At 41.4% G+C, this 144179-nt stretch overlaps 6 protein-coding genes and 1 long non-coding RNA gene across 9 annotated transcripts; 5 read left to right on the forward strand and 2 right to left on the reverse strand.

Moving 5' to 3' along the window:
* The first annotated feature begins 46401 nt into the window (after nucleotides 1-46401).
* skor2 (SKI family transcriptional corepressor 2) lies at nucleotides 46402-57795 on the forward strand. The gene is made up of 9 exons (XM_040198543.2): nucleotides 46402-46767; nucleotides 48642-50644; nucleotides 51348-51411; nucleotides 51983-52060; nucleotides 54153-54218; nucleotides 54377-54475; nucleotides 54640-54707; nucleotides 55789-55852; nucleotides 56225-57795. The coding sequence occupies exons 2-8, from the start codon at nucleotides 48671-48673 to the stop codon at nucleotides 55843-55845; spliced, it is 2406 nt and encodes an 801-aa protein (XP_040054477.2). The 5' UTR covers nucleotides 46402-46767; nucleotides 48642-48670; the 3' UTR covers nucleotides 55846-55852; nucleotides 56225-57795.
* Nucleotides 57796-58250: 455 nt separating this feature from the next.
* ier3ip1 (immediate early response 3 interacting protein 1) lies at nucleotides 58251-59631 on the forward strand. The gene is made up of 3 exons (XM_040198312.2): nucleotides 58251-58451; nucleotides 58708-58809; nucleotides 59024-59631. Exons 1-3 carry the CDS (start codon nucleotides 58361-58363, stop codon nucleotides 59077-59079), a joined length of 249 nt encoding a protein of 82 aa, XP_040054246.1. The 5' UTR covers nucleotides 58251-58360; the 3' UTR covers nucleotides 59080-59631.
* A 1803-nt stretch (nucleotides 59632-61434) lies between these two features.
* Nucleotides 61435-66579, forward strand: hdhd2 (haloacid dehalogenase-like hydrolase domain containing 2). The gene is made up of 9 exons (XM_040198100.2): nucleotides 61435-61557; nucleotides 62936-63045; nucleotides 63340-63442; nucleotides 63567-63672; nucleotides 64265-64349; nucleotides 64525-64690; nucleotides 64855-64905; nucleotides 65140-65203; nucleotides 66228-66579. Exons 2-9 carry the CDS (start codon nucleotides 62945-62947, stop codon nucleotides 66329-66331), a joined length of 780 nt encoding a protein of 259 aa, XP_040054034.2. The 5' UTR covers nucleotides 61435-61557; nucleotides 62936-62944; the 3' UTR covers nucleotides 66332-66579.
* Nucleotides 66147-73473, reverse strand: katnal2 (katanin p60 subunit A-like 2). Of its 3 annotated transcripts, XM_040198097.2 has the most exons (16): nucleotides 73209-73473; nucleotides 72439-72509; nucleotides 71937-72103; nucleotides 71768-71804; nucleotides 71437-71539; nucleotides 71262-71360; nucleotides 70785-70826; nucleotides 70531-70608; nucleotides 70074-70172; nucleotides 69224-69287; nucleotides 68979-69097; nucleotides 68772-68863; nucleotides 68031-68141; nucleotides 67556-67718; nucleotides 67292-67394; nucleotides 66147-66760 (listed from the first exon to the last, which is right to left on the reverse strand). In XM_040198097.2, exons 1-16 carry the CDS (start codon nucleotides 73257-73259, stop codon nucleotides 66621-66623), a joined length of 1539 nt encoding a protein of 512 aa, XP_040054031.2. In that variant the 5' UTR covers nucleotides 73260-73473; the 3' UTR covers nucleotides 66147-66620. The 3 variants fall into 3 exon arrangements, with proteins under 3 accessions (XP_040054031.2, XP_040054033.2, XP_040054030.2); XM_040198099.2 differs by lacking the exon at nucleotides 72439-72509 and having other exon boundaries at nucleotides 73209-73373; XM_040198096.2 differs by lacking the exon at nucleotides 73209-73473 and having other exon boundaries at nucleotides 72439-72698.
* LOC120832072 (uncharacterized) lies at nucleotides 68035-71212 on the forward strand. The gene is made up of 2 exons (XR_005714147.2): nucleotides 68035-68178; nucleotides 68810-71212. It is a non-coding gene; the product is annotated as an uncharacterized LOC120832072 (long non-coding RNA).
* Nucleotides 73474-74862: 1389 nt separating the features above from the next.
* sigmar1 (sigma non-opioid intracellular receptor 1) lies at nucleotides 74863-77620 on the reverse strand. The gene is made up of 5 exons (XM_040197988.2): nucleotides 77306-77620; nucleotides 77100-77151; nucleotides 76847-76995; nucleotides 76561-76653; nucleotides 74863-76449 (listed from the first exon to the last, which is right to left on the reverse strand). Exons 1-5 carry the CDS (start codon nucleotides 77448-77450, stop codon nucleotides 76220-76222), a joined length of 669 nt encoding a protein of 222 aa, XP_040053922.1. The 5' UTR covers nucleotides 77451-77620; the 3' UTR covers nucleotides 74863-76219.
* A 263-nt stretch (nucleotides 77621-77883) lies between these two features.
* Nucleotides 77884-97033, forward strand: galt (galactose-1-phosphate uridylyltransferase). The gene is made up of 11 exons (XM_040197985.2): nucleotides 77884-78063; nucleotides 78842-79011; nucleotides 79315-79390; nucleotides 79726-79774; nucleotides 82121-82250; nucleotides 83425-83481; nucleotides 86713-86835; nucleotides 90731-90863; nucleotides 91837-91920; nucleotides 96403-96557; nucleotides 96831-97033. Exons 1-11 carry the CDS (start codon nucleotides 78027-78029, stop codon nucleotides 96885-96887), a joined length of 1071 nt encoding a protein of 356 aa, XP_040053919.2. The 5' UTR covers nucleotides 77884-78026; the 3' UTR covers nucleotides 96888-97033.
* The last annotated feature ends 47146 nt before the right edge of the window (nucleotides 97034-144179 follow it).

Consider the following 144179-nt stretch of genomic DNA (forward strand, 5'->3'; position numbering starts at 1 on the left):
ATCACAAACACACAGTCTTGACTTCATCAAGGTTGTATAGTTGATCGTTCCCTGGTTAAGTGCCCAGTGAAAGTCACAAAACACTCACACACACACACCTCCCAGCGCCCTCTGTCAACTTAACGGCTGCCGATCAATGGCAGGAGGTCAGCCTGGTGATAGAGACGCTTCGAGCAGCATGTGTGCGTCTGTATGTGTGTGTCTGTGTTCATTCGTGTGCTTTTTTGTGTGTGTGTGTGTGTGTGTGTGTGTGTGTGTCCGTCTGATAGAGAGCAGGGCTTAGGACCGCCGAGCAATTGAGGAAGGGTGGAAAAAAGTGTCCAAGATTCATTTTTTCTCATCTGGAAGAGAGGGAGCGGAGGGGAGGCCGGTGCGTTATTTTTCTTGGCTTTAGCCCTCACGGCTCTAAGTGGGTATTGATCAGGTGCCTTAATGCAAACCTGTCAAATTAATTTTGCAGGGAGAGAAGGCTTTGACTGCTGCGAGATTGCTTCAGCATCAAAGAGGGGTGTGGGGGGCTGGATGGATGGAGGAAGGGGGTAAAGGGATGTTAGAGGTGGGGAGCCTATGAATTTTAATCATCATCTAAATGGGAAGTGTTTTTTTTCTTCTTTTTTTTACCAAGTGCTTACTTCTATATCCATTTTTCTGCACCCTTTCCTCTGGTAGTCCAACACGCTTTCTTTTCTTGCGCTAGTGTCAGTCGTGCATTTGCTGCACGGGCCTGTAAGCAGCCCCGAGAGTTGGTGCCAAATAACTTCTCCTACCCTTTTCTCACACACTCCAGTGGAGTTGTTTTCCAACGCCGCTGCGAGGTCTCATCCCTGTGACGGCCGCGTTGTGTCAGGCTAATCTCCGGCCAGCTCCTTTATCCCATTAGTTAGTTAACTGTCGGCCGGGGTCTTTTCACACCGGGAAGAATTAAAAAGGGCCATAAGTAAGTTTTACGGCGAGGGATTTGAGGGATGGAGCGGCGTTAAGGTGAGCGGGCGAGCCGATCTGCATGTGATCTACTGCGGCGGGTTTTTCTCCGTGTCTCTTTAGTTTATCTGAGGGCCGTAAGTTTTACACGGGAAGCTGTCGCCCCTTTTCCGTCGAGCCTCTCGGCCGGTTAGGTGTGCTTTATGATCCATGTAGCGCCCTCCATCTCACACAGTCATACGGGGAAGCATGCATGCACGGTGCTGTTTGTATGCACGTTCAGACACACCAGTCTATGTGCTGGCAAGAGTAACAAGTGCAATACTAACCAGTACCACACACTTTAATGTCCCAGGTGCATACACAATCACTGACACACACACACACACACACACACACACACACATGCATCTCTACGGTCGGACCACATCGATACTGGCAACAGTGGAGGGCCTCACTGCAAACAAATCATCGTAATAACGTTCTCTCTAGAAAGAGCGGTGTGACAGAATAATAGTGTTAAGCAGCATGTTGATTCAGAATGAGCTTTGTCGAGATTTTCAAATGTCTCATAGTAAAGATGACATTTTAACTATGTTTTAAATTCATGTTGAATCTCAGACGCGGTTGTTAGGAGCTCCACACTCCACGCGGCGTCCATCTGGTCTGCAGCCTGCCTCTTAAGGGTCGCCCCAAATCTATACCAGCACCGGGGGCGTTGTGCAAAGTGGATCATTTGGGTTTGTGAGTGCGTGTGAAAATGTGTGTCTTTCTTTGGTGGGGCTGAGTTTTTATTTTAGGTTTATTGAAATGGATGACAAACATCTACTTTCCTAAAAAATAAAATGCAAGATTGTAGCTGACCGGATGTTGCCACAACGGACCAAACTGCATTAACACCTTTTACCAACTTCATTTTGTGAATGAACTCATTGGATTTCTGGCCAAGAGTTAGATGAGATGATCCAAACTCTTCCTCCATATTAAATAGACAAAAGGAAATCTGCAACCCTTTTCACAGTCAAACTATTCATTTTAAGAAGTTTGTAATTTTGTAATTTTGCCAGCTCGGGAAAGGAAAGCAAAATGAGAAGCGGGACGATTTGACTGTTATATGTTAAAACAAATACGGCGTACGGGATGCTCTCTTCTTTTCCACTCATTTGCAAATATACGACCTGTTCTGTGCACACGTTTTGGTCTTTTCCACTGCGTGCTTTGTCTTTCTTCTTCGTAGCACTACTCTCCTCGAGCCCTGCTGGCCTCGTTACACACGTAAACATCAGTGTACAGAAGTGATTCTTGATTTAAGCTCCCTGAATAGAAAGCTCATTTTGAGATAGATTTCCCATGTCGGCCGGGCAGCATTTGCATGTTCCTGAAAAACCTTTCCCTGATTTTTCCTTTTCCTCTCTCTCCAGGGCTCACACAAACACTGCCTTCATTTGAATGGCAACTCGAATCGTGTCACTGGCTAGCTATCTGCCGCGGCTCTCCAGATGCAAATGAATTTGGTAGGTGTGTGTCTGCGTGTGCGAGTGAGAGCTGCAGATTGTCTGGCTCGTCTCAACAGAGGTTCCATTACCTCTCAGCGGCATTCATCTGCTCAACGAGTGAGACGTCCTCGCACCGGGCCGAATGAGGCACGGTGTAACACACAGACGCACACAAATGCAAGATACGGAGCCAGCGAGAGGGAGTGGGGCAGGAACTCAGATAGATTCTATTTTATGATTTCTAGATGTTTGGTATTTGATTTGCTGTGCAGCTGAACATCAGTACGGTGTCAGATCAGAGCCATTATTGTATATTCAGAATTTGACTTGTGCTGTTTTGAATGATGCATCTGAAAACGAGTGGAATTGTGACTCCTTTGTTTGGTTCCTCTAATGGATTTGTTGTCTTGCTCTCAGTCAGACATTTCTATACTGTGACGGTTAACTCTAAAACTAATCTGCCTTTTTAAAAGTACATTTTATACCTGTGGAAAGACAGAAAGCAGATGGTGGAGACATCTTCATTATTGAGATGTTAGTTTAAGGTCAACCATCACAGCCTTTAAATGTTATGGGAAATATGCAACTGGATATGTTTTTTGCTTTTTTTAAGTCTTTATTTCTGGTAGTTTTGTTTATATGTCAAAGAATTGAGTAGAATTTCCCCTCATGCAGGAGAACCAAGAGTTGCACATGTCGTACGTAGGAAAGGAAAGCGTCCTCTCTGATTCACTTAACGTGTGGCTTCAGTGAGCCTGACACAACTAGAGCTTGGGAGGACAACTTAGACTGAAGTTGTGAACTAGTGCAACTTTGGCAACACAACTCAACACACACACAACTTCATGTATCTTCACACAAAACTGTACTGTACTTGTTGGAGGAAATGAAAGCATGTATTGTTTGTGTGTGCATATGTCTGTGTGCAGCAAACAGATGACGTGTACCAGGAAGGCAGATGCAGACTGTCACAAAGCAGGAAATTCACAGACTGGCAGGACTGATTGTGTTTAGTTATGACTGACACACAATCACACACACACACACACGGAGGCAAACAGCCGGGAAGTTTGGCAAATTGTTCTTAAAGCAATTCTGTATGAGTTGTTTTGGGAAAAGGAAATGTGTGCTTGATATTTGAGGACCATCTGCAGATACCTATTAGTACTGTTAGTTCCTGACAGCTGTCTCTTGTGTGTGTGTGTGTGTGTGTGTGTGTGTGTGTGTGTGTGTGTGTGTGTGTGTGTGTGTGTGTGTTATGTCTTTGTGAAACTTAGTTGAAATTTAGTTAAATAAAAAAGTAAAGGCACAGTGCTTGAAACAAGGACAATTGGGGAGAAAACACATAGAGAAGACTATTAAAGATCTGCTCCCAATTCCAGAAAGTGGATAAAATAACTAAAAGCGAGTTATTTTAATAACGAGATACAGGCAAGATGACAAGCTTTAAGTCTTAACTGGTATCACAATTTAACTAACTCATTTTACACATAAGATGCTTGGCCCTTTAAATGAAGTACAAGATTATATATTATTTTGTATTTATTTATAATATGGCCGCAAAGGCCGAATTAAAAATTCAAAGAACATTTTGTTTGTTATTTTGCTCATTTCACTTTCTTTTGTTTAGCTTGTTTTAATATTATATATATCATTCATTTTTGTTATTCCAGTCTGTTTCAAACTATGAACTTGTGAATACTCTTTAAAAAAGATTGCCATGTACAAAATGGACTTTAGACTGTGTGTGTGTGTCTGTGTATGTGTAGGGGGGCTCTCCTGTCTGTCCTCATAACCATCAAAGGCTGCATCCCATTCACAGCAACATGACAGAGACGTAAAGCAATCTGCCTGACCAAAAGCATTTAATTTAGAAATGGCTGCCCAATGAAATCCTCATTCAGATGAATGGGGAGCAACACATGCGCATATGCACACAAATGATTTTGAGCTTAAACCCTCAGAGTGTGCACGTATACATGCATAGATGCACACATATGCCCCTCGACACCCCCACACTCCCATCTATTACCTCAACATACCCCCAACCCCCTCACACAGCCTCAGGGGAAAATAGAAAAGTGTCTTTTTTTTTTAAGAATTGAATACAGCGGGATGAGCTTCGGCACTTTAACCTTACATATGCAAAATCCAGCACTGTGTATTCATGTATAGAGACACAAAACAAGCGCCATTATCAAAAAATGCCATTTCCCTGCCAGTCAGACAAGCCTGACTGTCATCTGCCGAAGATAAAATGTTCTCAGTCCTGTATTGGTCCAAACATTCAGCACCACTATGATTCGGGTAAATAGACACAATGATATTTTAAGGGATTTAAATATATATTCACATTTTTAATAGCGGAGTGTATCTAGGGTTTTATTTCCATGGTGCACAAACCACTAATAGACAGCTACCCCTCCTCTCCATCTGAACCACTCAAACCCTGCAGCCCGTTCAGTTGTTTTGTATTGTCGATCTGCTGCTGAGTTTAAGTGACTTTTGTTTAAGCCCGTCAAACAGTTTTACACCAAAAAGCGAAATCAATAAAAGCAGAAAAATATTTATTTGTTGATCACATTTTATTCCAGGGAGACACATTGTACTATGCTGGTAAACTGTATATAAAGGGATGAAATATCTACTAAAACTGACAAAAATGATTTAAAATACAAGCAGACTTAGCAGCTCTAGAGATTCACATGAGACGAACAGGCCCGAGGTTGAGCAGGTTTGTTTGGGCCGTGGACAGGAAGCAAAGTAAAGTAATTTTGAAAATTTGCAATCGCAATACCGCCGACTAAATGTTTGTTTGTCTGCATTGACTTGAGACAAGCCCACGCTTTTTTACAGTTTTTGATCTAAAAATGGGAATGAACAAAACTATTAACTCACTTTTACATGTATTTACTGAATCGTCTAATTAAGATGATTACTTAATGATGATGAAAAGGAACGATAGCTCCAGAACTCCAATATTAGCTCTCTTTCTGAAATAAAGAGAAAGCTCATTATCAAGTGGAATCTGCATTCACCGAGGCCCCGAAACACAACACACAAGAACAACACATGCACACACAAATGAAAAACTGAGCTACGTAATTGAATCCGCTGCGCGCGCTCGCTTCTCTTGTACCTCTTGAGGATGTCACTGTGGCCTTAAATCTGTTGTTACCTCTAGCCGGACGATGTTAGCTTTTAGCAGCATTGTGTTGAGGCCACAAGTGCTGCTAGCATCAGGTGTGTGTGCCTCATATCCAATACCGACATCAAAAGAAGCATTTTAGTGTGTCTTAATTGAATGGAGAAGCATCTGCAACGGGATTGGAGCTCAAATTTGAGTGTGTGTATGTGTGTGTGTGTCCTGTAATTTGTGGATTAGGTGATTGGTTGGTGGGTGCGTTTGAATGCGTGCAAGGGTCCGCCTGTTGATTGAATTGGGTGTTCATGAAGCTCTGAGAGGTGTGCGAAAGCAGAGTGTGTACACTACACCTGTGGCAGCGAGCAGGCGGCTGATTGTGTGTACAGGTGCTGGAGTGTGTTTGATGTGGAGCATCCGCACCTCACGAGGATCAGCGACACCTGCAACAACACACGCTTCATCACAAACGTGCACGCAAAAGGGAATGAGAGCGAGAGAGACGGACACAAAGCCCTTGATTATCTTCCCTTTAGATGAGTCAAATCAAGATGAAGAAATCCCATCAATAATAAATAACAGGGGTTAGAGGAGTACTAAGGAAAAATGGAAAAATATTTCCCAAAAGAAATATCCAACAAACACCTTAATGAAATGGCAGAGTGGTGATTTTGGCTCTTCTTTCTCCCCCTTCTATCCTCCCCCTTCTCTCCTTTCTTTCATATACTTTAACTGTGCATGGCCAAAAGAAGGGAGGGACAGAGGGCTTTAAAAGATTTTGTTTCAGAGGGATTTCCGGGGTGTTTTAAAAGGAGCTTGACCTCATTAAGTAGGTCTGCTAACCGCAATGCAATGTCCCAAATTCAGGAGAGTTTGAACACTCATGCATATGGGGGGGGGGGGCGGGGGAGTAAAGTGAACCATGAAATGAAAGGCTATTAACAGAGAGACAGAAAGAGATGAGGGAGTTTTAGCAGTTCATCTTGTCCATCTCTGCTCTCCGTCCATCACTCAATCCATCTCTTTCTCTATTAGGAAATGAAAACTCCGATCGTCTTACGAGGGGAGAGATTACTTCCTGACCCCGCTGGGCATCATAGGGTAATTCACAACAAAACACCCCACTTTTTGACTTTTACCGTAATTAAGTAAATTCAATTCACTTATGACTTTTAAACCATCTTACAGACCTTCAGCTTTGTGCAATACTTTTGGAGGGAAATGCTTTGCTGGTTTAACTTCTACAACTTAGGCAAATCGGCATAGAGTGCATTGAGGTTAAAAGCTTGTGCAGTAATGGTATAAGGTTTCGAACTATGCAGGAATCAAACGGATGCTTCTCTTCCCGGTTAGTTGGTCTGCTTCTCTGAGCCATGAAATGCAAGCTCTGGGTTTGTTTTGCAGGCACAGTCTGCACTCCACAGCCGCACGATGCACGTATGTTTGTGCATGTGAGGACCCTTCATTGACGTGCAGCTTTCTCTGCCTGTAGCTCGGCCAAAGGTTGGTCGGTCCACTCCCAACATTTTGTAAAAAGCGTTGAAGCTTAAGGGCTGGAATACCATTTTAATTCGCCCTGCCTGGTTTTATCCCAGGGAGTCGGATTTAGCACAAATCTTTCTGTTTGTTTGTTTGCTGGGTTAGTCAGGTTATTTAGGCCTTAGCTTTGGAGATTGTCTTCCCAAGAAAGATGTAAAAATGAGTTGAACTTTTTGTCAGATTGAGTTGGATCTGTAGGCTTTTGGTTTTAGACACAACATTCATAGCTTCTTCTCGGAGGTGTGCTCACAATCAGCCAACTGGTCGTTACTTTTTAATGGAGGTCGATGCCAAAAAAAACGTCCTGACCACAGCGAAATAAGGAAACACAGCCAGAGAGTCTGCACATTGATTTTTGTTGGATCAGAAAACTCTTCCATATGTCGCAAGCAATGATGCAAACGACATGTTTTGTTGTTGAGTCTGGCCTGAATCTGCTGCTGGTCTTTCTTTCTTGGTCTTTTCAGCGTTGTTGGGTCTCTTTTTGGTAGAATTATGTGAGAGGTTATTTGTTTTTCTATATTCATGGATTGTACCGATGAAGAAATCAAAGGGAAGTATAAAAAAAAAAAAAACTTGAACATGCAGTGTGTGTGCATGAGTGTGTGTGTGTGTGTGTGTGGATGGGAATTGGTCAGAAGTGGTTAGAGGAACAGTGGCCTCTTCACGGCCGCCGGGTGAAAGCGCCACTGATGGCCTTTCTGCTGCTGCTTAGCTGATAACACATCGCACCGCCTAATGTCCTCCCCCTTCTCCCTCCCCCTTTCTCCACGGCCATCAACGCGCGCTCGCTTACCCTCTCTCCCTCCCCGCTACTTATCTGTCTCGCTCTCCTGTTTATTTCCCCCCGGCCCTCCCTCTGTCTCTCCGCCGCTCTTGTCTGCAGGAATGAATCAGACGTAAGAGACCAAACAAGATTTTCAACCCATTGCTTTTGATTAAGTGACTTAACACAGAGGTCTGCGGCCCGGCAATATCACTAATGGTCCGAAGAAAGAGAGCTAGTGTTTGGGGGAGACGGAGGGAGACACAGAGGGAGGGCGGGGAGGAGAGGGGGAGAAAGTCAGACGTGGGCTAAATCTCCCACAAGTAGTACCATTATCCCCGGCTAAAGGAGAAAGTGATTATGAACTTAAAGGGAGCTTTGCGCTCGTAGCTCTCTCTCCGCAGCAAGTTTAGTTGGAGAATTACGATTAAGCCGGATTGAGATTCACGCAAATGCCTTTTTAAACAGAGGAGGCAGAAGAGCAGGAGAGAAGGCCGTTGTACTGCAGGGGGGTTGTGGGGGGGGGGAGACACAGACGACGGTGGCCCGTAGCTCACAGTTGAATATGATATTACAGAGGACTTGTTTCCATGATCCGCAAGAAGCAGATGGTTTCCACTCAGAGATGACGTGTGTGGCAAGTTCCTTATTATTTAGATGATCTGTTTTCCTCTTTTTTTCAGTGAGAAAAGTATAAAAGAAAATACTATTATTTTTTGTATTTTTGATCTTCCTGCTGTTCACAGGAACCCAGCGAGGAAGCGTTTTTTTTTTTTTTAATTCCCTGTTTGTTTTTTTTCAGGCAGATAGTTAATTCTACAAATGTTGCTTTTATGGAAATGCAAAACATATGTCGCTACTTAACTGATTTCCTGCAGCATGTAAAAACAATTTTGGAACGTGATCTCCGGAATGAAGGGATATAAACCCCCCCCCCCACACCCCCTCAAAAAACATGGAAAATAAAGATGTTACAATCATTTGTTCGCCAGAGATTGTTTTTGGGTGATTAATTCCAAGGCCTGGAATGGGAGTTTCCGTCGCCACAAACACATGCAGAACGCGCTGTCGCTCTAGTTTTATTTTCAGTTTAAGGATCGGCTTGGTGTGATAATTCATTCGCCTTTTTATTAATATATCTGTTGTTATGTGTCCCCCTTAAGCTAATATCAATTAATCTGGCACTCCAGTAAGAGAGAACACGTGTTTGTTACTGTCCTCGCAATCAACCTGGAAAAAAAAAATTAAAAGTTATGCACCGGGGGGGAAACTAGTCTCGTAAACAGGCCGCTCTCACACAGGATCAAGGGACGACAATGTCAGACTTGAGGATGTGATGAGGTTTACGAGGATCATTACAGGAGTCTGGCTGCTGTGAACTGCATCGTTTTAAAGGAGGCAACATACAGAAAATGAATTTGGTTGCCCAAATTTCACTGTTATTGCTTGGTGCAATAGTCGTAGTTTCCAAGAAAACAAGTATGCTCCTGGTGAGCTGTGTGCACGAGGGAGGTGTGAGAGACGGTGTGCGTTCAGGTGCTTGTGCACGATGCTTGTGTTTACATGTGTATTTGTTGGTGTGTGTTCCGCTCTGCACATTAGCGGTAATTATAGTCAGTAATAACCCTAACGAGGAGAGAGGGACAGGCTGCATTCAGAGCAGCAATTACAAGTTAATCAGCTACCATGTTGTTGGGAGTAATTAGGCAACGCTGTGAAGAGGATTTGGATCTCAGATATTTATTGCAGCAGAGCGGGTGAGGGTGTGGCCTGCGTGTTTGAGACGGGTCCCTTTTGAAGAGATTTGTTGACGTTTTTACCCCCCCAATGATTTACGAGTCCTTTTCACTTTTTTGAGCTTCGTTAAGCCTGTCATGTGAGTTGATGTTGTTTTGGTTTTGGGGTGTTATTCCCATCCGGGTAGCTCTTTGGATGGCTCTTAAGTCAGCCGGCTGTTGTCCCGTGTTGAGAAATAAAAGAATCCAGCTCTCAAATCCCGGCAGGGCCAACAGTAGTTTGACGTGGCTGTAAATATGCTGACTTTGCTTTAAACATTAAGTGCAACCCAACAAGCCATGAAAAGGGGATCTTTGTCGCTTAATTGCAGATTAACACGCCAAAACGAGAAGGGACAGCGGCTTCGCAGTCAGTCCGCCTCCACACAGAGCAGCACGCTGCTGTTTCAAGCTAATTAGGTGCTAACGCGCTACGCCGTCGATTGCGTGTCTGCGGCCTTTAATTGTTTGACTGGGAGGAGGAAGCTGGGAATCAGCTCCCTGCCAAGTGCCATTTAGGCTGAGGTGCTAATAGCAGGGGTCTGACACTGAGGCACACACTTTAATTGTATGTTGTGTTAATGGGCGGCGGGGAGCGAGGAGGAGGGCAGGTGAGACAGACCCGGGATCAGCCAATGACCTGTGTGATACAGAGAGACTGTTGTGACAGCTCATTGCCCGACGCTGTCAACCCTGCTTGCTGTGTGTGTGTGTGTGTGTGTGTGTGTGTGTGTGTGTGTGTGTGTGTGTGTGTGTGTGTGTGTGTGTGCGCGCGTGCGGTTCTCATTGTGTATTTGTAGTATGGAGATAGATATATTCTAAATTGCATAATAAGCTAATAACACATGTTGAAATTATGCATCAAATTACCATATTGAATGTATTTTTGTTTAAGCTTGTATTGATTTAATTGTATTCCACACTTCTAAAATATGGTGGAATGTAGCATTTAATAACGATACATTGGTACTGTTATAACTGCATTATCAATATGTTTTATTTACAAAATGATTCTATTTAACGTTGTAAAATGTGAAGAACCACTTGTCTCACCCACACACTAACACTTACAACAAATAAAAGAATTATCTGGCAGATGTGTCAGAGATTCTCTATAATCCACAAGGGATTTACAAATCACAAGAAAGGTTTTCAGGGAGCGCTTCGCATAGTGATGCATTTTCTCTAACTTGATACTTTTCAGTACTTTTTTAAATCCAGCTTTTACATTTTGAAGGGGGGGGTGGGGGTTGATTTAAATGTTAAGATAATCTAGCAAGTTTGTTTAAGACGAGACAACTTTGGTTTCAAAATGAAGCAAGAATTTGCTTTTAATATGCGACAAATATGATTTATATCAAACCATCATCCCGATTAGGATTTCTTTTTCTACATTCTTCATTAAATAGTTAAACCTGGACATGTGTTTTGCTTTCACGGTTTTTCTCTAATGTCCAAAGGAAGTACAAACGCTGGTACACAATTAATTGAGACGTTATGAAGCAAAGCAAGCTTTCGTCCGTTCATACAAATCTTTCATACGATCTACGACATGGTTTTATTGACTGAAAGGTTATTTTTCACGTATCTATCGACCAATATAAATGTCCATGTATATATGTTTGTCTGAGTGTGTTTTGGGCGGTGCCGGTAGCTTAATTAAGATGTCACATCGTGTGCTATCAGAGAGAAATGGTGTGTATGCGTGTCAGGTTAAATGATAGAGGAGGGTCGGGATTGACCTCCTAATTACTGCAGCAGTGATGGCAGGAGAGACGCAGGGCCAGAGGTTAACAGCTGGGTTGTCGGACAAGGAGGCTGAGCGAGTACAAAGGGGGCGGACAGAGTGGGCTGGAAGTCGGGGAATCAAGGAGGGCGGGAGGAGAGACATTCAAACCTGAATGTCCACTGACACCATAAAGGGGGATGCAGACCAGCGGCAGTGGTGCGTTCAAATGACCTGCTTGCTGGGGCTGTGATGTTTAATGTTACAGTTAGACAGTGATATACAATCAGCTAAAATACAATTCATAAACAGTTTGCAATAATTACAGGTAGAATTTTACATTATAGGTCTGGGAAGTTATAAGGGTGGCAACTATTTATTTATTGTGGTTGAGATTGGCTGGCTAAACATTAGAAATATTTACTGAATTACTAAAGAATTTGCAAGGAATGTGCACTGGTATTTTTTTCGTACCAACGCAGCTCCTTGACCTGTGAAGTAACGCAGAAGAAACTGGGTCTTATTTCTCTGGTGAATGCTTGATGTTGTTTACAATCACAAGTGAAAAAAATAAATCAATCCTCTTGGAATCTCCCTGATTCGGCCGTCATGACATCAGTTGTGAGTCAGAAAAGTTGACCGTGACCTCAGGCTTCTACAGGCCGTGGAATCAGAGCAAGCGTTGTACTTAACCATTTGTGAATAAAACACAATTTCACCATTAATTTAGACGAGCCCCTTCCTAAATAAAAGCAATTCCTCGCCCATGTGTGGTATATTGTGTCTGTTGCCCGGAGCTGTGAGAGGCGATTAGAGCGCCTGGAAAATGGGGTCTAAAAGACAGAACCTCATCAGGAATGTGGAACGGCTCCTGCAGATGGATCGAGTGACACCCGTAACCCAATTAAAAGAGGGGCAAATCAGAATGCAAGACTAAATGGGCATGCTAGGGACTTTGCAAATAAATGTGCAATGTTCAGAGGTGGATGGCGGAAAACAATAGACCTGATTCAAATGTTATTTTTTGACAGAATGTGTTTATTGCTGTAAAGGAAAATCCGTTGAGTTTGGCCAGATCCTCAATTGGCATGTTCAAATGTTTGACTTTTTACCACAAAGTCTCCCGAATTCACTCCCATATTGGTGTTTTACATTATTCTAATGGTCGACAATCCATTCAATGACCCCTCGGGTCATGAAACCATCTGCATTCGTCATTTTGCTCTACTCATTTATTCAGGTGTGACATGTTGTAGACATCTGTAGGCACTTGATCAAAGGAACAATTGATACAGTGGCGAGTTTGTTTGCCTCCAGTATGTAAAAGGCTCCATGCTCCTGACCTCCAATCAGGTCTAAAGAAAATCAGAAAACACCTGAGAAACATTGAGTGCAACAATACTAACATGTATATAAAAAACAGGTTAACAATTATTTGTTTTACTGTAGATATGTTTTATATTTTATAGCTTTTGTTTCATTAAATAATCAAATTAACAACTTGTTGTTTTTGCTTATCAGTATTGCATTTATTTTTTTATTCATGTGACAAAATAAAAACTTTCAGCTCAAAACTGCCAGATTTAAATTATAATTGAAAACCCAAAAATAAACCGAGAATAAGATTGTTTGGAACTAATTATATCCGCTTCAAAACAACAGAAATAACAATTAAGTTTTGCCCTGGGACAAGCGCGCATGTAAAGATAGCAGCGAACGCGCTGGCGACCCGTACAGGAAACCTCGCTGCTGGTTTCCGCTCGCTGCCCCGCAGTCAGAGAGAGAAGTGGAGTGAGAGCATTAACAGTCTGATTGTAAACATTATGGAAACACTGATGGCGGTGTTGCTGTTTGTAATTAATTACCCTGATTGATTCCGACTGCAGCTCGCTTTTGAGTGGCATTTCATCATGATGTTCTTTAGTTAATCCCCCCACTCGCCGCTAATAAGGCAACAATTAAAACAGTCATTTGCATCTAACATTATACCCTCTATTAGCCAGTGAGGGAACGACGTAGCTGAAGGGGGCACAGGTTGCTGAGTGAAGACGCAAAGTAAAACGTGTGTGTATGTGTGAGGTACTTGAACTCACTCAAACGCAGCGGCATACACAAAGCTACGCTGCAAACACACACACACACACACACACACACAGAAACACAGTCTTGTGCACAGGGTTGCCTCTGTGCCGCCCCAACTGATTTATGGGAAATGTGACTGCCAGTTCCATGACCCTGCGACGGTACTCCATGTCCGACCCCTGGCACCCCGAAATCATGCACACACACACGCGTACACACACACACAACGAGGCACCCGGCCATCACTCGTAGGAATATGAGTTGCGACGCCAAAGACGTGGGGGGGCCTGTCCTTGGGGCTGATTGGCTGAGAGTTGTCAAACGGTCGCGGCGGCGGGCAAGCGGGGGGCCTTTCTCCCCCTCTAAAATCAATTTCAATCAACGCGGAGACGCAATATTATCAAATGTCAAGTCCATCGTGGCCCTCGGCCCCCCGCGCCGCCGCAAAGAATTATTTCTGACAGCCACTTGTCGACTTAATTAAGTACCAAAAAAAAGGAGGAGGGAGGAGAGGGTGGTGAAAGGGAGGGGAGAGGGGGGGCGCTGGGGGTGAGGGGGATTATGAGTCAAACTACCTAAATTGGTCAGTTGGTCTTTTTGTCCGGTTGACTGGTCCCATTGACAAGGCCTCAGAATGATGGCCTCACAGGGGAGCAGTCAGGGAGGGAAGGGAGGGAGAAATGGGAATGGAGTCAAAGGGGGAGTATTACAGACCGAGTGGACACAGGAAGGTGAGATTGGGGGAGTCGTGGATGGATTTTTCGGGAGGTGGGGAGTGTGAGGAGAAAAAAGTTGATGGAGAAAGTGCGGAGATGGAGGGACGTTGAGGGAGGGATGGACGTAGGAATACAGGAAGAAGAAAAGGGGAGTGTGTGGTAGTTTATTGACAGGGATCTTCCTTCCACACACACTCCTTCCAAACCGCTCGCCGGCTCTCTCCATATTGAAATGATTCCTTGGGAAATAAATCACATTTCGATTGGCTTGTAATTGCTGGGGATCGATCAACTTGTCTTGCGGAGACTCTCCCAGCGATTTTCCTCCTCGGCCCAAAACGCACATTCAAGTGTTGTCAGTGGGGACCTTGAACCTCGAGGGGGAACTGATACCTGATTGGGCGAATCAGTAAACATGAGCTGCTGATTGTTCCTATGCAGATTGATGTGATCGGGGGGGGGGGGGGGGTGGGGAGTCTCTGAGAAAGAAGTGAGGGAGAGTAGGAAGAAAAACTGAGTATATGTAATAAAACAAAAACTAGTTATGCATGAAGCTAATGATCAGCTGAAATGAAACTAGAATATTTGTTGTACCATCGCCACCACATCCTCTTTTAAAATGCTGCGACTCTGATTTATGAATGAGTAATTTTGATAAATTCTGCAATCAGTCGGCGGTTAAAGGTTCGTCTCCCCCCGTGTTAAAGTATGATTTATAAATGGCCCGAGGTCGTAATGACGCTACGGGCGCTTTATCAGGCTAAATGAGAATGGCCTTTCTACTCATGTTCTCCGTATGACAGGGACAAGCAGGTTGTCAATACAGAAACGACCCCGCTGGAGGGTTGGAAACACACACACACACACACGCACACAAAATATACAACGCACGGCCGCATGCCTGTTTGCTCACATTCGATAGCACACATGAGGACAGGAACACCTGCAGGGTCAGGTACACACACAGACACACACACACGGAACGCTTTCAAAGAAAAGTTACATGCACACATGCTCAATATCCCCAATCACGCACAACACTTTTTGCATGTAGACACACGCACACACACCGAATATACCATCAGTCCCGGGCGATGGATGAGTCAATATGTGCATCGATCATCTTCTGATTTACAGGAACAGCAAGCATTGTAAACAGTGGCATGGATTTTTCTCTCTCCATAAAATTCATACACAATTTATTCACCTTTTTAGAGGCAAATCAATGTGATTCTATGGATATGAAACACTTGTATCCCACATACAGTATAAAAGCAGACAGGGTTGTTATTCAAGCATACATTAAAGCTGGAGGAAAGCGGCTTTTGAATTGCCAACAATATGAGACTCAGCGTTATTTACACTGCTGGAAACATCGGAAATTTGAGTTCTCATCTGAAGTAAATGAAGTACAGCCTTAAATACGAAGGAAGGAAAGCAGGAACACACTGAGTTTTTGCTTATTGTTTTTTCACATTTCATTCTTACAAAATGTGTTTCAAAACGCGCTACTTTATCACAATGAGCCAGCGAGCAAAATATAAGATAAACGTTAAATAAATTCTGTAGCCGTTATAATATCAACAAAACCCACATTTATTTCAAACCGAGTTGTTGAGTTGTCATCCAAAACGTTTATAGATTTTGCCATGACGTGCTGAAAGAGAAAAGACTTTCGCAGATTGTTGGAAAGTGGGAAGCACACGAGTATATGAAACATTATTGAATGATCAAGCGCATTAAGAGTCACTTAATTCGCGCTTGCGTGAAATGATGATTAACAGAACAAAAGTGCACATCTTTGGGTCATAGTGTGGCACTGTTATTGCTTCAGTTGCTGGTGCATCTCTATGGATGTACATGATTATTCACATCTATCAGCATTCATTTGCGATTAACGAGCACTCGCCTTTGGCTTAAATGTTTCCAAATCCCATCAGACATCCAATCCAGCCTTGGAGAGTTTTACCTGTTTGTTATTATTTTTAAAAATAAACCTCCTCAATTCATCTTGCTCTCTCAGACTAAGTTTGGAGGCTTGTGTCATACACAAACATACACCTACACACCTAAGGGTGCCTTGTGTAAATAAGCGTGCCTGCACCCCTCTAGGGGGGTCAGAACATCCATCCATCTATCCCTGCCTAGGGTCATCACACACACACACGCACACACACACACGCTCTCATTCAAACACCCCCTACAAAAGCTTTCTTTTCTGGTTTTCTGCCCGTCTCTCTTTTCCTAAGAAACACACACACACACAAACACACACACCCCCCGTCCACCCTGCAGCCATCATTTAGTGGTTTGTGTTCAGAAAGTGTTTTGGATGTGTAACACTAGAGATGACACGAAAGACACAGGAAGACAGAACACTGTCCAGAGGTCAGTGTGTGTCTGTCTGTGTGTGTGTGTGTGTGTGTGTGGCATTAATGCATTCGGGCTACAGAGGTGGCAAACACCTGCGGAGTGCTGCACAAACTACTCACCCTCTAATGTATTTTTCCCCTCCATACTAATGCACACATACACATTCATTTTAAATGTGGGATTCAGGTTTTGTAGATAAAATAGCTTTTTTCATTTAATGAGGTTGCGGTAGTTTCGAATCAGAATCAGAACCATTTATTGCCAAGTTTGTTGGACGCACAGGAAATTTGTCATGGTGGAGCCGACCTCCCGTCATCCTCCCTGATGATTTCTAATGTTTAGGGCGGCCGAAGCGCAGAGCAGATGGAGGATTGGATGGGTGCAGAAAAGGCACAATGGGGGGGGGTGAAGGCATTGGAGGGATGCACTGGTAGGAAGAACTGTGTCTTTCTTTTATTAAACCTCCACATACCGGCTGTCGAATATATTCATGCACACATTTTTTTTTTAATCCTAGTGGAAACAATTAACAACATCCATTGGATTGAATATACAACCAGAGACTTTCAAGTCTTAACTAGTTTGGCCTCGCCGTATTGGAGGAATCTGCAAGACTAATATAGATATCCAACAAATCTAAAATATTATACCAACCACTAGCTTCAAAGTCCCACACACACGGGTTCCCCATTAGGTCTGATTAGACCTGCTAGTTGGCAGAGATCACCAAACGTTATAGTCCCAGTAAGTGATAAACCCTGTTGGTGGAATGAGATTGCAATGGTGACTATGAGACGAGTCATCAAACACATTTGAAAGTTTTACTAAAATACAAGAGAGAGGCAAAGGAATACTCTTATTTTTCATAAAGGGCTAATAAAAACAAAAAAACGGACCAAATATTTAAAATTTTCTGTTTTTGAAAGGTAAAAAAATGCTGAATGTCTTTTGCTCTTCGGGTTTCAAATGTTTCTTTCTAACACGTAGACGATTGGCTGTGCTCGCTTGGATACACAGGCACACAGACATCAACAATTACTACAAGGACATTAAAACTTAATGCGAAATAAAACGGTGCACTACATAAAACACAAATCAATGCACACGCATGCAAGTGCACATGCATGAATGCATAATACAGTAAGTCAGTCCCCCCATAACCACAATATAAAGTAGGAATGTAGTGGTTATGGGCCATTAGCAGTTTTATTTACCATGCTGACCATCACTTAACAGGGCTCACTGTGTGCGTGTGTTTGCACATGTTTGCGGGCGTGTTAAAGCTTTTAGTGGAACACAGACCGAGCGATTCCTCTTCTCTAACTGTCAGAGAGACCTCATGTCGTCTCTGATTGTTGTTCTGTGGTTTTGGCAAACAATCACTCACGAACACACACACACAAATGCACACACATCTTGAGAGTGCAGGTCCCTCCTGGTTTGCGCCCCACACACACACACACACAACACTCCACCTCTGCCCTCACACTCCTTTCATGTTCTTAAATATTGATAAGTAGCTTTGCAACATTAATATCTTAGATGGCTTACAAGAACACTTAAATAAAATCTCACTCCCCTCCCCGTCTCCTCCTCCTCCTCCGGGCCTCTCACTTGTTTTTCATTTGTGTAATGCGTTGGTTTGTTTGGGAAGTGGAAGTGGGGGGGCTGAGGGCCAGCAAGAGGATTATGTGAAGTGTGCGCGCGTGTGTGTCTGCGTATGTTTGTGTAATAAAAGTGAGCAGGCCTACTTCTCCCTCGCTCTCTACAGACCTTCTGACATGAAAGGGTGCAACAAGAGAGAGAGAGAATAGGACGTAGTGTGTTCTTCTAAGAAAATGAAACCATGCAAATTCTTGGTTGGTTGACATGTATATTATTGACATTTGAAATATAGACACCTTAATAAGAACATATTCACCCAGAATGTCTTTTACCTTGAAGAACGGGTGAAAAAACACATGCATGTCTCGCTAAAAACTCCCAATTTAAACGGTACAGGCACGGAGGAATATCATGCCTCCTCAAGTGTAAGATCAGGTGTTTAAATAGCAATGTTTAAGCAAAGATGTCGTTGTTTTGTAGTAAGCGAGGATACAATTGGCGGATTGAGATTTGGATCGTAATACACTAGTTGTGAGTTTGTAATTTGTCATTTTTCGCTGTTGTTAAACGTGGCTCCCAGATATACAATATCAGTACAACACAAAACATACAAACTATCATTTTGGAGGGTGAAGGATTCTTTTATGTACCTCCAGAAAGAAAGTTTAACAGACTCACTGCAATCTGAAATATAATGAGAGAAATATTCCATCCTAATTCTTTTTTTCTAGATAAAAAAAAGAGTTATAAAAGTTATATTATGCACAATATTAGGTATTGCTAAAAGCATAATTAGAAAAGGCAACAAAGGCGGTGTCAGGCAAACACCTTTCAGGTGGGACACTATAGTTGATTGTTACTGTTAATTTTCTGTAATATCAATTCAAGTCAACGTGAAAACAACTGATGATACGTTACTTATAGTGCCGAATAAACGGGAGCTTCAATGGTTGAATAGAACACGTGGCCAAAATCTCATTCAATGAGCGATGACAGCGGCGTGTCAACATTTTGTGTGTGCGTGTGTGTGTGTGTGTGTGTGTGTGTGTGTGTTTTTCTAGTGTTTGACTTGACAAGATTTAACCCTGCTGATGTCCCGAGAGGCTGATGGAGCGTTTTAAAGGGATTAGAACAGGATTAGAGACCAACTGGGAGGGATTAGCCCCCCCGACTCTCATAGCTGCTCACATAGCGATAACAGACACACAATGGCTTTGGCACTCGCTTACACACACACGCAAACACACACTGCCGGACACTGTTCCATCTTCCCGTGTCATCTCCCACGGTATGTTTCATAGAAAATGGTGTGTGGGAGAGGCAGAGGGAGAGCGCATGGATATTTAAGGAATCAGAGTGGTGAAGCCGATGGCGATACATTAAATTACATTACTTGTCATTTAGCTGACGCTTTTATCCAAAAGTGTATTTCAACCAAACCCAGAAGAACAAGATACAACATTGACAGTGTGATTTATTCTGGAAAATAGCCATGAACAATTCTCGCCGACTCACTGCGGGACTCACCTTGAGCAGCTCTAAATGCTTTAGAATTTGACATTACCAATTAGTTTATAATCAGATACACACCAATAAACCAAAGCAATTATTATACTCAGAGTACCAGTAATGATTATTTTCATCCACAGTCAAGTTTGCTTTAAAAATGCTTCAAAGTCAAATCGCTCTTACAGAGGTGCTTTAAAATAATCTCAGAAACACCCCACATCTTGAGTTTTATGTGAATACACACACACTCACACACACACACAAACACACACACACACATGCACACACAGACAAAAAGGGCCTCCTGACCGCGTATTTACCCGAGCACAGCCTCTTCCTTCAAAAAGATAAATATTTGGTCCAGAGCGCACTGTGTGTGTGTGTGTGTGTGTGTGTGTGTGTGTGTGTGTGTGTGTGTGTGTGTGTGTGTGTGTGTGTGTGTGTGTGTGTGTGTGTGTGTGTGTGTGTGTGTGTGTGTGTCTGTTTTTCCGGGGGAAGCCAAATGGAGAAGAGTGATAGGCCGACGTGCAGCGAGGTTCATCAAAGTCACGGCGCGCGACGGCAGTCATTTTTCATTGGCTGAGGGGTCCCGCGCACCTGCAACCTGCAGCAGCTCGCCCACCTGAGAGGGAGGGAGGGAGGGAGGGAGGGGGAGAACGAAGAAGTGAGAGAACGAGAGGAAGACACAGAGACGAAGAGCACAAAGGGAGGGAGAGGGAGACACTTGTGGTTGGGACAGTTTGAACGACAGCGTTCTCCCTTTTACATTTCACACCCGGGCGCTCCTCGCACTGCTGGGGGGGAGGGAGAGGGAAGGAGGGGGGAGGGGGGGAGGAGGTGTGTGTTGTTTTGTTTTGCTCAAGGGAGAAAGACGGAGAAATACATTCTGAAAATGTTGTTGTTATACATTTACCTTGTTTTGGGCTGAAAGGAGGACAAAAGAAGAGAGCGTACATCCACGGTCGGCATTCCTCAAGATGAAAAGTCTCATTCATTTTATTGATTCATTTTGTCAACGTATGATGAACACAAGTATGGTGTTATGGCCAATTTGCAGACATGATGAAGTTTTAAACTACGGAATATATAATGTTAAAGAATCTTTCCCATCTCACTAAATCTTTTGAAATATGCTCTTACTGTTGTTGTTTTTTTCCTTAAGTTTTATTAAAGTAGTTGTATTTACTTTTTTTCTGAATATTAATATAGCAGTCAACAGCTATTTGCTGTAAAGATATTATGGAGTAGTTATGAGCAGATTATGGAGTGCCCTCTGGGTACAATTTGGGTCTTAGCCAGCAAGTACATTTAAAAATCTGCATTGCTTCAAGGAGCTTTATCAGTGCTTGTGTACATTTGGGCACACGGAGGCCTACCGACCAACAATCTGTGAAAGAAGACCATGTATATAGCTTTTATGTGAGCTTGTCAGATCAAAATGCCATTCAGACTGATGTCATTGTTGCAGACATTGTTCTTTTATTATAAATTGACAGTACGTGTTTGTGTATTTGGAACCGGCCGATTGTTTAAATCAACACATTGCACTGATGACCCAAAATGTCACCACCATTATCAGAAACTGCTTTAACCCTTAATCTCATCTCCCTTAAAATGTCCACTGCAACTATCAAATCACTTTTTTTCCTGTTTTTCAATCATTTCACATGATTTCAAGACTGGATATGTTGCTGCCATAAAAGGTCTGTCGGAAAATATATCGAGAATATTGTAAGAGTCCATTAGCCAGTCAGAAACAAGCCCTTTTCTCAATTATACTGTTCATTTAGAATTTACGTTTCACCGTATATTATGTTGTATATTTTTAGTTTAGCATTTTCCTGAAGCCCGAAAGTTAGAAGTAGTGTAACGCAAATAGTAATTCTGTTTGCTTGTGTGTGTGTTTGTGGTGTAGGCGTATGAGGTTACGTGTGAGGTGGTGTCACCTGCAGCAGGTTGAGGTCATCATTACCGCGTGATGTCCATCGCGCCTGTCAACACACGTTTGATTGTACACACTCCTCCACGCTGCCCCCGGCAATAGAAACCCGGCGTCCGTCCGCTATACTTCACGCTGTACTGGACCCATCAGTCAGCCGCTGTCACACAGACACACACACTCACAGAGACGCAAAGTGACAGAAACACACACTCTCACGCGCGCGCACATGGTCCAGCAGACACACGTATCACTCACACACTCTCCCTCCCGCCACTTTGGCTCAAGCATACAAACCCTTGCTCACTCACAATAGAAGGCTTACACTGGAAATGAAGCTAATCCATCACATGGAACACACACACACACACGCAGCAGCAGGTCTCGTCACCTTCACAGCTCACCTACTATCATTGTGGAATCCATGCCGGCTGGACACTGTAGCTGCTGTTATGTATTCATAAATGCACAGACACACGTGCGCACACACACACATGTATGAGAATTCATGCGCAAGACCAAAGAAATGCCAAAAGGCCTTTTTGTTCAAGTTTGGTTCGTTGTGTGAAGTTCGTATACAGGATACTTTCATTCTTCCTTTTTTTTCGCTTTTCTGTCACCAGCGGACACGTCCACAAAATCAAATCATGTAAGAGGATGTGTCAAACACGCCATGTGACCATAAGGTTGCCATGCCGATTAAGCCAGGAATCTTATATTGACCCATATCTCTCTCTCTTCAGTTTTGTGTCCGCATCTTTACAATAAACTGTACAACAAAAGACAAAAATGGACAGCAATGGACAAAAAATAGCAGTTGCCAAACAAAGGGCAGGTGAACATAACGAAAAAATGTTATTGGGACGCCCAAAAAAAGAATTGTGAGAACAGGGCCTGTGGCTTTGGGGCCCTCTGACTTCTTGGTCCCCGGGGTCTGCGTTGGTGGGCCCGTTTAGAAATCCATCCATGCCTGTCCCCCTACATTCATTTAAAAGCAAAAAAAGAAAGGGACGGACAAAGGCACAGGCTCAGACGGTCAGGTTAGCACACACAGTGTGCACTTTGAAAGAGTTATTCGCTACTGCAATCTTTCATTCTCTCTATGCTGGCAGTAAAGAAATGGCTTGTGTGACTCAACCTGTCAGAAATATTGGACAAAATCCATAGGGCTTGTACCGTAGAGTGAAACCGGTGTTGCTTTGTTGCCGTGACAAAAGCCGCCATAAACTCATCCTTGAAATCCATTATATGTCCAAATGCACTTTGATACTTTCCATCATTGAAGCACATGTGTGATGAATAGTGAATAACAATGTTTGTGTCTCATTTACGTGTTTCGGGGCCTGCTATTGTGCTCGTTTCTTCCCAGGTGGGATTTCTAAATGGAACAGTGAGATTGTAAATGTTATTAGTTTCCCCGGTACCATCGCCTCTATGACAGGTCTAAATATATTTTTGTTTATAAAAGGCCTATTTCATCCGAATGAAAAAGCCTCAACCAAAACACGACGCCCAAAGCTGGGACTGATGCAAAAAACCCAAAACAATATTATTCCCCAGAACAGCAAGAACCCCAAATTCCTCGGAGAATCACTGGTGTGATTGTTTGACAGATGCTCGCCGGCAGCGCCGCAGTGTCGTCCGGCAGCTCGCCGAAGGCTGCGGCGAATTTCGTTTCAATGCTCTCTTGTTACTGGGCTGTAAATTCAGAGGATGGCTCCTGTCTCTGCGTATTGATCCGCTCCCGTCACCTTGAACCTCGGTATTGACACGCGGGGCGCCGCCGAGCGGGGGGGGGCGGGGGAAGGGGGAGAAAGCGGCAATTTACTGCCCCTCAATTATGACATTCATAGATGATGTCACAACAGGGGCACCAGGGCTTTGAGACGCACGCGGTTCGCCGAGGGATTGAATCCATTTATTTGAGCTCGTGCACCAAGACACACACTCAAACACACACACACACACACACACACTAAGAAAAACGCTTTCCATCCTGAACAGCACTTAATGGCACGCTGTGTGCTTGTGTGGGTTTTTTGTTTTTTTTATGTGCGCACACAGAGCAACTCTATGAGTGCGTGAACCACCTCTGACAGCCGACCTAATGTCTGCCGTCCTCTCGTTCCCCGGACAGATGGTTCACTGGACCATGTCATTAGCGGAATACAGTTGGCCATTATAATGCCATATTAAAATATCACATATTAAAACTCTCTGCTCCCACCTGAAAACTCTGTGTCTATTGTTTGGTGCGACCGCGTAGAGCCGTAAAAAGCCCTGTAATTGCTGTGCAACAGGACACAAACATTGTTAATGTGCTGCTTACACTGTGCAGGTTTGCATACAGTATTTACACAGCGGCTAAACTGCAGCCTGGAGCTCAATCAGTCCGATTTACTATCATGTACAGCAGCTTGACCAATATGATCCACTATTGTTTCAAGGGTGCCAGAGTCTTAATGAAAGAAGAGTTAATGAAATTTAACAAAAGGTAATGATTCTGTTGCTCAACATGCTCTACTTCTTTTTGGGCTCTCCGTGAAGCATTCATGTCCAATACTGAAAGTGAGCCTTACAGATTTTTTTATACCACATTTAACCAAGTAAGTTTCTTTTTAGTTAAAAAAAAGACTAAAGTTAAGACTAAATATTTTTCTAAAACTGCATTTGACACTGTAAATGACAACAAGACACACAGGTTAACAATGTCTGTCCTGTGCTTGAACACTGCTATGACGACTGTTGAAACAAGTCGATATACTGCAGTAAAAAAAACAATGATATGTATATATACGTATCGTTTTTTCATATAATAGACAACAATTAGTCATCTTTAGAAGAAAAAACTAACATTTAATTAATTAGTTTTTGATTATTGTGAATAATCTATTGACAGCCCAAATATATATAATATATGTAAGTGTATATATATATATATATTTATATAAAAAAATAATATAATAAATATGTATATGTATGAATGAATGTATTATTATATATATTTAGTTATCATTCATACAATACACAACAATTCATCAAATGTATTCATTTGTTGGGGCATCGATTAGAAAAATACTATTTTGGCTCGCACACAAAGTTTGTCTTTTAAGTAAATGTTTAGTATTTAAATTTGAACAGTAGCAGTAGCCGTCCATGCTCCTCCGGTGTTATGAAAATGAGTGAATGACTCTTAAGGCCTTCTGTTTTCTTCAAAATGATTATGATGGTTCAATGACCCAACATTGGCTGCTGACCTTCACATGAAGTGAACTGCAATATTGCATTACAAATGGATTTCAAATTGAAGCCATATCAGATGTCACATATCTGATTCAGTAAGTAGTGGCCAGGGGCCGCCCAGCCATCGTTAATACTGTATTCACAATCCATTGATGAGATCATGAAAAACTGGGTGTGTGCACGTTTCTTGTGTGTTTGCCCTGTCAAGACTCACCCCCGCGTATACTGACACTCATAAATACACACACACAGAAAGAGAGACACACTCCCCAGGGCCCGAGTGCTCTCAGCGTTGACCGTTGAGGATGTGGGTCAGAGTAAAGAGGGCAAATAGAGAGAGGCTCTCAAAGGCCCACACAGATGGGCCATAGTCACACACACACACTCGTGAGGTCAGGGTTCACCTGGAGGAGCTCTGGTCACCGTCCATCCATCAGTTTTATTACTGAGCCATGTCAAAACAGAGTGGACGAAGAACGGAAGACAGAGACGGATTGTTGAATTGGGGGACACGAAGATCCAAGTAGGGACTCTTAAGACAAAGAAAAAAGAAAATCTGTATTTAATAACGTAGGAAAACTCTTTCTGCCTCAGACGGCCTGCTTGTATTCGTGCACGTCTGAGTGAGTTCATACATCATGTGTACTTTAGAATGATGTCTCTTTAAGTGTGCGTTTCCGTGTGTGCATATGTCTGTCTCTTCTTATTTCACACAGTTTTCCCATGGGAGAATGACGGCCATTTTGTCCTGTCACTCCCCTGTGGTTTTTTTTCCTTCTTCGCCTGTCCAATAATGACAGTTTAATTTGCCAGCCAATTACACCTGAGCGGTATTTAAATGAGCCAATCAGGACTCCTGACAGGATGACTAGTCGGTCCAGTTAGCACTCGGGCGCAGAGGTCGATTTACTCTCCAACACACTTGATACTGATACTACTGTTTGAAGGCTCAAGTATACCTATATTTTATTCCCATTTTGGTTGCAGCAACGATTGAGAAATAAAAAATGTTATTCAAAAGGTTTTCTTTCGTGTGGTTTAACTAACATCGAGTTTATAGGATTAGTTTATAGGCTTGCGTTGCTTGCGTCGCTTTCAGCGCAAGCCTATAAAAATGACTCGACACACGCAAGGACGCAAGGAGGTGTGAAAAGCGAGGCAAGGGGGTCTTCCGTCTGCGTCGCTCTGAAAACGGCAACGAAGGCAACGAAACAAAGCAAACTGAAAGAAGACTTGAATTGAAACAAAACCAATCAAAAGAAAGAGAGACGGGGTCGATCCCAATCCCCTCTTGTGCTGTATGTAAATAACATCTAAGCGTCTTATCCCCCCTCATTTATGTAATGGGGGGACTTTACTGAAGCACTCTGAACATAAGCTTATAGAGGCCTTACATGTATTTGCACAAGCCTGTGTATGAATGTGAGTGTATGTGTGTGTGTGTGTGTGTGTGTGTGTGTGTGTGTGTGTGTGTGTGTGTGTGTGTGTGTGTGTGTGTGGAAAATGATCGTGCTGTTCTCTTCCTAGATGGGCACCTATCAGTACAACGTGTATACAGATATTACAGTTTTATTGTGCTTTTTGTTTTTTAGTGACTCTTCACATAGACACGTTCAGTGTGTGTGTGTGTGTGTGTGTGTGTGTGTGCACTCCTTGATTAAAGCCCCTTTAATCTCAGCTGCTTCCTGCTTTTCCAAGGTCCCCTCCAATAAGAGTAACTACCTCCTGACCGCACAATAACTGTAACTGTGCTTTTTAATACCGAGCGATGGTAAGTAAAAATAACCTGAGTCTAATATCTTCAGATTAAATACATCTTTTACAGTCCTGCTGTGCTGCTTTAAGCTGTACACACACACACACACACACACACACACTGTTTATGTAAGAATTCACACACAATGGCATAACCTCACTTAAAGATATTAAATATAGCTAGAAGCCTTTGCAAATTGCACTTCTGACCTGACCTGCGAGCCTTTTTGCCACCCTGGGAAAATGACTCTGCTTGATGAGTACATAACAACGTCGCATGCTCTAACTTTGCTGCAGTAATGACTCACTGTACGTTAAACCAGAAGCGATGATAATGTAGCAGGTTCATGTCGGCGTACGGATCCGGCAAACCACATACAAGGAAAAGGAAAAAGAGGAATAGAAGGTAAAAAAAGAAAAAAAAGGCAATCAAATGGGCAAACAGAAGGAAGAGACGGGAAATGTGTTCATTTTTCCGTGGTTAATCTCCTTATGCATTTGCAATATTTTTTTATATTGTTCATCCGAGATTTGTGCCAATAAAAACTAAGATATGGAGGAGCTGTGGTAAATTGAGAGAAAACTAGCTACAATAAGAAGGGGAAAGAAAGATTATTAGAGGTATGTGAGATTGGGAAGAAGGGAATTTAATTGAGGGATGAGAAAAAGAGAGGGAAGATTTTGGCAGTGGTCCAGTCATCACGCTGAGTCTGACTCTTATCAAACTGAGGGTTAAAGACTCAACGTTACAGTGTGCTCTAGCCACAGAGAAAACACACACACACACATACAGCGTTGTTCCTTCATGACATGTGGACACCTCTGAGTCAGCGGCTGTTGCACACACACACACACACACAAACACGGAGCAAAGCATGCTGGTCTTTCCCGAGAGCGAGGGGAACCCCACTGCGCAGCTGAGAGCATCTTCCATTAGCTGCTCACACACACAGAAAGGGAAGGAATGAAATAGACCCGCGGAAAAAAGGAAAGGACACAAGAGGAGAGTAAAGAGCGTGAGATCGGACAAGATGAAGAAAAGAGATGAAGAGAGACAGAAATAAATAAGTGATTAGAGGAAAAGAAAGTGTGGGACGAGAAAGGAAAGAAGCAATGCAAAGAAAAAATAATGTGATAACACAAGAGGAGAAGGAATGACGAGAGAGAATAAATCCACTTTAGAAAGGGACGGAGGAAAGAGGCAAAGGGGAGAAGAAAGAAAAAAGAATAGGTGAGGAGACAAAAGACAGGACACGAAAGATAAAGGAAACAAGATGTGTGGCAAAGAAAGAAGAGTGTTAAAAGAGAGGAGAAAGTCAAGATAAGGTCAAGACGATAAAGGCACAAGTGTACAGGGACATTTAAAAAAAACTCTGGTGAAGGACAGCCAGAGGAAGGAGAGAAAAGTTGACATGATCAGTTCAAGTTGGGGTTTTGTCTTGTCTCCATGTTTTGTCTTGTTATTTCCTGTTTTATTCTGAAAGAATAACCTTCCACTCGTTTCAGGCTCACTTGTCCTTCCTCGTGTGTCACCAGTTGAATTGTCTTTCCTGACTCCTGATTGTGTCCACCTGTTTGCCATTGCCCTCATGTCTCTTACAGTCTGCGTCTCCCTTTCTCTTTTGCCGGAGTGTTTCGATCTTTCGTTCACCCAAACCGGCCACCACATCGCTTGTCCTTCGATCATTTAGCGATTCTTTTTGCCTTCTTACGTGTGATTTTCTGTTAGTAGTCTCTAATAGTCTCGTTTTTCATAGCATTTTTGGTTTTTGATTTTACCAACCGTTTACAAGTACTCCTCTGTGAAGAGTGATTTTCTGTTTATAGATCATTTCTTTCTGATTTTGTTAATTCGTTTTATAGATTATATAGAATTTTCATTTATTTTTGTCTCTCAGCGTGGGAGATCCTAATAAAGACGCTTAACACGTTCATCCTCCTGCTTCTGAGTCCTCTTTAATGTCCTGGTCTGGCAATCAGGAGAGGACAAAAGGTCAAGGGACAGGACAAAGGAAACGAGACGAGAGGCACCATGAAAGGTAATGAGAAAAGTAAAAGAAAGAGGGAGATAGGTGGATAAAATAGAACAAAATGTGAATAAAAGGAAAGAAGTAAAGGAGAGGAGTCCAGATGAGGACAAAGAAAATTAAAGTAAATAACAAAAGCCATGAAGGCAAAAAAGAGAGGAGTAAGGACATTAGACGAGATGGAGGGACGGCGCTAGAGGAGAAGAAGGAAGAGGAAAGAAAACAAGATAAGTGGAAAAAGAAGAAAAGGGAAGTACAAGAGGGGAGAAAAGGCAAAGACTGGCAGAACGTGGAGAAGAAGAGCCGAGGAGTGCGTGGAGAACCTCCTCTTTGTGCTCCATCTGTGGCGGCGTGATTGCAAACAAAACAAGCATCGGCAGCTCAGTTAGTTAGTTAGTTAGCTGGGGAATCAGTGAGTACTTAGGCTCCAATTATCCACTAAATCTGCCTCTCTCTCTAAATGAGATTATTGCCACACACAGAAGCTGTGGCTCCCATTGGGTTCCATTAACTTTGATTACTCCTCATTATTTACTTACAGCTCTGCCACTGTTATTGCTTTCTCACACACACACACACACACACACACACACACACACACACACATACACACAGAGAGGGGAGGCAAGCGGGGGTGAGGGGGTCGGGGAGGGAAATGCACACATATATTTCTTTACAAACGTACATTAAGACCGAGGAAGATTTGCTCCACAAAAGCACAGTGAGTAAGTAATACAAAACCACTAAACCGTAAAAAAACGGCACATCTGTGTAAAATCCGTAACTGCGAGAGAGAAAGTTCTGAGAAACGCAAAAGGGGAACAAAGAGAAGGCAGAGAAAGAAAAAGAAGAGTTATACGAATATGTGAGCGTGTTTCTGACTGGGATTGGAAGTGGGGATGAAAGCACAGCGAAAGTGGCTGTTTAAATAGAGAGACGGAGGGAGCCCTCAAACACCTCCGTCAACATTTCATTTTATTGCACGCGTGCTGGTAATAGTTTTTTTGGGGGGGAAATAGCCTCAACAGAAAAGAAATCGAGTGGGAGCTCAAGGGAAAAAGGGTAAGAGAGCAACAACAGAGCATTTGGGGTCATTATAGAAGGAGACCCATAGATAAGAAGATGGGAAAGAAGCGGCGGAGAGCTGCACGACAAACGTTCCGAGAGAGATGCGGCGTGAATCGTGCCGGATGCATGGAGGGAAAAGAATGAGGAAAATACAAAGAATCAATAAGAGAGGGACCGTCATCCCAAGACATTTGGGGAGAGCTGAAACCAACTAAATCTTTACCCAAATTTTGGAAATAAATTATATCAATTACAGAATACACTGTTATCTTCATCAGCAGATAGAGTTCATTTAGCACGGTAACATATTTTGTTAGTTTAGTAGTCATCTTCCTGTTTCTGTTTCTTCCTGCATTATAAAATGTCTTGCCGACAACAATAAATGATCAGATCAGAGACATTTCTGATACCTGTGGGAAAATTGAATGGCTGGATGATCAAGTGCACAGATTTGTCATAAAAACAACAACGATCTCTTTAATTTTATGCCTTCATGAAAAAATGTTTTGATTGCGCAATCTGTGAAAGGCTCTTGGCATTCGTACGTGAAGTAGAAAACCAAAAGAGGAGCTGAATGTGTGAGGCAGAGAGCATCTCAGTCAACCCCCCTGAATTAAGGATCCTTCTGCTCTCCTTTCTCTGACGAGGAAAGTAACACTTGTGTTCTGAAGGAGCGCCCCCCCCCACCCATCACACCCCCCAACCTTTACTGTAGAGAGCAAACAAGTTTGTTTGGTGACTGGAGAGTCGTTCAGTTGTTGTTTTGGGGCTGTGCCCAGAGCTTACGGCACACACCACTCTAATGCCACACTCTTTGTGCACTGAGCTGCCATTCAGGCCCAATCACTGAGGCACAAGTGTGTACTTGTGTGTGTGTGTGTAAATGTGTTTTGCCGTTGTGGATTTGTGTGTTTTTGAAACCTATTACCGCATCAGCATCAAAACATCGCAGCTGTTTTGCCTCCAAACTTTCTGGTGGCAAAACTATATGGAAAGCCAGGAGAGAAGAAAAAAAAAAGAGAAAGCCGAGGGAGAAAGAACTCAGCTCTGAGGCCTAATTTCACTGACGTTGTCCCCTCGCCTAATTGCTAAAATCCCTTTGTCTCTCCTTCCCTCCCTGCGTGCGGCTCTGTGGCGCTTGAAGGTAAAAAAGAAGCCGGGTTCTAATTTCATTTCGGTTTGTCTTAGGACAACTCTTAGATGTTTAATTCTATCCCAATTTCATGTAATCAGGCAAAAGACCTCCCTAGAGGGAGGCCAATGCAGGCCAGGGCCACGCGTGTGCTATTTGCAAATGTAATTGGTCCACCTTTATTCCGCTCTCCCTGTTCAGGCATGCCTTCTCTCTTTTCTCTCGTTTATCCTCCATTATCATGACATCCTCTCTCCCGTCTTTTCCCAGTCTCCTCACACTCTCCTTTTCCTCCCATCTCCTTCCTCTCCTCCACCCCTGTCCCTCCCCTCCCCTCTAGGCAAAGCCAGCGCAGTTGTTATTGTGATTTCATATTTCCTTCTCATCCCTGCCTTTGCAGCCTCTGGACATTGACTACAAAATCCATTATCATTTGTATATTTTAATTATGCAAATGAGGATAGCTCAGCTGGCCTGTTGGAGGCTGCAGGGGAGAAAGCAGGAACTCCATTGCGGGTGATTACAATTCATCCGCTCGTCTCGCTTTAATTGTAACAAGCTAATTACCTTGTTTCCATTTAGTTTGAACAATGCCAAAAAGAAAAGTGGAACAGTGATAGCTTTGGCTAAGTCACATGGTGATGCCAGCTCACAGGCATGGGGAGGGGGGGGTCGGCGGACCAGGGAGGGGTACGGAATTACGGTCGAAGAAATAAACAATGTTTGCAGCATTTAGAAAGGAGATTAGTATTGCTACAACGAGATTGCAATTATATAAAAGTTAGCACTACAAAACACACTCCCCCACCGATGCGTCACCTCACACCGCTGGAGACTTATGTGGGTTGAGGGACTAAAAAACATGAACGACTGACTGGACTCACGACTGACGGGACAAAGGGTCATCTTCACTTCCAGCTCGGCGAGGCATGAGGACTCTCCGATCATGGCACTTGATTGGATAAAACATTTGTTGCCAGAAAATGTGTGAGCGTGATTTAACTCTTTTTTTGCCAGATCGCGCCGCGTATTCAGGAACATGATTGGTTAGCGCCTCAAACCCCGGCTGTGCCAACTCAGTGGTTGGTATAAACTTGATTACATAACTGAAGACTATGTGACGACCTGAAGTTATTTGTGTGCATGTTAGCGTGCTGTGTTGATAGATTGACCTCTTGACTTATGTTGGTAAAGAATTGCATTCAAGCGTTTGATCAGAGAAGGTGAAAACACAGTGCTGAATTTGCAAAAGATTGAATGCTTCTTTCTGTGAGGGCTTTGAGGCAGACAAAACTATTTTTGCATACCCAAAGTAATTGCTGTTCTTGAACCCTTTTTGATTACAAACATAACCTTTCTGAACGCTTATACTCTTTGTAGTTTAAAATTAAAAAAGGCAAACGTGGTAGGTTTTCTTTTTTTTTATTATTATATCACTGTATTTGAATGCACTCCTGTTTTCAAATGATGCAAATATTGTTGCAGAGGCATCGAAAAGTGGTTTACAAAGAACATTGGGCCCTTTTGAGCTTTCAAATGATGTACAATTTGTTAGTTGAGTTAGGGTCGACTCAATGCCATCTCAAGTAATGCTACCACCCGTCACCAACAGACCTTTCGCCGTCGAACAAGTTGTAGCTGCCCTTCTTTCTTTTGCGCAGGTGAAAAAAAGGGCAAGCTCAGGAAAGAAATGCCCTGCAGACTCCAGAAAGCAGCTACGGCACAAAGGAAGGGAGAAGCTGATTATCTTACCCAGGGGAAAAAAGGAAAAATTGGGGGATACAAAATGCGTAAGAACAAAGGGATATTATCCCGTACTTAAATAGGCTCACAGTGCATAACAGGCTCAAAGTCCGCTCGGATCCGTCTTTGTGAGTCCAGGTTTGAGTTTCTGCCGGAGGTGTTCAGTCACTCTGCTCACTGGTTTCTCACTGAAATGAGTCCAGGGCTTCTGGGGATCAAGACCAGGCCTCAGCTGAGCAAGATCTCATTATCTCTCCCTCACACAGACCCATTGGCACACACATATGTTCATAGAACATACGCACGCAGAGATGTGTTCACACATTCACACAACTTGTTACGCCACAATGAGCGGCATGTCGCAATCACAGTCCCTCTATGTATGTCACCGAGAACAAGTCACTTCTCATGTCTGATTTAATGATGGTGTGTTATGCTGCGGGAACTCAAACGGACACACTTGTTTTCACTGTTCCTCTTATTTTTTTTACACTGTGCTTTCTCATCTTTACCCCAACACTCCAACCTACATGCACACTTCTACATGCACACTTGAAACACTCAACCCGCTCCCCTCTTAGGCATGTCGACACCCACCCACACCAATGCGCACGCTCAAATATTCACCTTTCCTCCTGCCTCTACTAGCCGGCCTGGTATGAGCCTCTCGCCAACTCCCACCTTCTCCGTGCCCACCTACTTTTGCAGTGCCATGAGGGAGAGACTTGAAAGGTATTTGAAACTGTCTTCCTTAATCATTTCCCGGATCCCGCAGGACACACTGTGTGACGTGATGGAGGAAGGAATGGGGGGGCGAGGGGTGGGGGCGGAGGGGGGGAGAGCATGAACGGAGGCGATGTCACACATCAGTCATATCCTCTCCAAGGGTTCAGGAGGAACGCCCAGTGACACAGTTGGAATGAGTGAGAGACGAGAAACTGCAGTTTTTTTTTAAGGTTGCAGTGAAATAAGTGGGATTTGAAGTGTTTTTATTTAATAATTGAGTGGCATGGATTAGTCAAATTCACAAGGCAACGAAATGCATTAGTGAAGTTAAAACGTTTTAAAAATCTTTTAGCAATGAGATCAAAACTGGGTCATTCGCCTCTTTCTACCACCACCTCCATCCCTCCCCATCTGTGACATAACTACCTGTACAGGATAGTGATCTCACACAGCACAAACACAGGATGGATTTACAGTGTTGCGTGACAATTAAAAGTTGAATAATAAAGTCTTCTGCTTCTTAGCTGATCTTATGGCCCCTCACACTTAACATTACAACCAACAATGGAATTTAGCCTCAACCTGCGAGCCAGTGACTGCAGTATTACTTAAGGTTGAGAACGCCCAGTCAGTGGTGTCTGAAGCACTTTCTAAAATACTATTTACCACTAAGATGCTCTTGTAAAATTGTTTTTGTTGGCATGGGTTAACAACCTCCCTCCCAGTACACTGTACTGTGTCTCTGTCCGTGGTGCTGAAATACAAAAACCAGAGCATAGTCACAAAAGTCAAACGTACTTCAACAAAATATAATTACCCATTGTTTTTAGCTTATAAGCGGTAATAGTACTTAGAACACGAAAAGTACCATTTAAATAAATCAGATGGTTTTAATGGAACTATGCATATATGTCTAATCCTAATCTAAAAAAACCTATGACACACAACAATAAAATCAAAATGGAAACATCTGGGGCCAATAATTCCCATCACTTTCTACTCACGTGTGCATTGAGTTAACTTCCATTTCTAAGCTGTGGATATCATTGCGTGTGTTTATGAATGGTAATACTCCAATACCCCAGATGTCTACATTTTCAATACCTATTATGTAATAACTTTTTATGATTTTTTTTTTTTTTTTTCTTTGCGCATTTTTTAGGCTTAATTTTGTAGCTAGTACAGAGACAGAAAAATATATGGGCAAAGAAGAGGGAAGGACATGCAGCAAACATGATACATTTCTGAGAATAAATAAATATTATTATTCAATCAAGAACGATTTTGACTGAAACCTAAAGTGTCAATTATAAGATTAATAAAATAACAGAGAATATCTCTCAACTGATACTGAGAATGTGTTCATCTCAGAAGGTCAAAGAAAACGTAACCACACCCATTTGCACGCCTTCCGCCACTGGACAAACCTCTGATCCTATTACACATCCATATGCAGATGCCATGCTATGTTTTAAAGCTGCTGTAAATACCAGGAAGTCTTAATGTGCACTGAGAGAAAGAGAGTGATTTCACATCTGCGGTAAATATGCCCCAACACAGATCACCGAGCAAAGCACTAAGTGATTGCATGCCTGTTTGATTTGGGCGCTATTATTGTAAAACGCCACGTGACTCCATCTACACCCTCGTTTTGTGGAAAACCTCACAACTCCCACACTTAAAGTGTAAAGACTTGAACTACTCGTTACCTTTTAAATGTTGAGCAGGAACTCACTTGTAGCACAGCCTTATTTGTCACTGATAAACTGCGTTTCTGTTACTGTGGGGTTCAGTGATGACAGCATCCACACGCATGAGTGTTTGTCTCTGAGAGTGTGAGAATCTACTCTGTTGCTTTACTAAATAATTGGTTGCTGTCTATTAAAACCCAATATGATGGCTATTCTTACTGTTAATAGAATTTGATATGGTCATGATATGTTTACTCAGTGTGTGTTCATATGAATATGGGCGCTGTGACTGTGTGTGTTTGTCTGTGCTTAGGCATCTGGGGTTTGTAATTGGGGGCAGAGCATTTAGGATAACACACTCACATGTATTAATGAGGCAATATTTCACTCTCAGATTGATGTATTAATCAACTAAGACATAATCAGGAATGAAAGCTCTGTCATTTAATTAATACGGTTTTGATTAATGCCGCAAACAACAGATTAACTAGTTTCAAGATTTCAAAAGATATATGATAATATTACATGTCAGTCTACATTTCTATCCAACACATAAAGTATACTGTGTGTCAAGCGGTTAGGCAAATATCAAATAAAGCTTTGCTATTTCCGGATTATATGTTGATGATAAACTTTATGTTTCAAATACATCTCAAAGGCCAATCCCACATATCTGTAATGGATTCTCAGACTGGTAGTTTGACAGCACACCTGGAGGTTTGTGTCCATTAGGTATGTTTCATTATAGAATTAATAATTTACTCACTTCTGATTTGGCGACATACTTTACAATACACACAATTAAATCTTCATTTGATGTTTAGAGGTGTGAATTGGGTTTTTTTTGTTTGATTTTTTAAATAATGCTGTTTATTCTGGAAGGGGTTTGGAAGAAAAATGTGCCAACTAGATTGATTCATGTTTAAATCACACCGATAACAGTAAAATACCATATTTGACTTGTTATTAGACCACTTATACTGACGTTCAACCTCAACTGGACCACATATTTTTGTACGTCAGAAATACACTCAAATGAAAGACTCTTACATGGATTGTATGCCATGTGTGTTTAAAATGAAACTCAGAGGTGTATTATGTTTCCCCTGTGGCTCAAATGCAAGGATGAGACCAAGTATAATCTTTGTACATCCAATTTTTATATTCAGAAAACCAAATTCATAGCCTTCTTGGTTCCTCTACCAACAAACCAGAACATGCCGTACTGTTAAAGTACAGGAGTTAAAATGATCTTCCATAAGCATTAACAAAAAGATACGGTGAAATGTATGAAAGTTCTCTTTAATTGTCTGCCACTTCCGTTCTCTGCTTCAAATCTGTCAGCATATGTCAACCAAATGGCTAAGATTACCAAGAGAGAGCACATTTATAGATCTCCATTTGCTTAAATATCTTTTCTGTGGCCTTTGGGTTTCAAATACATCTCAGAGATTTACCAGCAGGTTGGGATCAGAGAGTGAGGCGTAAACGAGGAGAGAGGGGAGGATTTAAACGTCAGCATTCATTTAGAGATCAGACACTCAGAAGATCATCTATGTCTGAAAAATAACCATTTTAAATCGCCTTTTTTCCCCACATGACCTTCCCTCTCTGTTTTTTACTCGTGTTTGAGTGTGTGGCCAAGGGAACACCGCAACATTACGGCCATATGTGGTTGTTAAACATCTCATTTGCTCCCATCTAACCTGAAGAACAGACATGGAGTGGACTCGGTCAAAAGTTCTGTACTTTTGGCATCACTCGTAAGCAATCTGGAGTTGTGATTTTTTGGTGAGTAGGAGTTACAATAGTGTAAATAGGATGAAATATAATTGTGCGTTTTCATCTCCTTTTCAGTTTAAGATGCAGTGGGGCAGAGTTTCATAATGCTCAAAAAACATGAATAAACCAAAACCTTTGCAGTGGCTGGTCAATGGTAACTACATTAACTTTAACTTTTCATCCAATTTTTCTAATGGAGATTATGCAGCTGTGTATAATACGCAATTATCCTACAAGATGTATAATTGAGCACCATCATGAGGCATCTTCAGAGAGATTACATACATCATCAAGGGGGGAAACGTGTTCAAATAAAAGAAAATAGGCCCCAGGACAGAACCTTGAGGAGCACCACTAAAGACCATCAAATGGGAAAGCACAGTTATAAGCAACAACTTAGACGTTACTATCAGAGGATGTTCTTCAAGGGCTTGACTCAGATTGTACTGCTTCCTCTGATCAGTTTCAAAGTAGTATTGCCAATAAAAATATATATATTTTTAAGATTTCCGCTATCAAACACAATTTGCAAACCCTAGATGTATAATATTGGGGGCAGAGAGAGTGAAGTGTATTGAAAGAGAACCGACAAGGTTCCCAAATTAAAAATTAAAAGTGTAGCACCGTTTGGGGTTTTTTTAACATCCGTATTTGCGTGTGTCACCACCTGTTACCCAGAAAACAGAGCACTTTCATTATTTCTAATGCTCTTGTGATTAAACTTAAAGGCCCGGGATTACCACCACAACATCTGGGGACTATGATGTTAATGGACCGCATATGTTTTTAATGTTTCGATTTTGAAGTCAACATGTTGCTCTTAATTTCATCACAGAGAGGAAGAGTGAGTGAGGAGGGCGAGAGGAAGGGCAGGGGGGTTGATAACACTTTTTTAAAATAAGTAAATCACGAGTGATGACAAGAGACCCACCCAAAGTGTTCAATGTCCCTGAGCACTTAAGGAAACCCAAATAGCCCCATCTGTCAATTTTACACTCTGTGATTCTTACTTAGCACACAGAGCTCTTCTAAGTGAAATATGCTGTTGGGATTTGATAAAAAAAACAAATACACACTCCAAAGACACAAACATATTTATGCTCTCGGCTTTGATTTTTAATCCATATTTTGGAGTAAATTGCAGGGCAACAGGCAAATGAACGTAGGGTGCGTAACGTGCGTTTGCCTCTGCGTTGTGAGTTGAATAAGGTACTTCTTCCTAACAATGCACAGGTTTGATTATGACAAAGTTATCCTATTGTATTCGTATCCGTACATCAGGAACTTGGATTGTGTTACGTCCAGGTCAGAATATGATGACATTTCTATTCACCAGATCAAGATAAAAAATGAGTAATTCCAGTTGACAATAGATCTCTGCTCCAAGCTCAATGTGACTGAGCCTCGACCGGCAAAAAACTGTGTTTCACCATTTTTCAGCCAACTTCTGTTGGGTTTGACTTAAGCTCTCATTCAGAATAGCGTTTTGTTAAATGTTATACTAAATTTCTATGAGGCGGCACTTGGACACAACTGTGCTCATCTGCTGATGCTTAGCAGATTATAATTCCCAGTTACCCCATTTTAGTGTTGGCCATTATTTACACAAAGCACTGATAAGTTTACTGCAATTTATGGAAAAGTAAAGCAGATATTGTAATCCACCAAAATGTTAGATAATGGAAGTTCTGACCAGATGGTGGTGCTAGATCAAGGAAGATCACTAAAGAAGAGAGAATTTAGCCTACAGGAACCTTCAGTATCTTTCCTAGGTTTCGTGGCAACCTAATTTTATAGTTGTTTAGACATTGAGACTCTGGATCCATAAGATTGCATTGATTGATAAGAACAATAATTGTCCAATTCCATGCCAATGTAGCTCGAAGATATCAAACGTGTTCATTATATAAGTGGAAACTTTGACATTCTGGTAGCACCATCCAATAGCTGTGGATCTATTTCAGCAATGAGGGCTAGAAGTCAAATTAACTTGACATTAGGTTCCAGTTTTATTCTATTATTGTGACCATGTGTCTCAACTTGTAGATCACTTTGAACTGGAAGTCATGTGGTCAATAGTTGACAAGTTCAACGAAACAAATGTGCAACAAGTTTACAACTAATTCCATTCTGAAGGTATTCAATAAAATAGACTTAACTACCCTGATAATCACTTTACAGTTTAATCAAACTCAAGATAAGTAATGCAATAATATAAGGATAATGGACTATACATGAATGGATCTCAGTAGGTGTCCAGTATTGGTATTAAAAAATGTTATTTTCTCCTTTATGCAAAACATCTGGCGTTTGGTTGTGAAAAATAGATTACATTAATAGAGCTGGAAATGTTAATCCAACGAAAAACACATGAAAAACATATTTTATCCTCCAGTATATGTGTAGGTATTAAACCCCCACAGTGTTTTTTTGGATGTACTTATGTCAGGGAGCATGCGTTGTACGCGTGTTTGTACATTCTGACATGTGATCTAAGCGTGTTTGGATATCCACATCAAAAAACAATAAAGACTGACTCATTAGTGCGGTCAGATCAGTGTCACACATCCTGCAAGTCTATACCAACCCTGGTTTTAATCCTCCACTTCACACACTGTTGTAAAGGGGTCTTTCACTTCAGTGGATCAGCGGTAATTCAGCAAGAGATCAGGCAGAATGATAATAACAATAACAGTGATAAAAGCTGTTTTGACGCTGAGTTATAATAGTGGGATTAGCACATCAAAAACAATGCAAACAAGAGCAAAAGTTGTTGTGTCAGAGAAACACGTTTTGTGTTACACAAATAAAAAAGTCACATAAAATACAGTTTTTCAAACTGTTAAATTTCCCTTGAAATTCTTCAAAATACTTAACTGATTACTGAGTTTTGCAATTCCTATGGTTGTGAAAAATCTATTAACCCGCTGTGTGTGTGTGTGTGTGTGGGCATGTGTATTATGTTTGCCTCTTGTGTGCACCCTTTTGGGGTCCTACATATGTGATTCAACTTAAGCCTCCTCATCCACACACACACACACACACACACACACGCAAAGACAGCTAATATGTGTTGTTATTTAAACACTAGAGCAGATAGGCAGCGGAACAATAATTATTTTCTGGAACAATAATTATTACCGTTTAATTCTGTTGTTTACCATTTTGCCCGGTGGCCCTTCTTTAAAAGCTAGCTTCTATCTACAATGGCAAGCCCTTGAGCAGAACTGCATTTAACACAAATATCAAATAATTAAAAATCAAATAATTGGAAAATAAAAGTGCACCCTTTTTGTGATTGAACATTAATTGCCGGTGAAACGTGTCAGCTGGTTCTTCACAGAAAACTGCTCTTGGACGGGTTTGTTGTCGTATTTTGTATTTTTTTTATAATATTTTAGAATGACATTGAGTAACCATACTCAATTACTTTGTTTTTTTTTCAAAACAGAACATTTCAACAGGGTTTTCATATTAACACTGCTGATTATCCATCAAAAACATAAGACCAAACTAAATGTACAAAATGTGTTTTGAAATCCCAACGCGTTGTGTTACGCATGAAAACCTAGATGTCAAGTTGTTTCTGGATGTTGTTTGCCACCAAATTAGATTTTTCTCTGGTTATATTTTTTTAACAACATTCAAACAATAAATAGATCAACTATATAATCTGCCAGATATCTCTGATATTGTACTGTGTGTTTGAAGGGATTACAAGCCGGATCACAGGATTACACAATTAAAGCTTGTTTTATGTGCAGAGGTTGACACTGATGTGACAATAACATCAGGTTCACACACAAACCCGACACGTGTGGGACTCATGCATATATTCTCTCAGTCCAGGAGTACATGTGACCAAAACATACACATCATTGAATCACAGTTTAACCTCCAGTCAAATGAAACAAATGAACAACCAGACTAAAGGGACGATAACTCAAAAAATCATGGTCAATTACCAAAGGGCTGTTTTAGACTATTTGTTCTAGGTTATAAAGATGTTAATTGTGCGTTTGTGTTTATTTTCATGCAAGAGATTCCAGTGTCTTTTTTCCAACAACGGAGTCGCTGCGTGAATCTGGGCGTTTTTTAACCAAAGGACGGGACGGCAACGGTGCGCTAATGGGATGAGCTCATGTTTTAACTAATCGCCGCAGGGACAATTACAGTTTTTTTTTATGTGCAGACAAAGACGTGCTGATTGAAATCCTATCGTTGATGAGGTCAATGCTACTCTTCTCTCTCTCGCTCTCATTCACTCTCTTTCTCTGTTTGATTTCATGTCGAGATTCAAATCCCCCGTTTTTTATTCGCCCTCGTCACCCTTGTGTCTCTGCATCACTCTCTATGTTTCCTGGTGATTAAGCGGCAGATTAACCTCCACTCCACATTAATAATAGACGAATAGAAAAAGCTCTGGTTGTTTCCGCTTCCTCTGTGCAGCACTAATAGAGCCCTTAACGTTCACATTAACATAGCTATTGTTTACTGGGGTAGATGGATAGACAAGTCAGTAACGTGGAAAAGAGGAAAGACGAGACGCCTAACTGCATGGCGTGGATAATGCATGTCAGCTTACATGCATGAGAACTGCACTCTCCAAAGTATGTGGACACGTGAACGTCACTCCCACATGAGATTTCTCTGCACACACCAGTCGAATTATTCCAAAAGAAGTCTGAAAAATGTTTGCTTCAAGGAAACTGCAAATGAAACTACAAAATTGTTACACTTGAGCTCCGGGAAAATGTACATGAAGAAAAGGATAATAGCTGATGTGATCCTGCATGTCTTTTCTCTTGAAATTAGCTCGCATCACTTTGGGATTAAGCTCATTGTGTGTGTGTGTGTGTGTGTGTGTGTGTGTGTGTGTGTGTGTGTGTGTGTGTGTGTGTGTGTGTGTGTGTGTGTGTGTGTGTGTGTAAGGTTAATAAAAGTTAGGAACGAAAGTTTTGTTAAAAAACAAGCTTTCACACACACACACACACACACACACACACACACACACACAATGTGAGGGAATACTTGGTACGGCCCTTATGGGACAACATTTGTGGTAATTCATTCAAAATCCATTTTAACGCATTGTGCAGGCCTAAGTGCCAATCTTCCTTTTTGGTGAGTTTCCATGATTTTATGTCTCAGATAAAACGATGCAGTTTGCTCCACAATGGCCTATTTAAGTTACATTACCGCCGAATATTCCCCAGTAAAGAAAATTAAGCCGTGATGCTGTGAGATCATCTCGTTTAGTCTTCTCCCCGCCGAGATGTGTCGCTTCGACACCCCGCGGAGAACTCAATGATTCTCTTGGACGAGAGATAATAGTGTGATCTCCGTCTCCGTCCCTCCTCCTCACTTTACCGAGCTTCGTCCAGAAAATAAGCTGCATGTTACGCCTTGTACAATGCTGTTAAAGGTTGACAAAGGATGCCAGAGTTTTCACTCTTCCCAGATTTTGTGTTTTCCCTCATACAGCAGTTGATCTTCAGTGTGAACATTTTTAAGGGGAGGCTTCCCGACACAGATTGAAATCTGAGCTTTCCAACGAGCACTTGAACATGGAGACATAAAAACACTCTTGGCTCTCAAGTCCATTATGAAGAGATGGTAATGAAACTTGGACCATGAAATAAAGCCAGCTATTACTCACTCGAATGCCTTTGCCATGTCATGCCACTTTTAAATCTGGAATTCGTAACACTTCAGTGGCTAATTTGTTTATCTTGGCGGTGGAAATTGTTCAATTTCAAAGAGAGAACCACAACCACGCACACAAACAAACACGCACTACATCTGACCTTGTACAGGCACTCTCTTTGCCTTTAAAGCGCACTGTAGCGCCCAGCAGTCTGTCTGCTACTGAAGCTAATTGGCTTCAGCTCAGTGTTCACTGTTAACGTCTCATTACTCATTCCACTTAGAATAACTTCCACAAGTTTGCTTGTGTTCGGGGGTCATTAAAAGTCAAGCAAGCCTTTAATTACAAAAGCGGCTCGTTCAGTAAGTAAAGTTACATCTCCCAGCAGCTCAGAGTATAAAGTATATCCACAGTAAGTCCTGTATAAAGTCACACATGAAATGCAGCCACAGTGGAACAGAGGATTGATGGATTGATTGTGTTTTATGTAACTATGCAACGCCTACACCATTTTATGTAGTAAGGAAACAGCAATAGACAGACACAAAAGCACTCATGCCACTACAGAAATGGTCCATATAGCAGGGAAACAAATCTATGTCCGTTTTTTACGTCATCCGAGGGATTAAAAGACAAAAAGGTCCTTTAATCTTTGGCCTCTCGTTGGTTCCATTAATTGCATTATTGCCAGATGGATTATGTGACGGGGAGAAATATAATTTTCTCTTAAATAATAGAGACAAAAAAAAGAAGTTAAAAGAAAAAAAATTAACAAAATCCTATGGGGCTTGTGTATTCAATTACGAAGGATTTGTGGTTGATAAAGACACTCGCTTCTCTGGGCATTGCATCGTGTGTGTGTGTGTGTGTGTGTGTGTGTGTGTGTCCGTGCGTGTGCGTGTGTGTGTGTTTGTGTTTGTGTGGGTGTTTTAATACACTTTTTTCAATAATTCACTCTGACTAATGTTCCAGATCTTCTGTGAAATATGGGGATCTTTAGTGGTGGGTCTGCTGCGCTAATTGGTAACAACCGCCCCGAGGCGAGCTGCCGTCGAACAAACCGAGCACCGATCACCGGGCTGCGTGTCGCTTGGTACGCGGACACAGTAGAAATAGAAGGATGACAAATAAAATCGGCTCTACCTTACTGGTGACATGGATATTACACATGTGCCACATTCCAAATGAAGGTATAAATAAAAATGAAATTGACCAAAATGTTCCAATACAGAGATGGAATTTTAGTGAGCGGCCCTTGGTTTAAAAAGTGGTGTTTAATCTCATAATATTATATTATGTGACTAAACGTCTATACTGTTGATCAAGATCAATGCTCTGTATAGACCAACGAACATACTCGTCATATTGATACTGCAATAAAAACTCGCGAGATTGATGGATGCAGGTTGGGAAAGTGGAACACGCACACTCACTTGCGCAAAACCCATAATCCACAATCCTTTTTTCCTCATCAAGGGGAATGGGTGGACCTAATACCAAACGTTATTATTTCCTCCTGTGTATTTAAGATGTGTGTTAATTGTAATGCACGGTAAATCTTCGCTGCACATAAACAGAAGACTGGCATTCATTAAAAGACTCGCGGCATTAAATCAGGATTAAAACACGGGGCATGCAGGGCGACTGTGCACCATATTGTAGCCTACATCTGCCTTTAAATCCACAATAAATTAATAAAAGCAATGGTAGGTTGTTAACGGGTTGGCTGGAAACGCAGTTTGGCACATTGTCAAATAATATTTGATATCTTCTGTGTCTCTTTTTTAAACAAAAGATTAATCTGAACAATTATAATCTGGGCCCGGGAAGTAAATTAGTAAACCAAAACAAAAAATGACGTTTTGTTTCATTTGACCAATGGCATTTGATTAAATAGTTGAGATACATTTATTTATTTTTTGGGCTCCGGTGCGTATTGAGGAAAGAAGGTGATGCATTTCAATATGGTAATCACTCACCCGCGGCATGTTTCCTTTATTGACAGATTTGATGTTAAATGTCTCAAACTCACTTAGTGTTGTAGCTCTTAATTTATTATGTTCTTCGCTCTCTCTCTCTCTCTCTCTCTCTCTCTCTCTCTCTCTCTCTCTCTCTCTCTCTCTCTCTCTCTCTCTCTCTCTCTCTCTTTCTCTCTCTCTCTCTCTCTCCCTCTGTGACCCTTCGAGGTCACGCAAGCAATTCTTTTTTTAAACGCATGATTAATTTCTCAGTAGGGCGACGGGCAAAAGCATTATGAAGAAACGTGAAATGTATTCCAAAGGGGCTGGTCGCGCTATTGTATTCCAATAAGCCCCTTTCCTGCTGCACGCGGGTTAGACACGCTGCGCCTTTGACAACATGTCAGGCATCTTTCACGTGTCATTATTATCTTTACAAAAATAAATGTTTCACTGTCGTTTAAAAGCCCGGGATTTCGCCGGTAATTGTTTTATTCGGTATGTCAGTGTGGCCATGAGCTCGGCTCATTTTTTATTATTATACACACATAGTTGTACAAATCAATTTATAAAACATGTTTTACATTGAGGTTAACTCTACCGAACGTTTCACCAAAAGTTAATTAATACACTTTTACTCACCTTTACTGAAAACAATGGCCGATTAACATGAAAGTCAGTCATTTATAACATACATTACAAAAATACTTATTGATACGGACTGTTATTGTGATTTGGTCAATTTACTTCACTCATCGCTCTATTGTGACGTCATCCGCTTTAGTCCCCCCCCCCTCTTGTCCCTTTGCAGCCAGTGTTCCCGTGGAGTCCGTCCACGACACAAAGGCACGCGCGGGGACAACCTAAATTGGTTTGAAAAGGAGCAGATGGGTCTCATGCTGAATGCTTTGTTGCGTACACGCACGCACACACACATATTTAACTCTGCGGCTGAGAGTCACCCTGGCCTGTTTATCAAGATAGATATTGAGGTTAAGAATACTTTTTACGTTTTAAAAACGATTAATAAACTTGTTGGACCAAATACTCTAATATAATAATTCAAAATCCAGTTTTAGTGTAGTTTAGTTTCTTAAATCATTTGCAAAATAATTTAGAAAAAGCGATTGTTTGCACTTAAATTGAAGTACATTCCAATCCCCCAAATGACAAAAGGCAAATTGCCAAGTTATAGCAGCAATGCATGTGGACTCGGTTAACTGTTACAGAATGTGCAACTACACCAGACTGAAGTACAAGTAAGACCTGGTGCAAGAGCTCTGGAGCAGGGGTGCAGAAAAGTAATCCAGAGCCCCTCTCATGGAATTCTTATCCGGAAATTTTGTTAAGTAAAATACCTTTGAACAAAACTTTTTTTTGAAGGAGCCTCTGCAGGTGAATTGTCTCTGCCTTTTCACAGCATCGGGCTCTAACTGGGAGCCCCTCAGTCCCTCGATTACTTATGCATACTGCCTTTCATCTCCAACCACCTGCACGTAGAGAATAAGCCTTCTCAGCCCCGACCGATCAGCTGTGCGTGCGTGTCTCAGCCTTTTATCTCCGCACGGTTTCTGTCTTTGAAAGCCACATTTCCGATGACAAGCCCCTCAGGGGTTGTGCGTTTTAAAGTCACACTCGTTTGACGTGTCCCTAAACTCTCAAACGTCTACGATCCCCCACGCAGCACCACCCACTAACGCACGCGCGCTCAACCTGCAGACGCCCATCTGACGGCGACGGCTTGTATTGAATGTATTTTGTATTAAGTCACGAATAAAGCTGGAAACCCCCGATTCACCTGCTGTGTTTGTTAGAAGAGAATATATTGCGATTATCGTCACAGAGGAGAAGGGTGTGTGTGTGGGGGGGGTTCTTTCGTCCGCCCTTGCAGACGCGTTTGACTTTTCCAGCGTCTGAGGAGCATTTAGCCGGATGTCACACGTGGCTGCGCACTGCGCGCCAAGGAGGAGGAATAAAGCGCGTGGGTGTGTGAGAGAGAGAGAGAGAGAGAGCATGTAGTGCAAGGTTGCGTGCGTGCTCTGGATGGTGGGCAAGAGAGAGAGAGGGAGAGAGAGGAGGAGAGGGATGGAGGGAGGGGGGAGGATGGGGGGGGGGGGGGGGCGGATTAGCACGGCGCGTGGTGTCTCTGGAAGGCGAATAAAACCGGCGCGAGCGTAGCAGTTTACTCACATCTCACGCGCGAGCTCACTCGAGAGTCGGTACCGGTTCCGTGTGTCTGTTGTTGTTGTTGTTGTTGTTGGGTTTTTCCCCGCGGATACAACCCAGTGAGACCCGGTGTGCTAAAGATGAGTTCTTTCAGCCAATGTGGGATGAATTGATTTCTCTGGTGACGGGGATATTTTTGGACGCGGTGGCCGTTTTTGGGAGTATTCTCGGGAGTCAGAGGTGAGGACAGTTTCACCCAGTTATGCTGTAAAGTTGTTTGAAATGTTGTTAAATAAGTGTGCGCGACACGCGCAACGAATATTGCGAGGGACACGACGCATGTTTACAGACGCATTCACGAGGGAATGCGTGTGTGGATTATTCACATTTCGTTGCTTGAATTATTGCTGTTATTTGTATGTATGATTAATAGACAAACAAACAAACTTTAATGTTGTTGTAAGGACTTGACGCCCGACTCACTGACACGCGGTAATAAAGGCCTGCTACTTTGGTAGAAATTAAACTTGTACGCGCTGAGCTGAAAACGTACTCTTGTACTCTTTTATATTTTCCTTCATTTGGAGACAAATTCTGAACTGTGGTTTTATAATGTTTATTTCTTTATTGGTTTTCCGGCTCATGCGTGCTGCTATTATCCGCCTGAACAGCCGGTCGGCCCACGCGATTCACCCATTACTCCGTATTGCGCTGCAATAAATTCAAGTTCAACTGGGAACTTTCCATTTTAATATGAGCATGTTATCAGCATGTTACTTGCTAATAATAGCGATGGTTTATCGACTACAGTGTGTAAATGATTGTAATTGGTTGTAAATAAGCAATTTATTTGTCAAAGCAGCATTTCGTGAAGTGACTGAACAAAGTAGTAAATACGTATTTTTTCTTTTTTCCCGAAGTTGTTGATCGTTTTTTTAATTTATGTAACTCACCACAAATGTTATGCGATAGTTTAAAATCTTTGTATTCTAACATTTACTTAATATACATTTAAGTTCTCATTTGAAACACTGAGGCTTTAATTTAATTTTAATTTCTTTTAAGAAATTGTGCTTTTTATTTTATATTTCAAACGTTATCATTTGATATTTGATATTTTAAACATTATAATTTGTTAAATAAATACCATGTTGATGCAACTCACATGACGCATGACTTCAACATAAACGTCCTCTTCACAGTAAATTCCCTGCCATTTGTGTGGTACTTTTTAAAATATCTTGATAAATGGAACGACATTAACATGTGAAGGAATGCATTTAGTCAGTCTCGCACATGTATGTGCTATCACATAAAAGTGCCACAACAGATTTATAGGAAAATAAAGGATGACATAGTTATTTAAAAAAACTGTAATATGATTGTTGCCCAAAAATGTCCTTAAAACTGCCCTAGAATTTGATCTGCGCGTGTTTCATTTAAATTTAACACTTGTGGTTAAGGATCAACTATTTCTGTAAGTTATTCTGGTTTTAGGTTATTAGAGGTTTTAGACATTTTAAATATGTCCAATTTAAACATTTATTTGTGCCAATATATTTGGGTGGACATGTGAATGATGTAGGATTTATACTGTAACCATTATCTCAGATGACGGTCTCATCTTTTTCCAAAGTTCGATGGAAAACACACACACACACACACACAAACACAAACACCCATTACTTAAATATTATAAAGTCTAAATTTACGGGAAAATAATTACCTTTTTGGATGTTCCGTATCTGATTATTTTTTTAAATGCAAAGGAATTGCATTAGAAAAAAATGTTATTTCAGTTTTTCAATTTAGTTTAGAATATTTCTCTGGCCACAATTATTTTTGAGAGTGGTTCGGATGGTAAATCTATTAGCTAATGTTTTGTTGTAATGTTTTACATTTGTTTTACATTTGTAATGTTTTACATTTTTTATTTGTTAACAGATACATTTAATTTGAAAGGAATTAATTTATAATAATATTCAGTGTTTCCATGTGTGTCATCTTAAGTTTATTTTCTTTTTTTTTTACAAAATACACAACATCATTCTCATCATCATCTGGTCACGTGAAAAAAATCAACAAATGTGGGTATTTCTTTTCTTTTCATGCAGGTCATTCTACAAACAGTTTTCCTCCAACTATGGACAAGACCCATCTATCGAGCCCTAATGAAATCATAATGACGAGCTCAACAGGCCCATACCAGCAGGAACCCCTGACACCACCCAGACCTGCCCATCACCACTCCTCATCTTCTTCCTTATCCTCCCCCTCTCCGTCCTCCTCACCCCTCAAGCCGAACCAGGTCGGCCAGGTCATCCTGTACGGCGTTCCCATTGTGTCGCTGGTCATCGATCACAATGAGAGACTTTGCCTGGCACAGATTTCCAACACGCTCCTCAAGAACTACAGCTACAACGAGATTCACAACCGGCGCGTGGCGCTGGGCATCACCTGTGTCCAGTGCACTCCGGTTCAGTTGGAGATTCTTCGTCGGGCCGGCGCCATGCCCATCTCGTCGCGCCGCTGTGGCATGATCACCAAGCGCGAGGCGGAGCGCCTCTGCAAGTCCTTCCTGGGAGAGAACGCGCCGCCCAAACTGCCGGACAACTTTGCCTTCGACGTGACACACGAGTGCGCCTGGGGTTGCCGCGGTAACTTCATCCCGGCGCGCTACAACAGCTCCAGGGCCAAATGCATCAAGTGCTCTTTGTGCAACATGTACTTCTCCCCGAATAAATTCATCTTCCACTCTCACCGCACACCGGACGCAAAGTACACCCAGCCCGACGCTGCCAACTTCAACTCCTGGCGACGGCACCTCAAACTCTCTGACAAACACCCAGCCGATGAGTTAGCCTTTGCGTGGGAAGACGTCAAGGCCATGTTCAACGGAGGCAGCCGAAAGAGAGCGCTGCCCTCTTCGTCGCACTGCTCCTCCATGGGTCCCATGAAGACTCTCCCAGGTTCGGTGCTGCCCCACATGATGGGACCCGACATGGTCTCTCAGAAAAGAGCCCGCTTCGAGGAGGACGACGATTTGGATGGAGGCAGTCTGTCTCCGCGCAAGCCGCCACGTAGCTACCCTGTCATCCCTGTCCCGAGCAAAGGCTTCGGCATGCTGCAGAAGTTCCCCCCCACGTCGCTCTTCCCCTCGCCTTACCCCTTCCCGGCGTTCGGCCTCTGCCAGCAGAAGAAAGATGACAGTGATGTTTCAGGTGGCCAGAAAGGAACGGGGCTGTCGGGTCTTTTATGGCCTGGCCGCAAAGACACCTTTTATCCTCCTTTCTGCATGTTTTGGCCCCCACGGGCTGCGGGAGGAATCCCCGTCCCCACCTACCTCCAGCCTCAGCCCAGCGCCCTCTCCTCCCTGGCAGACAACCCCTCTCTCAGGCAGGCCTTTTTGGATCTCTCAGACCCCAGTGAGCCTGGAGCTATAGCTGGCAACGTCAATGGCGTCAGCGCAAGCATGGCCCCCGGCAGCGGGACTACAGCAACCAGACCGGGGCTGTTTGAGCCCGAGTGTACGACGGTGGCCCCTGACCTTCGCCCTGTGACGTCAGAGGGCTGGCTCAAACTCCTGGACACCCCGGCCCTCCAAACCAGGAAGCCGAGCTACGGCTCGGCCTTCCGGCCTGTCATCAAGGATGCCGAGAGCATCGCCAAGCTCCACGGCAGTGGTGGAGCCGTCACTGGGACAGCAGAGGAGGACTTTGGGGTCGTGGTCGCCAGGTCAGACCGCCACCAGCGGCTATCGCCCACCAGCAGCTGTAGTTACGGAAGTGACAGTGGAGGAGAGGGAGAGGCGGAGGGGTTGGAGAGCGAAGAGGAAGGGGAGGTGGATGTGGAGTCGTCGAAGCAGGAGGACGAGGAGGAGGAAGGGACCTTTACAAACAGGCCGCCGCGGACTCAGACCAACCTGTACCTCCCCGCGATGAGCGACGGCCATGGAGAGGAGAGGGGGAAGGAGCGAGGGAGGTACGGCAGCACCTCCCCTCCCTCCTCCGCGGACCCCACCCAGCATGGGTCCTCCAGCCTACCCGCCTCCCCGACTGCCAGCCTTCCTCTCTCCAGTTCCACCCCACCTCACCGAGAGGACCCAGCTTACAAAAACGTAAATATCCCCCTAGGCCACTTTAGCTAATTATTATTTAAATGGTGCTGCAGTCTGCAGGCAGTGATGTGATCTGCATAAGCAGATTGATAGGCTGGTTTCTCCCTGTAGAAATTGAAACAGTCAACCCACTCTGATCCCGGCTAATGGGCCCAGGTGTGGGTTGTTTAATGGCCACGGCGTGTTTGTTCTCCCTGTGTCACCCCAGCCTGTTAGGGCAACTCTAATCTTTAACCTGTCGACTCCCACATTAGCAGAGGCCTCAGAGAGAGAGAGAGAGAGAGAGAGAGAGGAGGGAGGGGGAATTATGAGAAGCATTTTCAAACCAGAACAGAGCGAAATCATCCTTTGAATAAGCAAATACAGCGGACTGATTTCAAAGACGGGGGTGGGGAAAAAAAGGGGTTTAACCATATATTCTAAATTGGATTCATACTAAATGAATGCCACAATGGGTTGATGGAAAAAGCAGAGCGCCAAGCTGGGAAAATTATATTTGCCAAGTATTGAGTCACTCTTTAGACTGCAGATTAAAATGAAAATGGAGCAGATACTTATGGAATAACAAATGAAATCCCATGTTGACAATAAACACATCAAAGAATACAAATTACAAAGGCATTACGGTGTTTATTGGACTTGTTGTTCTGCTCTGTTGTAATTTAACTGCATACCGAATTCTTATCGATATGTTTTTCTTCAGCCTCAGAAGAATAAAGACGAAGGACTACCTGTCTACGCAACCAAAGACAACTCCAGCATTTCTGGTGAGTACATTTTCATGCTCTGTTTTCAAATTCATATTCTAGGATGCTGAAGTTAAAAAGTCCATACGTTTACACTGACAAAATGGCCCTTAGAAAAACATTGTTTTTACATTACAATATAGAATATAGAAATATCAAATCAGCTTTGTAAAATTCACAATTGTTTAATCTCTTAAAATGTTCAATTAATTACTATAATTTGTAAAAACAAAGTACAGTTCTGTTTGTACATATAATACATGAAAAATATGAGTTCCTTCACACTTCATCTTTCACCCGAGAGTCTTTGTTTCATTCGGTGTCTGAGTGAGTGGTTTTATAGTGTCTCTGTGTCCCACATTCCTGTGACGTTTCATTTGCTCCTCTCATCTCCCACTCTGACCCTTTTCGCTGAGGAAAATGTCTTTGTGTGTTTCTCCCTGCTGTTCTCACGTAGATGCTCACAAAGGACACACACCGTGCGCACACTTAGTTATCTCCATGTGTTCGGATAACCAGCTCAACCAATGGGCCTTACTGACAATCTTTTCCCGTCTGTCTCACTGTCTTTTTCTGTTTCATTTTCTCCCAGATGAAAACAAAGAGCAGAATAGTTTCTTTGTACCGGAGAGCGAAACGTCGGCGCCTGACTACTGGAGGGAAAGCTCAGGTACGAATATTCCCTTGACTTTTTTGTGCTTGCCAAACAGCTGCAGATGGCAAAACAACAACGCAATGAATGAAGAAAATACAGTAAGAAATGTAAATGTTAGGGAGGTATACTTTAATTCCAGAATTTGGCTTCACTGTCTCGCATTGCCAAACAAAACATTTTAAAGTAGATTTTATTTTCAAATAAAAAATCAAATATTAGCACATCATTTAATAAAACAAGTGTTATTTAATAGCATATAAAATAAACAACGCTTCTTAAAACCATTAGACTCAATATACTTTAGTGTCAATTTAAAGAATTTAGACTGTGCATACTTAAAGCGAAGGTAGAACTCTCCTTAGTCTCCAGCCTCCTCCTCCCCCTCCTCCTCCTCCTCCTCCTCCTCCTCCTCCTCCGCTCAGACGTGAGTTAGGGGAGTCATATAAATACACAGAGATGAAACAGCAGCGGAAAGCGGATTCTGCTGCCGCTCTGCCGCGGCTGCTCTCTTAAGCGGCGTTGTCGCCGGGGCTGTTACTCTTAGGGGGGCCGTTATAGTTCAACAAGAAAACATCAGCTTCAGAGATAAGCAGCCACGCTGGCAATCTCCATCCTAGACCCGTATCCCCGCCGACATAATTGCCATTTCTTTCCCCCTCCTCAGCGCAAAAAAACCTTTCCCGTTTGAAAAAGATCACAGCTTATTGCCTTTTTATATCTGTCAGGAAGACATTAAAAGTGCTTTATGACATCTGTGCCAACATTTATATCTACCCCCCCCACTCCCACACACACACACACACACACACTCCCTCAACCCCTACACACACACACACCGTAATGATCCCTGCGCATAATGTATTTCGAAAAATTACACGAAACAAATTAAATGAGACCACCTTTCCCCTGATTGCCAAACGTCTCCCTGGGCGGTGGGAAGCTTTACGTGATTAGAAGGCCTGATTCCACCGAGTCCCCCCCCCCCCCTTCCACTGTCTTTAAACTCTCCCTCTGTTTCTAGGGAGAAAAAATAATCTAATTTTCCATTTATGTAATGCAAACCGCCTTGGCTTTGACTATTCACGGTTAATTGACTGTCAAACGAGGTTGTTATCCTCGGGCACTGTCTGCAAATTTGCTTGTCAAATGAGACAGAGAGAGGAGAGGAAAGGAGAGGAGGAGTGAGGAGAGGAGAGCTCTCTCCCCGGTCTCAATGAGAGGGAAAGAAGCATGGGGAGGCTTAAGGAGCCGGGATATGAAATGACTGGAGGAGAATATACACATTGAGTTTCCTGGATCGCTTCATTTAAGGCGCACAATGCCTCATTGTCACAACTCAGACGATAGCGCAAACGCACACGCCCAGAACAAAAGAGAAACTTTTAAATGGCTGGATCCCAAAAGGCAAATACTTGATGGAGATGGTTGTTAAATGGCAAGCGGATGGAAAACTGTGAAGCTTTAAAGCAACAAGTAGATTGCCTCCAGCAGTCAAACAGCTTTAACAAGTACACAGACATAAGATACTCAAAGTGAAAGCTGCATGACTATGAAAATACTGTTTTACATTGATTTACAGTTTTTCTACCCGCATGCAGTTTTCATAGCCACTGGTATTGGTTTTAGAATAGAAACATTTGAAAACACGGTAACCTGCAGGCTTTCAATTTGTTTTAAGCAAATCAGTGAAGTGGCCTTTTCAACTTTTCAAGCTACAACATTGATTGTTCTGAACGCAGGCGGAGTTCGTTTGTTCTCTTAATAGAGAGCAATATGGTCTGACAGCATGAAGAGATTGAACCTGTCAAGGAGTTATTGCATTGAAGGTCTCCCGCGTCAGCGCTGTCAATTACTGCCACAGAGTCACACCGACACCTAGAGGCCAACGAGTGAACTGCAGGGCTCCGGCGACGAGGACTAATGTTAATGCAAACATAAAGATGAGGGTTCAGTCTATGACACGAACACGATTAATAACTGACTCACATATGTGTTGCATAATAAATATACTGTCTGATGTTCTGATAAACTGTAACTATATTCGGACATTAGGGATGGAACATGTGGGATAGGAATCTGAAGTGAAGTCTCGCCGTCATGTTTTCAGGTGATCGAAGCCAAGGTGCCGCCTCTCCTGTGCCGCTAAAGAAGGATGTCGAGAACATGGAGAAAGGTAAATATTATAAAATACAGTTTGTAGGTCGAAAGTTGCCTCTCCCCTCAGATGGATTGGCCAATACTAATATATAAGTAAATAAAGACGCTGCATTGATACCGAACACCCACCATCTCTCTCCCTCGTTTCATTTGTCCTCCTTCCTGATCTTTCAGAAGAGCTCCAGAAGGTTCTGCTGGAGCAGATTGACTTCAGGAGAAGACTGGAGCAAGAGTTTCACGCTCTGAAGGGCACTTCACCATTTCCTGTCTTCCGTAAGTAACTTTTTTTACTCACGTGGCTTTCCTTATTCATTCTCTGAAGGGTTCTATCCAACCTGCCTCTCTTCCCATGCGTTTCCAAGTCTCCTCCATCCTTCATTAGCTATATGATAATAGCTGCACTTTATAAGGTACTCAACTACTTACTCTAATTTCAGATAATTTCCAAGACCAGATGAAACGAGAGCTCGCCTACAGAGAAGAGATGGTTCAACAGTTACAGATGGTGAGATTACTAATGAAACAATCAGTGCTGAACACTGATGGAAAATACATATTATTGTTACGCCTTTAAACGACAAATGAAAAGCCCTTTTATAGATGTATGAATATAAAAAAGCTCCGCTGCTCGCTTTGAAAAACAATAATGCTAATGCTTTTCAGAAGAAATATAATTAATTATGAAGCAAATTCCAGTGGAAAATAGTTACACTATTTGAACGGGGAAACAATAACTTAAAAACAATCGGAGAAGTGTGACAATAACAAACCAATTAACTCTGCAGCCATGATAGACTGTAGACATAAATATGAGATCCTGAGCCATGTCTCACGACTGCAACAGAATTAAAGGCAGAGTAGATACAGCCATGAATGTGGGACTGAACTCTTATTGCTTATTTGTCCATCTGAAGACACACAGCCAATCATCTGGTTTGTCTTTCATGGGTGAGAAGTTCCTCTGCAGTCGTCTCAGTGTTTCTGTCCACATCAATCACGGGAGCAGCAGGCAGACAGGCTGACAGACAGCGTTTGTCTTTGCTCTGTGACAGACGCTCGTGTGCGCGTGGTGTCAAACCCAGCGCGTACACACAAACACACACACACACACACACACACACACAAGAGCGCGCTGCATGTGTGTAACCGCAAAGGCAGACGACCGAAGGGCACGTGCATGAAAAACACTTTCAAAATTGACTAATGTGTCTAGAAGCAGCAGATGGATCTGTCTGATACTAATGATACACTAATGTCACACAGACATTCAGATTAACATCAACATGTTCGATGTATGTTGCTGCAGAATTTCCATCGAAGATATCAAACCTAAACATAAACATTTAATTATTGTATTTGGAATCATCAGTTTAAATGAATCAACTTATTATTAATACTTTATTTAAAATGTAAAAGCTATTTAGTAAGTCATTTAAGTGAAATGCTTTTAGCGTTTGGTTGCATCCTTTCCCAAGGTTACTGTGAAAATGAGGAAGGTCTGCGAGGCCATACGAATACCATATTCTGCATGTAAAATATAAAGAAAAGAAAACTAATATCTGTCTCTGGCCTTTTGTTTCTTTCAGATTCCCTACGCAAACATCATCAGGAAAGAAAAGATCAGCTCCCATTTGAACAAATAACTAAAAGGTGATTGAAATCATTTCATTTGACAGTGTAGCTTATTAATAGAAAAATTCCAACTCAGTTGATGTCAAGTGAGGATATAAGCATTTTGTTGTTTATAACACAAGCAGCCGGAGTAAGTTCAGCAAAGTTTAATTGCCTTTCAAATAGTTGTAATAGTTTTTTGGAAGCTGCCACCACATTTAACGTGACTAGGGGCAAACATATGTATCCGCAAATTAAACTACTTTTCTTATTATGTTATCTTTGCAAACTTTGGCCATCAATGCGGGCCAGAGATTAACACCGTTCTCTGGACCCATTGTGTATTTTAAAAACACTTAAACCGTGACATCGCACTAATATTGTGTTTGCATTCGATTACTGTCTTCACAGCCTGAACCCACAAACTCCTGTGTGAGAAGAAGCAGCTGTCTGGATTCCTGTGAGAAGAAGAAAAATAAAGAGAAGAGAAATACAGGAAGGACTCAAACTGAAAGGAAAATGACACTATATGAAATATAAGTACTTTTTAGAAGTGGGTTTTTTTCTGCCTCTGCAGTAGACCTTCTGTTAATAACCCTGCACTTAAACACTGTCCGATAAAAGCAGCATTTGGACCGGGTTGTACTGCCACGGGGCAGCGCACTGGTTAAAGTCTCCTCCCTGTTTCTGGTCCACTTCAATCCCTGAAACCAAACGGGCCAAAACCTGTGACACAAACAGAGCGACTCCTCCCCTTTTCTCATCGCTGCGCTGGCAGTCAGACCAAAAGCTTTACCAAAGCAGCCACGACCTTTCTGGTCTTTTGTGAATTTTAGGGCCCGTTGGCGAGAACCAGGGAGGCAGTTGAAGACTTTGTACGAGAAAACAAAGAGCAAGAGGAGCGAGTGACTGACAATAAGACTGGGAGTCCTCGTCTATGGCTGCGATCGCTGCAGGCCCACCTGTACATACAACCACCCTGTGGATCAGCACGGACTTACAACTGAGATGGTTGCTGTTGTTGTTATTGTTGTTGCTGTTGTTTCACAGAGCGGGGTCCCCCGACGGACAAGCAAATTTACCAACCTTTAACTACTGGCGACGTTGGATCCCAAAGGGATTCTCCTCGTCATGTCCAGTCGTGTTTATTGACCAAAACAAACTTCCGTGTGAACACAAATCAGTGTCAGTCGTCGTTGGCGAGAAGCAATGTTGGTGGTGCTTTGATAGATGACCCAACTTGAATATTGACGTGTTGATGTTTTGGGTTTTAAAGTGTTGATCCTCGGTGGGAACTCAAAAGTTATTTAGAAATTTCAGTTATTTCTGAATGTACAAAATAAACCTACTCCTTTGCTTAAAGGCACCCATAAGGTACTTTTACCCTGCGCCCATTTTTTTCTATCCTTCGTCGCACATTCTACACCTCCAACCAAAGGTGAAGGTAGTATTGCCACCATAAGCTAAATATGTTGGTGAGTTGACTAGTAAAGACCAATTCTGTGTACTTATCTTCTCTCCAAAATGAGTCTCTGGCTCCTCGAGGAGCAAAAGACTGAAGTTTGTTAGTGTTGTATATCTACTTGTATATGATCACACCTGACTGTGTAAAATGTCGTAGTGAGAATACTGAACCTCACAGGCAGTCTATCTATATGTGTTTGTTTGTTTGTTTATTTATTTGAGTACCACGGCCCAAGGCCCCGATTGTGAAAATATTATTTATTATAATGTTAAAACAAACAGACGTGTTTTTGACGACGATGACGATGATGATGATGATGGCTTAGACAAGTGTATGTCGCTGAGAATTGAAGTGAGAACTCACTCGCCTTGTTTATAGAATGCAATGAATGAATGGATAAAGTTGTCATTGACGGAGAGAAATGTTATCATTATAAACTGTTAATGCAGATGTATTTAAATATGTTTTCTTGTAGTTTCTCTACTATTTATGTGTAAATTAAAAGTCTATACAACAACTAGCGTGTTGTTGTCATTATAATGCCTTTGCTGTTAACGGAAATTAAATAATTTTAGCGTGATGCAAATTATTCCTAAATTGGACGGTAGAAATAAATAGTTACGCATTCCCCTAATAGGATTAGTAAAATAGTAAAAGATTTGGATACATTTTGTACAATTTAAATAAATAAAAGAGGGACTTTCCAGTAAAAGATGAAAAATGTAAAAATAACGATGGTTCAGATATTATGAAAACATATATTTAGACATGACTACAACAAATTCATAAATCAGTATGGCCTAATTAAGATAGATCGATGGATATATATAGTATATATCTATCTTAATAGTCAATGCTGACAAGAGAAATAAACGTGATGTTATTATTCTCATAATATGTAAATATATGTAAAAAAAAAAAAAAAAAAAAAAAAAAGTCCTGTTTAATGCAGGAGGCCACTTTATGAAGTCCACGCACACAGTTAACGTAAAACGTCCTTTACTCGTGTTGCACGACGTCGGCCGCCTGTTTACGGCACCGCCTCTGTGTGAGCGGTGGTGGAGGAGCGAGAAGCTGCCAGCATGGCGTTCACTCTCTACTGTCTCCTCCAGACCGCCATCCTGTGCGTGAACGCGGTCGCCGTGTTACACGAGGAGAGGTTTCTCAGCAAGTGTAAGTAACATGCTTCGTAACCTGCTTCGTTCCATCGCGCCGTTCAAAGAAATAACGACGCTCAGCCCGCTGAAAGCAGCCAGCTTGCTGCAACACCGCTAAAGAATCAGCTGCGCGTTGACTTCACTGAAAAGTATTGACTTATTGACGAGTTACTGTTCTAGTTGATTTATGTTTTTAACCATCTCCTGTTTTCTTTCTCCCTCCTCCGTACTTGCCACCCTCTTCCGCTCCTCCTCCCCCCCCCCGTGTGCAGTCGGCTTCGGGGTGGAGCAGGGCGTCGCGGGGTTCGGGGATGACCCCGGGGTCAAAGCCCAGGTCCTCACCCTCATCCGCTCGGTCCGGACTGTCATGAGAGGTTCGAATGAAATCCTTATCGATTAGCCGACATGCTGAGTGAATATTTAGTAGGGCCTGCAGTCCGTTATCCATCTTCAGGGATGGATTCCAGTGATTGTCTCACGTCCTGTTGTGTATATGTATGTATGTATGTATCATAATGGTATTCAAGCAGCAACGCTGTTGGTAAAATGCTAAAAACTTACTTTTTTTCTTTTCTTTTTTCCTCATAGTGCCGTTGATAATATTCAATTCGGCCTGCATCGTCCTGTTGTTACTGTTTGGTTGAAAGCGTCACACAAAGCGCTAAAAATGAAGCCTGAGAACAAGACCAAGTGCCAAGGAACCATCTCAAGCACACACACACACGCACACACACACGGATACACAGAGACCCTTGCCAGTGTTCGGCAGGGGGCGAGATGTTCATGGGGATACGTGGAAAAAGAAAAAGTGAAACGTTAACCTGCAGATGTTTTCATCCAAAGAGAAGCACAAGGTGCTTGCAGCACAAAAAGGTTATTTGTCCTTGTTAATATTAGTATTTGAGAAAGATGGATTTGATGAGATGTTTTATCGTACTGTTAACGAGAAACATGTTTATGGAGTGTTGTCAGCTGTAGTGCCCGGATAATAGGTCAATATTTATTATGTACGGTTCTAATGCTATACATATTATAGCTGTTTTTATTTTGTAATTTAGAAATTTGGAAATTTTGTTTTTAAGATGACTAAATGGAAAACGGCATTTTAACTAACCGGTGCATTTACAGGAGTGTTTTTTCATTAATGTGCACTCTCCCTGCCAAATAGTGCAATAAAAAATACATTTGTATTTTAAGTCTTTTTGTGTATTATTGGGTGTCGTGAGATGTAAAAGCGTTGAATTGAAGGTTGACAAAAATGCAGTTTCATATGATGGCAGAAAGGCTGACATCTGTCAGTTTTGGTTAAGTTGAACATTTCAACTAAACGACTCATTGGTGTTCCCTCACCAACCCTTCCCTCTGCACCGAAGGGACATAATAGCTGGAGAAGAAGCAGTGGTGACTGATGGGTGCAAAAAATAAAAATTCAGGACCCACTTTTCCGATTGTCATTCTCACTTATCGATTCCTGTTCATGTGTAAAAATACCTTTTGATCATTTGTAATAATTTGGTTAAACAGCTCTAAACAATGCTCCTTGGTTCTGTACACGGTTGTCTTGAAATAAATCATGGGTTTAATGACATTTTTATATCTCATCTTTTAAAATAAACATAGTTAAAAAAATGATAGCGTACTTTACTCCATTAAGCAGAACCTTATGTGTGAGATACTGTATGTGAGATACTGTAACAGTAAATATTGACATATTTCACTCTCAACTCAATGTCTATTCTATCTATTCCTGCCCCATATAAATAATCTCCGTATGTTGTGAATTATCCAAATTTCCACACCCGCTAAGCTTCACAAACATTTTTATAAACATTTCTGTAGTTTTGAATCTAAATACATGGGAGAGGAAGTATCAGGGATCTGCTGGAATTAGAAGCATATGTTTATCAGGGAGATTTGGACCATAAAGCCACTTTGATCTGTGATTAGTCGGAGTTTAGCTGTGGACTCACATTAAAATCTGTCAGCGATCACACAGGAAAATATATCTGCACACTGCAGGGCACCATGTGTTTACTTGGGTGTGTGGCTATGCAATGATACAGCAATAGAACAAGTTTTGGTACTTAAAAATTGACTATTTTGTCTTTTTTGAGTTCATTGACTTTAATTCCAAAAAGACATGTTCAACACAATAATTATTTTATTTTCTTTGTTAATAATTGAGCAGCTATAGGATAAATCATCTGACCAATATTCTAGTTCAAATATTGAATACATATTGAAATCAAAGATAAATCAAAATGTTCAATGCACTTTAATGTTGCACACTAACACACAATTGTAGAAGGGAGATAAATAAGAGGCCCGTTATCAAATCTATGCAACAATAAACTGCCTTCTCGTTGTAAGAAAATCACAGGTTTATTTCTAAAGATGTGTCCAATAAAAGCAACGAAAGGGTTGAAATATGAGATAAAAAACAAAACGTTTCGTAAAAGTATCCCAATGGGGATTTAAAAGATTGCACTGATTTGGATATTTTGTACATACATTAACAGTATGATGTTAGGTCCCCAGTGTTATTTTGATGAACTGCACAATATTTTTGTGTAAACCAAAACTGAACTCAAAAACAATATTTGAAAATAGTGTTATTCACTGGAGGTACGTAAAGAGGATTTTATTATGTCTGGCATCATGCAGAGAAAAGGTTTTTTTTTTATCGTTTTGATAATACCACCCCCACACACACACACACATATTAAATCTCTCTGAATGCCCTAAAAGACCCACTAATACGATACATCTGTTGGCTGTTAGCGAGATGGGGCACATATGTTTTTGTATTATTATAATGAGTGATTAAGTGGTTAAGGATTACCTTCTTATCTGATTACAACATACAAATCGGAAAATAAAAAAGTAATATAAAAAAGAGAGTGTTATTGAAAAACAATCTGTAAAAGGAAAAACAAAGCATAAAAACGAGAAAAAAGAAGAAAATGAAAGAGTTTAAGCCGTGGTGCTGTTTGAACTACAGAGCGGCACTGAGCTCACGGTGACCAGTGAGAGCAACACATTTTACACCAGCGAAGAAGAAGAAGAAGAAGAAGAAGAAGACGTCAGCCGGAAGTCGGAAGTGGGAGCGGCGGTTGCTAAAGGTTAGCTAACTCAGCTGTCTACTTTGACGACTTTCTGAACACCGTAAACTGTATTCAGTTATTGTGCTTTTCGTGCAACCAAAACCGAAACATTTTGTATCCGCAATGAACTCGCCTAGTTGGCAGAAATTAAACAATTGACGTTGCCAGCTAACGAGAAGCTTTTACCATAAATGCTGGTTTATGATGGAGGTGATGTCCACAACAAACACTTGTTTGTCCAGCAGCTGTTTCATAATATGTAACGTTAACTACTAGGATTCAAGAAATAGTTTCTATGGCCTTCTTTTCTGTGATTAGTTTGAAAGGTTCCAGGAACCACAAGCACAAAATGCAGGCGATGGAAAATGAGCAACAATGAGAAGTAACCCCTAAAAACCCAACAACCCTTTTCCTTCACAAGAGTAAACAATTAGTGTTTCTAAACACTTCACTGAAGCCACACGAGCTGTTTACTGCTTCTACCAAGACAGCATTCTGATTCTAAGGGACTTGTGATCTTTAATTGAACAAGACGTAATGTATTTGAACTATTAATCACATCCAGGTGTTCATTCGGGCTTAAGTCAAATAGAGTCAATCATACAGGCACACCAGAGGTCAGCGGCACAGAACTGTGGAGCTTTTTCTTTACGTTCCTGCCACACAAAACAACCCTCAGCTTGGCACACTCTTCACAGCGTGGCGTCCTGTTTTTAGTTCAGCTAAACACAACTAATGTTTAGCTGAACTAAACTAACGGTAGATACACACACACGCGTGTGTGTTTAAGCTGGCCTGGTTGGGCAATAAGAGCATTAATTGTACCCTTGCATTGATAACTACATGACAGAAATCCAAGCATGTCTAAATAATAAGGGATCACACAACAAAATACAATCCCCAAAATCTGTAGTCGAGGCAGGAAGCCATCCATTCTGGGGACAAACTGGTCAATAATCCTCTCATTTTGGCCAATACAGGTTTGAACAAGGCAATAATCTGATTATTTCTCCCTCTACCTATGTGAATTATGATTATAAAAGTATAAGCTGGAAAATAATACATTATTAAGATAGAATAAGCTTTTTTAAACTGAGTGAAGCTCCATTTACAGGGACCTTCCTCATATTTAGACGATCCTAATCGGAGGCTGCCCTCCAAACAGCTCTTATCTAACGCTGTACTGTTGGTGCTATTAATCTTGTCAAATGAGTGGATTTCTATAAAGAGTGTAGCAAAGTAGTGGAAAGGTTATGGATCATGGATTTGTTTTTAAGAGTGTCGGAACAAATCCGGGTCCGAAGCCGCCATCACGCCCGCATCCGGCTGCATAGCAATGCATCTACAAAAACATTTTCTGCAACCTCAAATCTGTTCAACGTGTCCTCCCCTGCAGGTCTCAAACATGGCGGGCAGGCGCGCTCTGAAGGCTGTGCTCATCGACCTGAGTGGTACTCTACATGTGGAAGAAACGGCGGTGCCGGGGGCGCAGGACGCCCTGAATAGGTAGGAAACAGCGCCCACACCCGGGAAACGGGGGACCCAGACGAATTAAATAGGAATCAACAATGTTGCTGCTTATTTTGAAGCAAACTAATCTGATCAGAAATGTGTTATCCTAGTGTGCGATGACCCCTCCTCTCCACTAGGGTGCTGTATCCTGATTACATCAGGAGTTTTTTTCCCCTACATGTGTACTTATTACTCTCATCTCCCTTTTTCACTGCAGCCTTTAAGATTGTTTGCAATTATGTGAAATGTGCTTTTAATCCCAAGATGTTTGCCTTGTGTCTTGGTCAGGTTACGAGAGGCGTCCGTAGCTGTGAAGTTTGTAACCAACACAACAAAGGAAAGTAAGAAGGACTTGCTGGAACGATTACATCGCCTCAACTTTGACCTCCAGGTGATGCGTGTTTGATTTGGCGCAGATGCGTTTGCTATGATGTAGAAGGTTGAAAAATCACCAGAGGTTTAAAATTCCACATTTGAAGTGATTAATTTTCTGTTTTTAACTGTTGTTCCTCCAGGAAGAGGAGATCTTCACTTCACTGAGTGCAGCGAGGACTTTGTTAGAGCAGAAACGACACCGACCGCTGCTGCTGGTGGAGGACAGCGCCCTGCAAGACTTTACTGGTGCAAAGCTGTTTGTCTGCATTTGTGTGGAAAAAACGTTTCTGTCTGAGATTTTTCTTCAAATCTTTTTTTTTTTCTTCCAATTTATTTATTTTGAAACTGAGTATTATTTTGAAGGCCAAACTTGTTAAAACACTGAATATCTAATGGGGCAACATACAATACAATACGTTTTTCTTTCATAAACTATAAAGCCTTTCTTGTTTTTAACTTGACTGGCTTTTTAAGGTTTTATTTAATGTCACCTAAACCTGGACGGTGAATATATTCAACCTCTAGCGTAGTCGTCAGCTTGTTTTAAGTCACAAACTGCTGTTGTAGCTGATCTTGTCCTCTTTCCCACTGATATCAATATTAAATAATTATGACAGCTGCATAAATGATTTGCCTCACTGAATAATCTGTGTGTGTCAGCACAGTTAACTGATAACTGTTTTCAAAAATGGAAAAGAATGCCCCAAATTACAACAGCTCATATTATGTCAAACACCTAAAAAACAAAATTTTGGAAATTGCCTGCTAAATAGAAATGTATCACGATTAATACTGTTTTTTTGTGATTGCTACTGTATGCACGTTTTTCCATTTCTAGGTATTGAAACCTCAGAGCCAAACGCTGTCGTCATTGGACTCGCTCCAGAACAATTCAACTATCAAACACTCAACAAGGCTTTCAGGTGTCAAACCTATTCATAAAAAAACTTGAATTATCTTATTGACCAGTGGAAATAGTCACGGATGGAACGCCGCCTCTGGTTGTACCAGAGTTGGGAACTAAAGAAGGCGACCTACACCCTTTTTTTCATCAGCACACTAAATCCTGTTCATGTAATCATGTATATTTCTGCCCAGAATGGTTTTAGATGGCGCTCCTCTCATCGCCATCCATAAGGCGCGGTACTACAAGCGTAGGGATGGTTTGGCCCTCGGTCCCGGGCCCTTTGTGGCGGCCCTTGAGTACGCAACAGACCGTAACGCTATTGTGGTGGGAAAGCCGGAAAAGTCTTTTTTTGCTGAGGTGAGAACATTTTTATTTTTTACTTGCGTTAAAAGATAATAATCTATAATTGTTAATGTGCTAAAATGTTTTTGACCAACTCTGACTCATTTTTGTGTATCTTTTTTTTTTTCCTGGTTTCCTCTGAATTTAATTCATGGTTCTTGATCGTTTCCCTCAAACAGGCTCTGTCTAATTTGGGCTGCAACCCCAATGAAGCCGTCATGATAGGCGATGTAAGTATATTGTCAATTGTGATTCATTAATAGCTGATTAATTAAGTGGTACATTTATTTAATTTTGTGGGAAGACTTGCGTGCTTATTTCTATACACAAGGGAATCAAACCTGAGCCCTGTCACCTAAAATAGAAATGTATTTTGAAATTTGATTTTTTTTTTTGAGTCAGTGAACACAAGTGAAGTAAGAAGCATACATTAATAAGTTTCCCTTCCTGTTTTTTTACCTCAGGATGCCAGGGATGATGTGGGCGGCGCCCAGAACGCAGGAATGTTGGGAATTCTGGTCAGAACTGGTAAGAATAAAACGTCCTTGTTTTTTTTCTCCTCCCTTTTTTGGTTTCACTTATCCTTCCAGTTCCAACCTCCCTCTCCCTAACCAAACAGTCGCACGTTTTCATACAGCACAATTAAAAAGTATTCTACAATTCTAGTACTTAAGAAGGCAACTTTAACCTGAACATATGGAAATGAATAAACAAATGCATACACTTCTCTCTATAAACTATAGGATGTCTTTCTTTTTCATACCTAACTTTCTACGACATACTAAGCAAACGTTTTCATGGTTTTTTTACATTTAGTGGCAATTTTTTAAATCAGATACTCTACTTTGACTTAATTTTTTTAACATGCTATCCCAGAATTATTTTAGTATAACTTCATGCAGAGTTTAACCCTGGCCATAACTCTAACCTCTAATAGAGCATTGCATACGTTTTCATGGATGGCTAAATTGTGCGTCTTGCGAATTGTGGGGCTGAATCTACCTTCCTTTGTTTCCGATGATAAAAGGATGCATTGAAGCACCTTTCCTTAACATTTAGATTTGAAGAGCTCATATCATGGCGGCAGATTCTCTCTCCTCAAAACTTGAGATATTTGAACCCTGTATAAATATGTCACTTCCGCTGCTGTTAGTGGTTTTCCTGTGACTGATGGTCCTAATTGTTATTTTTATTTTGTCAACATAATACAGTGGGGGGGGGTTTCTGACATGACATTTTTCAACATTCACCATTGCAGATTTGTGATTTTTTTTTTGTGACCTTTTTGACATACTATCCTGACTTTTTAATAAAAGATGTCAACCTACTTTTGTGAGTTATTTTTTACTTTCTGGTACGACATTGATCTCACGATTTATTTTGTGTGCTATCTACACTTCTATGTACTTTTTTTTTTAACATTTAATTTTATTTGAACATACTTTACTCAACAAATTGTAGGACGATTGAATGAATTCCAGGTGCTTTATTGCTGCTGAACCTGTGATCCTCAAACATCTTTAAAACGTTATGTTACACATTTCATTGACAGGTAAATACAGGGAAGGAGATGAGAGAAAAATCCACCCTTCTCCCCACCTGACATGTGAGAGTTTCCCAGAAGCTGTGGAACACATCCTGAAGAACATGCTATAAGATACTTACCAAAAAAACTCCAGTTTAATTTTTCAAATAAAAAAAACATTTTGGGAGCAACGGTATTTCCTTCTCTTTCTGATATCAAATATTCCACCCAAAGTTTTATCATGAGGACAAAGAGTGCATACCATTGTTAAACCTACCATAGCAATGATTAAAAAAAAATGTATGTGTGAGAGCTTAAAATGCGTTTACCCAATAAAGAGCACAATATTACCCTGGCGCTATTTGTGTGCTCAACAAAACTGTCAGCCTTTTTTTTTCTTCATCACAATTGTCCTGTGCGTCAGACGGACTCGTACTCGCTCTCCCAGGCTGTGTATCGGTCCAGCAGGTTCCTGGCCGAGGGTTTGGAATGCCTGATGACTTCCAGGAAGTCGGCTGTTGTCACGGCTTCCAGCTGAATGGTGGACATTTCAGTGTCTCCTGTGAAGGATAATCCAAGTCAAGCTACACTGTGCAGGTGCAGATAAGGGACACTTTCTGTGCCTGTTTAAGACGTCTGCGATCCGACCAAACGTCTGAACGCATGCCAACATCACACATGTGACCGCAGGCTTCTCAATTAGATGTGACTCAATTGACGTGCGTGTGTCTGACAATATGGAAGCAGCAGCTCGGGAGTGGAAAAATAAGTCCATGGTTATTGTGAATGAACACCCAGCTTTCATCTAAACACGTTGAGCTACGCGTGTACAACGTTGGTGTTTCACTCACAGAATGAAAGTGCTGTAGCACAATAAATGTTACATACATTTCACGTACGTCACACACACACAGATTTATTCTATGAACTGAGGTGTTTTAATGAAGCGTTTGTTACAGATTGCCAAAATACACAAACATTTACTCTAACCAAAGTACACAGTGAATGTACTGTGTGTTAGTTGGCTGTATTATTTGACACACACACATATATATATAAATAAATGTGTTTGTGTGCATGTATTTTCCTACCGTCCTTATGAGACTCCAGAGCGTCAAAGATCTTGCGGACTGGTCTCATGGCGGCCTCCTTGCACACCAGTCTCATATCAGAACCAGAGTAACCCTCCATCTCCTGCAACACACACACACACACACACACACACACACACACACACACACACACACACACACACAGTCAGGTAGACTTAGCTGAGAGGCCCGGTGTTGATTGTATTGTTTATTCTCTCCTCTGTCAGTAACAACCCAATAAGTAATATTTCAGCAGTAACAGACCTTCGCCAGAGCGAAATAGTCCAGCTCAGTTCGTAGCTCCACCCGTCCCGTGGAGCTGAGAGGAGGCAGCCAATGAGACATCATGGCCTGGCGAGCTGGCAAGGAGGGAAGACTTACTAGAATCCTCTTTTCTAACCTCCTCAGCATGGCATGGTCCAGTTCCCTGAGAGAAGAGCAGACGCTGTTTATTCCTCCTTCACTTTTAGTCCAAATATCCCTTTTGTTCAACTTGTTTCCTTGTGTTATTTTGGTTAAAAAAAAAGACCCAATATTACATTATATTTGTGAATTGTCTCAGTAAGTTGAGAAAAAGATATAAAGCATAAAGGAGAATAAAATGTTACGTTTGTCTGTATGCCATTCTCACTGGCAGCACAGAAAAAAGATTTGTCACCATTATCGGTGAAAAAGATGTTAAGAATACTGACGCCCATTGACGTTTGTCCATGTGTGTGCGTTTATGTTGATGTGCTACCAAGGCAGGTTGGAGGCAGCGAGCACAAACACGAGGTCTTCCGATCTGGCCAGTCCGTCCATCTGAACCAGCAGCTCGGTCTTCATCCTGCGACTTCCCTCATGCTCCCCTCTGACAACACACACGAGCCTGCTGTTATTTCATTAAGGTTAGAATCACCACCACAGCAGTCATTTTGTGCTTCTCATTGTGCCATGAGTACATTTTAACAATCAACCAACCCTCTCAGTCTTTGCAGTGTTCTGCATATGGTTTGCCTTTAAAGAGCTAAATAATTGAAATGATCCTTCATAATAATGAGCCATTATTATGAGCCATTATTATCCTTCATAATAATGAGCCATTATTATGAAGGATTAACAATTATTTAGCTTGGATAATAATTATTAGTTGTGATAATTATACATGACTAACAACTATTTTAGTGTAGTCTGACTAACCAAGTTCATTTTTATGAATCACACAGTGATCGATCGGTGATCCATCAGACCTTTATTTTGGCTGAAATTGTTTATATAGATAATACAAATCAACTATATTTCCTTCATTGTATATCCTCTCCAAGTGTCTCATGCACAAATGACACGTCTCACAGCAAGTTAAAGGTCTTGCTCAAGGACCTTTTAGAAGAGACGGTGCACCAGGTGAAGGAATATGCAAGATTTTGTATCGCAAGGAGAGAACTCTCAGCCTTTAGAACTTGGGGAAAAAACAGTTACGGGACTTTGTTGTTTCGCTCACCCCATGTTGTTTCCTCTCTGGCTCATCACTGACTCCAGCTCGTCCAGGAAGATGGTGGATGGGGCGTGGTACCTGGCCAGCTCAAACAGAACCTGCCGACGTATGGACACATACAATTACCAAAATACAAAAAGAACTGTGACCTGGAAACCGTTTTTCTTCTTCTTAATTGTTGCAGTCATCAGTGCGTGTGGAAGAACAACCTACCCTGACCAGTTTCTCAGAATCTCCTCTCCACTTGCTGACGATGCTGGAGGCTGAAATGTTGAAGAAGGTCGTCTTACACTCCGTAGCCACGGCCTTGGCCAACAGCGTCTTACCTGTACCTGTGTGCACATGGTCACATGGTCAAAGGAAGAACATGTCGGCGGGAAGAATTCCAAATAGTAGCACTTTTGGACCAGAAGTTATTTAACTGATGAATAGCAATCAGTAAAACCTGCAGGTCTCACCTGGGGGGCCATAAAGCAGCAGGCCTTTCCACGGAGACAGGATGCCTGTAAACAGTTGGGGGTACTGCAATGACAGAGGGGTGGAATATGAAAACTAAAGTACAGACCAACATTTAGAAAGTAGCACAATTCGATATGAAAATATGTTACAGCTGCATACGTTTCCATTTCGTACACACCTGTACGACGCTGCGTTGTGTGCAAAGGAAGCGGACTATCTTGATTTATAGCAGAGTCGGTGCTGCAAATACCACATGCTACAAATGAACCCGAATTTTATGTGGCAAACGAGTCCGAGTGCAATCACCAAACTGACCTTATACCACAGAGAATGAATAATAATAATAATAATAGACACAGAAGTTGGGGATTGTGGGGAAGGCGGATGTGCGGTGGTGTTCAATAAAACAGTCCAGCAGAACAGGACAGACGCATCAGTCCTCATCTCCGTCTGTAAATGTCAAGAGGATGCAGACAACCTGATTTGTTGTCATCATATCCGCGAGAGAGAGGTCTGGGTAACGATGACAGAAGCGTGTGCATGTATTTTCCCCGTGTGTGTAATATGTTTTATTTGTATTGGCAATTTCTATATGAAGTGGCAAAGTTGTACAAATGTGTTTTTGTTTATACATGGCAGAATTTGTGCGTGTGTGTTTGTTTTCCCTGCCTATCTATCCATCTATGTATGTGTGTGTGTGTGTTACCATATTATCCCAGATATAGATTTAACGTCACCCTAACAGACTGGCCTGACCCCACTACCCTCCTCCTCATAAAGGAGATGTATTCAGAATCGAAGACGGGCGACCGCAGCTGAAATACCAGCATGCCCGGCCAGCGGCTGCACCTTAATGGGATAGACGACGGCCTCCTTGACTAATCGCTTCGCGTCCTCCAGGCCGATGATGTCCTCCCATCGCACGTTGGGGCTGTGCAAATAGATGTCCTATAGGGGTGATTACACACACACACACACGCACACACACACACACACACACACACACACACACACACACACACTCGATTAGGCTTGTAAAAATGTGTATCCTTTAGCCTGAAACATCAGGGAATAGTCAGAAACAAGGCCTCCACTAATACAGATCATCTATTAACTCACTACAAAGCTCTCAGGTGCTCCCTGTTGGACATAATTGGTATCACTTAAAGGATATCTTTATAAATATGTGCCTTGAGTTGGGATAAAATCAGCCTATCCATGTTTGGAGTATGTATGTTTCTGGTTTGTCAACACTTGGGTGTGGGTGTGTGTGTGTGGGTGTGGGTGTGTGTGTGTACAGTAGTACCCTGCTGATGATCGTGGCCAGTTCCCTCATGTCACTGCTCATTCCAGAAAAGCCACTGAGGGGTTTCAGCAGCCGTTCCTGCAACAAATCATAAAATCATTGTTATTGGGCGTAGTGTATTTCTATTAGTAGTTTCACTGTTGTCTGATTTGATTGTTATCATTGATTGTTTTCTTATGTAGCGGATGTAATATAAAAGGTAATTAATGTTAAGATAAATTCATGTTTTTGCATTTTGAACAGAATATAATTACCATGTGGTCCATGGCAGCTCCTTTGCCGTCGATAACATGGCCCTGAGACAGGCAGTAAAAGATGTTGACTCAGAAGAAAACAGTGCGATAAAAACAACATGAAAGTGGTGGTTTAGTTTTAATTTTTTTTATGAAAGCGTATTTTCATATTTATCAGTTTGTGTGTGCTTTGTACATGCAACTCTTACATTGCGTTAAATGGCTATTCTAATGAGGAACTTTTTTTTTGTGTAATGTGGTGTAGTCACTAATGTTTGGGTTTTTTCATGAATTAAAGACTGAACTCAATTGAAAGAAAGAAGAAAGAAAGAAAAAGAATCCTTTATATCACAGACGTGAGGGAATATTCATTTGGATGATGGGATTTGCTGTTCAACCATATTACAACTGAATGAAGGTTGTTAATGCCTGAAATCTAAATAAATGAATGAATGATCCCTTCATCTGTATATAAGAATGAATAAGAACAAACTGTACCTTTCTGTTGATGGCTGCTTCACCGGCTGGTCCAGTTCTGATGGAAGAAATGTTGGGACCAAACTCTGACGACTCTGGAGGAACAGAGGAGACATTCTCCTGGAAGCCCAATCATCAGCATGTCACAATAACCCCATTTCTATTTGAACATTCTGATTGAGAGTGTTAAATGTACATTTGTATAAGAACAGGCAGCCGTCCTCTTGGCTCCAATTCCAGACTGTGGGCTAAGGGACGGGTTTATTTTGGGAAGAGGCTTCCCAGCTGAACAGGGACTCCTGCGGGACAAAGACACAAACAGTTCATCAAGTTGGCCTCTGCCAGACCGGCTCTATCAACCCCACCACAGCTTATTCAAAGCTGTTAATCAGAATAATACCTCTTTAAAACTAAAATGTCAGTGGTGTATTTGACTTATCTAGTTTATATCTTTAGCATGTATGGACAGTGAATAACTATTAAGTCCTGAACATCAAATAAATAGAAAGGTTGGAGGAGGGACTCACCGCTTTACTCCACCACTCCTTGCGGTTTTTTTTTCACCTTGAGGTAAAGAAAAGATATTTATTGACTATAATTGAGATGTAAGTGATGCTTCCTTATTATTCTGAATTGAGCAGAAATGTTGTTGCACTGAGCTCCGTGGTGCTCGGCGCTGTAGTGAAGGTTGTCTACCTGGTTCCGCTGTTCTTCTGATAAGTTTGGGATATTTTTGAAACTTCACGTAGTGATAACTCTCGTAGTCCATCAGCACCATCTCCAGGTCGATGTTATCACAGACCTCGAACCTCCTCACACCTCCAAGGGTCTCCTGGTCCAAGGCCACTGCTGTAGACACGTAGCTGGCACACACATGTAGAAAAAGTTACAAAAAAAAGTCAAGGTCAATTGTCTGTATAGGCAAACGCGCACAGTATGTTCTTCTTTGGGCTTTGAACAATGGACCAACTTGAAATTGGCCCCGCCCTTTATTCTTCTGTTAGAATAAAGATCAAGTGAGGTTTTACAATCTGCAACATCTCATCAACAGCAGTTGCTCAAAAATACCTTTGTGTGAAACAACAAGGTCCTTGTACCCAAACAACAATCTGCCGTGGCTCTTAGATCACCAGCTAGAAGCTAAAAGCTGCGTGTTTCAATTAACCGCATGTGTTCCAGTACACAACGTCGTACTGACCCTTGCCCCAGCAGGTGGTGGTAGATGAGGATGAGGAGACTCTTCCTCCTCATCTCAGTCTTCAGCTCATCCTGTTGGACAGTAACACATACACACATAACACACCACCGCTGCACTGACGTTAATAGCATTAATTTAAATCGTGTTTCAATAAATGTGCGGTACTCTGTGTGGATTTTGATTGGAGGTGAAAAGTGACTATTTTGATTTACCACAGTAAGAAAATGTTCCTTTTTATACTAACCTATAGTTAAATTGGCTCCACTCACTTACAATGCATGTTGCATATTAATGCCCAGTAAATATATTGGAAGTACCCTTAAGCGTAATTGTCCCCCTCCTGGAGCTTCACATGTGTGGAGAGCTCAGGATGACCGAAGGAGAAACGAAGGTTTTCAGTAGAGGGCGACAAATTGCCAAAAACGACAACGACCTGACGGCGTAACTAGGCAACGCGTGGACGCCGATTCCGTGTGCCAGTGAATGGGGGCAAACCCAGCTAGCATAATTAGCTCGGGAGCTAGCCGAACTGCTTTTTCTCTAACGCTTTTTCATTTTTCAAATGAGCTAATCAGATTAGCTCATTGTGACAGCTACGTTGTCGTTTGCTGAACAACGTGGGAATGATACGTTGACTTGGCCCCCGAATGCACGATGCCATCCGTGAACTGTTAGGACAGTTCATTCGACCACATAGCTGACGATAAAATGGCCTTCTACGAGCAACAGTTGTCCGTGAAACAACCCCCCCCCCCCCCTCGTTCACTCACTGCTTCCCGGGCTTGGTGGGCGACTTTCATGGACTGGAACGAAAGCTCCATCGTGAACGGGAAAGCTCGGCGAGGTGTCGTCGTCTGTGCGACGGTTTTCTGACTTTATTCTGCTTCGCCGTGTGTCCGCGTCGTGTTTTGGCCCCTCGGGGCCACCGTCTCTGCTGTCAGGCTGTAGCGTTATATACAAACGCTCCAGAGACAAGTAGCGCAAAAACTACACCGCTAACAAAGAAATGAGCTTTCATTTATTAGCAAAAATGTGCTAAGAAAATGAAATGTCAAAAAATGTAATTACATTCATATAAAATATTCCAAACGTTATTTATTTATTTATTTATTTATTTTATATATATATATATATATATATATATATATATATATATATGAGCACAAAGTATATTGCAATTGTTCTTTTCAAGCAAATATCAAAGCTTTCCAAGCAGTAGGTTACTTAGAGGAATCCAAAATGAATGGAATGACATTTTGAGAAAATATATTTCAGGCGTCATATGGTAAAATGTGGTCTAAGATTTCTACAAGAAAATATTAAGTGATTTGATACTGAAAGTTCCCACTAGAGGGCAGACAAGCTCTATGCTGTGCGTACATCAAAGCTACTGCACATATAAACAACCCGGTGGTTTCGTGTTTCCTTTATCTAATCCTAGAGGACACCTACGCGATTTAAGCATTATAATGTGTGTGCGCGTGTTTATTTAGCAAATCACAGACTGGATTTCTGCTTGAGTACCTGAGTCATGGATTATTTGTATCCACTCTGTAATAGCGTCTACTTGCATCACTCTTTATATTTTAGATTTGTGTGTGTTCACCCCTGAAAGACATCTATTAGCACAACCTGAATATGCGGTGGGAGGCTGTCGGCCTGGAAGACCCCGAGCGATAAGGCAAAGAGGCCTTCATCCATCCCATTAAGGTCCGATTGCAGGCCGGTCATGCTGGTATTTCAGCACCGGCCGCCCAGTTTCGATTCTGAATACATCTCCTTTGATGGGCTTAAAGAGAAGGAGGGCGGCAGGGTCAGACCAGTCCGTTAGACTGACATTAAATCTATATCCAATATGGTATCACACACAGATTAATAGAAAGATGCAAAGGTGGATGTATAGCATAAACTCACAAGCTACAAGCAGCGTGCACGTGCGACACGTGCACTATCACGATGCCGCACACAAAAGCAGACCCAGGCTAGCATGCATGCACGCACGACACACGCGCACACGCACGCACACACACACGCGCGCACGCACACACGCTTCTATCAACATCACCTTGATCCCCCTCATGGATATGATAACAAATCAAGTTGTCTGCATCCTCTTGACATTTACGAACGGAGATGAGGACTGATGTGTCCGTCCTTTATTCTGCGCGCCTGTTTTATTGAACCACGGTCTCTTCATTCAGCATCCCTCCAACTACAAACGGCGCCCTCACCTCTTCTCTTCTCCCTATCAACTCTCTGAGGTCAGTTATGTTATTTCACTCCGCTTGTGTTTACCACCCGACATTGCCCCTGATGTTTATTTTGGGAAAAATGCACCGGTGATGGATAGATCAGCTAAGTTCCCTGAGATTGATTTTGATTTCATGCGTTTGTATTAATAAGTAACAAACCAGGCATGTGTCATTTTCCTTCAAAGACATTTATTTCCTCTGGCACGGTCAGTTTATATTATCAATCTAAATTTCCAGTCAATTGCACAACCGCTCATCAACATTTAAGGTACATCAATCATTTTTCTTTGTTTTGGTATCCATCCATGAGACTACGCCGCTACTGATGCTCCTGTATAACAATCAAACACCACCACTCTGGGTAGTTGGACTCACACCACAACCCTACATGGACCACGGTGGTTTCAGGCGGATTTTAAGACAGTTTCATCTTAAAATGTCCCTATTGGGATAGTGCAAAGATCCAGACAATGAAAGAAGGCACAGGAAAATAAAACCAAGCCGCCTTACTCGGTCACAATGAAAATCGATCAAAATGATTGTGCCAAGCTCATACAACAGTGAAATATGTCACTTTTTTACAGATTAGAGCCAATGAATCAAATGAATTAATTAATTGTTTAAAGTTGTAACACAGCAGGGGCCTTAAGTACAGAGCAGACGTGTTTCAAATAGGAAATCCTTGTGTGTTGTGAATCTTCTGCTAACTGTCATTGGACACAATGGACGACCCTTGATGTTTGAGGAAGGGAAGGATGTGAGGATGGAAATCTGTTACTGCACAGAGATGTAGTCAAGCGCACGTCACGGCAGAGTGTCTTTAATCCTTAGAACACTCTGAGCTTGCGTGAACCTGACTGTGACTCATACTGATTGAACCATAAAATGGGACATTAAACATTAAACATTCAGGCCATTTTCTCCACCGTATCCATCTGGATTTCAACATTAAAAAAAATAGTACAAACAGATTATTGACTACAGAAATGTTGGTAGTTGAGCGTTTTGGACTTCAAGAGCAATTCCGTTATTTGAAGATGTTGTTTTCTTGTGATTGCCTTTATTTACTGAGAATCCAATGCATATATGAAATAGGAATCTACTAACAAAATAGTGTGCTTTGCATTAAATATTCTTTGTACAGCTAGATTAAGAATTACATGTTTGTCCACAATCGTATACGTTTGTCCAACCTTTTTTGAAATGACCGCTTATGCATTTTACAATATATAATTTCTTTAAATTGATTTGTTGCTTAAAAGCATGGGTGCCAGTATTGTCTAATTAATTCCAGAATGAGAATCTCAGATTTGGCAAATTACTTTTGGGGTTAAACGAGGGGAAAAACATTAATATACTAATTTACTGGTGCTAATTTGGAATAAAGTCAACAATACCCCGATAAAAATATGAAATCTCCAATGACCCAAACTAGATTTCCCCCCCATATTAGATGTTTGTGTCCAGGGGTATAATTGTGTGATTACAAGGCAAACCTGTAGTGTAATTGTCCTTATAAAGTCCAAGCCTCAGAAAACACCTGCCTCTGTAAGTAGCGTACCAGCCTCAAGCAGCATACCTTTGACATAGACACGTACGGTGTAGAACATTGTGAGGAAGTCCTGCGTGCTGAACAAGGTGTCCGCCAGAGCAAAGCCTAGCGTGGAGGGGATGAAACCTCTGCCGTACTCCACCATCCACGTCCCGGTGCTCCACTGGACCGACGTGGCCTCGCCTACGCTGTGTACGATGGTGTCACCTGTGGGGAAACACATTTGGAAGCATCAGAAGGACAACAAACCATCGAGATAGGGCAAGTTCACACCATTCAGTTGTAGATTAAAACGTAAAAAAAAAAAAAAGATATTACCTGGGTAGTACATTTCACTCTTTGTCGTCCCCTCCTTCCACTGTCTGAAGGTGCCGGTTATGATGGTGTCAGAAATCTCGGCCCAGTAACGACCTGACCCATAAGATTGCAGACATGGAGTGTAACTTCTATTATTACCTATACTGGTTAATCTGTGTTCCCCTATCTATCTATATATTTATTGACACCCTTTTAAATATATTTGTTCAGTACCACCAGAACAACGTTCGACTCAATTAACAACCACAGTGGGACTTGCAGTGGGACAGCCCCGTCCTCTCCTCACCAGAGTGTCCTCCTGTGTCCACCGCGGTGCCGAACAGCAGCAGGTACTCTGTGAGCGAGGCATGCAGGAGACACATGGAGCCCATCCATCCACCAGCGTTCACAAACACCCACTGCAGGTCCTCATCTGGGAGGATGTGGCCAGGATACCTAGATGGGTTGGACTTAATCAGCTGTGTTTGTCTTTTTCATTCATTTTACGTGATAAACGTGTACATGTATGCACACGTTTCATGCAACAATGCAACGTTTACCTCTTCCTGAGCTCCACCACCACTTTGGCGAAGGCCTGTTCATGGTCCTGACCTGAATAACGACATGTACAGTATGGGAGGCAGTGAAGGGGGGCTACTCGGGGCACTTACACCACCGCAGGTTTAGTGTCGACTGCACATTTTTCCTCGAACCGGAGGTTGGTATCGATGTGATTTAGTTTCTCTTCGGTACTTAACTCGCTCACCTGCGTACTGTTTGGCCAATTTAGCGACGTCTTCTTTATTGAAAACGTACTGCTTGGTGGCCATCCACTCTCGCAACAGCAGCACGGCCAGGACGGTGAGTGCGCTGAACAGGAACAATTTTAAACAAGTTCGGACGACAGACATGGCTGAAAGGAGACGGACGGAGACACCGCAGAGGGATTCGCCTACACGTGCGCACGGAGGTAGACAGGTTGATCCATACACGCTACGGGGGTGGGTGAGGGGGGGAGGCGGAGCCTAAGCTGCTTCTTCCTGGTGAGGTGTGAGTGGCAGGCGCTGCCCAGCCAATCAGAAGACGAGACAGTCGTGTGGGCAATGGCCAATTTTGGGTTGCCAGCACGTTGTAAAACCCTCTTAAGGAGTTTTTTTTATTTGTTCTCTGTCAATTTTGTTTCATACCAAAAAAAGGGCCATCATATATCTTTTTTTATAGCTTGTATTGGTGTGAACATTTACCGGCCACGATTTTTATTATTGGTTCATCTTTGCCCTTTCCCTTTAGACTTTTAGAGATTTTTCATATCACATTGATTTGTTCCAAACAGCACGTTCCTTTCACTCGTCAAAAGAACAGGAAGTGAGCCGAAGAGTTTCACGTTGGTACCTAAACTATCGACTGTCAAACAAAGTCCAGAAGGAGTTGATGGTTTATGGATTTAACACCGGAGAGACGACAAATCTCAAACAGCACCGACCGATATGAGCGTCAATGAGGAAGTCAGTTTTGATGCAAAAGGTAACACGAATTCGTTCAGGACATCGGATCCCGCTGATTTTGTAACTTTGCAGATCATTTATTTCACCATTCAGAATTGGTTGCTTTACTTTGCTATTGCTCGCTGAACCCACATCTCTAACCCCTTGTTTTACAAGTAAGTAGGATATATTATCAAACTTTTCCTGGATGCATCACACTACAGATCAAACACACACACACACACACACACACACACACACACACACACACACACACACACACACAAACAGCAAAAGGTTCTCAAACATCCATGTATGTTGCTGCTAGACCAGCCTATTCGTTAGAGATGCTTCCTGCATTGCCTGCATGCTTCTGGCTGTGCACACAGTCAGCTGTGTGGTCTCGTGACTCCAGTTCCTGCCGCTTTTCCTACTGCAAGTTGCACCAACAGTCATCTAAATAATTCGCACACCTTTGGGCCTGTATTAGTATTAAATGTGTATTATTGTGTAAAACCGAAACACACATTTTCTTGGACAGAATACAGAATGAATTATTAACTATTCAAATAAATAAGCAATTCATTGATACATACAATAATTATTCTTCTCAGCATTCAATATGGGACATAAGTAATTTCCTGTACTACACAAAGGCTAAAGAGGACACAATGAGCTTGCAGTGATTCATTGATCAGGTTGATTTCAGATGAATACATCCGACTGTTGGTCCTGTTCTTTTGGCTCTCAAATAGCCTGCTCTCTCTCTCTCTCTTGTGTTTTTGTGTGACTATCCTTGTGGCACGTGTCTCCCTCAGAGCACCAACACCTGCGTTACAACCCTCTGCGTGACACATGGGTCCTTGTGTCGGCCCACCGGATGAAGAGACCCTGGGCCGGTCAGGTAGAGAAGCCTCCTGAGGAACATGTACCCAGACACAACCCACACAACCCGCTCTGTCCTGGGAACACGCGTGCGAACGGAGAGGTAAGACCAGGGGAATACCTTTTGTTCAATTTATCATCCAATAATGTACAAGGATATCAGCAAGCAGTGGGCTCAAACTCCTGATCTCATGTCTGCAGTCAACGTGTTGCAGTTAGTCATTGGAGTCATGATTGATTTTGTTATAAAACAGTCCTGGAAAGGTCTAAATTATCAATAGTAGGCCATTATTGACGCGTATCTGGACTCCTTCAACTACAAAGTATACGCTAGTTATGAATTCAATTTGCTTTAGACAACCAAATATGCTTATATATAGATGGTTTTGTGTCTATTTCTCTACAGATAAATCCAGACTATGACAGCACTTTTCTTTTTGAAAATGACTTCCCTGCTCTTCAGCCAGATGCCCCAGATCCTGGTGAGGAGTGTTAATTATGCTGTAAAAACCCTACATCAAGTAATTGTATTACACAATATAAAATTTGCCAACACTTTTTTGTATGTTTCTATTTATGTAGTTATTTGCTGTTAAATGAAAGAATAATCAAATAGAATACTTTTTATATATATACTTTTTTTTTCTTTTCTTAGATTATTATTTCATGACCAAAAATCAGGTTCAATAAGAGGCCTTATTGGGTGCAGGTGTACTTTACATGAGAATGTGTATTCATTTTTTAAAGTAGAATATAACCTTCCATGTTAAAACAACTTCCGTTGACTTGAGTATGTGTTCTTACATTTCTTCTTCAGGGTCAGGTCAACATCCATTGTTCCAGTCGAGAGCTGCCAGGGGCGTCTGGTAAGAACGAAGCGTCTTGAATAATCAATTGACAATACTGATGGAATGTAGTGTTGAATAAAACCTTTTTTCTGAAAATGACAAAATGTATATCTAGTATCGCGCCTGTACCTTTATCAATATACTACTGTGTTACAATGACATAAATATCCATCCATCGTCAAACCGCTTATCCTGCACACAGGGTCGCGGGGAATGACATAAATATGAAACTCATAAATAATCCAAATTAGCGTGTGGTTAGAATTTAGTCAAGGATGCATCTTAATCAATGTTCCTTTTGTAGAAATCACGATACATTCAAATTTCTGACTACTTAAATCAGGACTGATGAGCGCAATCAAAGCAGACACGCTGGGGCAACGCTCATGCGTTGTCGTGATTACCATCAGCATAATCAGCTATTAGCGGAAGGTAATCTTGTTAATCAACACACTGCATGCCCCTTGTTTTCAGGGCATCTTGAACCATGCAAAAACAAAATTACAAATCCTCAACACATAAATTAAGATGCGTGTAATCCTTTGTGGCACCACCTGGTGGGGATGTTCTCTCACTCACAACATGACAACCTAGATGCTCCAACGTTGTGCGTGATAACATGGATTTCCATCCAGTGATGTTTTCCATTTTCCATCGATATTTTCAGAAGGAAATAGGAGTTTTTTTTAGAGTCTCAAAGGGCTGTATTCATTCGGAATAAACTGCAATCCGTCATGAAATAGTTTGAACCAGCTTTCAGGCCATCTGCATTGACTGGTTGATTTATTCCCTGTCAAAGTCGATGGTGGTCCCGGCCGCCTAACGGATGGCTCGCACTGCGCCATAGATCAGTACGGCTTCCAACGCTTATGCAACCCTTTCACCTTCTATGTCACATCCAAGACAGGTGGTCTTCAGTCTGTAGGTCATTTTCTGTATAGTCAATTTGCATTTTCAGGATGGATTTTTGTTATCTGGCCTGACAGCAGAGGTAGACAACAATCGCTGAATAATAGACTAAAACAAAACACCGCATTGCATGCGCTGCTGGAAAACCAAAGCTGGTGTTAAAGTCCCATGCGTTGGCAATATGTGTGAGGCGGTCGGTTATTACTTGCCACATGCACTCACGTAGTAATGGGTCGGAGAAACGGCACTGATTGTTGTGTTGCTCAGACTTTTTCATGATTGATTCTCGCATTTCAGGGTATTTTTCAACCTCACAGACTCAGTCTGTGTGGATTTGTGTTCTTTTTTTGTTCTTTTTTCTGGAGCAGTGGCTGCGTACGTGTTTGTTTGTTCCAGTTTTTCTTGTTGGTGGTGGAGTCCACACAGACTTGGGAGCATTTCAAAGTAAGGGGAGCTTGGAAGCTGGACCAGTGCGTTCTGCCCTTCAGCAACATTCAGAGAGCCAATTAGAGGGAAAGCAAAATAGGAAATGGGATTTGGGTCACGGGAGACAAGAGAGAGAAAGGGTGAGGGAGGATAACCTTCTAATGACTTACTGCCTCACCCTTCGGTCATACATTCTCTAAGCAGAATGATCCGAAATCCTCCACCAAACAATTATAACAGGTTTATTGGTATTTCATTTTACTGGACACTATTCACTGGCTTAATAGCGTCCTTATGATTTCCTTGCAAGGAACTGTTATGTAAGTACATTTCTTTAAAGGTTTACATGAATTATTGTTTTAGGGTGGTTAAGCACAAACTTGTATTCGCCTTTGGGACATTAGTTGAACTCCCCAGTGATGAAACAATACAACAGGCCTCACAAAGCCAGAGAAAAAGGTATTCTAACTTCAGCAGTAAGAAAAAGATTCACATATATTAATAAATACACACACGCAGTAGTATATGCAGTAAGCAGTTTAGGGAGGACTTGCAGCTTCTGTGATACTCATGAACAATTTATAAAAACGACCATTCAGTTTGGCTCCGAGCATAAACACCAAAGTCATGTTCAATTATTGATCCTCTACTAGCTGCTCGGGCCGTAAGAGGATCCTGTCTGTTGATATGAATTTAATTTCACAGTCAAGCTGGTTTCCACTGGGAAACATAGGTAAAGCAAACATAAAAATTGTAAATTACAATAGATATCAACTTTGTACAAAGTGGTTAAAACTACAACAATTTGAAGCGAACTGGCAACAATTCATAAGAATAAGATTTTACAGAAAATCCTGGTAAGACAGCAGCATCTAATGTGTTTTTGAGTGGAGTTTTCGCCCCTGATTCAAATACCTGAGATGTAACGTAATAAAGCTGCTACTGTCAAAGTGCCCATGAGCAAAGCAAGGAAGACCCCATTTCATTTTTGAAATCCTCTCTGTCTCTCTTTTTTATCTTTATTTTCAGTAAGGTCATGTGTTTCCATCCCTGGTCAGACGTCACCCTTCCTCTCATGAAAAAAGAAGAAGTTGTCAAAGTGATTGACAAGTGGGCGGAGCTTGTTGAAGAACTAGGAAGCACGTACCCCTGGGTTCAAGTATGCGATGCACACACACACACACACACATTCCCATTAAAGTTCACCAATGATTGATCCAGTTTGTCCCACGGCTGCAGACATGTAAAATGTAGCAGCAGGTAACCTTTCGTCACTGATCTTTGTGGATCATTGGATAAAACTTTAATGATGCCTCTGGGCAACTTGCAAATTTAAACCGCAGCAGCAGCGAGAGAAGGATGTGGATAACTGGGACTTTCTTCCTGTATAAAATGCTATAAAAATTTCTATCGCAGATAAAGATGCTGTTTTTGACGTTATATTCAGAGGTCAGAAAATAATGTTGAGCGTTCCTGGTTAAGACTCATTATTCAGTAAACAGATTGATATTTTCTATCTGAATCAGGAAAAAACCACATGTTTTTTTGGTTTTGTTCATTCAGTATGTTAAAGCCCCCAAACAAGACAGCACACAAGACTCCTAAAAACACTGTTAGTTATTTATTTTTTATTAAATGTACATTTTTTTGCAACACTGCTTTTATTTCCCCACCCTCAAATGGCCAGTCGTGTATCGTTACCTTCCTTAGAGAACAGTGACCTCCGTCCATTTCTCTAGTCTGCACAGAGATGTGGACTACTGTGGCCGTAAAGCATCAACATTCTAGGTTTATATTTACTTTTATGTTGAGATATCCAATGTTAAAAACAATTCTAAGTCATATTCTGGATATCTGTTTACCATCATGGTGGTACTGTTGGTATCTTACGATATTGTCAAATCAAAAATCCTTCCGAAGATCCGAGAAAACCTGCGCGTGCAGACATCTTTTGAAATGTCCAAGGGGATCCCTAAATATTCTCACTAAACAGACAAAAGCCTACATAGCCGCAGGGGAAATGAAACCGTATTATCTATCAAATATCAGCAGCAAGAACATCACTATTTTCCCAGCCCCTCCAGTTTTATGCCATCTTCATCCGCGAGGCTTTGCTCTGCTCGAGAGTCCCTCAGAGACTTGTTCAGTTTGACTTTTGACTCGAGGAGGAAAACCAATTTTTCTTCAGGTGCTGACATCTGAGGCACCACCAAAGGGCTCTTTTCTTCCTTCTCTGCTCTTCTCTTAGAAGTGGTTTTGTGTTAGTTTTGTAGCACTGTATAGGACTGAAAAAGGTCAGCTAAACTGGGTTTTCTCTGTTTTTCTGTTTTTAGATCTTTGAGAACAAAGGAGCTATGATGGGCTGCTCAAATCCACATCCGCACTGTCAGGTAGGAAATGCACAGACGCACTGAAGGTCTTTATTTTACTTTCCTGTATGCGCTAATGCGATGTGATTTCAACTACAAGTTAGTTACTTGTCCTTGAAGTGAGAACATAAAGTTCAGGAGTAAGAGCATTCAGACACCAGCCACCTCTTTCAGTTCCAATACCTTCAAGGTGCAGCACTACAAAAGTCTGCTTCATTCACTTCCAGTGAGGAACTTTGTGAACCTGTAATATACAACGTCCCAGCAGAGGGCAGTATGTCCTCAAAAAGACACGGTTTTAGAACACTGATCATGGTACTTGTGGAAGAAAAGTAGAGGAGCAACCTATACCACTTTGAATAGATTTCTTATTAAGATGGATTTCAAACCTTCATATATATATATATATATATGTGTGTGTGTGTGTGTGTGTGTGTATCTAGTTGGTCTTGTTTTTGCGTTTATTAAAGTTCCGCGATTAAAAAAAGGTGTATTTTTTATTGCCATCCACTCGAAAACGTTTCTGAGACAAAATCAAACCTGGATCCAGTCTTTGATGAAGCTTTAAACAGTTATCATTTTTGTTATTTTATTTCCTGCAGTCCTAAGACATCAAAGTCTAGGAAGAGAGAGTAAGTGTGCGTTTGTGTGTGTGCGTTTGTGTGTGTGTGTGTGTGTGTGTGTGTGTGCGTGCGCAGCCACGCAGCTCGTCCAGGCCAGAATGCGAGAAGAGTAGATCTAAAACTTTGAAGAATAACGAACAGAGACTGTTAATGATATTCTGCTGGCGTCTTTGCTTCTGAAAACTTTGGTCTCAGAGGGACAGAGCTGTATGTATTTTCATCTGAGTGCTGAAAGGAAAAACATATGCTCCTGTAATAGTAATAGTCTTCTTCACGTGAGCAATCCCAACTGTATTCATTCTGTGAGGTGGTCATGGAGTATTTGAATTGAGTAAGTATTTACTTCTGATATGATATTGTCAGTCTTTCAATCTTGAAAGTTCTGTCTTGTGAGAAAAAAGGATAGAATTCATTTTTCTCATGTGTTATTATCTGTTTTTACTATTTTCTACCTTTTCCTCGAGGATCAGCAGACTGCTGATGGCACGATGCAAGAAAAACAGGTGTACAAATAGAGCCAAGTGGCCATTAGAGGCATGCAGACGTACAGTATTTACACATACAGTTCACATGCCGTTTCTCTTTGTCCTCCTTGGATCATGCTCATAAACATTTTGCAGCCTTTAGCCAATAATAACAAGTTATTAATATAAACTCCATGCTTGGCTGGGTTTTAATCCCATTACAGTAATTGTGGTTTTACCAAGGTATAAATGCCAACAACCTTGAATAATTCTTTAGCAGATTATTTTTATTGCATTTTTTTTAGCTTAGTAATATGGATCTAAAGGATACAGTCATATACAAGGAAAGCCAACAGGAGCCTCATGAAATTACTCCAAAGCTTGATTGTCAAAATACCCTTTTTCCCCCCTCTGCTGTAATAGAGGAAGCCTGTGACAGTGTGATTTCTACACTTCATTCTGGTTAAAAAATATGCCGGAGTGTTTTATCACAAAACAATTCGCCATACAGCCTGAAGCGGTGCTCCTGAAAGCAGCACACAATGCCGCTGATTATTACTTTTTTCATGCGATGGAATATTATAATGGAAAAACCGACTCCTTGTGACACAAATATTTTACCTTCAGAAAAAAATCAATTTTAGTAGGCCAAAAATCTCTATAAAAAGGCAAAAAATAATAGGCAAATTCGTTTGCACTAATAATGCCCGCCCCGTACAATGTGTAAAAATAATGCAGGAAACCAAACTAGGGGCCAAAAGAAAGACCACTGCCCATCAGAAACACACACAACCTACTCTGCTCCTCATTGCTGCAATAACTCATTGATATTCTGGTCAAGGTCTCACTCATCAAAGCAAGAATATGTATATTTTGTTTTGCGTTCCTGCATATACACACGCCCATTGGTTTGAATGCTAGTCACAACAAAACCATATTTGCAAAGACCCAGCTGTGGATTCATCATGCAGCAGTGACTCAAAGTCATTGGCACCTGCTTTTACAGCCATTAAAATACCATGATGGTAGTGATGGTGTGATGGAGTGATATTTATCCATAAAGAGCATTCTCAAATGAGGTTGTACGTTATGTACAGGTACATTACGAACTCATTCCACTGCATAGAAGCATCATTAAAAATGAAGTAGAAACTATTTTCCTCGAATCAAATAGCCTGCAGCATCTCATCCGTTTTAGAGCGTGAAACTGTCGGTTTTCTCCAGGGATGAGATCTCATTGAGTGTTTAAAACCATCTGACACAGAAGGCCCGTTGGTGGCTGATGAGAGGGAAGTCCCAACATCAAAACTGCTGCTTTGAACTTGTAACCCTTTTTTAATAATTCTTTTGAGCTTCATAACAATTATGAAGCTAATTTCCTCAGCGAGTGTGTCTCTGTCTCTATTGGCATGAGAGTGGTCGAACATCCTGCATGCATGGTGATTTATATTTATAGTGTACTGGATTTTCTTGATCTATTACTAATGCTTAGTAAATCTCCCTCTATTCTATCTTTGTATCTGTGTAAAAGGAAATAAAAGATCATGCCAGCATTTCTATATAATTCAGCCCTTCTATGGTCTTGAAATGACTTTAACATTGCATCCTCGTTTCACACTTTCAATTGGATTGTCATGCAGCACTACCATGACATAATGTAGAGGGAAATACTGTCACCATTGATGTATTCGCCAACAGGGATGAGGCCCCTAAATACAAAAACACACAGACTTAATAGCGCTACGACCTCTTTGACCACTGGTGGGGCAGCAAAGGTCACCACGTCTGAAGGGCCCGAAGGCGGCGGCTGGTATAGATGCTGGGATTATCATGGTAGCCTTGTGGAGGGAAGAGATTGTGACTGGGAAAGAACATTATCACTACGTTCAATGTTGTTTCAATTAGAGTCCTTGGAATCCTTCTTCTCTATAACCTTTAATATATTATTCATTGCGAGTTTAACTTTTAAAAACTCAGCTAATCTGCTGCTACGGCAAAAGTTGCTGAATTACTCAGTCTAAAAGGAACGAGGTAATTGGAATTAGACCGGGGGAATGGGCAGATTGCTTATCCAGTCTATTATAGATAATTCCAAGTTTTGAGATTTCGGTTATGTCTCATCATCATGTCCCTCCATCATCTTTCCGACTCTTGTTAAATTATAGGTGTGGGCCAGCAACTTCCTTCCCAACGAGCCGGCTCTGTCAGACCGCTGTCAGAGAGCCTTCCATCAGAAACACGGAGAGCCGCTGCTGCTGCAATACGCCAAACAGGAGGCCGAGAAAAAGGTACACCCACTGCAAAGTAAACGCAAATGCAAATTATGTTCTGAAAAGAACACTTTGCCTTCAGAGGCTTATCATTTATTTTGCATTGGTTTTACCTTCATTTGGGTATTTTTCCATTTGTCCAGAATAGCTTTTAACAGTCCTACAGAGAAGGTGGTTTTCTTCTATTGAAGTACATTGAGGTTATATTGAGAAAAAACACATGTAAAGGGGGGTGGGGGTGGGGGGTTAGTCTGCCGTCCAGCATTCGTTTCGGGGATTTCAAGTGATTGAAATTGAAAAGAAATTGAACTTGTTTGAGTGTGGCCATCAACCACGTATAGCTTACGTTAGAAGTCAGCGTAAAAATGTATTCAAAAGCAGAATCAAACATTTAGTCTTTAGAAAATCTGGCATCGCAGGCTACAGTCCCATTACACACAGTGATACATGGCTCGAGAGGCCTCAGCTTATTAAGTGCTTTTTTTTAAATGCCCCAATTGATCACGACACTGACATTTGGATCCGATGACCACGCCAGATACCGTAAAGGGTGATGGGGAAATAATTTCAGCCAATTGGCTGATAACAGTGAATATTAACCATGACTACCCCCATTGCCTCTCCCTTAATCTATCAACTTCCACCTGCTCCCAACGAACCTCGCTCTTTTTCTCCTACTTTATCTTTCTCCTTTGTCCCCTCTACTTACTCCGCCTGTCTTTGAGTCAGTGAAGCCTGTCATTGGACAGCAGAGATACTCATTAGCATAATGCGGTGTCATCCGTCTTTAACCTGCTTGAAGATAATGGGAAAAAAACAACTGTGTGTGTGTGTGTGTTGAGTGATTTCCCAGTCATGTTTGTGGAGCAGCAGTAACCATTGATGAAAGGTTCCAAGCCAGCCAAACTTCTAATTAGTAAGAAGAGATTTGTTTGAATCCGTGGAGGAACTCTACAGTAGAATTAGACCCGACAGGGCCGTGACCTCTTCGCTTGCCGGAGCTGTGGAACGAGATGGTTTGCTTATGGTACTTTTGGTATAAACTGCACGTAATCTCAGGTTGTATTCAAAGCTAAACCTCCTGTTGAATCTAATGTCTATCTAATGATAATCCAATCCAAGCCAAATGTGCTGCCCGTTTATCTTTTCCTCATGCAATTCACTTTCAGCACTTTACCTTTTGCACTTCCTCCTCTAAGTCGTCCTTTGAGTTTAAGAAGTGATTAATGGAAAACCCGTTTTTAAAATGTACCTTTAAGAGGATTATTTGATGTCAACGCATCACTTTCCTACCCATATTGATTGTGCTGTGTGTTCAGTGTTATTCAAGGGTTTACTTACCTTAATATCACTACTATGGTGTGTCAAATAACTAGTACATTTTTTCATTCAGATTATTTAGTGATTTGTAATACTGCCTGTTTATGAGGCTGCCTCCACAAAATTAACGTAAAAACATTATTAGTTATGTCATTAATAAACAGATTATTATTGTTAATGGTAAACTTTTGTCATTTAAGTGACTAAAAATACATAAATCTTTAAGAATAATTGCAAAGGGAGAATGGGCTTGAGGACGAGGGGAGTAAGGACAGACACACAGTTACATACAGCGACAGGGCGGGAAGGATATAAAGTTCATTTATATTTTAAGGATAACTCACATCACTGATAATATTATTAATTATAATTGTAATACAACAATATTTTTATGGACTTTGGTGTGATTTTGATTTGAGGACTTATTATTTCTCATGTTTTCTATTTTTTGATTCATTATGTTTTGCATTTTTTCCTTTGTGTGTGTGTGTGTGTGAGAGACACAGCGAGATGGGATAGCATCAAGGTTTTGAGAGGAGCAGGGGGGTAGACGTGCTCATGGGGACTGACCTTTATAAAATCAGAGTGGAAGCGTGTGTGTGTGTGTGTGTGTGTGTGTTTGCGTGGATTTGTGTGCGTGTGTATGTGACTCTGTCTCTCTGACCCGAGGTTAGGACGGTAAATTGGCACACTGCAGTGTTTGGAGGAGTTTGAATTGGGGTTTGGCTCCCCGGTGACACTCTTGACTTTGAAACCAAAAGTTTCTAAGCTAATTGAATCAAACTCTTTGGGATTTGCAGTCTGTGAGGTGACTGTTTTAGGACATCCTCCACTTCCTCCCTCTCTTTTTCTCTTTACTCCAACCCTCCCTCTCCCCATCCTCAATCTCCCCGCTCTGTCCGGGTTCTCGTTATTATTCTGTTTCCATTCTGCTCCTTTATAATCCTGTTAGCAGCATCAGAGGACGGATATGTTGGAATAAGAGAGTGAGGAAGGTAGATATTGAACTGGAGAAAGTTGTAGAATATTGTAAGAAGGAAGAATAAAGTGTAAAGTAATAGATTTGAATAACAACAATAAAAAAGGCTGTTGGTTGCTAAACACCTTATAGATTCACATTAGAGAATTTACTCTTTTTCATCCCCTTTAACAACATTCGATGAACAGGAAGCTTTACAAAGTGTTATTGCACCGAGCACTAAGTAGAATCCTATATTGCATGTGAAGTTCATTAGGATTCAGTTAGATTACTCTTATTTTTAAACACCACAGCATTCCCAGTGGATGCATTAATTATGCATCAATGCCTGGACAAGTTTGTCGAAACCTCCAGGAGGTTTCCTTTCTGGCCGAGGCAGCCAAAACATTTTGTTTCACATTTTAATTATTTTTCATACCGTTCACACAGAACAGTATTTATGTTTTTTACTGACGTTTTGAGAGACTGTTTATGTTGATCTTGGGATTAGTATGAAGCTGACTTTTACAAGATTCTTGCAGCGGCTGTTTAGCACGCAAACACACACACACACACACACACACACACACACACACACACACACACACACACACACACACACACACACACACACACACACACACACACACACACACACACACACACACACACCGACTCTTTTTCTGATTAATTGTAATACCCGAGGTCAGGTTGTGTTTGTGCCCACTCATCAGCTTGTTGAATCTCAGACTCTGACACATTCTGCATGTAAACAGTTTATGGTAATGAGACTTCCTGCAGTGAAAAGCCACTGACCTGCTTTAAAACCGGTTTGAGTAACGTAAGAGGGCCCTCAGCCGACCTTTGCACAGTTTTCTTTTTATTACTTATCACGCTTCGTATTTATTCATGTCATTATTTTCTCAATACATTGTGGGGTGAGTTGATAAGCCAAAGTGATCTGAACTTTCTCTGTTCATGTATTTGTGTTTATTGTAACTATAAGGGCGTAAATCAACATTCAGCTTTAAAATTGTTCCAGGTTTCTAAAGCGCTGTCAAAGAGCGTTGAGCAGGATTCAATGAAAGCAATGTCACGAAATGAGAAAATCTGAGACAACAAGTCAACTTGTAGCAGATGGTTGCGAGACATTTAGCCCTCTGCAATGTGGAATATGGTGTGATATACTGACCGCTGACCGGCCTCAGAAAGATCTTTTAAGAACTTCCATTCCCTGAAAAAGGGGGTTCAAGGAGCACATTTTTGGGCAAACCATTCAATAGCTGTTGAGATATTTCAGTCCGAACGGACAGAAGGTCATTGCCGTCGCCAGAAACCTGCTGCGAGCTTTGCCCCTTGTCCATTCTACAAGCTCGCCACTCGACACCCGGGGGACCATAAAGCAGCCATGACTTTTGTCTTCAATTGTATTAAATACATATATTTACACAGTTTATATGTATATTTTTTTCAATGTGCCATCCGTGTTGCGCCGATTAGATTGAAGCACACAACGTAGTGTTGCTTCAGGTTCAGTCAAAGCAAAGCACGCTAGCAAAAAAAGTTTTTTCATAAACATCACGATATCACTTCCAGGCATTTTCCCCCCCTAAATAATTTGCGTCCCTCCTCTAGGAGCGCGTGGTGGTGGAGACTTCTGATTGGCTGGCGGTGGTTCCGTATTGGGCGACATGGCCGTACCAAACGCTGTTGTTGCCACGACGCCATGTCCTCCGGATCAATGATCTGACCGCAGAGGAGAGGGAAGGTAAAGAAGACGCTGACAGGGAGTGACTGGGCAAGCGCCGAGGTAATTTTCAGTTTAAGGGGGAGTCAGCGGCTCATTGGGGAACCCAAAGGATCCGTTTCTGACCGAGCGGTCTCCTGTGGTTCTCTGCACGCACGTCTCTTCCTCTTCCATGTTCATCCACTGCTAATTCAAGCAACTTTCACGTCATAGAGTTCAAATCAGCAAAATGTTTAATTTGTTGAATGCCTGTCAACACTCCCTCTATTGTATATCTTATAAAGCAACACAGTGCGTTACTAATTGTTCACCTCCCTGTGCCTCTATCATTAGGGCGGGTAGACGACTCAAGCAGATGTTGTCGTTGTTTTATGAGCATTAATTATCTTACGGTTGTTGAGTTCTTGTGAGATTTCACACCGTTCCCTCTGAAGGAAAAACACCGTTGCATCCCTCAGTCGGCTAGTGGCTCGTGGGAAAGACTTCTGTTAAACACCTGAGAGTCTATTTAGCTGATTGAGCTTCTATGTCTATGTCTATTCTATGTCGTGAAGGTGTGACGCCGAAGGTGCGTCAATAAAACGGATCGCTCAATCTGTATTAACAGAATATGGTCACAGTTGTCACAAAATGGTATCGTGGTATCTGGTAACTGAATTATTTGGAAATATCAGGTTATTGATGTGGGATTGTTCTACGCTGTGCGTCTGTGCCTAATAATTGGTAATTCAAATTCTAATTAGGAATGTTCCCAATTGACAAAACCCAATTGATTTAGTTTGAGCTGTAAATGGAACTCGTCAGTTGTTATTAAAGATTTTGTAGAGTAAAACATGCTGATTATTATTTAATAGCTCAGATTAATTAACTCCTACATTTTCAGCTGAGACTGGTTATCGGTTATGGAACTTTCATTATTTGATCACTGCCCTACTCGGTATGAAATATGATCCTTCTCTTCCAACTCTCCTCCTGTTTTCTGTCTCTCCATCAGGTCTCGCTGATATTATGAGGCGACTACTGACCAAGTATGACAATCTGTTTGAAATCTCCTTCCCCTACTCCATGGGCTGGCACGGTGAGACGGAAAGACAATAGTTTCAATAGCAACAACCGATTCTAAAGTTGCTTTTATAGAGTGACAGAAGGAGAGAAGCGCAGATGGCGGGAAAGGTCAAAGATATTTTAAGAATTTTAATCTTAGTACATGACGAAGCTCCGTTCATATTATTATTACTATTTGCAAAGGCTTTGACATATGCAAAAGTATATATTTTGAAAGACTTATTAGTGTTTTTTTTCTTCCTGGCATTTATATTGCATTAATATTGACGGGTACATAAATTACAATACAGTGTATTGCAAGTAAGATGACTCCTGTTGCGCTTCAATCATCTCTTTTCCAAATACATTGACAAACGACTCAGAAACATCACCCTATTTAATGTTTTTAGGACACGCATAACCACGATGAAAATCCGGAATTCACACAGGTTAAGAGCACTTAAATCATTAGTCGCTCTACGTCTCCTCATGGTAGAATTTTCAGGCTCTCTAGAAGCTGAATGCTGTTCAATAGCTAGTTTCTAACTTCATTTTGATGCACTATCTGGGAGGGACTGTTCTTTGGGTTTTTAGAGCTTTTCTTTGCTCCCTGTTGCTGCTGTAATACATGCAAATGAGAGTGTTGGCACCATAAGCAACACCTTTCACATTACTTATAGTCATCTGAGTAATGCCAGCTAGATATATTTCTTGTACCCTGCTGGGCTTCCAGGTGTTTATATTTACCTTTTCAGGAGATGATTTCATTTCCCTAGAGGTAATTTGAAATCAAATGCGAGAAGTATTTGTCTGCTCAACTTTTCCTGACCTCTGGTGCCAAAAGTAGTTGTTACCCTGCTGTTATTAATAATACTAATTTAATGATGTAATGATGTGAGCATTTTATTTATCTCTTGCATCCTGATCTGGCTCAACTTAATTTCTACCCCTCATGCGCCCGTATCCTGTGCTTAAATTACTTTTGCATCACACCAAAACAATAGAAGTCAGAGAAAATGAAAGAACTAGTAAGGAGACAGAGAGCAAGTGAATAAGCGAGCAAATTGCTTTTTCGTTCGTTAGCATTTGCAAAGATCTCTGATGAAATCCAAAGTAAGTCTATTTATGAATAGCTCCCACCACAACAGTCAAGATGAGAGAATTCGTCTTGACGAATGAGAGAGATGAGAGAGCTCCTCGCAGCCGGTTTCAAGCCAGAACGAAAGGTCAGGAGGACAAAGCGACGCGACGTGTGACAGGGAGGAGAGGACGAGTCATCGCGGCTGAGTGGTCAGAGCGGATCTTTGTAGGAGCAGAGGGTTGCAGGTTCAAACCCCCGACTAATGCATTCCTATTCAGGGCGGTGTCCACTCCGTGAAGATAAACGCTGCAGCGTGGAATACAATCTGTACACACGCTATATAGCGGGGGTGGGGGGGGGGTACCTGTTTCTCAGCAAGTGCTGATCACATTGAGATCTTTTCTGTTCTCCGGTTGTTGCGTCTCTATATTACGAATCCGAATCCACAGGACGGGATTTCTCATCGTTCATGAGCAGCCTCAAGCCAGTGAGGTGAGCACATAATGACTATTTAGGACCAACAACAAGGTTAGAATCAACTTTATTTAATTTAGTCCACAGCTTTGTAGTCGTGAAGAGACACATCCAAATTTGAGGTTGGTTCATGAGCATCAACTTGTATTGACTGTCTTGTCTCGATGCATTTTGGAGAAGAAAGCGCTGACATTTTGTGAACACGTCTCATCACCTTGGGCCTTGGTCCCTGAAATAACTTGATTTTGAAAGTTTCAACACTCAAACTATAGTGCGGAGAAGAAGACAGAGGGCATGAGAGGACACAGTCATTGACTTCTTCATTTTATTTTATCAAACAGTAAATCTTTGAAGTAAAAAAAAGTTGCCTGTGGTGAAGGTTCCTTCTGATCTTGTCTTAAGTTGTGCCTGTAATCTTGTGTGTTTTATTTCTTAGAGGGCTAGAAAGTCAAAAGCTGTGTTGCAACATCTGTTGAAGGTTATACACACATTTTTGGCAGGTTCACCTTATTTTCTGTGACAAAGAGAATGATGTTTTTTTTTCACAGGCTTTGCGTGTATTCACAGCTTTAAAGTAAAATACAAAATGTAGCGTGGTACCCATCAGGAACAGTGTTAATATTGCATCATTTCAACACATAGATTAACATTTCTACAGTCAGAATATAACTTTATGTCCGTCCAAATAGAAACAAGTCGTCTCTTTGTCAAATAGTCACAGTTACTAATCTGTCCTCATAGAATCTTCATCAGTGGCATTTAGACCCCTTATCATTCTAGTTTAACACATATGGTATTCTGTGTGGTATGGATTTATCAGCCTAATATATCAGCTTTAAGATTTACTTTATTTATTACAACCTTTGCGACAAATAGCCCAAATATTGACCGCCAAAAGCAGTTTCATCATCCAGTGACAAAGCTTCCTCGCTTCTACTTCCTTGTGTTTTTATATTTTGTCTTGTTCTTGCAGTGCGGTCAATTTTTATTTTTCTTTAACTGGCAAAAGAACCTTAAAGTCTCCGTTCGTTAGTGTTATTATCACCTTTTATCAAGAGGGAAGACTGCTGGTGATGTGTTTTGGTGCACGTACACACACAGTGAGTCTGTCACACATGCACACACTGACAGTCTAGCTTTAAAACGCACACACTCCCATATTCATGCACGCACACCCGGACCTGGCACACTAATCAGTTACCTTATCCCCCCCCATCTGTGTTTGTCCTTTTATTCAAGCTCACTCCAGAGCAGCCGGCTTTTATTTTGGCGGGCTTTATTGTGTTGCTCTGTGGGTTTGGATGCTGTTTGAGTCACTTCGGTAATTGTTAAAATGTGTGGCTCTCTAGCCTGTATTAATGGTAAGTTTGTATTCTTTATATTATATTAGAGTCTTCCAGAACAAACACTAAGTTTGAAACTAAAGTGTACTATCAGGAGCATCCGTCTCTCTTCATTCCTAATCTTGTGTCGTCTCTATCAGTGTCTAATTACCCCCTATTGTAAGGAAACCGTCTCTCTTATAGTGAATACAATGCCTTTGTGATTCTATTTTTGATAGGCTTTTGTGTTTTTAAATAGAGATTGTTCACCTTCTACTTCTAATCTCCTTCCACTAAGATTAGAAAGCACCGCAGGCAAAAAAGAAGGTATTAAAATGTCAAATACAGCCACAAATCACTGAAAATGTGTCTTTGGTAATGACCCTCTCAAAGGGTATCTATCAAATTGTGTGATAATGACATTTTTCATGCACTAATCGGCCAGTTTTTTTTCATGTAAGACAAAGAAATAGTGACAGATTCTAGGAAAAAGGCTTCCACAGAGGAAAGCAGAGATTGTTGTTGAGTATGAAAAAATAATGTGAACACATGAGATGTCCTTCATTAAACCTCAACCCAGGTATAACAGCTCACATTCGGCCCTGCCTTTGATTTCTCTTTGGGAACATTGATTTGGGTAAATTTGTGTGATGAAAAAACATTTCTCACGTGGCCATTTATCTAATTCGGTATTGGTCACACAAACAAAACGCCACGAACATGAAGCGCTGCAGCCAAACTAATTAAACCTAAACTATTGCATTCATTACCCACAGTTTAATACGGATGCATTCATTTAAAATACAAACACCCGTGTCAGGGGTGCCTGGTAATACTGTCCAGTATCCAGGATTTTATTAGACCCCTGGCGGCTAATAAGAGCTGGTCATGGTATAAAACAACCAGAATAAAATGGATCTCCGGTTGCCCCTTACAGGAAGTGCTTCATCCCTTTAAAATCTAGATTTATTTTTTTTACCCTGTACTTGTAAGTCACCCACCGAGTGAACATTGGCTGCTTCTTTAATTTATCCAGGGAGATGAACGCGCTTGTTGTGTCCTGGCTATGCACACACCTTAATTAGCCACCACTGTTTGATTGGGCTGTCATTCTGTTTGCGTCTGTGTGTTTACCTGTAACGGCAGTTTTGCAGTAACACGCATATTGTGTACACATTCACAAATGTTGCTTTCATCACAGAAAGAGTTTGTCGCAATTGCAAATCACAGTTTCAGTTGGCGGGAAATTTGAGTGGTTTCCTTTCCCGTCTCACCAATTCCACTAGAAAATCACAAATATTGGATACTATCTGTCTGCTGGATAACCTGTGCAGACCAGTGCTCAGTGTGAACACACAACACCAGAGCAAAAAGGAAAACCTGAATCGTTGGGAAAAGGCTTTTGTGTGTGTGTCTGCTGGTGCTACGGAGTGGAATAAACTGCCTCTTGCAATTCAGGATATTCAGAGCACACAAGCCTTTAAAGGAAAAACGGATGTGGTCGTGTCTCTCCCTCTTCGGATGATATAAAGCCGTCTCCATCTTGGATGAACCAATGGCTGACCGGGATTGAAATCTCTGATTGATTGAGCCAAGCTGCCTCTGTGTCTGAAGTCTAATGCCTCCCTTTTTCATTCAGGAGCCCCGACTGGCCCCCATTTAACGGAAGACAATTCCCATTGGCAGCTTCATGCTCACTACTACCCTCCTCTGCTGCGCTCAGCTACCGTTAAGAAGTTCATGGTGGGGTATGAGATGCTTGCCCAGGAGCAAAGGGACCTGACCCCTGAACAGGTGAATATTATAAAAACAACTGGTGCAAAGCCAACTTTGTATTACAGAGTTTCTCATTAATTCTACTGATCTAAAATAGTATAGCATGAAGTAGCCGGATTTGAGATTTGTTACCAGGGGCTTTGTTTTCACCGCAGGCCATCAAAAGCTGACAACCTCACAGCATACTAAGTACATTGCAATACCAAGATTGCACTAGATTTTCTCTCTGTGCCTACATGCATCTTTAAAAATGTATGAACGCCAGGCGCTGCTTTGTTCTTGTACTTTTAGGCTGCTGAGAAGCTAAGGAACCTATCAGAAGAACACTACAAGACCAGAGACAACTAAAAAGAGACGGAGGAATATGAAGTATAAGTGTAACAACCTCTGTGACTGATGAATTGCTTTTTTGGGGGGAATTACTATGATTATCACTTTCAAACTTGACATTTAACACATGGTGCAGCACATTAAAGTCCCTTTGTGAACAGATGCAGTAATGTGTATATATTTGTAATACATTTATGTGGACAAAGAAAAGCTGTTCTTTGCTTCCTTACTGTAATTAGGAAATGGCCTCAAACATAATTGTCAATCAAACTCCTAATTAACGTTTTAAAGGGGACATTTAGAAAACATTTACTCCCTCCCACTCTCCGTTTGGTCGAGCTTAAACACTTTGTTGGTTGTTTTTTCGTAATGAAAGCCTTTGGACCACATTGCTTATTTGTTCCAACAACACAAGCAGTTGTTTGTTTGTTTTTTGTGAATGTTGTCACATGTAAAGTATATAACTCCTAAAGTAGTTAACGGCAATCCAAACGACAATTTTCCGCCCCAAAGGACTGACAGTACAGTGCTTTATTTTGCATAGAGGAATGATTTGAGAGATTTCACGTTTTTTTCCTTTCGCTTAAGACAACAAAGTTATCCTGAATCAACATAAAAAGAGCATTGCTACGCAGCTCCAAGAGCGGTATTGAATGTGAAATGCTTTGACGAATGCAATAAACCCGGTTATTTGACACTTCCTTTGCCAATGCGGGATGCAAAACAACTCCGAATAACAAGTATTCCAAATGAGGAGGGCAACCGAGCAGTAAGCCGTGGCCAATCAATGCATGGAGGAGATGTTTTCAGCAGAACATGACGTTGAATATTTCAGCACCATGGAGAGAGACACTGCCTTTCTGTCCGTGTGTCAGGACCATGGACAGATGCACTGACTGTATGGAGACTTTGACTGAGGATAACTGCACATGTATTTCAAGTGTTACACAGCAGAAGAAGATGCAAGAGTAACTACGGTATCCGGTCTAGACATCAGAAGGGAACCGTCAAGCATCCTGTTGCCCACGGGATGCTAGACACAGAAGACTATTCAGACTTCATATGTGGTTTTAGAGTTGTGTTGGTAATCCACGGACTGTATTATGATTCTTTACTTCTCAAATTTAATTGGGAGTGTCAGCCGTTTGTATAAGTGATGTACGCGCGGAAAGTAAGTTCGATTTAACTAATCACAGACCTAACCGGGATTATCGAGAGCTCTGGATCCGGAGTGTAGCGAGCGGGCTCATACCATCATTCCATCATTTGGCACTAAACTCCAAAAACTAAACGGGTAACACCAAGTTGACTAGCAGGTGATTATGAACAGTGCAAGTAAAAACAAAAATGAATTCTTAACATGTTAAATGAGGTGTGCTGTCTTTATGACAACAGCAGGTGGCAACGTTGCTTAAAATGTGAGGCAGATTAGCTGCATTTTGACTGATAATCTCAATCTGTTTCACTTTGAATCAATACTTTCTAATGTAATCTTCTTATCAGTTGAACAAAAAGTAGACATGCATGTACACCCTTTCACCTCAGCCGGCATGTCAGGGTCAACTACAGATTAGTTTCCCTTCAGCACAGTAGCTGTAGTATTCTAGAAAACTCAAGAGGGTTGTTGATGTATGTTTGTCTCAGGCGTAAGGAAAATAACATCACGCAAACGTTGTGTGCACATAAGATGGTGAACTTTCCGTCTAGTGACACTTTTCTGTCGCTGACAGTTGTGAATATTTACACACGTAATGTAAAACTAATCCACTGCCACTGTTACCCGGAGATCAAGCACACAACATGCAGTTTATGGTTATATCGGATTTCGATTAGTAAGATGGACATCTACACTGTTAGAGGACGTGAAGCATTCTGACAACAGGGGAAGAGGATGATGGTAATGTACATTACGCGGTTTAAGGAATTTGCTAGTGGCCACTCACCCTCACATCTTTTCACCTTTTGTGGTGCTTTTTAAGATTTACTTATCTGTAGCTTTTTGGTTTGGCTGCCATTATCAAACAAAGTGGCAGCAAAATAAATGTTAAAGCTTCAGTGGCCATGAAGACATGAATCATATTGTTTGCATCTCATGTATCGTAGTCATGAGATGCAACCAAGCAGCAACAACCAGTTCTGAGAATTGAAGTATTCTTTTTTTAATAGTGGTAGTACTAAAGTATCTTGCACTTGGATTCTCTCTACTAGCCAGTAAGGGGACACTTCTCCAGTTTCAAAAAAGTAGTCTGAGAACAAGAAAGAATAATAATAATTAAAAACATTAAAATAAAACAGTCAATGCCTATGATATAAATGGTTATAATATATAAAGCAATAAGAAGAAGATGGAAACATTACAAATAAGTATAACTTTATTTTATATACACAAATGGAACGTATTTGTAGCAGTCTGTGTCCGGCATGGCCACAACATGAAGCACAACCAGCCTGGATAAAGCCCCCAACCATGGAAACCTGCGAGCACAAAGGCCCCCCGGGCAAAAAGCTAGTTAATGACGTGCGTTATTGGGACGTGAACGCATGCAGACAGAGGGGGAAGAACAGAGAGAGGAACTGAGTAGGGAACCACTGGCAGTCTAGGCTTATAGCAGCTATGGTCTGACTATTAGCGTTATCTAAACGGAAAGTCTTAAGCGTATGTTCTTCAGTGTGAGGGGTGTGCGTGGAAACTGGAAGCTGGTTCTGTAGTCCGTAGAGCTTGCTAGCTGAATGCTCCCGTCCTGCTATTTGGGACTCTAGTAACTCCTTTACACTTCAGTTGGGTAATAGGATACTACAGGCGCCTTAAGATATGATGGCACCTGGGTAAAAAGGGCTTAGTAGGATAGGGAAAGGGTTTTACACGAAGCAAGTGCAGTGAATCTAATAATGCGGTAATAGGTTTTTTTTTATTGGGTTGCGTTTTTATTGGAACGTGTGCTGCAGCATTTTGGAATTGCAGCAGTCTAGTCCAGCAGTAAAAGATTTATCAACATATGTTTCTGCATTGTTTATTTTAAAGGATGTGCCTGATTTTTGTTACAAAAAGTGAAAAAACGCAAACCGTAAAGAATTCAAGGGTTTATTGTGATTTATTGTGATGAAAAAATACTTTTGGGGTTCCAAAACAATATAGACTGACCTCATCATTAGCATGTATTCCTTTTGAAGGCCCACTGACACAAACACATTTGTACTTTGATTCAGATTTTCAATCAGATGAGACCAAATGCGATATACTTTCTGGAAACACAATATCCTCAAAAAGGTATTACAAGATTTCACATTGTCAAGAGCACCGTTCCTAAAAAATAAACAAAAATAAGCCAAGAAAATTATTAGAATGTAGTGTTTCTGTCCAGTGGATTACAGACTCCCTGCAGACCTGCAGCAGTATAAAACTATTGAGGCAGTCCTTCCAATTTCATCGTTTTTTTTTATGAAAAAACAGCGATTCCCCCTCAACCAACGCCAGTATTTCAAGTTTATTTAAGAAAATGTAACTGCATGCACCCAATACTTTTATTATTTATAGAACCTCCAGAGAAGCAATCTGTGTTTCTCCATGAATATTAATATTGATTCCGGATTTTGTTTAAAAAATACGGTTGAATAGCAAAGCTTTGATGGTATAGTTCACGGGCCGAGATGTTCTTGGAGGCGGTGGATGTAGGTGAGTCAGTCTTTGCCTGAGTGTGTAGCCCGTTTCATGTAGTGTGACAGAACTCATTCATTCAGGTCAATATTTATCCAGTCCTGCAGGCTTCTTGTGGATCACCTCCTCAGTTATTTCATCTCTCCTTGGAGACTCTCTGCGTAAGCGTGTGTGTTGTGTCTGTGTGTGTTTGTGTGTGTGTGTGTGTGTGTGTTTTCAGGATATACATTTCCACACAGTTAGCAACAAATGTGTGTGTGTGCGTGTTTGTGTCTGTGCATGTGTGTAGCTGGTGTGTATTTCCTTGCTGACAGAGGATAGCTTGGGTCCTTTGCCACGTTGTTGTTGCTCATCTTTTCCAGCACTGTATTGGTAGAGGATTGTTTTCCCAATGTCGCTAATGTTGCCAAAAGTGCTTTGTGAAATCTGATATGTCAATTTTTTTGCAGCAATATTTTCTGTTGTCAATCTGAAAAAAAGTCACAGAAGAAAATACATTTCAACATTTAACCAATTGTCAGAGTGTGGACACAATATCAAACAAATTCCATTATAGTCTTACGAATGTCAAATCAAGTCAAGTAATAGGAGGGCAAATTGTAAATAGGCTGTTAAGGGCAGCATGAAGAAAGCCCACACAAGAGGCACAATCCATCACTTAACCTTAGTCGTCCATGCATCTTCAAGCTGAACCAAATACCAGTTTATCACACCGGAGGAATACCTTCCATAGTTTTGGTCCAATTTGAGCCTCATTTGCTGACCTTTTTGATTCCCTGAGGTTGTGACCGGCAAGCTGATCCTAATTAAAGGGAATTTATTTAAGAATTTGGAGTATAATTGAAATTCTCCCCTATCTTCTCCTGTCTGACCACACCGTGGGAGAAAGATGCAGACGGGGCCAACAACTCAGTAGGCTCCAATTAGCGGGAGGCGTGAGCGAGCCGCTCACCTTCTAATCTGTCAGCTCGACGGGTGCAATAGATCCTTAGACGATAAAGGGCTTGAGAGGCGCGACAGCCAGCAGGATATTAGTGGGGAAACAGAAGACGGCGGACGGCTGTGAGGACAACAAAGAGCGCCTTGATTTAAGAGAAAATCATTTGAGACACCCACCAGCTGCAGCCCTCAAGAATGGCCTCTATGGCATTATCTAAGTCCGTAGAGACTTAGGCTACACCCACACTACTACGTTACGCTTATTCTGAAAATCTAAGCCTAGCGTCCACACTACTGTGGCGTTTGAAGAAAACAACGCTGCTACCACGCACGCGTCAGGCCGGACTCGGACTCCGCTGACATAGACGGCCCTGTTTGCCACTTCATCGGGTCTTTGCATTCAGGACACGCTGTTTACTAATTTGTCAGAGGGCCAGAAGCAAACAAACAACAGCCTTGATTATCGATCGACCGCCGGTGCTTAATTCAACATGGACAACAGTTTGCAGGTGTCACTTCCATTTTTGTCTATATTGGCACTTGTTGCAAAGTCAAAGTATGTATCTCATGATGCTGCTTCTACATGCGGAGGAAGCGAGCTGTTATCGGAGCGCTTAGTGAGCGAACTGACCGGCGGTACTAGAAGCTCTTCTGAGCAGACATTGCAAGTTCCTGGCTTTGAGGAAGGAGCTGTACACAATATGGACAGCATTTTCTTTTCTTGTGCGTTATTATTTTGTTCTGCACAATGGAACTGAACACAAACACAAGAGTAGAGGCTTCCTGGTACGTTAGGGACCAACCGGCAGGTCCAATTGTGAGAGCAGACAACAACAAAACCGAAAATCTGTTGACAATCTACTTCCTGCTCACACCCAGCATAAATAACAGTGGTGTGATATTTGTTTCCATGTGTTAGTCTTGATGGAAATCATTTCTAAAACAATGCTGCAACGCATTTCTGGATGTAGATTCTTCATGTAGGAGTGTGGCTACTTAAAAGTAAATAACGTTGCAATATACTGCAGGATTTTCCCAGGATTTGTTCCAGTTGCCTTTTTTCCACAGAGCCCTGACACAGCACCTCTGTACTCCCTGCATGCACCTTGGGTGAGGCTCCCATGCTCCCTATTGAGTCAACGTAACACCTCAACTCAATCCTGTAGCTATTTGGTTAGCAATCAATTTCTTCCATCCAGGGAAAACATAATAAAGAAATTAGCAATCTTTTGGAGACGTGTTTCTAGCAGAGCAATTGTCATTCTCCTTCCTGGGTTAATCTCCAACAACGAGTGAAAGTAGTGTTTGTCTGCTGCCAACAGCTCCTTTATTCTACTGGAAATTGAAATTGACAATAGTTTATTTTGAGGTCTAAAAAACCTCCTTAGCCGCATAGTTGGGTGATAGTTTTCCAATTACAGGAATTTCTTCTATTACAGCCATAAAATGAAGGAATTGTGGAATAGTGGGCTGTTATTTTTCTCTCATTCTTTTTATATGTTGAAAATCAAAGAGGTAGATGGTATGTCGCCCAAAAAAAGCTCAGGTATGAAGGATGTAACAATCAACACAAATACAGAAAGAAATCAAGGCAAACGGTGGCGTATGAACACGAGGAACTTCTTACCAATTACATGAAGAATGAAGAAGAAAGAAAATTGCGTTCAGCGAGGCTAACCAGTCACGTCTTCTATGCTCCACTTTAGGTAAGCGACCCTGACGCCCTGCAGCTCGAGCACAGACCACCAACGCGCTGCGTGAAAAGCTGGCCCTGTCTCTCCATCAGAAAGCTCTGTCGCCCCGGGTGTGCCGGGTCCTAAGTGGTGGAGACGAGATGTTTGCAAGACAGGGCCGCAGGCTCTGCGAAGGAGGTGGTTGATCGCTTGACTGAGGTGGGAAGAGAGAGGTGGGGGGGGGGGGTCTGGGTGTTCGAGGGCTTTCTGAGCGAGGAGGAGGAGGACCTTTAATTGGATTTATTGTTTGGGGGTTCTGGAGAACGAGGGTCGGAACGTGTGAGTGGAAGAGTACCAGAGTTTTGGATGCACTAGTTGTCAATCGTGGATGTGCCGGAGGTACTAGCAATGATATCTTATTTAGGTAGAAAATGACAGTCCTCTCAATTCAATTGATGTGGTTTTTGGAGTGCAGGTTGCAGTGCGGCAGAATTTGTTGATGGCTTCACTTAGTGATTTTGGACTAAAGATGATAATGTCTCATTCATCACAGTTTAGTCTGAAGAAGTTGGTTTGCATCCAAGATTTATTTTCAGTGAGACGGATGGTTATAGAGAAGAGTGTTGCTTTGTTGCATATTATGTGGATGTCTATAAATGATTGTAGCCGTGTAAGGGTGTCTACAGCTTCACCAAGTAATGTTTAGCTCCACAGCTGGCTGCCTATTGATACGGATCAACTGACTGCACCTTTAAAAATAAATTTGGATTAATCTTTGGGGTCAACTTTAGCAGTCGTGAACTTGAAATCCAACCTTCCCTTGTATGCACCACATGTGCATCTTATTTAATTATCAGACCAAACAATGGGTTATCTCTGTCTTGGAGCACCGTGCCAAATCAGATCAACAGCAGAGTACAAATGAACTGAAATCCTTCACAGTCGGCATCCATGCAGCGCTAATATAATGAAGCTACGCGATAATTGTTACCATGGAAAGGCTCTCTAGTCAGTAAATAAGGATTACACCACAATATGTTAAACAACATAACCCAACGTTTCACGTTTACTTTCTGAACCAAACCATGACTTTATTCTGAAACACACCTCCATTTTAAATCAGACCAATAGCAGACTTCTAAAGAGCCTGAAAAAGTTCACAGTCGGGTTGCGGAGACGTTCTGGGTTTGCGTTAAGAAAAATGAATGAAGAACAATGTTTTTTTGGCATCTTGGGGCTCTATAGAAAAGAAAAAAAAGAAGAAAAAAAATCTGTGGAAACGCCAAGGATCCTTCGCATAAAAACGTCTGCTCAGCAACTTTTAACAGCAGAGGGCAGTAAGACACTTTCAAGCAACATCTGTGACGCACACGCCATATTACAGGTAACTCCAACCTTACCTTTGCCATTAATAAATTACATTCAGCCCTGACGGACGGGGTCGGGGATGAAAGACGCCTGAGCTGGGCACAGCGGGCATTAAAGACCCCTCACCTGCTTACAGGGACGCAGGTGATGTGCCCTGTGGTCCAACACTCCCTTCCACGGCGGTCACCACAGGATGCTGATGAACCGGTTGTCTTACCAATGAGATTGTTCTCAAAACCTCGACAGCGTTGATCTCCAGCTTGCTCGAGTTGTTTCGTTTTACTATAGGATTATATTAACAGTATATTAGTGTTTTATAATAACTTTCTGTGGGGTTGTTGTATACTCCTCCTAAACCTTTGTAAACTTCACAGTCCGTCTCCACCTTCATCCCTCTATTTATCATCCTCTTGAATACTTTCTCTTATCGGCATCCTTTTATCGTTAGCTCCCGTCAACACCCCCCACCCCGCCCTCCCTTGTTTATTTCCCACCATCTCCTTCTTTTATCTCATCTCTGTTATCCTCTCCTATTTCTATTTCTCCACCCAGAGGGTAATTCATCAATACAAGTGCTTTCTAAGCAGCTGTTGGAATTATCGTGTTTTTTTTTTAATACATTGACAAGAGGAAGAGATACAATCAATAGCCCCACAGCGCCATGTAGGAGTTTCATAGCTACCAAGAGAAGAAACAAGCAGATGGATTTCAGAGGCTGACTATCAGCTGCTGGTAGCTCAGCATAGACCGAGCATCACTCAAATTAATTTCATAAAACTGTAGATAATAGTTATTAACGTCTGCAGGATAAACAGGGTAAACATGCAGCTATATCCCAAACATCTCCACGTGCTCGCTGAAGAGGATGGAAATGGTGTTAAAAAAGTAGGCAATTTAGTCGTCCTCCCCCAACAGACATTTGGAGGAGAACAAATCACACACATTACTTTAGTAGCTGAATGAAACACGCCTACTGAGAGGCTGCTAGTGATAACCTCGGTGCTGGTGAAATCCAGATAAGGATGATGGAGCGCCGCAGGAGCGCCGGGATCGGCTTGCAGGGCTCAAACCTAGAAGTAAGAAACGACAAAAAACAGTCTTTTATCCTGTTTACTAAAGTGTCCTGAAACAAACACTTGTTAACCTGCGCTGCCCACTGCTGTTGCGTGGATGTTATCTCGCAGGCTACTCAATGTTTATTGTGCGATTTGTGGTCTTGCAGTGTTTGTTTTGTCATAGCTGTTCTCTGTAGCGAACAGATTTTACACAATTCCACCCCGTGGGGATAATCTGATTACATTTTAATTCCGCAAATCCAAATCTCTAACTATTTGGGGTGGAAAGTTTGAGAAAGCCTTTGAGCTTTTTGTTTCATATGAATGATGGATATCCACTTTGAGCAGCCCTCAGATTTATTCACCGATGACGCATCCGTTTCCCATCATGTGGTCTTCATTGTGTGTAATAGATAAAATCACATCCAAGACACACGCAAACATTCTCCGCGTTTGAACTTTTTTTCCTTTCTGTTATGTAATTTCCACCACATTTAACCCCTTTGCCTCGGGAATACCAATATTAAAAATATTATTTTTATTTTTTGAAAACTTATAGGTATTGAACCTCAGAGAAATGTTGTAATGTATCTTTCTAATGTGTGTTATTCTGATAAGGCCCAACAGAATCCTGTCTGTTTGTTCTGAGTGTGTGTTTCCCAAAGTAGTAGATGAACAGTCCAGATTATTTGTCGATGGATTAACTAATTTCAGTCTTTATTGTCACACTTCCGTCTAACAAACGTTTTAGGTCACTAATAGACGGCTATCTGACCATCAGGTGGGGTCACACACAGAATTTTACATCAAACACAGTACATTCTGTTTTGGTCTCATGAAGAAACAGACCATAGTCAACTGTCTATTTCTTAATATGCTTTCTGATTCTTAACTCAATGATTTACCTCAATATGTTGGAATCTCACCATCCAGATGCCTCAGAAAATCGCAAACATACTACATGAAATACTGGTGTTGCTGTATTATGATGAAGGCCAGTGTCCATGGTTCATTTATTTTGCATTTGGGATTTCAAAGAGGAATTTAACATTTATAAAACCTCTGAGTCAAAAAATAATGAATCGGATGAACCGCTGTTGGGAAGCCAGATGTTTCTAGCCCTGCATGCTTCATGTCACTGACGGCTGGCTGTCTCGACAAGTGATGAGAGTGATGCGTGCCGTGCAGTTTATCCTTAGTCACGCTGTGATTTCACCTGCCAAAGCTAGTGGCCTGGCAGATTCGGGCTTCATCTCCCAGTGATGCATCCAGGCGCTGCTCGACCTCCTGTAGATGCTGGCACTGGTTTAGTCTCATCCCCTCTGCCTTATCACGTGTCTCCATCTTATTAGGTTGAATGAATGCCCATGTGATCCTTCTTAACACAACACATGTTTTTACACACATTTGTTTTTAAAGGGAGTTTAGATTTTGGCAAAAAATACTTTGGTGTTAGTTTTGCTCACAAACGACTCTTAACTACAGAATGACTGTTGCCGTGTGACAAACGACTCTAGCAAGTCATGTGACGTGACTGATGACTCATAAGACATTCCAAAAATATTAACTTGCCTCGTAATAGAAGAAATTCCGCACAATATGCAGCTTTGTTCTGGTTGGTCAAACAGCTGCAACAGGTTGTGTTTGAAATGACATCTGTGCTGAGTCATGTGGGGAGAAAACACACATTATAAGTGTCACTGTTTCACAAAAGTAACAAAGAAGAGCAACTTGTCCAATGTGCATAGCAACCAAAACCATGCAAAATGTAATTTGGGCTGAGAGGACCTATTGCACTGTGTCATTTGAACATAGCAAAGATTTAACAATGTTGTCCCACACCATTTGTCTCGTACATCTAGTCCAGAACGTGCAGAAAATTGTAGTATATTGTAGTATATACACATACAAACACACACACACACACACACACACATTATATATCATATAATATATATATATATATATATATATATATATATATATATATATATATATTATATTGCTGAAAAATGTAGAACTGTATCCCTATAATTACTAATAAAGGGGGCTGAATTCTGTGTTTACAATCACTGAGACTAAGAAACAAGTATTTGTAAGTTTAGGTGTAAAACTGTACTTTATATTAAGGCCTAAGAATGACTCGCTTGGTCCTTTATTATGAATGAATTCAAACAGACCAACACGCATCATGTCTGCCGAATGGGTTTTAACTTAATGTCTCTCGCTGGGAAAAGGGTGGTCATAATATGCAGGCCGCCATGAACAGATTTGGTCCTGTCATCCCACATCCTGGCAGCACCAGGTAACCTGCCTCACAGCCAGCAGCTGCTAACTATTCAGACCGCTAGCCAACAGCCAGTCAGCCGGCCGGCCCGGTGCACTGCTAACTGAACCAGCCAGGCAGGAACCAGCAGCCACCAATCTGTCAGCCGGGACGCCATCAGGGAGCCAGCAATAGCACAGCGGGATCACAGGGACAACGCAAATAAATAAACAAAACGATTAGGAGAAACACTCGTACTTAGTTTTTCTTAATGTTTAATGTTTAACAGAGAGACAATCGGCTAAAAAGGTGGACATAGTCATTTTTAATGGGTTAGGGTCAAATTATAAAAGAAACTCACACTGAGAGTCAGAATCTTTGTCATAAAAAGCAATTCATAACGTCATTCTGTTTGACAACTCTTTATGTTGGAGTGTTTTTAATGTCAATGTCACTGTGGCACATCTTACCATTGACTTTATTTGGTATCGGGTGGCTGATTTTATACATCATCTTATTCCATGAATACTTTTCTCAGTGTGAAAAAATAAATAAAGAAGCAAACCATCTGAAAAGTGGCGTCCTTCAGCAGGTTATGTTATAATAAATGATTATTCATACCATTAGTGTGTTACAAATATCTAGCAAATGATACAAAATGTACAAACCTTTCAACTGAATCCTCCCTATAGGCAACAAAATACCTCAGTGGAATCAGTTTTGATATGTGGAATAATCTAGCATTTACATCATGTGAATTAAATGGATAAGCAATGATAAATGGTGGGTCAGGATATGGTTTTTGGTGATGATTAATTCATCCTCGTATGATATCCTTCAAAAAGATACTCCTTCTTTTTTGTGCGTTTTTCTACAAAAAACACGTACATCTATTTGTTAAATTTTATTCTCCGTTTATATTTATTATACTTCCATCCTCAACAAACTTCAGCTTATTTAAATTTAGGAATAGATTGTGAGATACTTACTTGGTTTAGGCAACAAAATCAAATGGTAACCTAGGTTTAGGAATAAATAGGGAATGGATGAGACCGGCCTGATTCATTTTTATGTTGTGCTTTATTTGTGTCTTCATTGAGATAATATTTCATGTTTTATTTTTTTACTACCAAAAATATCATTGCAATATAATTCTTATATCACGTATTCTCACTTTGTGAGAAAGCAAGATCTCTATTTTCACCTCTAAAATGTTAGACATTGGTCTGGACTACTCACTCACTGATATATTGACTTTTCCTATTTTTTGCAACCAGAATTGTCGTGAGAGATTGGAACACGGTACAACCGAATGAAGGGTTTGCGTTCTTACCTAAATAATAGCAGGAAAAACTGAAGCAGAACAACACCGTTGCAACCTGTTAAATACAGCGTAGCCGTTTCAGCTTTATGGTCTATTTTACTCTTAATGGCACCGTAACATATTAAATGAACGACATGCTGCGTTACACAAGACGTGTAACTAGCGAGTGGGACCATAAACTTAATGTGTACTGAAGCAATAAATCAAGTTAAGTATTTAAGTCGTTTTCTTATAGACCTTTGAGCAAAAAAAAGAGAAGACGCAATGGTGATTTGAAAGAATGCAATTTAAGGAACAACCCCAGAGAAATGATTTTTCAGACCAGGAAGCTGCTGCCTGGCTGAAACCCCAAACTGATATAATAAATGTCAACATGGGTGGTTTTCAACATTCCATCAGTCCAGTGGAACCACAATGGGTAAAACACACAGGTAAAACAATATAAAACAATAACTAATACAACTTCAAACTTGTTGTAAAGAGACCGTACTATATCATTTGTTTGCACCTAAGAAATAAAAAGACATGAGGAGAACTGATGTAAAAACGCACTGTGTTACAATCACGCCCCCCTGAGTGGCTCATGTTACAGGCTGACAAAGGCAGGGTGAGAGAGAGAAAGAGACACATACGTACACACAGCAACACAAAGAAAGACACAGAGCGACTTAGAAAAATAAAAAGATAAGAGTTAGGAAGGAAGTTATGTTAGAATATGGACAGATTTTTGACTGGTGTAAAGCGTAAATCACATTCAAGTCTATTCAAACTGTGAAAGGTAACGTGACGACCACAACAACGCCACAAAAAAAGGATGAAAGTACGAAAATATGACTAGATTAATCCAACGTTGCAATCTGTGTCAGTCAAGATGAGAGACCTCAGTGTGTTGTGCGTCTTAAAATACTGGCGGCAATACTGAGGCCTACTATTTTGCAAAGTTCCCCTTTGGGATTAATAAAATGTATATATATATATATATCAATCGACTAAATTGAACAGGTAGTTGGAAACCTTCCACCCCAATCAGGTGAATAAGCTCCTTGAGTTGGTATGTGTATCTAAAAACATATATTCAATAGTGCTGGGCAAAGGTGAACAAATGTAGCTTGATTAATCGCATGATTTTCTGTGACTAACGGCGATTAATCGCAGTATGCGCAAAATGTAATAAAACATTAAAAACTAGTGTATTGCACGCTTTTCATTTAAAGCACTGCCATCAGGACAGCATAAGAGGCACTCTTGGAGCAACAGCAAGACAACATACCCGTCAATTGATGTTTTCTTTTTTTTCTATTATCAGCATAATGCAGCATATGTTCAGAGGTAACGGTGAAGAGTGAAGTAAAGTGGTCTAGCACAAAAAAAGAGGACTTTTAATGTGGAACCTACATATCAATTTGCCTTCATCTAGTATTACATTTCGTACCCTTGTGGACCCTTTGATATGCATTTAAGTGATTGTAGGAATAACAAAATGTCAACATTTAATTTAAATATAGGAGAACTTAATATAAAACAATTAAGTTAAAAAAGGAAGGAAAGAAGGGAAATGAGTCGTTGTTATGACAACATGGAGCAGCATTGTAGTCTGCATATGGAAAAAGGACACAGGCATGTCCCATTGTACCCACTAACCTCATTGACAACTACTTGGATGTAGATCTTTTCAGCTCTCCCCTTAAAAGTCAGATTACCTCCTGTTTGCAAAATAACATGAAATCTAAAAAAATGAATCTCCCGTCATAATGTGGACAGTCCATTAGGCAATAAGACTCAAGGTTTATATCAGACGCGATCGCAGTAGAGACACAGAACACAAGACAACCCCAAATATTGCAACGACAAGATCGCTTTGGATAAGCGGATATGGAAAATAATACAATTGCAGAAGAAAAACAAAACCTATTACGGGGGAAGCAATTTGAGAAGATAAGTGACTGACAGAGAGAGGAGGAGTGGCGAGAAACAAATTATAACCGTTCCATGTAATTACTACAATAACAAGCTATTCACCTCGTGTGACCAATTCATATTGGGCAATGAGACAAAGGGGAAGGACGGTAATTGTGGTCCTAAGAACAACGCCAATACAATTGATGTGACTGCAAAAGTGTGTGTGTGTTGACTGTGTGTCTGGGGGAGAACGTCACTCTGTGAGTTTCAGCTGAAAGGATGTGAAAAGAATCACGTTGAATGGTCGTGGAAAGCGTTTTCAAAGGGGCTCCGCTGTGTAATTTGTGTGTTTGCGAGATGACTGTAAGTGACAGCTGCTGGGTTTTACAGGGTCGATGAGCTCGTTAGACCGACTGGAGAAAATGTTCACTCTGTCCACACAAACACACGTTAAACATGAAGAGTCACTGGGTCACCTTCTGTAACAAAGTTGAAATAACTTCCACTCAGGTTATTTCACAGGCAACCTTTCCAAACCTTGTTTTGGTGAGTGTGTGAGACATTTCTATGACTCCTACTTATGTGAGAACCAGTGTTATTTAAAGTGTGTTAAAGTGTTTGGGTGGGTTTTTATGTGAGAATCCAAACAAGGTAGTTTCAGACAACCATAAAATTAAACATTGTGTTAAAAACACAATTTTATATAGAAGCTGTAATATCAAACTAAACTGGAGTTTTCTTCTTTCTTCTTAGTTATATGAATATAAATATGCATACAGATGTATATATTGTGTAGGCATGTTTGGTGTTTTTGTGCGTGCAAAGTATAATGAACAAATTCTGTTTTTCATGTTAACAATTTATGGTTAATTACCCAAAGAAACACGTGTTACGACTTAGAATGAATGTATCTTGAAATTTAGTTTTTTCACATACCTAGCTATACGTATGAGAATTACCAAAGAGCAGGTAATTCACCTTTGAGTTATTCAATTACATGGTTACTTCTAAACATCATCTGTTGATCATGGTTCCATACAGTGTTTGTTGCAAAGGAAGTTACTTTCATTATTCTGGGGTCAAAAAAAGATGAAACACAAACGGCCGCTATAAACGTGAGTTACGTATGCACTGGTGCTGATAAACACAGCGCTTAAAAAGACTTAAAAAGGTATTCAGTGACGGTATTAGGGAAAAAACTCTGTATAAAGGCATCCGTATCTGTAGACGTCTCGCATACCTTGGAAGACGTCTGCCTCGGTGCAGCGGCTGTGTAGCCCCCCAGCCAATAAGAACCTGCAGGGGAGGTTGGAAAAAGATAGTGGCCGGGTTAAATCGCTGTCTATATCTCTCCCTTCTGCTCTCTGTCTGCTCCATGACTGTTTAGAGCGGCGGGTCTGTGTGTCTGTTTAACCTGCAGGCCAGGGATAGCTGTGCACACACACACACACACACACACACACACACACACACACACACACACACACACACACACACACACACACACACACACACACAACAAACAAGACACAACAAACAGCTGACAGAAAGCCTGAATTACTCCACTAACGTACACGTAATAAATTGCCTTTTGTCTTCATCGCCCATGTGACCTGTGACTTCATCGCAATACCCGCATTGCATGAAGGTCCCCTGGACTTTTGCTTCCTCTCTGGTTTCACTCTCTACCTGTCTTCCTTCTGTCCCTCCTCTTGGCAGCGTGCCCCTCTGGTATCTGCGGTGGTTCTCCACTGCCAACTTTCTGCCCTGGATTTGACAGTGTTTCCCGTGGCAGATGATTTTGCTCAACTAGACGCTGTCATGGAAGGATGAGTGTGTGTGTGTGTGTGTGTGTGTGTGTGTGTGTGTGTGTGTGTGTGGGTGTGAATGTCCGAAGATAAAACAAGAATTGACAGGATATCACTTTAAAATATAAAAAGACGACGATTTCAAGCCAGTCCACTTTTAAAAAGCATTGTTCAGCTAACAAACACATAAACACACACAGTCATCCGTCTTTTTTATGTTCCCACTTTCTCTTCAAGCATTGGTTCAGCTCTGATATTAAGTAAGGATGGATTTAACATCAACACCACAGAGGCACATTATTGGTCATAAACTACTTGTTTTTCATCCACAGTTCTAAAATATAAAAAGCATTTTTAACCCCAGTAGATCAAGCGTGCATTAGAGATTAAATATGTAGCAGGTATAATATACATTTCTATACAAGAGCTTGCTTCTAAAACAATATAAAGAATCACAATAGAGACAGAGTAGTTACCCAAGGAACATACTGTCTTGTCATGATGCTATTAATAAACCAAAAAATGCACCAAACCTACATATGTATTTGAATAAAACATTATCATACCAGAGTTCTGACACAGTGACATGCAGTTAATTGATTTTCTCTCTGCAACAACCACGTTGAGTTACAGGGTATCAGAGGTGCATGTTAACAGCTTAACTCACATAAGACCCTCACTGGACGAAGGCCAAGAGACAAAATACCACCTGCATGCAAATGTGAAACTAATTTATCAATCCCAATGGTGTAAACAAGTTCATCACATGAATGTTGATGTAATACAAGGTAATGTTTTTAACCCCACATGCATGGGAAAGAATGTTAATGGTATACTTTGGTTTTGTGTTCCAAGAAACAAAATAAACCACTCATTCAACCTAACATTAAACATGCAGAAACATACGAGTATCATGCATAACTTAAATTTGGAAAAGTTTATACTGTAATTGCGGTTAATTATTACAAATATGGCCCTTAACACAGAAAGAACCAGGCGTCAGAACAAGTCGTTATTTGCTTATCTCTAGAAATCTAAAAGAACAGTAAAAAGTCTGCCGCCTGAACATTTAATATATCTACAAGCCTGATCTGCCGCCACCTACTTAAACCTCTTATTAACCCTATTTATTGATTTGAAAATGAGTATGTATACACACGGTTGTTGGATACCTATCGGCCTCCCGTGAGGTGCAGCTGGCAGATGTGGCCGCAGTTCAGGGGGGTCTGACCAGGCGCAGGGAGAAGACGGCTTGTTCAAAGCAATGACGGCTGTCAAAGACGAGGAAGAGGATGGTTTATGCGCAACAATACCATTTATCAAATATAAAGCTTGTTTAATGACAATTAAATGTTTGTACATATATATGTTGATATTAAAAAAACATTTCAGACCAGGATACAAGTTATTGTTCTGGTTACTTAAATGACAATTGAAAGAAAAAAGAATCGTTGGGTGCCACCTGACAAGCAGCATCTGCTGGAACACTTTCTCACCGTCTGCTTCGTTTCAGCCACCCAACGCGTCACAGGTATTGAAAATCAATTACTAAGCGGCAGCCCTGCGGAATCGGCACACGCAGACAGACACAGACAAGCGTTGCATGCTGTGCATTGTCTTGCTGGCAGAGACAGAGAGGAGGCCGCTGGGAGATGACAAGTCTCCATCGACCAGCAGTCAAACTTTTAATAAACACATTAAATCCTTATGGATCCTCCCGCTGAGCTGCCACTAAAAGGCACTCGTGAAGAATTAGCGCAAGGCAAGATTAATTGGCTGCCTAGAGAGAAGAACAGACTGGATGAGAGGGGGAATTAGGAAAATGACAAAATAAAATGAAACCGGAGGCAAGGCGGGAAATTACAAAACAAAAGTAAAGAGAGAGCGATAAGATGAGAGAGAAAATAAACAGTCCTTGATTGAGACGGGATTGAGGAAGGATGACGGATCACAGCAGAGGGAGGTGTGGAGGAGTAAGAGAAGAAAAAGGAGAACGAGGAAAGGAAGAGCGGATACGAGTTGTAAGTTGGAGCAATTTGCACGGCGAGACTTTAGATTCAGGGTCACCCTCAAGGAAAATGAATAATAAAATGTCCAAATAATCATTAAGGATGGATTAGAACATCTTCATTCCTCCCTTCCGGTCATTCATCAACCGATTATTGTTTTTTTTATGCTAAGTACAGGGAACTGAAGTGAAGTCATTGGATCTGCAGCCAGAGCTGCTGTGTTTAATCATAACTCTTAATAGTATTGTATTCTTAAGTGTTATTTAGTATTCATACTAGAGGGAGAAGAAAGATGGTTGGTCATGCGGTGACCAACCATCTCCAGTGAGCCTCACAGAGGACCGGGAGACGATGTTTTTCACGCCCCATTTGTTCACCTTGACACCTGGAAGGGAGAGGAAGGTCACGAACAAAATAAAGCAATGTTGCAGGTTTGGGCCGCTCCCCCCTGATGAAGCTTCCAGTTGTTCATCCTCATCCTGCTCCTCCTACCACCAATCCTTCCGCTTTTTTTAAGCTCTGACCCTCGTTCTGGTCCTGAGCAGGTGCCTGGTCCTGATCCCGAGACCACCGGCCACTGCTCTCCGGGTTCTGGAGGAAGCCTTCGGATCTGCCTCGACCTCCAGCTCCTCCACCAGGACGAGAGTGACGAGGAGCAGACTAACTACTCACCTCCTTCCCGACAGACACGCATCTGTCCACCTCCGGGGTCTGGCTTCTGCCTCAGGCGGGACAAGTGATTCTGGGAAAGGTCTTTGCGTGTGCTGGGGCTTAAGGTACCCCAGTTAGTTTCTTACACAGAGCCGTGTTTGCATCATCTCCACATTTTGGCAGAGTGACCTGACAACTTGTATTTTTTCCTAAGAACATATTTTTGGAACAATTTATTGCACCTTGTGATCACTCCCTGAAATGACACTTAAACACACACTGTTTAAATGTATAAAAATGAATTATTCTTCTACACATACCGTATCCAGACTCTGAATCTTTCTCCTGCCGTTTTTTCTGCTCTTTAGTGACTTCACTTTAACACGTGACGGAGCAATCGGGAGCAGATCAATGACATGTTCCGTCGTCAGTGTTAAATACTGTAGTCAGATGGCTCGGTCACAGGTGAGGGAGCTGCTCTGTTTATTCAACATCATATTTGTCAAAACACGGCAAGCCATGAACGTGGGAGAACAGATGGCACTACTTGACACGCACACGAACAGACACACACACAGACGCACGCACACACACTGACACGTGCTCATGTCTTGCAGTGTCAAAAAGTGAAACACATAGTGAAGCCTCATTTTGAGGTTTACACACACTCACACACACACACATTTATGAAATAAGTGTGCAGGAGTGTGTCCTGTGATCTTTGTCCCGTCTTCGCTTCTTCAACAGTTGGCTAATTGCTGTATCAATTAACCATGAACAAGTAAATCGAGGCGCATTATCAAGTGATTGACTGTTTGAAATGTATTCACGCAGTGTTCACTGATAATTTGAATCCATAGTTTTATAAACTAAGATCTCACCTTGTGTAAATAGAAGTTCATCTATAGGATTGTTTAGTTTGCTGGTGTGAATTTAGACATCCTGATAAATTGCCTACATTGAATTGTTTGTTACATACACATATACATTTTTTGTATTTCAAACTCCTGGAATGAACTTCAAAAGATCCAAAAATGTTATTGTCAAGTCAAACACAAACCGCTGTTCCATAACCTTTTAACAAGTTCCATCCATCCATCGTCAAACCGCTTATCCTGCACACAGGGTCGTGGGGGGGCTGGAGTCCATCCCAGCCAACTTCAGGCGATAGACAGTACATCCTGGATTGGTCGCCAGCCAATCGCAGGGCTACACAGAGACATACAACCATTCACACTCACATTCACACATCTACGGGCAATTTTGAGTCCCCAATTAACCTGATCCCCAGAGCATGTTTGGACTGTGGGAGGAAGCCGGAGAACCCGGAGAGAACCCACGCAGACAACATGCAGACTCCACACAGAAAGGCCACTGGGCAGAATCGAACCCAAGACCTTCTTGCTGTGAGGCGACAGTGCTAACCACCAAGCCACCGTGCTCTTTTAACAAGTTATTGAAGACTAATGAACAATAATTGAATGGCTCTGAATTCTTTTTTTACCAGTGTCATATGGTGTTTTTTATTATTCATGTATTATTTAATAAGTGTTAGTGTTATCGTTTATCTCAAATAAGGAATTTTGTTGCTGGGGAAAAGCGTGTTGTGTATTTAGCAAAGTAATATAAACAGTCTATTTACTCACATTTGAGATAAACGGTGACGGAACAAAATGTTTTCAAACATTATCTCTTCAAAATATGAAGGATTTATATGATCATACGCTTCAAAAAGTCCACTCTATAATTACCGTAGGGAGCCAATTACTGGATTTGCTTACACTGATTTATCACCATCTCCCTGAAATGATGCCTAACATGTAAATGAGGGTGATGGCCCACGCTCTCACATGGCCTAGCATTTACACAACTTCATCTGTGTCACCTTGGGATTACAGTAGAATAAGGAATTAAAAAGTATGCAGCGTGTATTTAGAAACTGATGTTAATCGTCATCAAACTAAAGTAGGGCTGAAAAAAAGAAATAAATGAAAGGTCAAGTGTAGACAAAATGTCAACAGTCAGGCATGTGTATTTAGTTTGATTGGTTCTGCATTATTGATTATCCTTTTGTGGATTAGTTAACGCAGGCCGCTGGAGGCATTCACTGAAAACAAACAATCAATTGAATTACTCTAAAGTCGTTTTAATACATTTGCAGAAAACTGTCTCGTTCACAAAAATGAAGTTCGACTGGTAGATCAAGAGTTTGTCGCAGACAGTTTAACTAATGATAATTTTCTCATCCGACAAGCATGTTGATCAAATTCAAACAGACAAGATGCCACCTGATGTGTTGCTGTCTGATGGTGGATGCCCTAAAGGAATGCATTTGGAATGTCTGACAAATCAACAAAATACATTTTTAAAGACACATGAAACAAATATTCTTTGTTCTCTTTTAACTGTTCCAATCATCAGCAACCCCAAATTCATAATTCATAGTTGCGATGTGAAGATATGGCTGCTCTACACGCTGTTTTCTCATCCGCTGCCTCTAATCCGCTGCTCGGATCTCGAAGCTCGTTGACGCTCTCAATCTTTTTTTTGGAAGCATCAAACATTTAATTTGAAGATCTCAAAACTCACTCTAAATTGTCCTACGGGTCTTAGTTTATCTTCTCCAGTTCATCAGTTGGGAATCGGGTAAATGCTTAACATCCGTCCTTTGTCCTCGTGGGGAGAAAAAACATTCATGCCTACTAACTCTAGGTTGTCATCGGCGACAGTATGCAACAAAACTGTCCGAAGCTGCCATTTATTGCAGAAAAATGATAGAAGAGCTTGAATTCCGGAGGGTCACCGTCGGCCATAACCTCCCTGCAGCAGCTGCAGTCTCGAGTGGCCTCCCACTGCTTTATAACGGCCGATTATCCAGGTCAGCCAAAATACTGTCAAATATACGGCGTAAAGGATCTTTCCATTTGCCATTTTTGGCTTCGCAATCTAAAAGAATGACAACACTCGTGAGGCCTTTTGTCACCCAACTAACAGGAGTAAAGAATAGATAAGGTTGAAAATCTGCGAGTTTTCCTTTTACGGAAATAAATGAACTGCTTCTTACTGTAGAGAGATATTGGAGCAAAGCTGCAGGGGAATTAAATAAAAAACACTGTGAACAAATTTAATTATATATTAGTGTGTATACAATTTACAGCTAATAGATGCTTAAGCAGAGACTTGTTTGCATATTACGTATAGCAAATTGTGTATAACAAATTATGTATAACAAAAATGAAGGTTTTAGTCTTACTTTCTGGCAAGGACCCCATGGACTTTATCATCCATATGAATCCAACCTGCTAAAGGTCTCTCCAACACAGAGGTTTTGCAGCTGCCACTGCAAAAAGCCATTGCACTACCAGTGGGGCTAATTTAAAAAGAGCCCCTTTGTGCAGGCAAAGGCTCATGTTTCTATGGCAAAGTTCAGCCATATTCTCCACCTGGTTTCACTGAAGCAGTTTCTGTTTCTCAGGAACACAATTGGAAAACTCACTTTAACCTGCTCATAATAAGTGCAAACTGTATACGAATTGAATCTAGTAAACCAGGGTCGTTTTCCCATATCAGGTCATGGTCCCAACTGTAAAGAGTTTTGAAACCATGATTTCCTTCCCTCACAATGTGAGCGAAAAAATGCACTCCATGTTTACTTGGATGAATAAAACAATTTGATGAGTCGATGTCAATCCAAACGAACCATCTTTTCCAGAAAGGATTTTATTACACTTGCAGGTGGACGTCAAACTAGGGGGTTACAATTACCTTTTTGCTCCACTTTGGTAGGTAATATCCGTCAAGTCCATCCCTTACTGCAGGACTATTCTGTAAATGTGTTTTATATAATTATGAGCAGTGATTGCACAAACTAAAAGTTGTGGCAGGTGCAGAATTTGTATCCATATTTTTCGCCATTTCGGGGCAGTTTTTTATTGTTATTGACCTGTGCTGACAGAACAGTCTATGGGGATTTAACGGAAGTCAGGCCCTTGCAAAACACCTATTTCATAACTGAATTTAAGCTTGGATGGCAAATAGAGAGGTAATGGTTTTGCTCACTTTACGACAGTCAGCAAGCACTTTAGGGTAAAGGAAAAGTGACCAGACTAACTATGAGCATTTCTTCAGTGGAGGTTATACAACTTGTTTCTGCATTGTAACCTCCCCCACAGCTGTCGCTTAGAGAGCAGAATATACAGCATATAGGGGAATATTCAAATTCAATCCAGGTTCGATGAGGAGACTGATGTCTCTGCACAGACATGAAGTGTCCAGCCTGAATTACGCTTAACACAACAGGTTTAATTACAAGACATTTAGACAAGCAATACTGCAATAAATGGGCGATTCCACACATAAAAAAGTGTCCAAGCAGGTAATATGAAAAACCAAAAAACTCAGGAATAAGTTCAATTGAAAAAAAATATCAACGTCCAGTGCAAGGGACTCCAGGTGAACTGTGACGTTTGATATGAAGGTTCTCTTGTTGATGGTGGATGGATAACATGGATGGAGATGGGGTAGGTGGTGGCAGACAGGAGGTGATGAAGCTATACAAAAAAAAAACAGCTAGGATATCAAGTGTTCAAAGTTCTAGATCTTCTTTCACAAACTGTAGTTGTTGAATGGCTCATACTTCAACATTTAATTTAAGGTTGTTAACTTTTATTAATCATATATTTTCTGCTCACTCCTACTTTACGAAAACAGTACAGTAGACAGGAAAAATAAAGATCGTCTATCAGGAGACAGATGATCACTTAAATAAAATAAAGAGTATTAAGGAATAGAGAAATTGCTTTTCTGTTTAAACAGGGAAAATGTGACAATCTAATGACTTCACAGATGAACAGTGACATATTTTCAAACCCTGGTTACACATTCCTTGTGACCTTTTGCATAATTACAAATATGGCTTTCCATGTTTGTCAATCAAAATAGCCTCTCTGTCTCTTCATAGATTCTTTACTTGCATAAATGTTAACAGATTTAAAAAAAACAGCATTGTCTAGTGGTTAAACACAAAGCATCCAGGAGCTTCCTCTGCCCATTGAGCTGAGAGAGCCCACAACAGCAGAGATGGTCGAGAGTTATTATCACCCGCATTGGCTGCACACTGATCCGCACTGGGGTTAGACTCTCACGTAGGGCACAAAAGCTCTTTGCTAATACCCAAGAGACTTCCACTACACAGCAACATAGCATCTGTGGGGTCTCTAGAGATACAGACACCACCACACACTTCTAGTGGGTCAGAATTGAGGCTTAAGAGCGATTCTTTCTGTGCGAGTCTATATTTTTTTAGGAGAAAATGCAGCATATCATACCTTTTAAAGAGGCCTGAATAGTTCCAGGAGATTTCAACTTCTATATTGCATTGTTTAATACAGGCAGAAGAGGGAAAATGGTTTTGTGCATATTGCCCAATATGGTGTAATATGTAATAATAAAGCATAACTAAAAAAAAAGAAGTTTTGTTGACGATTGCATGGTCCAGTAAATTACTAAGAAGAAATGTGTGCCATAGAGACCTCCCACAGTAAATCCAAACAACATCCTGGGGTATATTATACATACGTTTTATAATACATCACCCTTTCTCTCACACAGAGAATGATTGTGCTATCAAACACTACAAAAGGATAATTTATAATATGCATAGCCTGGAATTAACAAGCAAATTTGTCTCTCGCCATCAGCACGGCGCTAACAAGGCTCTCTGCTCATTAAGGCCTTTACTCCATTCCGCCCGCTGTCAGTTAGCGGGCTAAATGAAGGAGGCCGCCAGTGAGGACTTTGCTTGCGAGGCTGGAGGTGGGAGATTAGCCTGCTTGACTCCGCAACCAAGACAGCAGGTCAACGCTTGGGTGACCCCAAGAGAAGCGCTGCCCAAAATAAGAACCCAAACGAGAAGCGCCAACCAAAATTAGAACCCAAAGAGGCATTCGTGCGGATGTGATGACTCGTCTGTGTATGTGTGTGTGTGTGTGTGTGTGTGTGAGGGCGGGAGGTTAATTGCCCTCCTTGACTTATTGCCGTGATGGCAAGGATCAGCGTAAAGAAACAAGGTCAAACGGTATAATGGTAATTGCAAGAAGACAGTGATCATACTGGAAAGAAACATGAGCACATACTTTTACTTTTTGCTGGGGCAATGATGTGAAAAAAACTAATTAAAATGAAATATGGCTCCTTTTATTTAAGTCATACTGTCTTGCTCATTGCTGGCATGTCTATTGATGAAGCATGGATCGACCTCAAAGTCTTTGACTTCTTTTTTAAGATTTACGGGTGGAAATCGAGAACTCGGATTGCGTTTCTCAGGGGTTATCAGGGGGTTATCATACAACTCAAACTCTGCTTCAACACTTACTGTATGGATCATAGTGGAGAAGAAAAAACATTCCAAATTGCCACATCTATGTTGTTTTAAGCTATTAGCCTTTTAAAATGGATTACTGCAATTTATTCAAATGTTACTGGGCCCTTATCCTTATTTTGCAAATGCTGAATTGTTTAATTTAAGTTTTTAGTAGTTCAAAAATAAATAATTATTCACCAGTACGTGTCCTTTTTCAAAGAAATTTGGTTTGATGCTGAAAACCTCTAAGGGATTCCCCAAGTCGAAGCGATAATCTACACCAAGAACCAATAAAATGTCAACATTTTCTTTTCTTTAAGCTGCAGTTATTTGCAAATGTGAAGATGTTGATCATTATCATTTTGCTTGAAAATATAAAACTCTTATTTTGCTGAACTGCTTTCACCTGTTTTGGAGCTGGACATCATAATCATTACCTTCCTGGTAACTGAACCCTGCATTTTGTCAGATTTAACCATCTTCGCACAAGTATACACAGAGTTCCATTGCATTCTCAATTAGTTGGTACGCAGGAGAAGCTGCTGCTCCCTGGAGATAGCTACTGTTACCGAGGTAGAATTAATGACAAAAGATAGAGACGGACAGCACAGACCTTGAATGTGAACCCGCTTGGCCTTATCCTCTACTGCGAGGACTGTTTGGCTTGGAAAAAAGTTTTTTTGTACAAACCGCCGTCTGACAGATGGACCGAATGGCCTGAAGCTTCCACGAACGCATGCTCCCAACAACATTAAAGCTCCTTCAGCCAGAAACACAAATGAAAAATGCCCTTCCCGAGTTCGAGATTATTGAAACACATGCCACTGCTGCCGCAAAAAATAAACCTCACACAGGTTCTTTGGCCATGGGGCCTAAAATTATTATTGCTTCCCACCCATATGGCAAATGATCCAGCATGTCTTAATGAGGCTGGCATCCAATGCAAGGTAAAGCAAGGCAACATCACATTAACTTTATTGATCCCTGAGGGCCACGCCAGAGGGGGAGTTGAGTCATGACAGCATCAAGCAAAGCACGGCTGTGGACGACGGATGGAAAGTGCAGATAGGGCAACAAGGTGGTCTTTACATTCCATATGGCAGTCAGTACAAAATGTAACTTCAGGGTGTTCATACCGGAAAAATGCTTAAATTAAAATCACTACGTGTAGAATATCTGTCTTCGGCACATTCAAGGGACAGTATAAAAATAAATGTGCAGCGCGGCTTCTAAAAACCTCTGTGCTACTATTTACATTTGAACTATTGTGATATTTCACCTCTTTCTATGATTGGAGATGTTTTTACACCTAGTGAGGCCATTCGAAACAGCTTATAAACTTCTTTTACAAGGTTGAATATGACGTATGACTACTTCACCTCAAGTATACCCCGACCATGAGAAATGTATATTACATTTGCTTTTCATCTGCAAAAAGAACATTGCTCTGTGATCAACCTTTAATCAGGTACAAAACATTCTGCTTTCATTTTGTTGAATTTCAGTTGCAGTGGCATTTCAATGTCACATTTTAATAGAGGTCTGTCTTGCATCATCTCCATAACCTCTTGCATAGCTGTGAAAACCGTTTAGTGGTTTATATGCATTAGGAAATTGCGACACCGTCTAGGGCAATGACGCCGCGAGGGGACATTTATTAAAAAATATGTTCCAGGTCAGGTGAAGTGCAAATGGAAGTTTTTAAGCTAATTTTGTGATGTTTGTGTTGTTTGAGTGTTAATGCACTTCTTGACTCCATGGTATTTGCTAAAAGACTCTCTCGGCCTGTTCTAATGTTTACGTGTGTGTGTGTGTTTGTGCGTGCGTGTATGTGTGTGTGAGAGAGAGCAATAGTGAGCAAGTGTATTTTCCAAAAGCTAAAGGCTGTCACGGGTGTCTACGCTCTCTTTCATCCTGCCTCGGCAATGAAGTAATGTATTCATAAACCGTCGTGGCACACAGCATTCAGTGATTGAATTGAAAGAAGGCAAATGCATTTCATCACTGCTAAAGACTACATGGCAGGAATTCTCTTATAAAGGACAGGAAAGTGTGAGGGAGGGGGTGCCAGAGTGAATGGAAAAGACAGACGGACAGACAGAAGGACAGACAGGGCTAAACGGGGAGAGAGGAAGAGGAAGGTGTGGATGGAGAGCTGATAGGCGGTGCTGTTTGGGGGGGTGGGGTATGGTGGCAGGGGTGTTGCTCGCCTCAGGCTGTGGTAAATGAGCTCCGGTCAAAACAGGACAGCTCCTACGATGAAGAGTAGGTGTGGGACGCAACCTGTGTCGACGTGTACGGGTGTCTGCGGTCTTTTCGGCGCGTTTGTGTGTGCATATCACGGCTCCTTCTCTTTCCGGGGACGCCCCGCGGCTCTGTCGGTGTCCTCGCACCGAATCGACCTGAAGATTTGCTAAACTAATCTTACCGGTACCTCCCGCTCCCTACATTCCAAAATGAGCCCTGCGTTTGGTGCCTCCACATGAACGATGTCAAGATTAGAGGAGATGTGCAGACACTCAGGTTGAAGGCTGTGGAGTTTTCTTCTAAACACATTTCAGAGAGACTCATTTAATAGTAAAACAATAGTTTATTACACATGCCCCGAATATGAATTGTGCAAAGTCTTTGGTGTTTGGACTCCATCATGAAGCAGGGATACTGAGGTCCAATAGGCCTAATCCCCCTGGAGTCCAGACACTGGTGTTGGTGGTGGTGAAAGCAATAGCAGCAACCTGATGACGAACCAGGAACAACGGCCATGCTGACCGGAGGTGACTGCGGTGGAGGAGTATTGCATCAGCTACACGCTGAAATGACAGCTGACAGCCAACAGTGAGGAGTGAGGAGGACTTTTAAAGTTCGACAGCAACGACGTGATTGGCTCCAGGAAACCGTGTGTAAAATCTGATTGGTTGGTAAAATGTCAGCTAATTGAGTAATTACAAGGGAGGCACACAGAGTCAGACTGATTGTCTTCCTGACTGAACTTGTGCTTAAGCTACATTTAGCTCACATTCATGTAGTTGACATTTATGCATTCCTAAAATGCAGTTTCTACATCAAAACTGCATTTTCTAGACCTGCATTATTTAGATCCGCTGTCTTGTTTTGTTCCTTGGTAAAATATCATCGTTCTATAATACCTGTCCTGAAACTGAAAGAAGATTAAACTGCCATATACATTTGACAGAATGACAAACCAACTCATATATGATGATGGCCACACACCAAGGGCAGAGCTTTTTACCCACTACTGCTTGGTAGGAGGTGAAGCAGCCACAAGTCAAGCATCGGCACACTTCTATAATAAATTGTTCCACTTGTAAATCCCCAGACTGCTGTGTGCTCGGTGAGACAGATGCTGTATTATCAAGTGGCCTATAATTAACTGTTAGCTCACCTTTGCACGTAACAAAAGGATGGAAATGGCCTGTTCAGTTCATGCTATTATTCCATCATTCATTTATCGTGGAGGAATGTGATATCCACATTGCTATTATCCATTAAATATAATTGAGTGAAGGTGACAAACGAGAGGACAATTATTTTTCTTCAAAATATATTTATTTTCTTAAACCCACGAGTTGCTGCAACTAACTTCATTATCCCTCTTGTTCGCTTCACGTGTCCTGTGACAAAACAACAACTATTCACATTCCCGCTCAAATCATTTCTTTTTAACAACAATTAAAAGAAACTGGTTGGATTGTAACTGTGGGAGGAAGCCTGAGAACTCACAGGGAGAAGATGCCCACTCCACACATGAGGGCGATTCTATTCTAAAGTGCAAAGGTTAGCTAACCGTTATTTATAGGACCACCATGCAGCCTTAGTGTTTATCAAATTGTAGCATTTGTTAACTAGCACAAACAAACAAAAGTACAGCTGACGATGGTTTCATTGGTTTTGCAGCTATTTCGCCAAAGCATTTTGATTACCATTCACCGAATGGTCAGATCACTGCTGACATATTTCACACGATGAGCGAAAACGACTGTGGCATTCCAGTTGTTGAGATATGTCAGTCTGTCCAAGTCAGAATTCCTGACATATTTTATAGAGTTTGGATTTTCTTCTCCTCACTTTGTTATCTGCCAAGATATTATACAAAAACAAGTAAAAGGGAAACAACTCACTAAATAACTAAACTAAAACAATAAAATAAATAGGTGGATAACGTAATATAAAACTGTTAACGTTGCATTCTCCTACTGTTCTGACTGGAGAGCAGATATCATGTCTTATGTGACAAAATAGCACACGTTCTTCTCAGGAAAATAATTCATGAAGTAGTTTAGGATGTCATTTAGCAGTATTACAGTACTGTCAGCAATTATTCGCCTGAAATGGCATCAAGCCAAAGAGATGCACAGCTCACAGCTTTCTATGGCTTGAAGAATTCAATATTTCAATTTGTTAAACAATCCATTGCCATGTTTAAACATATAAAGCACAGTTCTTGATTTACTATCTACGCCAAGTGATTACGTATACTCAAGCTTCTTTTCATCCCTGAGACTGTCCGAAGAAAGTTGTGTTGACACCAAGACGTGATGACACCACAGCCTTGTTAGTGTTGCATTTGTTGGTTGAGCAGTTAATTAGTTGGCTTGTTATCACTGCAGTGTGTGCATTCCTTTAACTAAACACAAACACACACACACCTACACAAACACACCAGGAGCTATGCACACGTTCACATGTACACCGAGAATGGACAAGCTCGCAAATACAACGCAAACACTCACGCAACACAAATGTGTCGGCAGCAGTGTAATTAGGAGTTGTGAAAAGCGGGGTGAGTGTAAGACAATGGTGGAGATGAACAATAAAGCAAACGACAGCTAGAGAGGGAAAAGGTATCTTTGTGTGGATTGTGACTTGCAGCACTTTTTTTTGGGAGGGGGGGGGGGGGGGTTCTCACAGAACCAGCATCTTGATCTTTCCAATTATTACACTATTGCTGTGAGGACGTGCCAGCCACTGAAAGGTAATGTGAGATTGGGAGAAAGTGCGAGGGACAAAGGGAGAGGCAATAAGGGGGATGATGATCAAAATTCTGCAAAAAGATTTATGGGTGCTGCATTATTTCTTCATGGAAACAAAGTTTAAACCCCGATGCTACTTTATAAATGTGCCTTTGAGAGGGAAGCCCTTATTTCACCTTCCAACTAGTTTTTATACTGTTTTTTTCAACAACATACTTTCATATATATTTCCTATAAAGTATGGACACAAAACTGTAACATCAAGCTGCTTTATTTTAGCAGAATGTAGCATCCTAAATCCAAACTGTAATTTTCCTCCCATGAGTGCAATTACACCAAAATACATAAACATTTGGTCACTTGCTCAGTTTTACTGTTTATGATAGTTATTCATTATCCAACGATTCTCCTTTGGAGAAACATAAAAATGGTTGACTCATAATTTCAAAGGTTGGGGGAAATGTGAAAAGTAATGACACATCCTGGACTGAAGCAACGTATTAATGAAAGTTTAGGTTGTTAGGAGTGATGTCAAGTCCGCATTGACTGATGCGGACTTAAAGGAATAGACACTGTGTATTGAATATTTAACAGATGAGTGCTTGTGGATTATGTATATTACTTTAATAATGTCCATCTAAATGTATAACACTTTTTAACTGACCATTAGTAAGTCCTCACTAAAAAGTATCACCCAATCCATACAAACATCGTATCACTATGAACGGGCGCAAGACACAACTAATGAATGATGGAGCCGGATACGGCCTCATGTCCGTGTCTTCCTGCAACGCGTTCAAATCTACTCTGATCCACCTGGTTCCCACCTTGCAATCCAAACAATGGACGAAATCCCTACAGCCAAAGTGACGAGCGCGGCGACTAAATTGCTCAGCGCTGCTAATTGTTGCTCTGTCTCAGCTGTCGACACCAGCGGGAAGCCTTTGGCGCGTCTCTCCGGCTGAGGTGCCTGCCGTGCGTCCAGCTGAGAAAACCAACAATTAGACCTGCCTCTCAGTGCGGACGGCAGTTCAATTAACCGGATGGACCACACAATGATGAATTCATCCATCCTCAGACTGAGACCCCTTTGGACCAGGGGAGACTGAAGCGAAGGCTCAGTAATTTGTCAGGAAAATTAGTCAGAAAAGCAGAGAAAGACTTTAAACGTCACAATGGGCTGTTGTCCTAGTTTAAGCTGCAGGAGAAGCCTCGGCCTCATCTACCAGTAGACGGGGGAACTCACAACAATTTTGGGAACCCTTGAGTGTTTGCAGCTCCTACCTGGGGATGGTACTTATTTTGCACACTGTCCTCCGGCCCCAGAAAAAACCTCATTCTGTTTTTAGCCACAGGGGCGGGACTGGACTGGCAATCAGGAGCACCTGGAGAATCCACGGTGACCTGGCCTCCTGATTGGCTCGGAGAGGCGGGCCGGTGTTAGAAATGGGTTATTGAAAACAGCATGGGACAGCTCGCTCGCACCGGTAGACGCGTAGTCAGTGAGTGCTTAGAGTGCATTATAGATAGCGCTGAAGATAGAGAGGGAAAAAGGATGGGGCTGAGGGTTCTAAACGAGAAAAGGAGGAGGAAAGTTGATTCTGACTGGGCTGACGGGAATGACAATACATCTCTGGCCCGTCCGGCCTTTCACAAGGGCACAAACTTATCCCGGTTTTAACACAACGTGGAGCTCTGCCAAAGTAGTCCTTCCCCCACTGGCGCTTCCAAACTGTCACTCCGTGTGAGGTCGCACTCACAGCTGATGGACGGAATGAATAAACAGGTCAACCGAGGGACGCGCTCACCGCCCTCTCCCCCCACGAACGGTAACATCCGTCAAAAAGACGACTACACCGGACAACTCGTCAGCTGTTTGATGTCCAAGTCAAATAAGTCGTAATACACAGTCAAACTCGCCGCAATCTCTCTCTCCCAGCAAGCATAGCCAGAGTATGACCATGTTACTACTGTGCTATGATTGGTTACGGTTTGGTTTAATTGACTGAAATGAAAGGATGGGGATTATGGAGTGAACTCTATCACGCAACATTATGGTGCATTTGTCGTCTTGGGTCTCGTCATTCCATAAATTCTGTACACAACGACCCCTTATAGACGGTTTTATAAACCCTCTAGTCTGTAAACCGTATGCATTGTTATATGCCAGAGAGGCCCAAGAGCGGGCAAGATTTTATTCCATCCAGCCAAACACAGCAGCAGGTGATTTCAGTGTGTATGTCCCCCTTTCTGGTTGAAGGTGATAATCAGTTTAATCAGCTGCTGTAATGTTTGTTGGAGAAAAACTCCAAACTGTTTATCCTCATTGGAAATAGTAACTGTAGATGATCCTCATTTAGTGGTGAGCAATGCTTACTTTGTGATTGAAGCCATAATAATGAGGATATATATATATTTTTTTGATACTGGCTTTGAGACAGATCTACAGCCTGTAACCTCACAGTCCCAGAGCTCATGCATTGCATTTGTTGTTTCTTCCGCGCAGAGGTACAGGGGACAGAGACGGGAAGACGCGTGAAAAGCTGTCGAAAAAAATGGTCAAAGTCTCTTTGGTAAGAGATTTAATAATCCTGATATTGATAATTAGTCCGTTTTCTTTTGGAATAATTGTTTCATGTTTGGCTCATTAAAAATGATTGACTGTCAAAACCAACGGTAACAAAAACAGACTGATAGAATTGGTAGCAACCAAATATATGTCGATCTCAGCCTCCTTTTTTCCCCCATCTTTCGTCTTCTCGGTCCGCTTTTGTCCCCCCGAACTTGGGAGCATTTGATCTGTTTTTCTCCCGTTCTCTGTTCTCTATGCTCCTGACATCTCCTCTTCCCCTGTGGGTCGCAGCAGGAGGTCTTGTCAACCACCAAGCTGTGCTGTTTGTCCTCCTCAAATGCTTCTCTTTTATGTCGCAACTTTCCCTTTTTCCATCTCCCCTCTTCTCTCTCCCTCTCTCCCTTCTTTCCCTAAGGGGGTCAAGTTTTCCTGTGAAGCTGTGCCTGTGTTTGTCCTCCTTCCCGTCACCCCGTTTCTCCCCCTCCCTGTCTCCTCTCTGCCTCCCCCTCCCATCCATAAACAGGAGGATTGTGTGCCAAGAAGCCCTGTGTAAGACTCTCCTCTCCACTCGAACACAACACACAATGCCTTTAGACGGTCTGGAACCCCCGCTGGCAGGCTTTGATAACATCTGTGTTTGTATACGACAGATAGAGAGAGAAGCTCGTCTTTGTTTCTTAAGTGCGTGTATGCAATGTATGATTTTTAAAAAATTGTGTATATCGAAGGGAATCAGAGATAGAGGTATGTGATTGAGGGCACACGTAATCAAGGCTTGATTAACATACAAAAGTGACACATTTGGTGGTTATATGCAAGTTCTTGGATGAAAATGTTCCAAAGTAAGCATCGCACGTCAAATCTACATTTTGCAGATTTGACTTTTCCCCGTTGGTCTAGTGCAGCAGCGTTTTTTAACCTATAGATAAAATTGCTGCATGTTGTTTCTTCACACCACCAGTATTTTATTTATTTGCTTTTTTTGTGTTTTCAGCAACTCCCCTTCTTCACTACCACCAGTGTTTGGGCTCCAGGGGGATTCTTCCGGAGCAGAACCCGGCATCACGGCCCCTCGATTATCCTTTTTAGGATAGAGTGCCATCTCCAAATATTTTGCACTATTTCAATGTTATACATATTTACTAAATGTGTTGTTGATTCGGAAAGAGTCTTGCCGGATTGAATTGAATTTAGAAGGTGTGTTTAGGTGAATAGTACCTTGTTATACAAAGTTGCTGCTTGTGTACAATGATCCTGGATGCATGGTCCTGCAGCAGGGGAAATATTCATTTGTCAATATAGACCGCAATGTGGAATATTTTTCTTGCGGACTATACATTTAACATCAGCATGTTGTTCTAGCAGTAAAAAAGCCTGGGGAAGTGTTAAAAAGGAGAATTCCTGTACATTTCAAACTGGCTCTATTCTATTGAAATGACCTGAGACATTGCGCTAAACGAGAGGGCCCCAAGACAAGTTAAATGGAATCAAGACCTTCTTTCCTTTTATTATTGACACCTGGGCCTTTTGCCACTGTGTCTGAATATGTAACATTAAAATGGCTGATCATCTCAACAGTTACAATGAGCAAATAATGGCACCAGCTAGGTGGGACTTTTCTTTGAGGCATTTCTTTCTGAGGTAAGTGATCAATCATGCGTATGGCAGCGCTGCTTTCTGTCACAGGAGTTTTCTTTGGTTGATTTCATCTCTGTTAAGGCTGAAATTGGGACAAAACAACATTGTCTTTTCACATCCTAAGAACTGCAGAAAACCAAGGAGCAATCGAGACGGATGTCAAGCAAGGGGAATTTGTTTTAAGTAGTCACAGACTTCTTTGGATAGCTAATCAGGCCTTTTTAAAATACCTGTGTGAGTATAATACATTAAAGACTAGTAAATAATAAGTGTAGGCGGCGAGATGAAAGTTAACACCAAACAAAAAGCCACATACGTATATATGAAATTAAAAAGTGTCTGCGCCGTACTTGGTATGTTTGTGTATGAGTGTTTTCAAAAGCTCAGTTAACAGCACTGAAGTGATTGCTTCATGAATCATAAGATCTCACACAGAAGTGTTGTTTATCAGCTCAGCAACTCAGAACTTGTTAACGGTGGCTCAAAGCTCAGCACATTTTACACCCTTAATTAACACATTCACTCCGTATAAATTTACAGGTACACAGAGTTGCTTTCATTATCAATCCATATTTATGTTTCAGGCCCTTCGTTTTGAGTTTTACCGAAAAAATTATTTGTGCTCACTGGTAAATCATTTATCACTCAGAGGTAGATAAATGTACACCGCCGGAGTTTGCGCTCTGTTTCGTAGTAGTTGGTTATCTATAGAGAGCTTCTACAATAAATTCCATGCAAGGTTTATTTAAAAATAACAACATTGTCGCAGAACAAGAAGAAAGACGAAAACTCACCTCTGTCTGTGCTGTTGATTGTGAATGACGAGGTGGTGGGTAAGGTGATCTCTGCAGGAGGGACTCTGATTACTATTTTATTTTTACTTAAATAAGCCCTCAAATACTTTAATATAACTGTAGAATTAGAATTATGCTGCTTCTGCATAAATCCATCGGTCGACTGAAAACAAAAACAGCTCTCAACAAAGCTCAAAGGAAGGTAAAATGGGAACTGATGGACCATTTTCTCTAAAGCCCTATGGTTGTTTAATAAATGGATGACTGAGTGATCTTCTGCTCCCTCAGCACAATACTTCATCTACAACATCTTCCATTCCATCCATCCGGCGGTTTTCCTCATTAATAGTCTCCACTGTTAGCAAACGCCCTCATTAGCTGCTTATGCTGAACGCACTCTACTGGTCGTTGTCAAAAAATCTGTTATGTTCCAACAGATCTTCATCAGTCCAAAACTGTAGACTCAATTTATAATCAAAATGTGGATAGCCAACTGAACCGGACATGCAGAGTGGATAAATACAATATTTAAATAAGACTACAATAAGAGACTCCAAAACTGCAATTTCGTCACTTGTCAGTCTTTAATTAGCTGAGCCACTAAGATCAGAAAAATAATGCACGGATTAACTCAGAAAACAGCTATTGTTACATACGTCTGGGTCAATTGGGACAATTTTGTCATCTAGATTTGGGATTTGTCCCTGCAGCTTTTCCTGTCTAGTCGCCGCTTCTATGCTTCACTTCACGCTCACCTCAATCTGTCTGTGCGTGTGCTCTTCTTTGTCGCAATGCACTGGCACAAACCAGATATTAGGCTGAAACACGGGTGATGCCTGTCGTTGCTAAGATAACTGCGGCTGCAATTTTCTCAAAAGCCAGCTGAAGAGCAGCAGTTGTTCGCCTGAAGCTGTTCAGTTAAGTGAAGTGCAAAGCTGCAGATCCTTATTTTCAAAATGATTCATAGGTACATCACAAATCAAAATTATGTTGTTTTTTTAAACCACAAAACTTAACTCTTCACCCACAATGTGGGTGAGCCTGAGAATGAGCCTAAACGTGTTCAGAAAAAAATGGCTTGAAACTGATGACAGAACACCGAGAACTTATGAAAAAAAAACACAAACACACACACCCACACACACGTGACGGTGAGATGTGACAGCCCGTTGGAACACATTGACTTTGTGGTGTTGATTGCATTTTTCCGCAGTGCTAGAAATTATGACTAACACTAACAAGATAACGAAGAACAGACAGGAGCGACATGGTTCTATGGCTCCGGATGTACACTTTGTCTTGTAAGTTACTTCCTGTCGATGCAGACACACTCATTAGAAGGTTCATCATGTCAGCTCGGGTTTTTTCCTGCCTCGCAAACAAGAATCCATCCCTTACACCGTGTAAGGTGTGAGGGGCATTTCTTTTACATGCTCCCTGCTTTGATTATTGTAATTAAAATGCTATCCCTGGATTAATGTTGTGTTGAGGATATGAGTATGACGTGCAAATAGTCATATTTTTTCTGCTTACTTTCATTTGACTAAATATAAGTATATGAGTGGACTTTTATACCTGCTTATTATCTACCACCCAGTTCGTCTTATTTTATGGTGTTTCCAACCAAAGAATATCCAATATGTTAGGAATCTTATTGCAAATGCTCACAAGAGTTGCATATCTAGATTCTGTTCAGTGTGGAGGGATTAGATGTCTGGCTGCATAAGAAATGCGTGACCTTTGTCCCATGAAGCATGCCAACCAGGATCTGGCTCCCTGACATATGCTCTTTTTACGCACTCACACGCCAACAGGGCGATGAAATCTTAATACAGCGGCCCACTGGGTGATGAATAGAATGAAGAAACTGCTGTTTTGTATTTATAATCCACTTCAGTTATACTTGTCGGTTAGCTCCTCTTTCTCTTTGTATTTTAATTTTCCATTTGGCTTATTTTGTTACAATACAGATGATAAAAGGTAAAAGCTGTGCTTCTGTCTTGGCGGATATTTTAAGCCCTCAGAATGACAAATTTCATCATTTTCCACAAATTTTGCTTAGTCTTTCCTTGCTGCAATTAGCTTTTTTTACTATACATTTTTATGCATTCAATTTGATGACAATTCAAATTGGATGGACCCTTTATAGGGGGTAAAATGCTGACCCTCATTTGCTTGGAACGTGTGGCCAGATGTACCTTTAATGCATGATAGGAGGTCTCTGCATGTAAATGGTTCATCCGTAAAACCTTTCTATTCGGCAGACTTAATTTCCCTATCTCCCTCATTATATGACAGCTTTTCTATCTGCCAGCATATTTATGTGTCTGTCTCCCTGCCTGCCTATTTACCTGCCAGATTGTCCATGCATCATTCATCATAAGTGTTTATGCTTCGCTCCACAGTTTGACTCTTCTCTATGGAGTGACTTAATGGCATGCATAAGTAACACGCAGTTGATGTGGTTGTAGGCCAACTATCCATCATGAACCCATTACGTATGGAAAACTTGATCTGTAAGAGTCTCCCCGTCTTTGATCTGCAAGTCTATTTGTCCTTCTTCCTCCTGTCTCTCTCTTCCTTTCTCCTTCTGTTATCGTTGGAACGGGAGTGTCAGGAGGACGGACTTATGGCACGCAAGTCGCCCAGTGACTCCTCTAGCGGGGCCTCCGGCAGCAATAGTCATGCCGTGGAAAGACCAATATCCGGGGTTGCTGAGGCCGTCGACCTGCAGTCAAAGGTCCAGCGGGAGGTGAAGAGCTCTGCGCCCGACAGCAGCAGGTCCTCTGGCCAGGAGTAGAAATTGTATTGGTTTCACTGTCAGTCCCCCTTTTCTAACCCATTGGATGTAATGAGGAGCAAGAGAATGAGCCAGAGAGCAGAAAATGATTGCCTTGTCCTCTGTGTCCAGCTGTGTATGCTGACTGTACAAAACAGATGTAATTACCCCGAATTATCATTCATTACACAAGGAGGGGGGAACTCGGGAGAAGGAGATAAAGAGGGAGGCAGGGAGTAATGTGAGAGAACAATGTCCCATTTTAGCAAAAATTTCCACAGGCTGCTCTTTGATGTAATTATGGGTGTCACATCAATGTGACTCGTTGATGTCAGACACAGAAGTTGCCAGAACAACACAGAAGGCCTTGCATGTTTAGTAAAGTAATGTTTAGCATTTTCTACTTTTAATGTAGGTATTTTTCATAGCAATTTGCATGTGGAAGAAAAAATAAAAAAGAAGATGGGAGTTATTTACAGTTGCAGAACTTTCAATTTTGTCTCCTGTTTTGTTTTTATACATTTGCTCCTCCTTTTCGTTTTATTTTCTGTCCTTAGTTTCCCAACAGTCCCTGAGAGATGAGACATCACACAGCGTCATGTCTTATTTAATTTAAGGCCCTATAATGACCTTGTTGTTTTGGTGTGCATGTACATCTGTGTGTGTCTGTGTGTAACTGAGTGGACATACAGCGTACGATGCATGTGCGTAGGTGTTCAGCACTGGCTTCAATAAGGTGATCGTATCAGTCACATTCGGGGAAATTGGGGAGTCATTTCAGGGATAGAACCGTTTGGCACGGAAGACATTCACCAATATGAGAAGATTTGGAGGCTGTGACAAAGTACTGTAAGACTTAATGGGCAATTAATGTCTCATATTGAAGAGGGAACATCAATGGTATGAATTTGTCATTTATTTCTCCTCATTATACACAAGGTACTTTAAACCCCGTCTGCAGGAAAAGAAATATATTTTCCACAAAATGGTTTTCTTTTGCCCTTGGCAATTAATAGAAGAATATAATGACTCTTCATGAATGCAAATCCATTTGAGTAACTAAGAACATTTTACATATTTGCTTTCAAAGTTTTATTTGCTTTAAAATGACACTAAAGCAGCGCATTTGTAAGCTTTCTATACAGCATGTGAGTAGAAGATAGTGTTAAAGCAAATTTGCCTATAAGAACTATGCTGAGGTAATATAAGGGGACACACTCAACTGTCCTGTCAAAATTGCACACCACAAAACGGCTGTCAGGGAAAAGCTCCCCTGATACGTGGCCAATTAAATCTCCGCCGATGTAGAGCAATGATTACCCATCACTGCCGCAACTCTTCAAAGTGCTTTAAATTACATTCTAAAATGTTCAGTTAAAAGATCTGACCACTGTCATTAATAGCTTATTTGAGGTGTGAAGAAACATGACCCCCAGAGCATCAGAAAACATTTTACTTCAACTTGTAATTAAACCTTCGTCTTCGATCCATTCCCAGTGTAGACCGAAGAAAAGTGTTGCCCTTTCTCAGGGACACTGCAGAATGAATCGGAATCAGAAATCAGAAACAATATCCACTCCGCTCCCAATCTGCTCGTCTCCTCAATTTGTTCAATCAATAGCACAGTCATACAGACTCATGGACAAGGGCATTTTGTACCTTCCATAACGGTGGAGATTAATAAACGAGATGGAAGCAAAGGAACAAATGGAAAAGGAAGATGAAGAACGTGTTAATTGTAACCTCTATATTACGCTTTAATTTAAACAAATACACACTGGCAAATTGATATTTGTGCACACATGCAACCTTAATATTCACTCGTCACTAATCCATAAGTAAACAAAGGGAAAGTGCACGAAGAACAATTCGTCCTTTAAACTTTAATTAGATTGCCTCTAAACCTGTGTCAATTTAAAGCGAGTCGGCGGGTCCAAACGCTTGTCTTGTATCTATGCCCAATTTGATATAATCCGCCACGACAGTCTTATTGCAAACTTATTTACTACTCTCCATCGTCTGCGTCTATGACAATAATCAAACACTATGAATAAAATTACTTTTGGCCTATAGGTTAAAGAAGGACTCATCCTCACGTTTTGCTCTCCCTCTTACTTTTTGCTACTCTTTGCCATGTGGGACATTACCGGTTGTGTCTTTGCCGGAAGTGCCGCGTTTTTGCCCTCCCGTCTTGATAGAGCTGTTATTTTCATCACCACTGTCCTCTGCCCGCCCCGACCGGGCTGCCTGACTCTGAAGGATCTCTGGGTGACGTCTGCCATCTGTGGTCTGATCCTTTCATCAGTCGCCCACCTGGCCTTCAAACTGCAGATGTATCCCGACCCATCTGCAGAGCGTAGTGCCTCACGGAGGAAAAAACTCGGTTTGCCAAGCTTAGAACTCTGCTAGCCGATGGAAAAGACAAACGACCTGGGACAACCTGAGCCTAAAATGCCCTTTGCACAAATTGCTCTTAAACATTTCTTGTATTCCCTAGTTTGTCACCCTGAGCATTTCAGCCAAACTTTATGTGCGGGGGGATATTTATAATCACTTCCCTTTTTTCCCACCGTTTTTTCCCCCGAAATGGATGCGAATAAATGAGAGGCATAAGCTGGCGCTTCCTCAAACGTAGCTTCCTTTTCTCCATGATTCCACTTTGTGTTTTCATTCTCCTTGTCTAACAGACAGACAGTCTCTCTGTCCGTCACCGAGCTCCTTCCTGCTGCCTATAAATGTGCGGAGGAGTTTCGTCCCAGACAAATAACCTGTGAGCTTTGTTCCTGCTTTTATTTGTAGTGTTTTTATTTTGTCTGCAGCCCTATGTCTCTCTGACTCGCCGTGTCTCTTTCTCTGTGTCCAATTGCTTCCTCCAGCAAGTTAATACTTTTAGCAATGTTTCCTCCAGGAGGAAAAGGCATTTAGCTTTATCTAATCTATGATTCCCCGGGTGATTCCTGGCATGTCTTTTCTTTTAAATGAATTAATTCCACCACCCTGCTACTTCCATCCCTACATTGCCACTTCCCTATGTAAAAGCTGGCTGCCATTTAATGAACTAAAATGAAACAAAAATGCCAGCCATTGCGTATGTGTGTGTAAGTGTGTGTGTGAGTGTGTGTGTGTGTGCGTGTGTGTGTGTGTGAGAGAGAGATCAATTGATTTGGCAGCACACACGTCCACAAGCACACAGAGACTGTGGTGGCTGTGTTAGTGCACTACAATACATCCATTATAATCCCTCATTGAAAATCTCAGCAGGCTGTAGTCCCTTAATCTCCTTAATTAGGCTAAAACAACACTATTATACTGAGTTATGTTCTTCTACATACATTTCATTAACTCTTAAAATGTTAAAATAAACACCATTTCAATATCGCAGTATTTCACTGTGGAATTCAACCTTACGGCGTAACATTATTCCACCTGAATTATAATGGCCTAACACTGTCAAAGAATAAACATTTATACTGGAAGAAGGTGCACACACATTTTATGCCTTCCCCATCTTTTCCTCAAACAAGCAAAGACTATGAGCGTGAGCCAGATGACAGAAAGGTCCAAAATCTAGCAATGCCGGTCTCTGTCAGCTGCAGGGTCAAAACCGAATCTCCCGCCAGCTGTGGTGAAGTGTGCCAGATGTGAGAAGATTATTTTGAAAGCCTGTTGCTATAAACAAGAGGTTTACTACTGAGTCATGGTGCAGAGATGGGAAGTTGCGGTGAATGCATAAATCATTCTTTCACCAACGGGGGGGAAAGATTACCAAACCCATGCCAGTTAAAATAAACTATTCTCAGCTGCCCTCATATAAGTACACAGTGACTGGCGGTTTGGTTGCCATCCCACACGAAACAGATAAAAGCTGAGTAAGAACTACAAATATTTAGGAAGGCAGAACACATTCATTTGCATGAGGGATGTAAGTGGCTGGCAGAGGCAAAGATGTATCTGGATGAGTAAAGCAAAGGCACCGATTAGCCTGTTTTGTAAATATTGCTGTTGAGGGGCCTTGAAATGACTAAACTTCTAATGATGAAACAGATTGTGTTAGAGTATATGAAAGACATTCATCATCAGTCACACTTTATTGTTCATTAATATTTCTCCTTTTCCTATTTGGACACATAAATAGTAATATTAGCTTTGGTCTATAAAGTTCCTCCTGTTACAAAATCTCCATGTTACATACGTATTTGCTTATTTAATACCTAGAGTAACACCTCAGAGTCTTATTTACCTAAGCTAAATACATTGACTTAAAACTTTCAACGTTTACGATTATGTTAAAAAATGGATGTACAAATGCATGAACAAGTTTAAAAAACAATATTTCTTTTCTGATAGAATTTAACATATTTGTTTCCTACTTATCTTGAATTTCTTGTTTTTTTTGTTTCCACAAGGCCAACTGATCCAGTAAAACCTTTAAACTTGGGTCGCAGACTATTTCATCAATTGATCTGTTAATCTTTCCCTGTTTTATTCCTGCATCCTTCTGCCGTGTCTTGTTCTGTTGCTGCACTTAGAGCACATTTCTCTCCATTTCCCCAAAGAGGACTCGGCAAATCTTTGTCTTTCAGTTTCGGTCTTAAATTCAGTCTTAATGGCAACTTCATGTTTACATTAAACTGTAAAATAGTGTGAAAAGTGAAAGAGTATGCTACAATCAGCGGCATGCTACGGGATGTAAACAGTGCAAACAACAGGAAAAGTGCAAGAATGTTTACTCGAGGGTGAACGGGAAAGGTCGCAGTTGTGGTTGAGGAAGTTGGCGTGTGAAGGAAGCGAGTGATTGCGGGTTTGTGAGAACAAAGAAATGAATCATCACTGATTATAAAAAAACGCATTTAATTAAAAAACTAAATGCATTTAATTGCTCACAAGAAACCTCTGGACAGCAAATTAATTAATTGCCCAACCTGTCAGCTCTCTTCCCATCAGCAGAGGGATCATTCTTACAAACAAGCCCATTGCGAATTTACAGCCCCATTCAAATTTGCCCTTGATGGGGAAAAGGTAGGTAATTTCACCAGATCACCATCTCACACTTAAGCGACTTCGTTCTCCGTTCTCATTCTCAACAAAAACAACAACAACATCTGCCAAAATCGTTAAAACGCCATCACACTTGAGGAGGGTGAGCACTCTCAACCCTCCCTGTACATACCCACACAAACGCAGTATACACACACCCTAAATGTGTACTTGGAAAAACAGCCTGCTCTTACCAACAGCTGTGGCTCGATATTGGTGCTTTGATACACGTTGCTATGAACTGAGGTAAAGGCAGGAGAACACAAGTTAGGAATGAGGTGAACTGGAATTGAACTTGACATTTGCCTTCTAATTATATTTTAAGTGGCCCATAAAGTTGCACGTAAAAATCAGTCCATATTCTCCTTAAAACCGACATTTATTGTTGGTCTGATCGTTTGCTGGTTTGTGAGTCGTAACAATTACTCACTTATGCACAATGAATGTTTACTTATCTCATTCAAAGCATTGTGCAAGCACACAGGTCTACCATAAAATACACACTAACCCACACACACACACGAATACACTCAGTGGCATACTAATGACCACACACAACCTTCGCTGCATGTTGACAGTGATTGGCATAATGCAGCTGACTTATTCAAATATGGATTGAAGTTCTCAGTATGAAGGCCAGAGCTGCTGACTGAGAAACAATCACTGTATCTATTTGTGTCTACTGAAGTGTGCGTATCTGCAGAAACATTGTGGGGAGTCGCCACCCATCTTGAGTCTTAAAATATAAACTTCATATCATAGAGTCAAAACTTTGTAAACAAACAGTACTGCAACTTTTTTCCCAGTTGCAGCACTGGTTGTGACTCTCTGTCTTGCCAGTCTTCATGGGTCCCTCGAGAGCGCGTTTCCACGGGTGAGCCGTTAAATTAACCACACACAATTACTCTTGAAACATATAAAGGCAATCACATGTTGGCTCAGAAATAAAATGAAAATGTACTAAAGGAATTGCTGTGTTGCCTTCAAAAGAAATTATACTAACATTGGTAAACCCTTAGTGTTTTAGCCAGTGCCATCATCTGGTAAAAATGTTATTGGTTCATGACCAAACACCTGCAAAACTAACGACAGTCCCAACAGCCTCAGCTGCACCCAGTGTTTAGAGCTAATTACCAAATGCTGGCATGCTAACACAAGACACTACAGCGGTCAAGATGGTCAACGTGATTCATTCAATCATAGCCAAGGCATGCAGCCTGCAGCCTTTTGGTTAAGTTTTCACACATGCTTGTCCTACTTAGCGGGCTCACAGAACAGGAGGGACACAAAAGAAAGAATGATGAAACCAAGACGAAGACACAGTGCAACACAAATTTTGGGTGGAGGTTATAGGGAAATGTGCTTGTTTGCAAATGCAATTTAGTTGTTTCTTTTGTTAAGGTTGCAAATACAACATCACCTTTCATTATCTATAAGGAAGTATCTACCACAAAACTAAATGTATTTTGGTTTGTGGAATAACAGAAATGAACGCAATGAAAGACACTTTGAATAATGTACTTTATTATTGTTATCATCATGTTATTAAAATGTATTTTCATGCTGTAAATGTACCATCAATAATGTTTGTTGGTAATTATGGAATTCCTCTAAACAATGCATTAATTGAGGTAAAAATAGTAACATGAAAATGTGTATAGTTGAAAAGTATATAGTTTCCTTCGCAGTTTAAGTCATTCAGTACTTATAAGTTCCTTAGAACATGTAAGGACAACGCATCCTTTGGCCATAATAACACGAAGCTGTCACTACTCTCGGTTTCTTCATAAAATATGAATATGCATGCAAAGAGGCCGGGCCATTTCTAAATTATTTAAGTTTTTTTTATCCGTACAATCTGCAAAGAAAATATTCAACTGTCACTGTCTGCAAACACAACCTACATACGCAAAGATGATGTATTAACAACAGTGCATTAGTGTGCATACACTGCATAACACAGACGTAAACACAAACACAGAGTAGAGCAGCACACACCAGAAACAATGCAAGATATAAATAAGAGATGAATTCTACTGCATCAAAAAATATCCAGATAGTTCTTACTTTTCTAAAAGAATATTGAACATAAACTTTGGTCTCATGAATTCATACATCCATATTTTAGCTGTGACATGACCTGTGATGTCACCATCTTACTCTTCACTACTACTTCCTTCCTACTACTATTACTTGAGGTGCAGTCTAGAGCTGCAGATCCAGACCATCAGCAGGCCGCCCAATGGATTTAGATGTGTGGGTTGATTGGCTGCCATTCCAAATGTCCACTTTTGACAGCCAAGGACAGTTAATTGTGCTTCATTTTAGATAAATTGTCTCTTAATGCTCCCTTTAACCACACAACTTATCGTTGCTTTCGTTTTTGCATTGGAAGGAAACTTTTAATTGCTGTTTTGAGAAATGAAGGTTTCCAAAAACACGTACGTGTTACAAGTGCTCCTAAGTAAGTTCAGAATGATAATGTCAGTCAGGATTGGCAGTTTGCCACAGTCACCCTAATTATCATAAGTTGTTTAAATGCTAAATGCGTTTGAGATTGAGATTTAACAAGCTGATGAGGAGGCACAGACATGACCTGACCTCAGCATTACGATCTATCACAAATAGATTATCTCGGCACGCTGTGTATTTGTCTTTGGTAATGCTTAAAAACCCGCCAAATAAAGCAAAACATTTAATCCTGTCTGCCCTTGTGCTGCGTCTCTCTCCATCTGTACGAGTATGTGAGTGCACCTCAAACATCATTAATGCTACAGTACTCCACACGGCTCGCTCCAATTAGTGTACCAATGACAATTTTTTACTTATTTTGTATGCAATAAGAACGCCTTGCCATCATTTGTTTCCCATGTAGTCTGCGATAACTCCAATGTCAACCAGGCCGTATGTAAACGCTAAGCCCCTTAAGCAATGACAAAGTATTCCATGAAGGGTTTTACAAATACAGGATATGGGACCAGGCCAATATCGATGATCAATTCTCAAATCCCAAAGGTTTCTTTGCTATTTAGAAGTAATGTTGGAGACATTTGTGAAGTTAGTGACATTTGTTTTACGTTGTTTCTGTTGTTATTTTTCAGTGTTTACATAGTTATCTGAAGCCCAACCATGATGTATTTCCAACCATGATGTATTTCCGGAACTACACTGAGGGGCTTTCTGGTGCATTGGATTACGGCAGAAAACAGGAATGGTGGCAATTAAATAACAGAAGGAGCTTCCTCAGTCTCATATTGAGGCTTTAACGATTTGCATTCAAAACCTACCTTCCTTGGTAATCTTTAGTTGTGTACACAGCATTGTTTTTGGTCAAGTCTGACTCTCCCAGGAGTAAGCCACCCCCGACAATGTCAGGTATTTTTTTGCATTGTTTCAGGCAGAGCGGGCAGTGAACAACTTCCACGCTCTTGTTTGTTAGTTTTTTTTTTTTCTGTTAGAGCCTCAGTTTCTGTTGCTATTTGCCTGAGGGGGGTGCTGGAGGCTTTCCTAGCACGTTCAGGGCAGAGGAAAAACCCGATGAGGTCAGTAGTCAGACAGTGTTTATCCATATGCACTGGAAGTTGCTGGACTAATCCATGCAAATGAAAGGGAAATACTGTGTGCACTATTTTTATAAACCATAAATAAGGGTTATAAATATCATGGCTTTGGTTTTCATCTTTCAGTATGTGCAGGCAACAAGTCTCTCTTCATATACTCGTTTAGCTTTTTTAAATATCTCTCGATTGTTGGTATTGGAGTGTTATTCAATTAGCTCGGAAAGTTTTTGTGTGAAAGTCGAGAGTCTCTCGTAGGGGTCCTCACCTCAATTCAAACTCCTCCAAACATCGCTCTGTGCCAATTGACTGTCCTTGGATCAGGCCACAGAGAGAGTCAACACAGGAATAAAATCACACACACACAGACACAGACACACACACACACACACACACACAGACAAGTCATTGAAGGCTTTTTGCAGTAAAGGATTCAGAACTTCGGCCAGATGCAAAAGAAATTTGAAAGTTTTATTTCTGATGCTCACAGAATGAAAAGGTTTCATTTGAGAAGCTCTCAGAGTAAGTAGTTTCCATTCAACATGTTTTCATTTTAATAATAATAACACCTTCCACTGGGAGGTTTGTAGGTCAGTGAAACACTGTTTCTGAAAGAAGTCCTGTTGGTGGAGAACAAACAACAGGAAATGTAACTGGGGTCTTGAATGTTTTCACTGGTAAGAGAACTACTTCAGATTACAACATGCTGGTAAAGTAAATCATAACTATTCAACAAGGACAACACATCTTAATCACCATAACCAAATGCTCTCTTTGAGTGTGGAAACTAAATATGGAAAACAATAAATGTATTTCAGGTAGTATTATGGTTTTGCAAATGTCTATGTGGTACCTCCCTTTCCTTGCAGCAGGTTCACAGCTATGACAGGCACATGCACACATTCAGCTTCAAACATTCACATGTTCCTGGCGT

The sequence above is a fragment of the Gasterosteus aculeatus genome, chromosome 14 (assembly GCF_964276395.1).
Source record: "Gasterosteus aculeatus chromosome 14, fGasAcu3.hap1.1, whole genome shotgun sequence".
Lineage (NCBI taxonomy): Eukaryota > Metazoa > Chordata > Actinopteri > Perciformes > Gasterosteidae > Gasterosteus > Gasterosteus aculeatus.

What these genes read in the sequence shown, in the direction of transcription:
- skor2 (XM_040198543.2), top strand. Translation starts at nt 48,671, where the DNA reads ATGGACAAGACCCATCTATCGAGCCCTAATGAAATCATAATGACGAGC. An exon ending in AGACAACTCCAGCATTTCTG is followed by an intron (nt 51,412 to 51,982) that starts GTGAGTACATTT and finishes ATTTTCTCCCAG; the next exon opens with ATGAAAACAAAGAGCAGAAT. An exon ending in TTCACCATTTCCTGTCTTCC is followed by an intron (nt 54,476 to 54,639) that starts GTAAGTAACTTT and finishes CTCTAATTTCAG; the next exon opens with ATAATTTCCAAGACCAGATG.
- hdhd2 (XM_040198100.2), top strand. Translation starts at nt 62,945, where the DNA reads ATGGCGGGCAGGCGCGCTCTGAAGGCTGTGCTCATCGACCTGAGTGGT. An exon ending in AAAAGTCTTTTTTTGCTGAG is followed by an intron (nt 64,691 to 64,854) that starts GTGAGAACATTT and finishes TCCCTCAAACAG; the next exon opens with GCTCTGTCTAATTTGGGCTG. An exon ending in AAGCCGTCATGATAGGCGAT is followed by an intron (nt 64,906 to 65,139) that starts GTAAGTATATTG and finishes TTTTTACCTCAG; the next exon opens with GATGCCAGGGATGATGTGGG.
- sigmar1 (XM_040197988.2), bottom strand. Translation starts at nt 77,450, where the DNA reads ATGTCTGTCGTCCGAACTTGTTTAAAATTGTTCCTGTTCAGCGCACTC. An exon ending in GTGGTGGAGCTCAGGAAGAG is followed by an intron (nt 76,996 to 77,099) that starts GTAAACGTTGCA and finishes CAACCCATCTAG; the next exon opens with GTATCCTGGCCACATCCTCC. An exon ending in GAGTGAAATGTACTACCCAG is followed by an intron (nt 76,450 to 76,560) that starts GTAATATCTTTT and finishes GTTTCCCCACAG; the next exon opens with GTGACACCATCGTACACAGC.
- galt (XM_040197985.2), top strand. Translation starts at nt 78,027, where the DNA reads ATGAGCGTCAATGAGGAAGTCAGTTTTGATGCAAAAG. An exon ending in AGAGCTGCCAGGGGCGTCTG is followed by an intron (nt 79,775 to 82,120) that starts GTAAGAACGAAG and finishes CTTTATTTTCAG; the next exon opens with TAAGGTCATGTGTTTCCATC. An exon ending in ATCCACATCCGCACTGTCAG is followed by an intron (nt 83,482 to 86,712) that starts GTAGGAAATGCA and finishes GTTAAATTATAG; the next exon opens with GTGTGGGCCAGCAACTTCCT.
- ier3ip1 (XM_040198312.2), top strand. Translation starts at nt 58,361, where the DNA reads ATGGCGTTCACTCTCTACTGTCTCCTCCAGACCGCCATCCTGTGCGTG. An exon ending in GGAGAGGTTTCTCAGCAAGT is followed by an intron (nt 58,452 to 58,707) that starts GTAAGTAACATG and finishes CCCCGTGTGCAG; the next exon opens with TCGGCTTCGGGGTGGAGCAG. An exon ending in GGTCCGGACTGTCATGAGAG is followed by an intron (nt 58,810 to 59,023) that starts GTTCGAATGAAA and finishes TTTTCCTCATAG; the next exon opens with TGCCGTTGATAATATTCAAT.
- katnal2 (XM_040198096.2), bottom strand. Translation starts at nt 72,569, where the DNA reads ATGCTATTAACGTCAGTGCAGCGGTGGTGTGTTATGTGTGTATGTGTT. An exon ending in CACCACCTGCTGGGGCAAGG is followed by an intron (nt 72,104 to 72,438) that starts GTCAGTACGACG and finishes TGTGTGTGCCAG; the next exon opens with CTACGTGTCTACAGCAGTGG. An exon ending in TCTGGAGTCTCATAAGGACG is followed by an intron (nt 66,761 to 67,291) that starts GTAGGAAAATAC and finishes TATCCTTCACAG; the next exon opens with GAGACACTGAAATGTCCACC.